General features: G+C 42.0%; 2 protein-coding genes and 1 long non-coding RNA gene across 8 annotated transcripts; 2 read left to right on the top strand and 1 right to left on the bottom strand.

The window, feature by feature from the left end:
* Window positions 1-1,150: 1,150 nt before the first annotated feature.
* EDRF1 (erythroid differentiation regulatory factor 1) lies at window positions 1,151-41,144 on the bottom strand. Of its 5 annotated transcripts, none has more exons than XM_082673040.1 (25): window positions 40,930-41,144; window positions 39,743-39,951; window positions 37,685-37,751; window positions 36,900-37,025; window positions 35,698-35,822; window positions 35,301-35,457; window positions 32,332-32,433; window positions 31,943-32,064; window positions 31,124-31,235; window positions 29,460-29,607; window positions 29,258-29,366; window positions 28,831-28,942; window positions 26,951-27,208; window positions 25,128-25,199; window positions 24,677-24,827; window positions 22,309-22,497; window positions 21,779-21,979; window positions 19,962-20,180; window positions 18,079-18,302; window positions 16,556-16,714; window positions 16,232-16,381; window positions 14,567-14,720; window positions 13,089-13,204; window positions 11,512-11,663; window positions 1,151-1,955 (listed from the first exon to the last, which is right to left on the bottom strand). In XM_082673040.1, exons 1-25 carry the CDS (start codon window positions 41,035-41,037, stop codon window positions 1,784-1,786), a joined length of 3,714 nt encoding a protein of 1,237 aa, XP_082529166.1. In that variant the 5' UTR covers window positions 41,038-41,144; the 3' UTR covers window positions 1,151-1,783. The 5 variants fall into 5 exon arrangements, 4 of the variants coding, with proteins under 4 accessions (XP_082529166.1, XP_082529167.1, XP_082529168.1 ...); XM_082673041.1 differs by having other exon boundaries at window positions 1,151-1,952; XM_082673042.1 differs by lacking the exon at window positions 32,332-32,433.
* Window positions 41,145-41,462: 318 nt separating this feature from the next.
* On the top strand, window positions 41,463-63,483 carry LOC309834887. Its single transcript, XR_014297903.1, has 5 exons — window positions 41,463-41,590; window positions 42,959-43,104; window positions 43,652-43,819; window positions 48,173-48,372; window positions 61,559-63,483. It is a non-coding gene; the product is annotated as an uncharacterized lncRNA (long non-coding RNA).
* A 12,115-nt stretch (window positions 63,484-75,598) lies between these two features.
* Window positions 75,599-88,877, top strand: TEX36 (testis expressed 36; the record flags this gene model as incomplete). 2 transcript variants are annotated; one of them, XM_082674240.1, is made up of 4 exons in its annotated part: window positions 75,599-75,804; window positions 85,752-85,883; window positions 87,372-87,452; window positions 88,456-88,877. In XM_082674240.1, the coding sequence occupies 3 exons, from the start codon at window positions 85,770-85,772 to the stop codon at window positions 88,750-88,752; spliced, it is 492 nt and encodes a 163-aa protein (XP_082530366.1). In that variant the 3' UTR covers window positions 88,753-88,877. The 2 variants fall into 2 exon arrangements, with proteins under 2 accessions (XP_082530366.1, XP_082530365.1); XM_082674239.1 differs by lacking the exon at window positions 75,599-75,804 and adding an exon at window positions 79,913-79,963.
* Between the last annotated feature and the right edge of the window lie 33,019 nt (window positions 88,878-121,896).

Genomic DNA, 121,896 nt, shown 5'->3' with positions numbered 1-121,896 from the left:
TTTAATTTAAATTAAAATCAGCAAATGACAAAAACATTTTAAAAGGATCTTTTCTTCCCCTGTAGGAACTTGCATGTTATTGCTCTGACAAATGAAGAGAGCTAGAATTGATATCTTCTTGCTTAAAAGCACATCTTCCTCTTGACTGAAAGGCTGTTTGCTAAGGAGAGAGGTAAGATGAGTGACTCTAATACCGTGAACTCCAGCTTCTTTCTGCCTAAGTAGAATATCCTTTGGAATTCATTAACCCCCAAATTAGATATAATCAATGGACATGTCCGGGTTTAACTAACAGGAGTTTTATTCTGTGTGTGCGCTTGCCACAAGGGGAAACAGAATGACAGCTGTCCTGATATGAGACATCGTTGATTTTGTACAACTGCTTTACAATTTAGGCAAAACTTTCAATGCTTCAGTGATTAGCTGATGCAGATCTGTCCCAAGGACAATGCAAACTGCATAATTACAAGGAAGTGGACAAATGGCAAGTGATAATTCTGCCAGGCTATGAGAGCTGCCAACTCACCAGTGTAAACATCTGAAAATCTCAGTGTACGAAAAAGGAGTCTGTAAAAATTCAGCTTAAAACAAGTTTATTCCAGACAGTTTTCTAGTTTAGTTCATATTTCTTCAGAAGGGTGTGGCTAGTGAGTGGAGGGGGGCTGCACAGTGAAAATCATCTGCACGTAGCACCGAGGCGGGTCGGCAGCAGCATGTCTTCCCACACTCAGGCCAGGCCAGTGGACTTGGCGGGGCAAGCTCTTGTCTACAGAGGCATCATGCACGTAAATCCAAACCATCAACCCAACAGGACAGAGGATGCTGGATCTGTAGGTTACGGTATCTTTTGAAACTGAGATCAATTAACTGTGACAAGTACAGACAGCCTTGCATGCTGTAGGCACTGGAAAAAGAGAGTATGTTTTAAGCAACTGGACAAGAGCCATATAGCAGCAAGTAGTAAGTATAATATTCTAGTGAGAATTTAGTGGATGGCAGAATTTTATTTTTAATGATGTTTTAATCTTCACTTTGTAAAATTTATTAATTAAACCAGTTCACATCAAAACTCAATGTGAAGAATGTGAAATGGAAAACTACAAAGACATTTTAAATAAATAATTTATTTATTCAAAATAGTTTTCTTACCTTATTCACAGTTTCAAGTTTAAAATGAAAAAAAAGGGGGGGGAGAGTACCAATTCTTGATCAACTGTCATACAAAGTCAGAGAAAAGCAGATCCGTTCAGAACATGCACTGAAGAGAGAACTGTGCAATGGCTGGTCTTCGAAAAATCCTGTACTGAAGCTTAAAAAGGGCAGGCTTTTTCTGTGCAATTGAGAAGGGAACACTGTGGATGTACAGGAAGTTTCTTTAACTGACCTGAACCACTAAAATCATTTGGATAAAAGTTCCCTTGACCAAAGTAACATTTATCCAAGATAATTATCTCTTAAACCCATGTAGCTTAACATACTTCAAAAATATTTAAAAGTGTTAACTGCCTCACAGCAAGTCTATTAATACTGAGGTACCACATGCTTCTCAGAGAAACGAAGGTGGGAGCTCTAGGTCTGATTCTGATGTTGGCACCTCCAACGAGGAAGCCAAAGAACTCAACCATGACTGTTTGCCACGGGAAATGAGAACTCTTTCCATGCCGTGCCTGTTTTAAGTGGATATTTCCCTCATGTTTAATGAAATGAAGCACCAAATGGACACATAGCCCCCGAGTGCAGAAGGCACTGACAGCATCTCTGCGGATGCAGCCCCAGGCGGGAGTCACTGAAGAGCACCACCGTCTCCGCCGCTGCCACGAGCCAGCTGGTCCAGCAAATGGACGAGAACATCAATTCTTTCCAGGAGAGATGCGTTTTTGTTCGCAGTAGCTCTTAGAAGCTGGGAGTAAATCTGCTTGTTGGTTTTGAGGACTACATCTTCTTCAAGGTTACTACTGGGTTAAAAAGAGAGGGAGATGAAGCAAAGAGTGATGCCCACCAACAGCTGTAAAAGAAATCCAAAAACTGAACACGGGCAGCCCTGTCATCACTTTTCAGGTGGAAGCAGGTGTTCTATTAATGCCAACTCCATTGACTGCTTATGGGCCTGTTTTTAAACATTTATTTCAAACATCAATTAAAGCCAATGATTATTCTTTTTATAAATATTCGACTACCTACTATGTACCAGGAACTACTCGTGGTCATGAACAAAACAGACCCAGAGCCCCTGCTTCATGGAATCCACATTCTACTGAGGGAAGAGCTGGGGGAAGACATGTCGAGACGGTGAAGAGAACAGACTGTGAGATGACACATGCTGTGAAGAAAACACAGTGGGGCCAGGCCAGGGCGAGAAGCCACGCGGTACAGCTTCTGGGCACACACCTAGAGTGACTGTGGGACTGCTCCCCTGGAGCGAGCACTGCCGGAGACGGACGCACTGCCCCTCGTCTAGCTGAAATGATGTGCAGCTTCTGTGTGAAGAGTGCCCCTCAGCTGGAGAGTTCTAGAGGGAATTTCCATTTCAAAACTGTCTTAACAAAAATTTCTTAAGTTTGCAGTTTATTTTGAAAATATCTCCCCGGTAGGGTAGATCAATGGATTATATTTATGTTACTGAAAAAGACTAGTAATCACGGCAGTTCATTTCTAGCATCCTTTTTATTTTTTGAGTCCGGATATAATAAATGCAGAGCCCTGGCCACACATACAGAGAACAGCTGAGAGTGCACACATGCACACGAGATCTGCCCGTGACCCTGTCCCCTCGGGAGAGCAAGGACTGGTATCCTTATTTTGTAATGAAAAACTAAATGATGTGAAAACTAAGCCCAGAAGGGTTAAATAATTTGGTTCAAGGTCAAAATGTTTTCTGACTTCAAATGCTATGTTCTTTCCACTCTCCAATATGCAAATCTTCTACCTTTGCCCTAGTGCCTGTTGGTCAGGCCTGCCGGAGAGCAAACCAGCAGCCTGGACCCTCCCTTCTGCTGCAGATCAAGGCTCAGGCTGTAGGGAGCCCCACTTCTCTCACAGCCCCACTACTGCTCTTCGACAGGACCCACCTCTTCCGCGCTGCGGCCGGCCTGACCACGGACGGGCCCAGGCTGGCAGCCAACGGGAGGCCGCCCACACCCCCCTCTTACAGACCCCTTTCTCCTTCCTGCTCGTTCTGACTTTCACCAGGCACATCTCCTCTCTCCACCCCACGCCCACCCAGCACCACCCACAGCACAGTAAAAATGACCGTTCAAAACGTATTCACTGTCTGCAGTTCGGGCCTAAGATGGATATGTTTTAGGGTTTTTTGGGTTTTTTGTGGGGGGCAGGTTAACATTCACAAACCTCTGATAACCTTATAAGACATTTAAACTCCTATCTGACAGTAATCAAGGCAATAGCACTTAACAATTAGAAACACTGTCTGAAATATGAATTGGTCTCTGTGGGCAATGACATCACACTGTCATTTCAGCTGATGCCTAAGGATAATTGATGGGCTTCTGAGATCGTAAATATAAAACCCTTTGATTTGTTCTGATCATAATTCTGAATGTTAAATCTTTATCTTCCAATTTCTACAAATCATTCTCTTCCTTAAGCAACTCTCATCAACAGTTAATGAAACCTGCCCAGGTCCACAAAATAAATAACTCCGGGAATAGTGATATTCATATTTATGAGAGGACCTCATACACTCGTCAGGGGAATGCACTGGGATGGCTCAGCCACCTGTTCACAACCTGGGTCTGATTGCTGATTGACTGCTACCTGATGTTAAATATTTTCAATATCACTTCTTTATCTCAGGGCTCATACAGAGCCCTGACAGAGCAGTGGAATAGCAGCTCCAAGACTCACATCCTTGGAGGACGATTATTGGGCTGTCTGTCCACCTGTCAGTGATCACTGTGCTGGTCGCCACTCTGTTCTGGCCTGCAGGGGTGAACCCTTGGACCCCGTTCCGCAGGGGCTCTGCCCTCACCCCGGCACTGACTGCTGGTTGGTCCAAGAGCAGGCGCTGCTCAAAGCCGCTTCTCTAGGAACCGGGTTCAGGCCCAGGACAAATTCAGTCTCTCTTCTCTATCATTTAGTCTCACTGTGCTTCCATTTCTCTGTATCTTCTTTTCTCTCTTTCTCTCTCTATACTGCAAAAACTTAAGTATTGTCAACAGCCATATCGTTCAATCTAGAAACTGGGAAACTGAAAAAGGCAACCTGAAGTGAAAGAAAGGAATTTATCTTATGCCATTAAGTTCTCTATAACGTACTTCACATTTTATTGAACCGTATGTAATTGCCAGTGTTTGACCATTTTAAAATTGACCATGCTTAATAAATATTGACATGAAGTATAGTTCTAGCTGTGTTATTTAGGATTTACAATGGTATTGTCCTTTTCCATTTTATAATTGGTTTTTGTTCATGTTTATTTTTCCTGCAGAAATAAACATTATGGTATCTACACACACACACACACACACACACACACAAAGTTAATGAAACCATGAACTCTATTCTGAGCCGTCCTATCATTTCTTAGGGTTACCTTTTTCCCAAAAGAAGGTAACCTACATTCTTTTATTTTCCTTTTCACTATTCTTAACCAAATGTTAGACGGACATACCTGGCCAGGAAAACCCATAAGTCTAAAGGGTCTGTTCTCTGACTATGGCAGACGGCATCCAAACCCTCAGAGACTACTTCTATTTTTTATACTTTTTCATTATATTAAACCCCAAAGCCAGCAAAAGGTCAAGAGGCTAAAGCAGTGAATATTAAAATGCAGTACAAGCGCAAATAAATTCTTGATCCAAAAAGAAAAAACACAACCCAACAGACAAAACTAGTGTTTCTGGCAGGACAGTGCTGACACAGCCGTCGTAAGTACCTACACAATCTCAAAAGGAAAACAAAAATTGTTTTAAATTAAATGCATCTTAATTTTCTTAGATTTCTTTCCAATTCTTTAGGATTCTAAGAATTAAATTACCAAGCTCAGTTTATTCTATTCTTTTTTTTTTTGGTGGGAGGGAAGGGAAGAAACAGTCAAAATAAAAACATATGATTATTTCCTTTCTTTTAAAGGCTAATTTTGATTTCCCTTTACTCCAAAAAGGAATGTTCATTAATTCCTGGTGAAATAACTGGGCTTGCAGCACAGGATGTTCTCCTCTCCACAAAAAAATTATAGATGTTCACATGTGTATCAGTGAAACATGAGAGAAACAGTCATTGACTTACTAGTCAATATGTCTCTATGTTGTGCAACCTGTCAACATACTAACCGTATTAACACATGCAGCACATTTAAGTCTTTTATTTAATAAACCTTAAGAAACTAACAGAGACTAGCTAAATAGGACTTTATGCATCACGTGTAAAAAGTTTAGGTTAAAACTTTTTAACTAGAATAGTAATAACTTGAATAAACAGAACGTTAGAGGACCCTCCACTAAAATAAAAATGACTTAGGTCATATACATATGACTGTTAACGAGTATAAAGGATACTATAAGACTGAACTGTTACGTGTTAGCCAATTGCTTAAACCATGGATTTGTGAAAACCAATGAATCACTGTGTTTCTCACATCTCATATATATTTATACTGCCACTTTGTGGAAACCAGTAAAAAATTTCTCAAAATTTACCCACTGCTGTTAAAAAGGAAAAACCATGAGTTTTCCCAACTGTGCGTCACTACACGCACAGCTCCTTTGCCTTTTGGTTCTTCAGAAGATGGGTGTGTCGGCTACCCTTGCTGTGCACCAGTAACAGGACATGGAGTAGCCGCCCAGGGTTAACAATGGGGCTGAGACGGCAGCGCACCTAATACCCAGGGCTCCTCTCAAAACGAACGCTCTTCTTAGACCAGAGAGAACTACTCAAAAACAATTAGGAGAGGGAGTTTCTGCTTAGGATGTAGAGAGCTGGAAAAAGTATCATTCCCACCCTTACGAAAAAAACAGCAATAAACGCAGGACAACCTATAAGATCACGACTTTGCTTGAACCCATCAGAGAGCTGGGGTTGCAGGGCCACCAACCAGTCTGAAAACTAAGGACAGAGAGGCTAACACTGGGCGAGACAGGAAAGTTCTTTCTCACCTGGGGCAGACACAGCTGGACGCGGCAAGAAGAATTCAGCTAAAATCCTTAATGAGCTGGTAGAGGTCGAGAGAGGGCTGGTGAGGGAGGGGCTTGCAAGAGCCCCAGCAGGAGCTGACGTGAGAGCCTGATGAGAGTCCCAGGCCACGCTCCCGTGGTGCAGGCCTGGGCGAGGGGAAAAGCTGCTGCAGCAGCGGTGGGAGGGGGCGGGGCAGGCAACCCAAACCCACCGGACCCTTCTCCGCAGGAACCAGAAGCCTGAATATGTGGGGCGGGGCTGGGGAGGGAGCAGCGCTGGTGGTGAAGGTCAGTGCAGACAGGGGAAGGGAAGGGAAGAAACACTAGCCCTGGGGGAGGGGCGGGAGCAGGGGGAAGGCCATACCCCTGACACTCAGGGACACAGGGTCTGCCCCAGACTGAGGCTTACCCCAAAACAAGTGCGAAGCCAGGCCAACTCCCCCTCCCCTCCCTAACAGCTACAAAGCACGGAGGGACCAGCGAGTGGAATACAGCTGGGAGCTGTTAAGAGCATGAAGACAGGCCCTCTCTGAGATGCTACAGGAAGAAAAAGACCAAACGTGAAGATGGAGAAGGCGGTACAAAAGGCCTCCACAGAGCTGCTCCACACCGACCCAGGCACTGCCAGAGGGGCACGGGAGGTAACCAAGGCAACAAGAAAATCTCAACCACAGCTGAACACCAGACCTGAAAAATGAACTCAAACTCCTCACACTGAAGGCCTAGCATGAGACAGGTGTACAAACTTGCCAGGCTTAATAATCATTTCCCTCAGTCTACTATCCTACAGGAGATGCCCAGTTTCCCACAAACAATTACAAGATGTAGAAAGGCAAGGAAACCACACACTGCCAGGAGTCAAAGAAGCAACAGAACCAGACTCAGACACGACACAGATGTTGGAACCATCTGATAGGGGATTTAAAATGACAATGATTAAAAGGCTCAAATGGAAAATGTGGACGACATGCAGCATCAGATTGGTAACTTCAGCAGAGAGAGGGAAACTATAAGAAAGAACCAAGGGAAATACTAGAAATGAGGAACACAGTGACAGAGACAAAGAATGCCTTCAACAAGTCCAACTGTATAGGACACAAAACTGAGTCAACAAACAGTGAACTTGCAGACAGGTCAAGAGAAATCACCTAAGCTGAAACACAAAAAGAAAAAACCTGTAAAGAACAGAACACCTAAAAGCTGTGGAACACTATCAAACAGTTTAATATAGGTATAAGTGGAACCAAAGAAAAAGAGAAATTGGAGAAGATATAAAAACACTGAGGAGGGAAAAAAAAATCATACCACCTAGGCATATAATGCCCACACTGCTGGGGGAAGAGAAGGAAGAAATCTTGAGGGCAGCTAGAGCGAAAAAGGTACATGACATACAGAAGACCAAAGATCAGAACAGCAGACTTTGTCAGAAAATGGGCAAACCAGAAGGCAATGCAGCAACATCTCTGAAGTGTGGAAAGAACTCTACACCCAGCCAAAAGATCTTCTAAAACCTGAAGAAGTAATAAAGACTTTCACAAGAAAGGAGGAATTCCTTGCTAGCACACCTACACTATAAAAAATGGTAAAGGAAGTTTTTCATGTAGAAAGAATATGATACCACACAAAAAAATGGTCTATCTACACAGAAGTTAAGAGCACTAGAAATGGAATAAATAAAGGCAAAAAAATTCCTTGTTCTCTTTATATAAACAAAAGGCATACTATCTAAGCAAAAACAGTAGGGTGTATTTTTTGTTTATTACATGTAAAAGTAAAATGAATGATAACAGTACAAATGATGGAAGGGAAAAACTGGGAGCATATTGTTTTAAAGTCTTCACACATGTGAAGCAGTATAATATTATCTGAAGGTGGCCTCCGATTAAGAATGTAAATGCTGGGTCAACCACCAAAACTTTACAAAGTGGTATAAATAATAAATCAATAGTGAAATAAAAAGGAATCATAGAAAATGTTCAATTAACTCAAGGAAGAAAAAGACAAACACAAAATAGCTAGCAAGATGATAGATTTAAATCTAACTACATCAATAATCACATTAAATGTGACTGGTCTAAAAATACCACCTATAGGGCTTCCCTGGTGGCACAGTGGTTGAGAGTCTGCCTGCCGATGCAGGGAACACGGGTTCGTGCCCCAGTCTGGGTAGATCCCACATGCCGCGGAGCGGCTAGGCCCGTGAGCCATGGCCGCTGGGTCTGCGCGTCCGGAGCCTGTGCCCCGCAACGGGAGAGGCCACAACAGTGAGAGGCCCATGTACCACAAAAAAAAAAAAAAAAATACCACCTATAAGTTTGGATTGAAAAAGCAAGACTCAACTATATGCGATCTATAAGAAACTCACATTTAAGTTAAAAGACATAGATAAGTCAAAAGCAAAAGATGGAAAAAGACATTAACCAAAAACACCTGAGCAGCTATATTAATATCAAAGATGGACATCACATGTTATATAAGGGGCTCAGTTCTCCAAGATATAACAGTCCTAAATGTGTATGTGACTAATAGAGCCTCAAAATATGTGAAACAAAACTGAAAGAATCGAAAGGAGAGACAGATGAATCCACACAATTGTCACTAAAAAATTCAACATGCTTCTCTCAGTAACTGACCGAACAAGTGGACAGAAAGTGTGAATACAGAAGACCTGAGCAACAGGCTGAACCAACTAAACCTAACCGACATTTACACAACACTCCACCAAACAGTAAGCTACTCATAATTTTCAAGTGCACATGGAACACCTGCCAAAGCAAACCATATTCTTGGCCATAAAACAAATCTAAACAACTGTGAAAGAAGAGAAATCATATGCAGTTATGATCTCAGCCCATAGTGCAATTAAAATAAAGCAATCAATAATGGAAAGATATCTGGAAAGTCCCAATATTCAGACATTAAGCAGCATGCCTCTAAATAATACATGGATCAAAGAGGACATCTCAGGGGATATAAAAAAATTACTGTGAACTGAATGAAAAGGAAAATATATCAAAATTTGTGAGACATAGCAAAAGCAGTGCTTAGAAGAAATTTTATAGTGGCAAATACTTATATTTAAAAAGAAAAAGGGTCTCAAATCAGTAATTTAGGCTTCCACTTTAAGAAACCAGAAAAAGGGACTTCCCTGGTGGCACAGTGGTTAAGAATCTGCCTGCCAATGCAGGGGACACAGGTTCAAGCCCTGGTCCAGGAAAATCCCACATGCCGTGGAGCAACTAAGCCTGTGCGCCACAACTACTGAGCCCATGCACCTAAAGCCTGTGCTCCAAGAGAAGCCACTGCATGAGAAGCCCATGCACCGCAAAGAAGAGTAGCCCCCGCTCGCCCCAACTAGAGAAAGCCTGCCCACAGCAACAAAGACCCAACACAGCAATAAATAAATAAATAAAGCAGATTAAACCCAAAATAAACAAAAGCAAGGAAATATAAGTGTAGAAATCGATGACACTGAAAATAAAAAAAAAATGGGGGAAGAGAAACCAAACCAAAAGCTAGTTCTTTGAAAAGATCAATAAAATTGGTAAACTTCTAACCAGACCAAAAAAAAAGAGAAGATAAAACTAATATCAGGAATGAGAGAAGGGCTATCACTAAAAACTCCTTTAGATATTAAAAGGCTAATACGGGAATACTGTGAACCTATATATTTGACAACAGATGAAACTCAAGAAGAAAAAAAGACAACTTGAATAATATTATATCTATGAAATGAAATTGAACTAATTGTTAAAACCTTTCATAAAGCCAACTCTACGTTAAAATGGTTTCACCAATAAATTCCAATCTCTTTCAAAAAACAGGAGAGGGAACACTTGCCAATTGATTTTATGAGGCCAGCATTGCTCAAATACCAAAACCAGATAAAACCATCACAAGAGAAGTATAGACTAATACCCCTTAGGAACAGACACAAAAATTCTCAACACAATATTAGCAAATGGAATCCAACAATACATAAAAAAAACAATACACCACAACAAAGTACTAGTTTATCCCGGGGATTCAAAGCTGGTTTAACATTAAAAAAAAAAAAAAAAAAAAAAATCAGGGCTTCCCTGGTGGCGCAGGGGTTGAGAGTTCGCCTGCCGATGCAGGGGACACGAGTTCGTGCCCCGGTCCAGGAAGATCCCACGTGCCGCGGAGCGGCTGGGCCCGTGAGCCATGGCCGCTGAGACTGCGCGTTCGGAGCCTGTGCTCCGCAGCGGGAGAGGCCCCAACAGTGAGAGGCCCGCGTACCGCAAAAAAAAAAAAAAAAAAATCAATGTAATCCACTATATTAACAGATTAAAGATGGAAAATGATAGTCATTTCAATGTATATAGCACAAGCATCTGACAAAAATTTAACATTCATTCATGACAGAAACTCTCAGCAAACTAGGAATAGAAGGGAACATCCTCAACTTGATCTACAAACACCTGTAGCTGATGTCACACTTCATAGCAGGAGACAGAATGCTTTCTCCCTGAGATACTAAGGAACTGAAATCAGGAGAGGAATTAACTATAAAGAGGCAGCAAGAGGGAATTTTTGGATTGATGGAACTGCTCTGTGCCATGATTTTGTCAGCAGACATACATATCTATGCATCTGTCAAAGCTTGAAGAACTGTACACCACAAAGGATGAATTTTACTATATATAAATAAAACATAAAAAGAGACAAAAAATTATCTGTATCCCAATTTTATAAACTGGTAAAATACGCAAGGATAACTGATAAGAATGAATATATTAGGATAAATGATTCTCCTTTTTCTATTTTTCAAATTTTGTAATATGGCTGGATTATACTTATACTAAAAAAAATGAAAGGCATATTGTTTATATTATTTTCCTGATCTAGTATTTACTACCAGAATTTCAAATTAAATTAATAATCCCAACATAATAACTCTGGAAAACAACATAATTGTATAAGATGTTATAGGTGTATTTGCTGAGATGCTCACTCTTCTCTTCACTAGTTTCTTGGGTAGAGAGACTTTGATGTTCTGTCACCTACTTTTAATGATGCGCTTGGCCCTGAGTATCTAAACTATAGTTCTGACTTCCCATTAAACACAATGCTCAGAAGAGTTACAAGAAACAGTCAAGGTCTTCATTCCAGGTCATTCATCTCTCTCAGGGAAAATATTACAACCTATAGGGTATTTATCCTTAGGCAGTAAGATTTCTTTGTTTCTATAATCTCAACACGTAGTAGGCCACATGGAGATGATTCTCACTCAATTTAACAAATCACGAAAGAGCACCACTTAAAACACACAACGAAGAATGGGGCCCATCCTTTTACAGTATCAGTAATAAAAAGTATATAGGTAAGGTGCTTGGAAAGAAATTTCCAAAAAATTTACCTTGTTTTCTTTTTAGTTGACGACAGCAGTTTGATGGACTGAAGAAGAAGGAATGACAAGCGAGATTCAAATATACCCAGGAGTTTTATCACTTCTTCTCGATTGAGACTAGGAGAAGAATCAGCAGCTGGAGGGGTCTCTTCACTCTTAGGCTAGAAACAACAAAACGTTATTTCACCTAAGCTACCTCACAGTTTCATACTAAAGTGATGGAACCGCCATTTCAATAATCCAGTAAACTTTTAAACCAAAAGCAAAAAAGAGCAAACCTGAGATGATTTTTCCCTCGGGGACAGCCTGCTGGCAGCCTCATCACGGCCTCCTCCTCCCTCCCCTGAGAACATTTTGATAGACTAAACCACATTAAAAAAATGTCTCAGACCTAAAAGGCACTTACGTAGTAGAAACTAATCCTGAACAAAAACCTCCTGACTTTCCAACGTCAGACGCTCAAGGAGCAAGATGGAAATGGGTACTGTATGGTTTGAGAACCAGAGTTTGGAAATAGGCTGGAGGCCACTGGGACTCAGGGAAGCTTTCAGCAGAAGGCAGCATGAATGTGGGAACACCTGGCAAACTGCAAAGGCCTTCCCAAGGAGCCTGCTTAAGCCCAATCACCGTTCAACTGCAGACAGTTTAGTGGAAATTATAAAAGAAGGCACAGACCTTTCTCTTAAAAAAACAAACAGGGCTTCCCTGGTGGCGCAGTGGTTGAGAGTCCGCCTGCCAATGCAGGGGACACGGGTTCGTGCCCCGGTCCAGGAAGATCCCACATGCCGCGGAGCGGCTAGGCCCGTGAGCTGTGGCCACTGGGCCTGCGCATCCGGAGCCTGTGCTCCGCAACGGGAGAGGCCACAACAGTGAGAGGCCCGTGTACCGCAAAAAAAAAAAAAAAAAAAAAAAAGCAAAACTTAATAGACTTTATACTCCCAGGGCCTTATTATTAACCAAGGTCTATGTGGTTATTTAAAGAAATAATTTTTTTTTAATAAATTTATTTATTTTATTTTTGGCTATGTTGGGTCTTCGTTGCTGCGTGCGGGCTTTCTCTAGTTGCGGCGAGCGGGGGCTAATCTTCACTGCAGTGCGCGGGCTTCTCATTGTGGTGGCTTCTCTTGTGGAACACCGGCTCTAGGCGCACAGGCCTCAGCAGTTGTGGCACGTGGACTCAGCAGTTGTGGCTTGCGGGCTCTAGAGCTCAGGCTCAGTAGTTGTGGCACACAGGCTTAGTCGCTCCGCGACATGTGGGATCTTCCCGGGCCAGGGCTCGAACACGTGTCCCTTGCATTTGGCAGGCAGATTCTTAACCACTGTGCCACCAGGGAAGCCCACAAGAAATAATTTTAAAATATAAAAGATGAACTTGTAAATTTGAGTTTAATAATTCCACCAAGAAAATGTAATAATCACTGTTAACAGGTTTTTATGCAGAGCATATGTATTTACGTATCTGTACACACACAATGCATATAGACACATTTATACACATACACGCATCCCATATGCCCACTATACACATCACGTAGCATTTAGTTTAAGACACATAAAAAACAATGATAAATCTTTTTTCCATTTACCTGGTCAAATTCCTCTACAAGCTCCTTTCTGATGAGCTGGAATGCATGCTTAGTTCTCACCATTATATCAAGAGCCCCAGAAAGTGTTTTTAATTTTCCAATATTGCTATTCTGACCTAGAGTGTCAAACACAAAATGATCATTCCTTTAAATATAAATCTAGAAACCCATCCAATGTCAATGTATTAATGAAAATTCCGATTTTCAAATGCTGTAAAGGTAGCTCATGAGAATCCCAAGAAATCTTCTAAATCCGATAATTTTGTCTAGTAATTATCCCTAAAGAAAAATAGTAAGACTTGACAAGGCAATAAACAATCATTGTTTCCCTGCCTCACTATCTGGTTTTACAGTCACAGTATTAAACATTTTTTAAAAAGGAAATTAAGCATACTTACCATCTTAGCAGATTTGTTCCCAGTATCTACTTTTTTTTTTTTTTTTTAATAAAAACGATGCCTGCTCATTCTAAGGAATTCAAACATGGCAGAAAATTCAAAGATGCAAATTGGAAAAGAAGATCACCCCAGACTGCCCCCAGAAAGAGCTACTATTAATCCTGGGTGACCACCTAAGACATTCAGCTAGGCACTATATACTGGCAAAAAGTTTAAAAAGATGCTTTTAGTAAAAAGTATTTCTAAAAACTGTTCTGAATAGGTAATAACACTGTCAAAATGTATACGGTACAAATGGGCATACACTGAAAGCCACGGAAATGACAGTGCCGTCAGTTTCTCGTCCATCCTTCCAGAGATACTATATAAAGAGTCATGCATATGTTAAATATTAAATTTATTTTAATTTTATAGAAGAAAACAACTGAAAAGAAACCAATGGAATTGCTGTACTTCAAATAAATGTCTCTTGTTTCTTTACCACACAAGAGATATTTCTCAAAAGATCCCTGTGCAGAGGGGAGCAGGTGAACAAGACCAAGGAGGGACTTTAGAAAAAATCACTCAGTGGTGGAGGGCCAGCTTACTCCGCCGTGGGAAATGATAAATGAAGTGCCTCGCTTTCGCCCTCCCTGCCCTCCCACTTCATCGCCACCTTGCTCAGGATCTGCAGTTAAAGTCTGTTCTAGAACCACAATCCAAAGCTGCCAGTCTTGGTTCTTCGTTCAAGGGGACTCAGTGAGGCCCACCACTTCTCCATCACCGCTTCTCCACTCCCATCTTGTTCATGATGCTTAAAATCTTTAATTGTCTAAACTAACTTGTCATAATTTTTTTTCAAGTAAGAAATCCTGGGCTATATTTCAGTATATCTACTCATTAAACATAAGCTAATGCATTTCTCTAAGTTTTAAAAAGCATTTCAAAAGATGTCCCTACCCAAAGACATTAACTACGGGCAAATTCAAAAGAAAACAACATTGCTTACATCCAAGAGAGATCCATAGGCTGCCTCACTCTAAGGCAACCCAACACTAAGCCAATGCATACAAACCTGCAAAATAAAGAAGTGAGACTTACTGGTCATCTGAAATTCTGCAAATGCTACTCTTTCTAACTGTACTCTAAGTAGTTCACATGGAGCATCTTTCAGAAGCTGAAAAAGCTTTACAGCTTTGCTGTAATGAAGATCTGCTAGCACCCGGTGCTGCTTCCTAAGATATTCATCACCAACCTAGAACCAAAAATAAAATAAATCCTAAGGCTTTGATTTCACAATAACTACTTAACCAAGTCTCTAGACCACTAAATACTTTTTAGTGTTTTGTTACAAGTCTTAGAGTTTTAGCTCTTACATTTAGGGTCTTTAATCCATTTTGTTTATTTTTATATGTTATGTGAGGGAGGAGTCCAACCCTATCCTTCTGCACGCAGATGTCCAGTTGTCCCAGCATGATTTGCTGAACAGACAATTCTTCCCCCAGTGAATTGTCTTCGAATTCTCTCAAGCTTGCTTTTGCCGTGAGGATATTAGGCCATCTGGACAAATGTGAATTTAGGTTGGGGGCCCTCTGTGGCAAGGGGAAAAGAGTCTAGGGCCACCTCAGAGTGGAAAAAACCCTCTCCAGATTCAGCTGGACCTCAAAGGACAGTATTTCCAGGATAAAGGCATCCCAGAAGTAAACCCGCACCCAAGGAACTGCAAGATAATTTGTCTTGGTGCTGAGCTAAGAAAGGGACAACAACAAAACAATACAAAAATATCCCTGAGAAACTATAAGCACAAGACTCCTAGCAGAAGCAAGGCAACCTCTCTGAAGGAGGGCACCTTCAGCTCAGGCCTCAAATTATCCTTAGAAATACATGCATTTGAGCACCAGGATTCAGGTACAAGACTGTTCATCATATTATTGCTAATAGCCTCAAACTAGAACCACCCCAAAGTTCACTAATCATAGAATGGATAAATAAACTGGGATATATTCATTTAATGAATACTGTTGAGCTGAGAAAATGAACAGCTATATGTATCAACCTGGAAGAATCTCCAATACATGATGTTAACTAAAAAGCAGTAAGCCACAGAAGAATATGTACAGTATGACTTGTTCTATAAAGTTCACAGCCAGGTAAAATGTAAACATGCCGTTTAAGTGGTAAAGCACAGAAAAGGTACAGACATAACAGAAAATCTGGGACAGTAGTTAATCTAGGTGGTAAAAGACAGAAAAGGTACAGACATAACAGAAAATCTGGGACAGTAGTTAATGTGGGTGGGTACTGAGAGAGACTCAACAGGGAGGGGTACACAGGGGATCCCTGAAGGAGTCTTCCATTTCTTAACCTCAAGGTGAGGTACCCAGGGGTTTCCTTTGTTTTTCTTTAAACTGTATAAATGCTTCACATACATTTTCTATGTGCTTTTATATGCATGCTCTATTTCAAAATAAAAATTTTTTTAAATGAGCAATGCATACTTTAAAATTGACATAGAACCGTTACTATAACTACATTTTTAAAAAATCTAAATAATACACCCAGGCAAACACATAATTTTGCAAACTAAGACCCAATTATAATAAAAAAATACATAGCATAGGAGAAAGGGGAAAAATACCCACAGTCCAAGTTTTTCTCAAATGGCTAAAAGAATAGATGGCATTTTAAATGTTACAGAAATGTAAGAAAAGCACCAGAACACCTTTAAATGGACTTGGCACTTAACTTCAATAGAAATGGCAATACCTGATTCCTCAGACAACTGTGGTACATGGACGCCAGCCTGTGATGGATGGTTGCAGCTCGGTACTGACAAAGAGGCTGTCGAGCAGACACCAAGTCCACATCACAGTATTTCAGGGACTTCATCATAGCCTCACTGACTTCTTTTTCAATCTGTGTATTTTTTTTAAGGGGGAGGAAAAAAATGACAATCCCATAATCTTATGTAAGAATCTTAAAAACATTTAAATACTGCTTGTCAAGAAAAAGACTATAACAGATGCTCAATATGTGTCAAACAAAGGAATAAGTAAGGTTAAGACTTCTTTATAATCCAGCAAATATTACCTGCTCTTGAGCTTTTCTAGATAACGGAGCATAATCTTGCTGTAGAGTTGCCATAGTAAAATAAGTAGTGGACAATTCCCAATTCACTGAGTCCCAAACAGCTGAGTGTGTGTCTCGTGTTCCCAAGGATCTTAGAGCTTTCAAGTAGTAATCAACAGCCTGCAAGGGAGGAAAGAGGACCATTGTGACTCAGTTTAAATATACACCATAAAGTAAAACATGTCTCACAATCACCCCAACATTAATTTGAGAGAATTTATAAAAGACCAGTATCAGGAGGAAAGGAAAAAAGTAAATCAGTGACACAGTTTCAATGAAGAAAGTGATTTAAAGTGGACTACATGTTGCCCACATTTCCTCTCGAGTCTATCATCAGCCCAGCTGAGTGTCTTATGACTCATGTGAAGCATAAGGATGCATTTTTTTCATTTGTTTTCCTTTCTTTCTAAATGAGAATTACAGCTTATATAACTAGCAAACTAGAAAAAATAATCTGACAAGTCTATGGATAAAAAATTTGCTGGGTTTGATTGTATAAAGAAGCAACCCTTCCCACCTCTGTCACCACCATGCTGAAATACATGGTCATGGTATGTAATCAAATAAAATCACACTGAATTCCATCACCCAGCAATAATTTCTACATTTCTGGTGTGTACTTATCCACTTTTTCTGTGTATATGTAGGCTTAAAGAAAAACAAGGTCACTTTTTTTTTTTAAGTTCTCTATGCAATGAACATTGCTCACTAATGTAATTTAAACAGCTTCAAAGTTCTCGACTAAATGAGTGTTCTTGTACCTCCCCCAATGCTGGATATTACCATTTGCCAAAAAATGTTCACAATTTGATTAAAAAAACTTGATTTTTAAATTTCATAAAAGTTTAAATTTTGAAATTTTTCTTACATATTAACCATTTACTTTTTTTTTTTTTTTACATGTATGACTTTTTTGTTCAAGGTTATTTGTTCTTCTATTGGGGCAGTTTATTTTCAATGATTCTTAATTGTTCTTTATATATTAAGGATTTATTAACCTCTGATCTGTCATGTATGCTCTAAGTATTTTCCCTGGATTGTGGACTGCTTTTCAATTTTGCTTTCTGTTGTGCATTTAAAAAACAATTTTTATGCATTTGAATTTATCCATCTTTTATGTCGCAATTTTTGCTCTTTGTGTTACGCTGCAAAAGTCCTTTCCCATCCTATCAGAGAACCGTCTACCTGTATTTTCCTCTGGGACTTCCAGAGTTTCACTTCTCTGTGTCGATCTTTAATCGATCTGACAGTGCTCTCACTACACCGATGTAATTTACTGAACAATTATCTTTCCCTACCTGTCATCTTCACTACTAAATTCTCAGTATTCTTCCAGTTTCTAAGTGTTTTAATGATCTGTCTAGTCCTGTGCCATCACCACAGCTGTTAATTATTTTAGTTTTATAAACTTTTAGTGGAGCTGTAGCAAAGTGTAAAGGACAATCAGGTGTGAATAGATGAGGTCCAACATGTAAGCAAGTTACCTTATTGTAATACAAGCCTTCTTCTGGAGAAAATTCACGTTTAAATTCATCACCTGCACCACAGTGAGCCTGTGCACAAATTCGCATGAGTCGTCCCGTGTTACATAATAAAAGGGCAGCATTTGTGACATCGTCAATTGACTCAAAGTTGTGAATTCCCTTTTCAAAACAAGAAAAGCTTTTTTTCCACAACTGCTGCTCTGCAGTAGACACAGTTTTGCTCACTTCACAAAAAAAGAAAGAAAACAATTGTGTAAGCAGATATCAGCGTAAACCCACCAGTGTCTCTCGATGAGATGATGAGAGCATGGCAGTGACAGGATGTCTAGTGGACCACCAGCCACCTGGACCCACTGCAGCGCACTATTCTCATCACACCTGTGTCCCCCCCGCCCCCCGCCCCAAATTCATGTTGAGGCCCTAACCACAAATGTTGACTAAGGTTTCATTTATGAGGTCATAAGGTGGGACCCTGATCCAAAATGACTGGTGTTCTCATAAGAGAGAGAGATGTCAGGAACACACACACAGAAAAGACCAGGTGAGGACACAGCAAGAAAGTGGCCACCTGCAAGCCAAGAAGAGAAGTCTCAGAGAAATCCAACCTTGGACTTCCAGCTCCACATTGTGAGAAATAAATTTCTGTTGTTGAAACCACCTAGTCTACGGCAGCCGGGCAGACTGACACAACACTCGGAGTCCTCGTCTCTATTAACCAGATGATATTAAAGCAGGCATATAAAAACATCGAGCAAAGCACTATTGTATAAAGATTCAAAAGACATGGTCCCATGAATTTCAAGAGGCACAGTCCGTGTCTTCTCTAATTCTCCTAGGTTTCTGACAACCACTTTCCATACACCTTCACCAACTTCCTCCTCCAGAGGCACCTTAAAAGCATAGGTTCTTATATCTCAATTTTAAAACTGTATTATATACGTATAAATAACAACAACAAAAAAGCACAGGTTCTCCCACCGGCAATGACCTCTGTACCCCTGTGGCAAGTGCAGCTCACAGATCAGCAGGCACACAATAACTTATTCAACCTACCTGCTGTCCTGTTTTATCTCGGCCCTTTTGGTTTCCCATGCTGTGTGTACAGCCTCTACAGTTTCACCCATTCTCATGGCTTCAACTATCACCCCTATGTGAATGGTTCCCAACCTATGCCTTGCTAACCCAAAGAGCTCTAAGCACACATTTCTAACTGACTACTAAATCATACCATTCACGTACATGTCCACTGGCTCCTCAAACTCAACATGGGTGCAGATGAATCCATCCCCCTCTGCCTGAATCACTGAAGACCACTCGCTGCTCCTCTAAACACCCACTGGACACTATATCTTTGGCTCCTTCCTAACGCTGCCTACTCCAGTCGAGACATCCCACCTTTCCCACATCTGCCTGCTGCAATCATATCATGTTGCAATCTGCCCAAACTACACCTTCTTCCCACAAGCCTTCCAAGAAAGCCACAACTTCAAGGAGCATCTTCCTTTCCCCACTCCTCTACTGTACGGCATTTGTACTTATAGCATTTTTCAGAGATTTGTATTCATATCCGGCTTCCCAGCTCGGAGAACTATGTCTTAGCCAATTACATATCCAGTATAGAGCCTAGCACATGGCTGACTGTCCAACTCACTTCTGAAGTGATCAGATGGAGGACGGAGGACAGTGAAATGATGACTCCCAAGGGGAAATAATGTCTTTTCCTACTTTTACTCCTTGAGAATTTAATAATAAAAGGTTCTTTAATAGTGCACCCCTTTATGACATAAAATCAAATGCCACAGTTCTTGGCTTGAACCATGTAAAATCAGCATGATTTTCTAAGAGAACGGGCAATAAAGACAGGACCCCAGAGACGTACTCACCTACTCTCTCACTCTGTAATGCGGCAGCCTGATTCATGTAAAAGACACCGATTTCATTTCTAATGTTACCCATTCTCTTCAATACTTGTATATACTGTTCTGGATTTTGACTTTTTAAGTCACTAAACTGCAAGATTTCATTAGCAGCCTCATAACATTTACAACTAACTGAAAGTTGACTTTCTAAGTCCGTAGACAAATCAGTTGCCCATGCAAATCCTTAAAAGAAAAAAAAGGAAACATCACCATGAGTCATATGAACCCTTATTCCTTAGTATCTAAGTAATCTAATACTTTTAAGACAAAATAACATATAGTAAAATTATGCTTATACCATAATATGCAATATACTATAAACATAGTAAGATTCAATTAATACAACTAAAATTTTAAATTTCAAAAGAAAAGATCTCTGAATTTATTTTAAAAACTATATTTTCTTGGGACATTAATGTTGGATTAAAAGAAATACTTTCCTGCCTCAAAACAACTCCCAAGACCCAGATTTTACCAGGTCCACTGCTTATTGGTACAGACCTAAAGTTGTCCAGTGATACAAGGTAAACCAGTTTTTCCTTTTTAATTACTGGAAACAGTTCTTGAAATAAAGTTCGGATTGCTACAGAGGCTAGTTATGTACATTAGAGTTTGCCAATGTAAGTTTATGTCACTGAAGAAGCTGACAGATAAGCTCTCAAAGACTTAAACGTGCCCTCTAGTGGAGACTGGAGTAAACTCACGTGCAGGGCCCAAAAATTCAAGGGAGAAAAAGGGTAGTACTCCTGCTGATAACTTTCAAGAGCACATCACTCTTACCAAGAAGTAAATTATATGAAATTAACATGATGGGAATGGCAAAAACAAACTTAAGGATTTTATCACCATGTTTATTAAAATAAAATGATTGAGAAACTCAGAAGGGGAGAAGGGGAGAAAGAGGGCAAAAAAACCCCACAATAATACATTTCCTCCGCCAGTATACCTCTCTAGATGTTAACAGTCCAAAGTTTTTTGGGATGTGGATATAAAGTGATATAAACGATTTAAGAGCATAATAAAACAACTCCATACATTACAAAAGCACCTAATGTCTCACTTACTGCCCTAATTGCAAGGTGCTTATATATAACTGTACTGAGCTAAGAGGGAGGGATACTGCTCTGCAGACTAAATTCTCCTATCTTCCAAAAACAGACAGCTGTGAACTACATTTAAAAAATAATGATCACTGGGGCTTCCCTGGTGGCGCAGTGGTTGAGAGTCCTCCTGCCGACGCAGGGGACACGGGTTCGTGCCCCGGTCCGGGAAGATCCCACATGCTGCGGAGTGGCTGGGCCCGTGAGCCATGGCCACTGATCCTGCGCGTCCGGAGCCTGTGCTCCGCAAGGGGAGAGGCCACAACAGTGAGAGGCCCACGTACCGCAAAAAAAAATAAAATAAAAAAATAATGATCACTGTATCTTAGCCCTCAGGAACCATTCAAAAGGTGAACCATTCAAAAAGTAATTCATCCACTTTTACCAACTGTTACTCCTTTTCAAAAGAAAATTATGGCTTGGTTAGCTGACTAAAGGGTTTCCCAGAAAAACCTTACAAAGAGAGAAGTGTAAAAAGTCAATACGATTGTCTCCAGAGACTATTTTTTAATTAGTTCTAGTTGTATAATTACTAATTATAAAATACTTCAAAACCACTTTATACACAAATACACAGGATCATGTTCAATTTAACATTAAGAAATGAAACAAAACAGCAATACCGAAACACTAACATTTCTGGCATTTTTCTGAATCAAACGATGAGTCTCACTGGCATACCTTGACAACTGGACTCCCTGTGGAGGCTGTGTAATATTTCCTGGTCTTCTTTTGTTTGGTAATTAAACTCTTCAAGGTGTGCCGCTCTATTATTTGCATTCTGGGCCAGCATTAGTTGGATATCACCACAGAGTGTTAAATATTGAGAAAGAAATAGCAGCACTTCAGAAAGCATATTGGTGCAGAGGCAGCAATAAGTATCTATGTGGAAAGGGTAGGAAGGAGAAAAAACACAGCACATTAAAAATGAAGGAATACAGTAAAAATTAAGAAAATCTGTTACCAGCTGAAAGTTTTGTACCAGTGTATCTAAGTTTATTTTATGTCACATATCACATATGACTTCATGTATTTCAAAATGAAGCGATGTTAAACCAAAGTGGAAAATACTAGGAAACATATACAAGATTAGAAAAAAAAATTTTAGTTAAATTTAAAACAGAAATAGGATTAAAATTTCACTGATTCAGATGCCTTCTCCGTTCTCTCCTCCCAATGCCTATTAAATATTTTCATTTATAGTAACTTACCATGGCTCTGCAAAGCTAATTTAATGTATCGTAACGCTCTTCCATATTTCTGAAGACTCATGGCAGCATCAGACAAAACATAATAGGCCTTTGATGACTTGAGAATCAGCTGGAGTTTCATTTTATGTTGCCAAGAACCAGGGATCATTCCAGACTGACTGGAATAATTACCCTTCTGAAGGGAGCCCACTACGACATGAGGGAAAAAAGGCAGCACATTTTATTTGAATGTAAGTCTCACTGTAAAAAAATTTTGCTTCTTGATAAAAACCCTCCAGGCCTAGGTACTATTAATAGCTACAACAAAACTGGTAAATACTGTATCTTACTACTTAAATGCAATGAAGTAGAAGAGCAGTGTTTTGACATTCTCACTTGGGACTTCCAAAGGCCTGCTCCTCCGTAGCTGTCAACTCTGTCACTCTTTCAGGGTCACTAACATAACTAAGCTCATGACTGACATCTACGTCCTTTCTCTAGTCTATGCGTCGACCTGCCAAAAAGTTCACCTTCCTAAAGCACAGCTTTAATCACAGTGGAACTCCTGTTCTAAAACATTAAAATGGCTTCTCACCACTTATTCAATCATGTCTCAGCATCTCAGCCCACTTCCTAAGCTCCATTTCGTTTAGCCTTACCTCCTTGTACTCCACGCCTACTCTCCACCAACCAAAATCAAGGTGCAGCTTGTTGCCTACATAGACCCTGTTTTCCCTGTATCCCATCTGGGTTTACTGCTTCCTCCACCAGGAATACTTTCTGAAGTCCAGCCCATTACTACCCTCTTCAGCCAACAAATGACCACTTCTGTGCCAAGCACCGTGCTAGGCACCAGAAACAGTGACATGAAGTTATATGGCCTCTGTCCTTGAAGACCCCACAGACCAAGGGTGGAGATGGGCCAATAACATAAACCACAACAAAATATATTAAGTGCAATGACAGAGAGAAGAGCAAAATGCTGTGGGAACCCACCCCCCATCATCTCCCAGCTTCAAGATGTCTCATTTTATTTTATTTTTTTTAAAGATGTCTCATTTTTTGATCAGCTCCAACACTTGAGTCTTTCAAAGCAATGAAAAGTACTTAGTCTCTTATGGTTTTATTTGTGCATGTATTTCTTTTTCCTCTGCTACTGTTATGCATTTTCTACATGCGAGGCATTGTGAGAAAACCAAAAATGAAGAAGATGAAGTTTTGCTCACAAGTGTGTTCGTGTGTGTGTGTGTAAAACCATTAGACACAGCTGACGATGACTGAGGCAGGCCTCAGTTAAGTGCTCACAGGACAGAGTGGTGAGGGAACCAAGTAATTCTGGGGATAGAGGTTAGGACGGAGACCTTAAACAAGAGCAGGATTTTCAACAGCTGAGATGCGGAGGAAGGAGGAGACAGAAAAGGCATTTCAGAGGAGAGAACACCATGAAGGAAGCACAGAGACAGGGGTCTCGAGTGCTGGTGTGGTCCTCCTCATTGTGGGTAGACTCAGGCTGGCACACAGGAAGCACTACATAAATGCTGGGGAAATGAATCCTGCCACGCACACTGCCCCCCGCCCCCTTATGTTCATGAAGGGAAGAAAAGACCTTTTAGAAAGCACTTGATACTATTTTAAACATACTGGCTTTCAAAACACTTTTTAAAATAACTGAAACTGATTTAAAAAAACAAAGGGGGGGGGATATGGTTGGAAAAAGAAATACAACTTAGATTAAAATAAATGAGAAATTCAGGACTTTGACTTCAAAGTCCACATGTTCCTCATGAAGTGATGTCCTTGAGGAACAAATCAGACCCTTTATAAGTGACTCCTGCAGCTTATCCAAGTGCCGTAAGGAGACAACGGCTACCACTCCTAAGGTGCTCATTATGTGCACTGTTCTAAGCACGTTACATACATTAACTCACTGAATCCGTGTAAGAGCCCTTTAAAGTAGGGACTATTACTGTCTCTACTTTGAGAGAAAACAAGGCTCAAAAAAGTCAAACAACCTGCCCTAGTGAAGCTGAGATCTGAAGCTGTGCGGTTTGGTTCCTAAGTCCTTGTGCTTAAACCCTTGACTGCATCTACTGAAGTGGGGCTTTCTCAGGAGAACCCCACCGTGCTGAAGGCATTAGTTCCTCACAGCAGGTAACAGGAGGAAGCAGGTTCCTTATGTTCTTCTTAGAACTATCTATAAAGGATCGAAATTATCCTGTTTTATTTTATATTTCAATTGAAAGGATATCTTCCCCCACTTTCCATTCACATGATATCCTTTTTCTGAATTCCTTTCAATGAATGCCTTAATTGACCTAAGTCTGCTGTTGAAAAGGCCTACTATATTATTCCGCTGAAAAGGCCTTATTTGCACTTCAATTCAACTTACTTTTGTCCAAAAACAAGGCCATCTGCTTCTCCAGACCCTCAGGACCCCCCCTTGTGGATTCATCTTCATATTTTAGTGGGATTGGGGTGTTGGGGTCAGCGGCAGGGAGGTCACTTTCTTTTTTGATGCTGCTGTCCACAGATTTTAAACCCTTTAAAAGAAGAGAAACATTTACTATACGTGTCACTGAACACCAACTGGAAACTAAATATAAGGCAATATCTGGACTACTAGATACATTTAGGAGAATTTAAATTTTGAAAACAGACTTTAAAAAACTACTACATTTGACCTGAAAATTAGGAGACATTAATTTTCAACTTATGCTTAAAGGGGGGGAAAATCACAGTAGAATATCATTCAGAATAACATGTAGGCACCAATAAACAAACACTATTTGCATATCAAGTACAAGTTTTACTGAAACGGTGCAGTCTACACTGAAACTTACCTCCAGAACGTAGGTAAGCACAAGTCTACAGCGCTCTTCTGTGTCATGGCAAACTGGAAATGCGCAACTGGGCTTCAGAAACAAACATTTAAAATTATTAATAGGCACTGATATGACAAATTCCATCTCCTGGGAATTAGTAAAACTCTACAAGTCAATAATTTTGAAATTTTCTGTATATTCAGCTTAGTGAGGTATCTGACATTTTAAGGCTAATGCACTGTTTAATTGCAGAGTAAACTGATATAAGCATCAACAAAAATCTTGCTTAAAAAGATCTTCCAGCATACATGTTGCTTTAAGTACTTAAAATTCAAAAAAATAATTCTATTACAACAAAAAAAGCAAGAATGAGAGTAGTAATGTTTTAAATAAATGTATACCTAATCCGACGGGTGAGCTTGACTCCTAATCAGCACTAGTTCTTGGTAACACACAGTTAATAATATCATCAATTTAGCAGTAAGTTAACAAGTATTGCCAATGGTCTCACTGTATAATTTATATACTTAATTAGGAGGAGAACCAGTTAACAGCCTCCATCTACTGAGTGATATCATGTGTAAGAGCTTCTGCGAGGCATTCCATTTGGTGAATTTTAGGAGGCTGGAATTACCATTCTCCTTATACAGAGAAGTAAACACAGATGTTCAGTAATGTGTTCAAGCACTCAGTGAGCGAGTGCTGAGGCCGGGGCTCCGGAGCCATGCTGCCTGTACTTCAGGAAGTACTGAGATAAGGCAAAGCTACCATGAAAGACATGTTTATGTGGATACTATGACTGTATTTCTGAGTGCTTTCAATATTGATAGAAAGTGCTGTCTCTGTAAAAAACAAAAAAAAAATCTGTAAGCATACCATTCTCCAAATGTAATCACATTCTGTTACAATGCAGTTTCCCAAATATAGGTACCTTTTACAATCAATGTTTTTGTTTATAATCAGAAACATTTTTTTACTGTACTGCGGGGTTCAAGCTGCAAGTGCACTAAAATTCAGAAAGACGGTTTATGAGAGACAGAAAAAAAGGCAGTGGGGCTAAGGTAAATGAGAGGAGAAATGAAGGAAGAGAAGGTCAGAAGGACAGGCAATGTTTTGGGGTGACACAGAGGTGTCCTCTAAAAACCTATTTGGATATAAAATTTCCACCTGAAAGTTAAACTCAGAGCTTAAATTAAGAGATTATCTATAAATATGACAGGAAATTAATTATAATTTAGAAAAATGAAACATAATTACACTGTCTAGAAAAAGATGGATGGTATGACAGTCAACACAATTGACACCAAGAGAAACCAAAAGGGCAGGAAGCTCTTAGGGTCTTTCGGGCTGTGACCAGAGAAGAGACATGTCCAATCCAGCTGACATGGCCACAGTCACTGAAAAGCACCATCCTGTAGCACAGGGACAATGTGCCAGATTTCTCCACATATGGATCAATAATGAGCCACCCATGTGCTCTGATTCTACGTGCACCAAGCAACCTACACATTCAGTCTCCCAGCAACACAGCAATCGGGAAGAAGTACCATGGTGAGCAGCCAGGGCTGCACACTGGTCACTGGAAAGGAAAATCTCCCACATAAAAATTAACATATTGATGTGGTTTACACATCAGCCCACCATAGGTCTGCATGTGGATCAGTTACCCTGGGACAACTATAAAACCAAGTTTCAGAATTCATAGAGCTAATGATTATTAGACCCTAGACCATAAAAGATTTACTGAAGTAATGCCATCTCTTGAGATGCTAACTGTATTCAATTAACGATTGTTTGTTTTTCCATTGATGAAATTTTAATACAAATTTCAATATGCTTACTCTGATTTGATGAATGGATTTGTATTTTTCTGGAACTGACAATTCTCCAACAGACTTAATTATAGCTACTGCTTTGTTATCATCTGATGGATCAGAACAGGTGCTGTAGGATACGTTTTCATCGCTGTCTGGCATCTCCTCCTCCTCTTCACTATAACTTTCATCAGAATTCTCATTTAATGGAGATTCTGAACTTTCTTTTTTAGGTTCATCCAATTGGAAGAGTTCTGAAAGCATGTAATTGGCTGAAGCAATAATCTTATAAAAAGAAAAAAATATAAGTAACTCATCAAAATCGAGCATTCTAAAGTGGAATGAATTTTACTACTGTACTTTTAAGAGACCTGCAGACAGGCTGTTTCCACCACAGACTGTTAATACACACTGAAATGTTCCTGTTTCAAAGTACCAATACTCTGAATGTACTCTGTAAAATCCTCATGGGTTGATATGTTTATTTCCTAAAATTATTCCATTCCCAGCCCTCTCTCTTAAGAAAAAGTGGCAAATGTATTTCACTGGAGACAAGTTTTCACGTATAAAGTGTCATAACTAAAATGTTAGCAACACATCACTCCGTATCAACCAAGAAACAAGAATTTCTCTTTACACGCTATGAACTAATTAGTTTATCTTTAATAGGCAACTAATATTTACTATACGACCTATGGTTCCAGGGGGAAAACCTCCACTAGCTTAATGAGGGAAAAGTCCAGAAAATCTGGTTTCTCTTAAAATTAGCATTTATATATTAGCATTTATTTTACTCTACTGTTTAGGTAATTCTTAGTCTCAGACATGCAATAGTCTTAACACTATTTTTAACTTATTAACCACCATCACCTTAATCAGCAATTAGACATTTAAGCCAGAAATTGCTTTGCCATTTTTCTTCAAAAACAGTTTATCTTGGTTTGGTCTCTAGGATAATCTTTATCTCCAAACTGCACGTGGCCACAACTAAAAGGAACTTGGATCTTTAAAAAAAAAAAATCACAGATACTACATATCTCTTCTGATTTAAACAGGACACAACTATCCTTACACTGAAACATACAGTTGTCAAATTCAGACACCTGAGGGTAATAAGGGTGGTGTAAAACCATGGGCACAGCACTGAGGTTGTTTTAAGAGACGCTTTTATATACTGAGGTACAGGATGTGGTCCTTATTCATACTGACATTCATGTAAATGGATCTTTCAAGAGACTATAGTTTTCCACCTTTTAACAGTGATAATACAAAGGAAAAACAGCACTACTTCATTAAAATTGTGTGAATTGTAAATTTATAGAACAGTGCTATCCAAGAGAAATGTGAGCCAGACACAAAATTTAAAATTTTCTAGTGGCTACATTAAAAAAAAGTAAAAACTGGTTGAAATCAATTTTTTCTTTTTTTTTTTTTTTGCGGTACGTGGGCCTCACTGTTGTGGCCTCTCCCGTTGCGGAGCACAGGCTCCGGACGCGCAGGCTCAGTGGCCATGGCTCACGGGCCCAGCCACTCCGCGGCATGTGGGATCTTCCCGGACCAGGGCACGAACCCGCATCGGCAGGCGGACTCTCAACCACTGCGCCACCAGGGAAGCCCGAAATCAATTTTTAATATTACACTTGATTCAATAAACAAAATATTTCATCATGTAATGTGTACACACATGCGCACACACACTCTTCAAGATTCAGTGTGTATTCTACATTGAAAGCACATCTCGATTCAGATGAAGCACACTTTAGTGCTCAAGAGCCACACGTGGTACCTGGCTACCAAACTGGATCCACTGGGCAGCTGCAGACTATGAATTAGGCGGCTTTAATGTCTAGGCAACAATTCTCTATCAGAATGCCAGAATTCTTTTAGAGAGCATATGTTAATCTTACTTGAGGATGCCTGCCTTTGTCCAGCAATTTAACACAATTCAGAAGCAGGGTTCTAACAGTCCCATAGTGTTTCTTATTTTGATTCTTCTTCATCATCATGTTGCAAGCAACCCTAAAAGAAGTTCATATCAAATTTACTCCCCATTCATCGTTCTCTACAAGACTCAAGTCTAGGCACGCTCTTCTTTCCTTCCAGTGGAATAAGGGCCATAAGAAACAACTAAATGTTGTGTTTTAGATACCTGCCCTCCCCCTTCCCCATTTATTTTGGAACAGTATATAGGTGTATATATACATACATACATACACTTTTTTTAAACTATGAAAATCTAAAAGGTATTTAAAACCTTGGCGTAGATAATGTGGCTATACACTTAAGAATTGTAAGTAAGACTAATTCTTCATCTTAACTTCTTAAAGCACTCACTTATATAAGAGAATAGCCACTGGCATTGTGAATGGATTTTGGTATTTGTCTTCAGTTTCTTCACAAAGAGTAGTGAGATCATAGAGCTTCACTATATCACTGCCACTTGCTGGGAAAAAACAAAAAAAACAAAAAAACCAAATAAACCTCACTTTACAGTTGCCACTCAAATCAATTACTATTCATTCAAGAATTAGCTTACCTTTAAATAGCCAATAGGTATGTCCTTCTTTGGTACAATTAGATTTCAAAAATGATAAAATATTCTGTGCAATATCTTTTATGACTTTAGTAGAAAAATTAGAGTTTTCCAAATTGGGAATCTCTTCTGTCTTTATCATTTCATACTTCTGTAAAACAGATAGAAGATAGTTTAAGAGAAAACCTACACAGCAACACTTCTCTTATGAAAAAGCGACCAAACATACGAATCCCGCAACTAGAGACCTACGCAGCATGAGAGTTTAAGGCACTGGTTTTTGGTCTTTTTTCTGCCCTGATACTCCAAAGAAATCTGACCCATCCCTGCCAGCAATGTGGTGGTTTACCACAGGAATAATTCTCAAGGGGGAGTCATCACCTGATTTTGAACCACACACTTAGGCAGGATCTCATTTCTGTCCCAACCACGGAACAAGTCACACTGTACACTTTCTTCTATTCTACCCTAATGGTTTTCCACTGGGAAGGTGGTAAATGAAGGCAGACTTCGCCCAGTAAACTTTCTCAAAATATGTATTTCTGGCTTTTTCTTTCCCCTGACACTATAGTCATCTGGGCAGTGTCTCCAGTATATCCTCTTTTCCCCTTGAGCTATGTAGTCTATTCCTTTACAGAAATGGAGCATGGCGTGTGGAGGCAACAGTAAGAATAAAGGCTGCAAGGCTATTACTATCACGATTTTTTTTTTTTCCCGGTATGTGGGCCTCTCACTGCTGTGGCCTCTCCCATTGCGAAGCACAGGTTCCGGATGCGCAGGCCCAGCGGCCATGGCTCATGGGCCCAGCCACTCCACGGCATGTGGGATCTTCCCAGACCGGGGCACGAACCCGTGTCCCCTGCATCGGCAGGCGGACTCTCAACCACTGCGCCACCAGGGAAGACCACTATCATGATTTTTAAAGCGCCTCTGTAGCTTTAGCTTGTCTTCTGCTTACACTTCCCTAAAGGCCACTTACCGTATTTTCTGAAGTACTCTAAGACTAGAAACTACAAATCAGTTGGAAAATAGACCAGATCAAAACAGAAGTGATCTCACCCTTCTCTGATCATCCAGACTCCTGTGTGCACTACACTGTGAATCCTTCACCCACTGTCTCCAATTTTTCTCTTTGCACATTCTTATTTCCCATTAGGTTAAACCGTTTTGAGTAGTGACCAAACCTTATTGTTTTTCCTCCAACATTTCTGATGGGGACAAAGTCCCTCATAAATAGAATATGCTCAATAACAATTTGCTATATAAACTATTTACTTTTATGCAATGCTGGGGCCTTTCCTTAAAACTTTGCATAAACTGAGTAGGTATTTGTATACTGAATAAACACCTCTACTGTTAGGACACTTTCAGGTAATTACTGTGGGTTCCTGGCATTAAAATTACAGTTCTCTGGCTACAAATATAGATTTTAGTACTGTATTATGACCTGCCCACAAATTACCTGTAAAATTAGACTCCTATAACATCTAGAATTCTGATATCACCAACTCAAACGTGAAAACACTCAAATTTGAGTTTATCCATAGCTATCTTCCTTGCCAAAATACACCTTAGTATTTAACAGTCTTAAAAACTTTAGTGAGGTACTTTCTGCTCCAATCTGTATTTGAGAGATTATTTTAAAAGTTGCACTGTATCTATCTTACCTGTACAATTCCATTTACATGAAAACACATGACAAGCTCTGGTACATTGCATATCAAGTTGTCCAACCAATAGTCGATTCCAGTTAGCACATTAATTGGTTTGTTGTTATCCCTAAAAATACACATTTCTAGTGTTATTTGATTTAATTAAGCTGTTCCATAGTCAATCACCTGAGACTTATTTCCCCCATTAAAATATTTTAATCTATTCTCCCTAGTTGGAGAATGCCATTTATGCTTTCTCTTCTGATGAGACACGCACATGTAGCTTATGTGGTGTGTTGTACTTAACATCCTTCCACAAGCTTTTCTTGGACTTCTAATGGGTGTCCATCAGAGTTTTCAGTAAGAATAGGAGGAACTACGACAGCGGATGACGGGGAGCCTACTGCACGCTCTTCACACAACCTGAAGTGAAAGACTGACCAGCATGCATCATAGTGCCCAAGTCAGAATTCACATGGACTAGCATGAACACATACACCTGGAACATTAAAAAAATGCTCACAATTAGTTAACAGAAAGCTGGTAGACCATCTCCTTGACTAGTTAAATAGACTACATTATATTCTCACAAGTTGTAGATTCAGACTTAAGACTAGGTCAGCACAGCAGATCTCTGACTCCACTCATTGAGGACTAGAATGAAAAGCCAGCCAGAGGGCTTTCAGCATTTGCTGAAACACTCCTTCCTCACTGCAGCCATTTCAACTGGTGGGGCAAGAAGGGAAGTGAAAACAACTAGAAAAGGCAACGATGCTGGAATGGAGAAGCGAAAGCAGACGGAAGGCTGATCTAAAGGGACACGAGCCTGGTTACCTGAGGCGCAGGCTGACTGCTGGGTATCTGCCTCCTCCAAATATAGGCATGTTGGAGCCAACCAGCATATGTATGTCTTCAAACGTCCATAAAATATTCCGAGCAAAATCATTTTTAAGACCCTGTGATTTAAAATCAAATAGAAAGATTATATAATAAACAGGAGATCAGTAATCTCCCCCCATGATCCACAGAAAGACTAGAAAAAGGAAAAGACAAGGGAGACAAGGTAAATTAAAGCCACAGAGCTATAAGATCACAGAGATGCTTAGAAAGAGATTCAGGATCAAGTGGATTTCTTCCCCTATGAATCCAATTTAGACTAGTTTTTAAATGACGAAGTAGACTGGGGATTAGGTGTCTCACCTTGGACACCACGAAAAGCATACCTGACTGTTCTCCCCGTCATTGAATAAAGTAGTCAGGTTTTGTTCTTTAGGTGCTGAGGCCACATGCCCCACTATGTATGAGGGTTCAAGAGGCTCACCTCCCTGTGAAAAGTGCAAGGATAAGGAGTGATTCTGCTGCCGTAATTACTTTAAAATGGCCTACTGTTAAAGAGTATCACCTAAACATTCAAAGCATACACATCAAATCTACTCTTGTAAATCAGGGCTAATACAAATCATTAACTCTCATCACTGGGTGACATATTTGAGCTCCTAATTACCGGTTACTACAATAAGCTAATCACATTTAGATATTATTCAAATAACAATGAAAGATGATTTTAAGCTTTCCAAGCTTTTTTCCTTTTTTTGGGTGAATCAGAAGAGCACTGCTCTTTCAGCATACCCCATCCCTACTGGATTAAAAAATTCCTAAGAAACCTCAGCCATATTTTTGAGACACTGGTCATCAGAACAGCCTCCAGTTTCACATTTCCTAGTGTGTGTTTCACAGAAGTCTAGTCCCTGGGTGAAAAATTTCTGGAGTCAGGTTTGAAAAACACTGCTTACCAATGATTTGCTTTTGGAGAGTAACAATTCTTATTACCATTAAAAAGCCCCTAAGAGGTCCTGCACTGGAAAAACCTACTTCGCCTCTGTATAATCCAATGTTCTCACATGTATCTGATCTCATAACACTTTCTTATTCTTATTAGATTCTGTGGAATATATTTTGAAAACACATAGGAAGAGGAATCTTTGACATGGGTAAACACAGTCCACCACTCAACTTTCCAACCATAAGGGCAGTTGCCATTAAAAAACATTACTTTAAACCTTTAAGAAACATTACTTTAAACCAAGATGAGCATGCATATGTGCATGCACATGTGAGTATGTGTGTGCATTGCTTATTCCTATGTGTGTGCTAACAGGCCTAGCACCTGCCTGCAAAGTACGTATAACTGCAAGCATGGGGGGGAAATCTCCAGTGCTTCTGCTATGTCTTGTCTTCTTTTCAAAGGGTCCTTAAAGGATTTCAAACATTTATTATATTGTTTATTTACACAGACAAGTTATCAACCCCCCAAACTGTATTTGCCAGGTAGCTGCTTTAGTGGGAGTTTGGGCTCTAGTTTATAATGTCCTCAATAAAGGTTTGGCTCACGGCCATACCACAGAGACCTACTTAAACTCTATTAATGCTTAACACAGGCCTCAAACTAGCCGTTTTAGTGTTGGGAGCAAGAATTCATGAGGTGATAGCTTACGAACAAAAATACATCTCTAAATGTTGAAATTTAAAGATTTATATATGTTATAAAAAGTATTCTGTAAAAGATTATTTTTAGGCAGGGTAGCTCTACTTAGGAATATGCCATTGCTAAGACAACCTGACTGCTTACAGGGCCCTTCTAAATGTGGGGGATACATGGGCACACTGGAGTAATGCTGTGAGAACAGGCCTCTGAAGTCAGAAATATCAGGGTTTAGACCCTAGCTGGAACTTCATCAGCTCTGTGGCCACAGACAAACATCTACTTTTTATGAGCTTTATTTACTTATTTGTAAAATGATACCATCAACACAATACATATGCAGCTCCAAGGATGAAACAAATTTATACGCCACACGTGGAGTAAAGTACACGGCCTAAGAGGCATTAAGTAGATTCCAGGTCACTTCCTCCACATGCAGGTCTGCATATTCTCAAAAGCCTCCAAGGTTTTTCATAGTAACCCTTAAAGGACAGATGATAACACTCATAAAGGAGGAAATGGGTGGTAGAAGACTAGTATTTCTATTATGTGGTCTTTTTATAATGTATTTTGAAGTCAAGGAATACTAAGTAATTTTTTAGAAACTCCTTTAGTGAAGTATAATCACATATAGGAAAGTACATAGAACAAATAATACAGAATACAGTATAATGACTAGTTAGAAAGCAAATTACCTATGTAACCACTACCTAAGTCATGACATGGGACCCTCCTAGCACCCAGCACCCATGTCCCTTCTCATTTATGTAACATACTCACCTCCTACAGTTATCACTAGATGGACTTGCATGGTAATTACTCCCTTCCTTTTCCTTCCAGTTTTCCCAACTTTGGAAAAAATTTAAGGTCACTACAGTTTAACGAGGTGTCTCTATCTGAAAACCTACTAAAACTAAAATCAAGTTAAAGCTATTTGTCCCCTATAACCTTATAAGTTGTGAGGATAGATAGTATCTGGACAAATGCTGAATGTTCAACGTGTGAGAATACACAGCAAGAGGAAAAACACAATTTACCAAGTTAAAGATCTTATTTTTACCTTCCTCAAGCTTGTCAATATATTTTCCTAAAAATAAACATGCACAATTTACATCTATGGAGTTATTTTATTCTTTGATAGACACAGTAAGGACAAAAACAAATGAACAATAAGAACCAAGAATATAAGAGACAAAAGAGGTAACAGTCTACTCTCTCTTCCTTTCTAAAAGCTTTATAACATTAATGTAGGTTAAGTCTTAGCAACTTCATCTAGAAAATCTGCAGGGCTATTTCAGGCCTACCAATCTGACTAAAAGTTAAGGTAGAAGATCAGTATTTAAATTACACACAGGCCTGTGAGTCTCAATATCTGATAGGTATTTAATATTTCTACAGTTTAAATATACTGTATCTCCTTATGACTTTAAGGAGATAATCAGTATCAATAAGCATATTGATAAGCTATCTTAAATGTGGTAAAAACTTTTAAATGTTTTTGAATTATTTCTTAAAAAACATCAGATCTAGCCATTCACAATATCCCTTGTAAATTCCATATTGAAAAACTGAAGAAAGTACTTTTTGTAACTATGAAGACATAAATTGATGGAATATTTTTCACTCCGGTTCGTCTATTTTTATTAACAGAATAATTGATTTTGTCTCCTTAAATGAGTTTGCTGAATTAGCATCTAAGTACTAACTAACCTGACTGGAAGCACTGGGGTCTTCAGAGACTGAAGAAGGCATTTCAAAGGGGGCAGGCCAAGAAGCCCCATCCGAATCGTTTGTCTGATCTGCGCTGGACGATTTCTGCTGTTTTGCAGTAGATGGGACAGGTTGAGCAGCTCCATCACCATTGATACTGGCCAAATCAGAAAGAAAAAATACCACACTGTTACTAAGTTAACTTTATGTAACAGGCCACCGGTTTTTAAAAACCAGATTCTATAATCAAGCACAAATCTCATTAAAAAAGCAATATAGGGCAAATGTCAACAATAATAGCGGCAAAACTTAAATTACTTTTGCTGGCTTCAAATTACGTTTTAGATCAGAATTTCATTTTTCCTCTTAAGATAAAAATAAACAAATAGCCAAGTACCTGTAATATAAAAACTTCGAAAGAATAGCCTTCTGATACCAGTGTTCTTTGCTTTTTTTCTTCCTCTGCCACTTCTGATCAATAAGTCTTTGATAAAACTCTTTTAACCACGTCCAATCACCAGTCTGAATAACGTAAGAAATTGATAAATTAACCAAGCTTGCAGTCAAAAACAATTCCTTACCTATTGCCCTCTTATAGGAAATACTTTTTATTTTTTAAATTCCACTTCATAAACCTACACTCGTAAAACATTTACCTTTCTAGACTCAGTCCCTATCAATTCTTTTAGGAAATCTCCCTGTCCTCCTCCTCTCTTTAAGCCAGACAAGGAGAGGTGACTCTCTCTATAACATGTTCTTCAGTGCCTGGAATCAGTCCCACTATGCACACTGCATTAAAATTATCTGTGTGTTTATAATCCCCAAATTATAAGCTGTTAGGAAGCAAGGACTGTGATTCTCAAGATCCTGCCCAGTGGCTAACATATACAGACTGAACTGAACTGTGGTCTTTTCAAATGGAAAAACATTTATTTTAAATATCAATTTAAATCACTGTAACTTATTTTCCTATATCAAAGCACTGCAGGAATATTCTTTAAAGAGTAGACTATGGGAGTGGCAAGACCATGAACTATTTGCAACCATGAACTATTTATAATGACAAGGTAAATACAGAAGTACAGAGTAAGCTTTCAGAAACTGCAATATTATTATATTATTATACTTTACAAAATAATGGGGGGAATAGTCATTTACCACATGCAGTTTGAGAAGCTCTACTTTAAGAGAACCAATTAATTCTAATATAACTATATATTCATAGGAATAATTTTTTAAACATTTTTCACATTTCCTGGCAGCCATGTTTCATGAAAATGTCTTTAATGGAGACATGAAAGGACTTTTCAAAAATTTAACCAGTCCCTGAAATTTCAGATTTTTCACAACTTTCTTCATTCACTTCACCCTTTTCCTTGCAAGAATCCTGGCTGTTGGTTTCAATGAAGTAAGTTTCTTCACCGTTCTCTTTTCTATTTTTTCTTTATTAAAGCTTTTTTATCTTCAGTGAACCTTTTCACTTCTTGGTTGAAGTATTCAACCACATTTCCACTTTGGCCTTTCTTTGAAACAAAATCACATTTCTAGTTCCCTTAAGTTGTTAAAATAGTGTTTTCCTTGTTATTTTTCACGTATTACCTGAGATGATCTCATAAAGAGTTCTTGAATATCTAACTCGTCTAATAAGAGAGTCCTTCCTATGCGGTGCACTGCCATGCTCACGTGCGATTTGCTGTAGGGAATCTTCAGAAGCTTTTTTATGTTCTTGAAAAAAATCAAGAGGAAAAAACAATTTAGAAAGACCTTTGTAGTGTGATCTGGAATCTTTCAAATTTTAACTTCACTCAACTTCAAAGCACAATAAACCTTATTTCCTTAAGGTCATACAAACTGTATTTTACACAAAGAGCTACCTATAAACACATAGAAGACAGAGTTTTAGAACCAGAATCACCTACATTGTACCAGTCACCCTGTGTTAATGTAAATGACAGTCAAAGATTTATTTGTACACGATGGAATTTCATAAAGTATGTACAGGTCACACTGTTGCACTGACCCAGGCTTTTAGCATCTCAGATAAAATTGGCCAACTAAGGATCAACAGATTTTACCAAAAGTATCACATCTAATTCTCAACTAGTAACATTACATAACCCAACATTATAATTGCTATCATCAAAACTGCTATCATTAAAACACAACCATCAATACTAATATTAATTACCACTGCCACTATTTGGGGGGTTGCTCCCTCCTCTTTGAGGAAAGATGCAGTGAACAGTGTTACTTTAATAAAAAAGGTATTCAATAATCAGATAGTTGTAGCTTATTTCATCACTAATTTTTCAAGACTGCAGACAAAGCAGACTATAAATCCCCAGCACAAACATCCCAACTACATTTGCAATAAGAACACTTACTTCAGAGTCAGAGACAACATCCACATCATTTCCCACTGAATCAATAAAGTCGTATGCCATCCCAAAGCTGAAGGAGAAAACAAAGGCCACAAAAATCACGTTCAGGGTGGTGCAGGTATTGTTTATAATAGAATACTACATTTCATCGTTTCTTGGATACACGTTTTTCACATTCTAACACCTCCGAAATCAGTATGCCTATCACCATTACAGTTGGCTAGTTTTTCCTTCTTAATGGAACATAAAATAATGGGGTCACTTAACAGACATAGAAAACAGACTTGTGGTTCCCATGGGGGAGGGGGAGAGGGAGAGGGATGGATTGGGAGTTTGGGATTAGCAGATGCAACCTATTATATATAGAATGGATAAACAACAAGATCCTACTATAGAGCACAGGAACTAAATCAATATCCTGTGATAAACCACAATGAAAAAGAATATGTACATATGTGTGTGTACGTGTGTGTGTGTGTATACATATAACTGAATCACTCTGCTATACACCAGAAACTAACATAACATTGTAAATCAACTATAGTTCAAGAAAAAATAAATTAAAAAAAATTAAAATAATGGGGTGACTTAAAAATCAATAGCATCTTGGATTTGATAAAAGATAGTAATAACAGAATAGTAATAGAAGCAATTAATAGTAAATATTTAGAATAAAAACAATTAACAATTATTTTTATTTTTGTAGTCATGAAGTCTAAAAAATATCCAATAGAAAACAGTCAGTTAGAGTTATTATTATTTTTAGGTGGGGAGATGAGAAAAATAGCAACAGAAACATTTATCAGAATTTTTGTCTCTGGGATTATGTTCCCAGTGATATACACTACTACCCTTTTAAAAAATATATGAGAAAAAAATGCACATGAAACCAATTCAACCAGAAAGAGAAAAAACAGCTAACTGAGCACCCAACTTGTGCCAGGTACCACATGAGGCACATCTATAATCTGCAAGCCTGAAAGGCAGCCGATGTCACCATTTTTCAGTTTGTAGGAGGCAGAGAGTCAAGATACTTATTTAGGACTGCCTCACTTCAAAGCATGCTGATGATTTACCATGTGGTCTAGGCAAGTTACTTAACCTTTCCAAGCTTCAGTTTTCCGCAGGAAAGTTAGTTAACAGTACCAAACTCAAAGGGTTGTTGTGAGAATGAAATGAGATAAACATATAAAGTACTCAGCACAGTGTCTGTACACAGTCAATATAATTATCATTTAAATCACTTTATAACATTTAATTCTGTTGACCTACAATTTATTAAACCATTCTTCTAAAAGAAGATATGCAGACTATTTCCAATTTTTTTTTTGCTAGTATAAATAGTGCTACAAACAAGCAACATTTTACAAATATAACTTTTACCTTCTGAGACATTAGGATAATTTCCAAACTACTGGCACATAAGGTACTAATGTATTTATGGCTCTTGCTATATGTTATGCAGAAATATGTTAGGTTCAATTGCTGAGAGGAAAAAAGAGAACCCCATATATTAAACGGTCTACAAGAATATGGACATCATATTTTTCTCTGTAAGACCCAGGCCACTCTCTCAACTTTAAATACCACCACCAAGTGTCAAAGTCAAGGGGGTACATCACTCGACATGCTGTGTTTTTACATCACTGCTTTTTCAGCCCAGACAATCCACCACCATTTAATGAAAAATTCCACAAGACAGGTTAGGCAGTGTTAAGGGTTTTCCTCATCATGTGCCACCCTGATTCTCTGCATTCACACATTCAAAAGGTATGTAAATTGGCTAAAATTAAAATAGCTAATGGAATTTTAGTGGTCAAAACTCATCTTTGTTAATAACATGATGCAGACTTGAAAGAAGCATATGCGATTGATATCTTCATATTTTAACAGAGTCCTATTATCAGGGGGATAAAGGACATTGAAAGTCAAATACAATCTTTTACCAAAGCGAAATCTTGGCACGTTGATGAGCATTACAAATTAAACTGAACAGCGAGTATTAAGAGTTTTAAGGTGGAGGGTTGAGGGACTGGAAAAATGCCATCAGTTAATATTTACCTTGAAAATGGCTTGCTTTTCCTACTGTTGCCAAGAATGGTAGTTCCTGCTGGTCCTAGTTTGGCACTCTCTCGTAACCAGTTGGCAGGTGGGAGTTTCAAGTCTGTTTTCTCTTGGAGGCGTGCAAATGCTGTCCGAGGAGGGGCAGAAGAGTATTTCACCACAGCTCGGCTCTTCACTTCATTGCCTCCAAGAAATAAAGCTGATCCCTGATTAAAACATTAAATGAAATTTTAATATACACTACTAGGAATAAAAATACCCCACCTTAATAATAATAAAAACCCTACCACATCAGGCTTACAAGAACATATACTACATGTTACTAACAGCAGTTAATAAATGTGAGCGTGAATGTGTACCATTTACTTAGCTCTTTTTCACATCATTTCAAACAAAAAAAGATCAGTCGAGGAGTGTGATGGGTTATTAGCTAGGAAACAGGCCAACCGAACTATGTTTTAAAACATTCATAAAAAAGTGTAGAAGCAGAAACCAAAGAGTCAAGAGTAGCACGTTAACTAAATGCAAAATTTAATAAAACCTCTGTTCAATATTAAAGATGTATTTCAATGTCAATAACATACATCATTTAGAAAGTAGTTTGTGGTGAGATATCTGGGCCTTTTTTGTTTTTAAGTAAGCGTTTAGCAACTGATTAGTCAGTTTACGACACAAATACTCTGAATGTCTAACTTCATAGCAAGTCCCTGGGGGGTGCGCACAGATTTCACTTGCACAGCCCCAAGAAAGCTCAGGGTCTAAGTTAACTCTTCCAACCTTCCTTCACGTAGCCCCGCTTCGGCCTGGCAAACACTTTGCGCCCTTCTAACATTAATTAGCTCAGTGCCATCTCGGTGAGCTTGCTCTCTTCTCCCTTCAGCTCTGCAAGGCTGTGCCGACTTGGGAACCACATATTTACACGTACGCTTCTTGAGAGCGAAGGTCGTGTCTAACTCACCTGTCGGTTATCTTCGACTGGGAAGCCAGGACTGCTTTTGATACGAATGATCTGCAAGTAAATGCCTGAGTACACCGACAGGCACACGGACTTCCACTCCGTTTGGGGGGCCGTCGGGGAGGCGTGGAGAAGGCGCCAGAAGCCGCCGGGAACCGTGACATCCCTCCCGGCCGAGCGGGCCCGCAGCCCACGGAGCCCTGCAGGTCCCGCCCCACCGCGGACTCACCTGTGCAGAAGGTTCCTCGGACTCTCCTTGGGACAAGAGGCTGAGCCCTCCCCGAGCAGCGGCCCCGGCCGGCGGAGCCTCGGTCCCGGCCTCCTTAGAGTCCCCCATCACCTCGGTCCAGGTGAGGCGAGGTGAGGCGAGGCGACGCGAGGCGACGCAAGTCTCGACCCGAGAAGCCGTAACAAGTTGCCGGGCCCAGAGGCGCTGCTGGCCAGCAGAGCAGGAGCCAGATACGCCCCGCACTTCCGGCCTCAGACAGGAAGAACTGGACCGAACGCGTTCAAATCTCGCGACTTTTGCTCCAGAGGCCCGGCCCCGCCTCCCCCGGTAGATACCAGCTTCGCGGCGGGGGCGGGAACTGTCGTGCGCTGATGTCTGCCAGAGTTTCTGCGGGAAACTACTTCTCGCGTTATCTGACTCCCAGGCTCCACCCCTTGCACGCCGGTCTTTGTTGGCCAACCGTCCTCGGGACTTGGGCTTTGGGCGGAGTCAAAGTCGCAGAGGTCCTCTCTGCGTGGGCGGGGAAGAGCGGCCGTAGTTGTAACCAGCGGCTCCCGTTACGTAAAGTAGTGAAGTGTCAGCGCTTTTCCCGCCACAGCTTTCAGTGCCCCTTCGGTTTGCAGTCGGGCTCACAGGCCCAGGAAGGGAAAGACGTGCCCAGGTGAGGGGCCGTCCAGACTCAAGCCAGCCCGGCCTCGGCGTACTGTCCGCTCATCGCAGTGCGTGCATGGGCCTCGCGGTCCCGAGCGTAGGAGCGGCGGGGCTCCGCGGGGAGAGGAGGCCCTCCGCCTTTGCTGAAGGGATGGATTTCACAGGAGACGGCACCGCCAGAGGTGCAGAGTTTGCTGTTTAGTGACGCCTGGAGCATCTACGGAGAGCCCCGTATTTGTCGGGCCCTAGGGAACTAGCAAAGGGCATTCTGGTGGTCCAGGGACTTCTCGAGCGTTAAAGGGCTCAGGAAACACCTGGGGATCTAGTTGACATGCAGATTTTGATTCAGTTGGTCTGAGAGGGGCCTGAGATTCTACATCTCTACCAGACCCCCAGGAGATGATGCCAGTGCTTTGAGTAGCAAAGAGGTAGAGAAATAGCCAAGGTCTGTGTAAAGCTTCGAAGGTGCTCGGCTCTCTTAACCTCTGAGCCGAAACCCAGTATCGTATCGTTACATGCAGCCACAGCCTTCATAAAACTGTTTTGTTTTGCAGTAAAATATTGAAAGTTTCTTGAAAACTTAGTTTTGCCTTGGCAATTACTTGGCTATCTCAATTTGTAATTTACATCAGGTGCTGATAATACACTAATTATCTGCAGATTTAGAAGTCCTTGTAACTGTTAAACTCAATTTACAAATTGTTTTCAATTGTAACAAAACATTTTTATGATTTATATTTAACAGTGAATTTAATATCATAGTATATTTTGTAGAACTTAAATCAACATGTATTGATTTTGATATCTATAATTTTCTGTTTGTATTTTGCAGTCAATTTTTTTCATTTTTTGCAAGTAACACATTGTTATTTTACATTATAGTAAAAAGTTGAACACAACTTAAAGGTCTAAGGACATTAGGAGGATGGTTAAGTCTACTTTTGGTACATAATACCATTAACTTGTGCAACTATTATCAATAAATTGTTTTTAAAGAATATTCAAGAACATTTAAATTGCACATTGTATGTTAATATAAGTGTACCTGTACTGTAAGATCGTGTGCGATGTTGTGATAAAAAAAAGTAAAGCAAACCTGTGATAAGATCTTAATTTCACAAACATGTTTATTTCTGTGTCAGTGTCCATAAAAACATCTCTACGGGGTAAAATGAAATGATTTAAAATTTATTCTTTAAAGCTTCATTTTCCTGTTTTTCTTTCTGATTATGCATTATTTTATAGTAAAATGTCATTTTATTAAGCTTTTATACATATATAATTTAGCTTCTAATCATCTTTGAATTCTGTTGTTTTATTGTATAATTCTGTGTTTGCAAGAAGGGATTTCCTGATGTAGCAGTGATTCTTTCTTCAGGACTCACATATACTGCAGGCCTCTTTGAGAAGTGCCTGAACCCTTGTTGATAATGCTTCGGGAGAAAATGTGCGGAAACAGCCTGTGAAAAGGCAGCGAGAAGAGTGAAACACAGAGAACCGGGAACGCAGCACAGAAAAAGAGAGGTCAGCGGCAGAGGGGACTATGGGAGCGGGCGTTGGGCTGGGGGAACCAGGGACGCCCAGGAACTGTTTGTGGAAGGAAACCTGAGGAGGGACCAGATATTCTGGGGCCTCTCACAGGGCAGGACTAGAGAGATTTAGGTAGTGAAGGAGGATGATCCCTGATGGCAGGAGAAACTGAGCACATCTGAATGACATAAAGTTTACACATTCTTCTAGCTCTAAGTGCTTATTAATTTTTTTCTTTTCCCTCTTCAGAAACGTTTATGTGCTGTGGGTTTAAGTTAATCTAATTGTTTTTAATGTCTGTGATTGAAATATAATGTGGGAAAACATGGGTCATTACTTCCAGAACTTCACATTTTAAGACACTTATTTATGTTCATTTTTATATTTTCCCAGTGTCTGCCTTCCCCTCCTTCCCTGCCCCCCAGCTCCCAGCCCCCGTCAAGGTGTACTTCATCATCTGTGGCTTGCTCTGCCCTGCAGGGGCAGTTATCCTGGATCTTGTAACCAATCAGTGCTCTCACATGTTTACCTCTCTTCCCAGTGCCTGACGCCATCACCACTGAAGAGATGTTTGCTGAATGAATGAACTGCTTATAGTTTGATGCTTCAACAAGTTGTCCCATAACCTGTGTCTGCTGGTGCTTTTCCTTTGCCTAGAATACCTTTCCCTTCCTCACCTGGCTCATTCCTAAAGACTCATCCGTCACAGGTATCATCCTTAAAAAGTCTCTCCTGACACCTCCCTCTCCTTACCCCATAGGGTCCCTTTCTTTGTTCCCAAAACTTGTATGTAGCTTTTTCCTGCACTTGCCCCCTTATAGAAAAATTACGTACTTGTATCTACGTCCCTTGCTGACTGTGAGCTCCTCAAGGGCTAATGTTCTGTCTAATCATCTGTTTCACCAATGCCAACGCAGCACCAGCCCACAGAACTGTTTTAGCCCTCGGGCTAATGCAGCTAAAATGACTGGTGCCAACAGGCTTTTAAAATGCTTATCAAAATGTTCGAGACATAAAAACAATGTTGTTGGCTCCAAGATATACATATTTTTAATCTTGCAAAATGAAAGCTACAATGTTTAATGAAGTAGCTACAAAATTTGCAGTGTCAATGTCATTAATTATTAAAGTTAGTATTCACACAGTTTGTTCCATTCTAAAACTATTTGTATGTTAGATTTTCTCTGCTTACAAAAATCCTCCCAGAACCCAAGATGATTTCAGAGAAATGCCAATCAAAAATTCATTTAGTTACTCGTAGCACACAGTACTTTCCAAAGCAAAATGAGAAATCTTTTCTAAAACTTTTACAGTTGCATGTAAGGCAGATATGCTTAGGGCCCTTGGAATTCCCGAACAGCCCCGCCTACAGAGAAGAAAACTTCAGGGAGTGCTTAGACTGAGGCTTGGGCCCTTCAGTCTGTTTGCCACCGTCCCCTCCATGACCTAGTGTCTTATACCTACTCAGCCTCGCTTGTGTACTTTGCCTGCTGGTCACTGAAAGTCCCTGGTTTTCTGATTCCTGGTCCTGGACTTTGAGCTGGAAGAGAGATTTGAGATTATCTGAGCCAATCCTGTCCCTCTTTAGATGAGAGCAGTGCAGTCCAGAAAGGAGGATAGAATTAACCTGTTGAATATTGTGCAAAGGTAGTTTAAATAGCAAAGGCAGGACTGGTACCCAGGTCCCGGAGTACTACTAAGTACACTTAGTCTTTAAAACAGTCAAATTGCAAACACTGGCCAGTGGAACTTTGATTTGCTTCCGAATCACCTGAGGAACTTGTTAAGCGAGCAAATCCTCTAACCACCTCCAGATGCTAAGTCAGTATTGCTAGGCCAGTGCTGGGGAATCTATGTTTTTGGTGAGTTACTAGTGTCTGACCACCTTGGCCTGCAGACCACAACTTAGAACAGTGATCTCCAAGGATTATCCCCTGGGGTGCAGGAAGAACTGTGGCTTCTGTTTTGTCTTGTTTTTTTAATCTGGAAAGTAAAGGCAAAATTAAGCCTTACTAATGCTTAACATACAGGTTGACACAGGTGCCCTTCCTTGGGCCATGGTCAGCTGGTGTATCAGTCCAGTATGATTGGGTTATGCAGCCAAAACAAATGATTCCCAGATGTCAGTGACTTAAACTAGGGATGCCAAATAAAATAAATAAATATAAGATAAACAGAAAAAATTGGGGGTAAGAATTTCCAAATATTTAGTAGCAGTATGTCACATGTGACATTTGGGACAGACTTTCACTGGTCCAGGTAATTTTTACTCCAGAACCCAGGTTGATGAAGCAACCTGCATCTGGAACTAGTAGGGGTGGTGGGGCAACAAAGAGATTGGTGAACCATAAACTAGCTCCTAAAGCTCCGGCTCAGAAGTGAAAAACACTGCCTCTCACTTTTTTTGGCCAAAATGATACACGTGGCCAAGCTTAGCATCCAGGTGGTGGTGAAGACTAATGGTCCCCTAAGGAAGGACATTGGGTGTCTGTGGACCATTATGCAGTCTACCACGGCATTTGGTGGCTTGGATGGGCCACTGGATGCCATCCACAGGGTAAAATATGACAAAACAAGACCATTAGGGACTTCACTGGCGGTCCAGTGATTAAGACTTTGCCTTCCAATGCAGGGGGTGCGGGTTCGATACCTGGTTGGGGAGCTAAGATCCCACGGGTCTCACAGCCAAAAAAACCAAAACGTAAAACAGAAGCAATATTGTAACAAATTCAATGAAGACTTAAAAAAAAAAAAGACCTTTAGAAGAATCTTTTCAGAGTTTTGTAATAAGATGGGGATGACCTTGAAAATCTCATGTACCACACAGATCACAGATCATCTTGTGACAAAGCACTTGAAAGAACTGTCAAGCTTAAAAAATGAGTTACTATATTTTGTTTTACAGAAAGTATTCCACATTTACTCATCTTTTCTGTGATGACAAGTAGCTGTCATTAGGATGGTGTAGGAGAGAGTTTCACAAAAATAAACAGACTTAATCTGTTCCTTCATGATAACGGTGATGTTTTTAACAATGAGTGAGAAACTCATTGGTTTTCAAAAGAACTGAATCCTATGGAGAGAGCATTTCTGAAAATAGAGGTTTGCAAATCTTTCCAGTGTTACATGATTTTGTTGCTAAAAGTGATATGTATCGCTTATTAAAAAAAAAAAAAAGGCAAATATCCACACAAAACTTAGAAACTGAAATTTCTCACCTCTTTAAAAAGCTCTCCCAGATGGAGAGTTTTGGGATCCATGTCGTAATTGTTTTCTTTGATACTGCTAGTTGGCCTACTCAGAATGCCCAGACTGATCTCTTTGTCAGTCTCCAACTGATTTGTTTACCCCCAAAATGTGCATGTAAGATTCACTGTTCCCAGCTGCCAGCAGGGTTTTTCCTCTCTCCTCTATTTTATACATCCTGTTTTTAATTGTGTTCCATGACAACAGTCAATTGACCTTTCTTCCTCATGTACAAGTAAATGAATTGCATGTGAAACAACTAGCTAAGCATCTCTGAATTATTCCTTGACACCATTTAATTGGTTTGTAAAAGGAGGATTGGTGGACTTCAGAGACGATGGAGATTTAGCCAAATTTCATTTAAAACCTTTGCATGATTTGTGGAAACAATTGAAATGAGCAGTTTGACTTGGTAAGCGGTGTGATTCTTCCTAGTTAGTTTACTTATCTTTTGAGATACTTTAAGCAATGACAGCCATTAAAACCAAGTTTTAAAATAAATGGAACTTAGAAGCACACTTCAAATTGTTATATCACAGCGTTTTCAGCCAAGAGTCACAAAAATAAACCTATTTGACCACTTTACTCTCTTTAAAAAAAATGTTAGCGAGAGCAGAACTAGTTTGCAATCAATAAATAAAATTAAAATATTTAAAATATTGTTTTAGACTTTAAACATTTTCTACTTTTGTATTTTTATGCTAATGTATTACTGCCAGTATATTATTTACAAATAAATTAAGATGCATATATTGGGGCTACATGTTCAGAATTTTTTTCAACTAATAATAGTATATGATAAGAGTTTATACACCACTGCTTTTAGAACCAAAAACCACATGCTAGCTACTCTTTAGGTCAAGAACAGTTAGTAAATTAATAATCTATATTTTCCTTTACACTTTAATTTGACCAGAGTAGAAAAATTTTAGAGTATAAGATAATGCAAACCTTGATGTGCCATTTACCAGTGTCATAGCAAGGAGCCCTCGGTTACAATTACAGGATACCTTACATACTTATTCTTGATAATTATTTAATTGTTGTTCTGTAGGCTAATAACATTTAAGCAAAATACTTGAAACTATTTGGAAATCATTTCGACTGCATTTGAACTCAATGCAGATACTTTTCTAGATACACGATGAACTCAAATTCTTTTGCAAGCTATTAGCCTTGACTTTCAGAATCCAACACAGATGATCGTAGGGGCAGGTTGTCTCTGCTGGGTGTTACTTTCCCAGCAGAAACGTCCTTAGAGTCTTTGTGAGTTTTATCCTCCTAAGCTGATTATTACCCTAAATGAATCCTAGCAAAAGTTCCAAACTCACTAACGACTGCTCTCCAGGCACCTCAATGGTGGCTGGAGCACTAGTGGTGATTCATGCTGGGCACACACCTTAGGCTGAGGGTGAGAAGGAAAGAATTCTCAAATGAACCTTCAAATCAATCCCTCAGGCAGGCCTCTGCCTTTCCAGTTAAGGGCTTGGCCTTTGCAGACCCTAATGAATCATTTAGCCATTAAGCATTTCCAAGGAAGTTTCCAGTGGAGAGAACAAAAGGAAGGCATCACTTAGTGCAAAAGTGTCCAGTGTCAGAACTGGACCTTTTTACTAAACATTTCTATATTTGTCTTCCTGTGGGCATTGAAGAGATGTATTTTACCTTGTCAGTGTAATGCAGTCACAAGGCTGCACCCAGGAATGGAATCCACTGCAGGAGCATGTTGGACAGAATGGTAACTACTGGATGGACCATGAGTGTTATCCACATATGACAGTTTTTTACATATTTATTTACATTTTGTTCTCTCCAGGAAATGAAGCCAGAATCCACAGATGTCATTATCCATCTGCACGCTTTTGTTTACTACCCAGAAGGCAAGAATATTGCATTTTAAAAGTGTCCGGACTTTTGTTCTTTCTTATCACAAATGACTTGAGAAGATCTGACCATTCACAGTTACCCAGAGTGGAAGTGCCAAAGACATGCTTCCTGGAGCGCTTTGAGATTCAGGTACAAAAGGCATTTTATAAGCACAGAGTGCAAAAGCATCATTTATATTCATTTGCTGCTGTGGCATTTCTCTCTGGAATCTTCCTCGTGTCTGTCAACATCGTGCAAAAGGACTGGCCTCATCTACATTACAAATATCTCTCCTTTAATGGTCTGGAAGTAGGAAAGGGACTGCATAAGAGTGAGCTCTCGTGTTGGAGGGTCTCCCGCTTGTTTATTCCTAAAACTGGTTGGACGTGGTCGTTGTGGATGTCATGAATTATTTTGGAAAGACCTGAGTATGAACTCAGTACAGTGCTTTGTGCATCTTGGCTGCAGTGAATGCGTATTATCTGACTTCAGTGACTCATGGGAGAATCACAGCCTTAGGGAAGAGCTTCTGAGGGGTCATTTAGAATGGAGCCATTCTGGACAGACGGTGGTCAGTTCTCTGCTAGCTTCCGGAGTGGAGAAGTTTCCACCATGATGGCTCCTTTGACCCGTGGCAGATCCTTTCTTGCAGGGTCCCTGCTTGGTATGATTTGAGAAGCATCAAGGACTTTCTGCCCCAGAAGATCTCAGTGTGTGACATCACACACGTGGATGAGGGTTTGCCAACTGTATTAGTTAAAGTAGAGCCTGGCTTGGAGGGGCTCCCATGCCTCTCTGGGAATGTTCTAGAACATGGGGCATTACCCAAGAGACAGAGCCTGGGATGGTGTTACTCAGGTCAAAGGTCTGAGCGTGGGGGGCCATATAAATGAGTGGTGGGGCGGTGTGTATAGATGCAGGAGAGGTGCTTGGAGAGCAGGAGTGCTGCTACCAGGAGAGATGGTTCCCAAAGGGAGAGACCCATGTGCCAAGCCCTTCTCTTTTTCCTCTGCCCAGGGTCCCTTCTGAATCTGCAAATCAGCTGCTGCTTCTCCTCCTCCTTTGCCTTCTTCTTCAAATCTTTTCATCACAAAAATTTCAAATATATACTTAAGCAGAGAGAACAGTAAAATGAACCCCCATGTACCCATCACCATTATCCACCTTGAAAACTGACCAACACCATCCAGTCTCCTTCCACACACCCTCCCCTTCCTCAGATGATTATTGAAATTAGCTCATACTTTTTTTAAAAAAATAAATTTGTTTATTTTTGTCTACGTTGGGTCTTCGTTGCTGCGCACGGGATTTCTCTAGTTGCGGTGACCCGGAGCTACTCTTCGTTGCGGTGCGCAGACTTCTCATTGCGGTGGCTTCTCGTTGCAGAGCATGGGCGCTAGGTGCACAGGCTTCAGTAGTTGTGGCACATGGGCTCATTAGTTGTGGCTCGTGGTCTCTAGAGCACAGGCTCAGTAGTCATGGCGCACAGGCCTCGTTGCTCCGTGGCATGTGGGATCTTCCCGGACCAGGGCTGGAACCCGTGTCCCCTGCATTGGCAGGCGGATTCTTAACGACTGGGCCACGAGGGAAGCCCTCCTTAATTATTTTTAATTTAATGCTCCCTGTTGCATTTTTCTGGCCATTTTCTTCTGTCAATCACTGTCTTAAGTCAGTCTCCTGGATTGGCTATGAAAAGACACCTTTCTCAAGGGAGCCCTAAGCAGACACATTTCTCAAGGGAGAAATGTTGAGACTGGCCAAACGACGTAGGCTTAATTCAGTTCCACCCGACAGACACGCGTCTAGTCCTAGGCACAGTGCTGGGTTAAGGATGTCGGCAGAACAGGGTTCCTAACCTCAAGGGCATATAATCTAGTTCTGGGAAGAGGACAAGGGCTGTAGCAAGTAGTCAGCAATAGGAGGCGGGATGTCACCACTGAGGAAGGGAAAAGACCAGGTGTGGGGGACCTTCCAGGTTGAGATAGACACACTGGGCTGGGAGGGGTGAGGGTTCAGGGAGGTCAGCAAGGGCCATGGAGCCTGAGGTGTTGAGGGGGGACTTGGAGGGTTGAGTGTGGGGTGGAACAGTGAAGGAAAAACACTTGCCAAAACGTGGAGGTGGGAATAGCTGAGGGAGCTGTGGGAGTGCCCCAGTTGGCTGGAACACAAGGTGCAAGGGGCTTGGTGGGAGGAATGGGGGAAGGAGGGGTGGCTGGGGGAGGAGGGCAATTGGTTTTTCCTAGGTTAAGAACTAGATAATACTTATTTCTAAGTAACGAAAACCAAAACTGGATTTTTAGGGCATGGCTATGAAAAACATACTGCAGACCACACTTAGGAAACCGGAAGAAATCAAGGTGGGCTTAATGGAAGTTAGGCAGCAGGGGTGGTATAAGAAAACTCAGGTAGCTGCCTGAAATAAAGTGGACCCAGCTTCCACTAGCCAGGCGATGCATTTTTTAAACATATAAATGAGGCTTATTGTGATTCCCCACTACATAAAATGTAAGTATAACTGTGGTCTTTTTTTTGCTGCTGAGTTCTGAGAAAATATGGGTTTTTTTGTCTCTGCCAGTGAAATAAATACATGGACAGAAAATTCCTAGCATTGCTTCCATGTAAGGGAGGGCAAAGAAGATGGTGAGCTTTGGCAAAACGTTCATGTTTTGTAAATGAAACAGAACAGTAACTTGATTTTTCAAAAGAATAAGGTTTTCATTACAAATGTGGGCCCGTTTATGTTGGAAAATTCAAATGTAGCAAAACGCAAAAAGGCAAGAAAATGCATCGTCCCACTATCCAAAGAACATAATTTTTAATGTTTTTGTGTCATATGACGATTTGGGAACATGTTTTTGATACTGAATGACTTCGGTAATTCACCCCGCCCCCCTCCCCACCCCATTCATTGTGCTTATCGAGTGTTGGCATTAGTATTTCTATCTCTGTTGACTTTAAGAGTCAATCCTCCTTTGAGCTCAGATTGCAGATGGAATACAGGGGATCATCTCGATATTGAATGAGAGAGAAAGTTTATTCTCAGATATGCATGAAACCAGCCCTGTGCTTGTTTTTTGATTTTTGTTTTGTTTTTCGTTTGGTTTGGTTTTTTTTTGCAGGGCCTGGGGAAGACTGTAAATGGAGTCTGCAGAGCGTATGGCTAAATATCTAAGTTATATATTCAGCCAACAAATTATTAAATAAAATATGTCCTATCCTCCTTCCTTGGCTAGTACACCTTCATCACAGCCACCCCTTGGAGACTATTAAAATGTTCTATCCTCTGACCCTTCTAACAGGTGCCCCCTGGCCACCCCTTGGGCATAGGGGTACAAACACCAGGTCCTCTGGGCGTCAGGCCTAGGAAGCACACTGTGTGGGCCCCGAAGCAGGCTTGGAGCCATTAGGGAAGGCTCTCAGCAGCTCCAGGTGGACCTGTGTCCCTGTGTGTTGCAGGGGGGTTAGGGCAGGGGTGGCCAGAGGAAAGCCAGAGCAGGTGCCCCTCTGACTCTGATTTGAGTGAATTATTCCATGTTTCCATGTACAGGTGGTATGCTGGGTGCTGGGAACACAAAGGTGAGTGCAAACAGTTTAGTGGGGGCATATGCAGAAGCTGTCAAGGAAGTTCCCCCTCTCAAATGTGAACTTGCAACTATGACTTGACCCAGGCAGTAAAGTCAGGGAGGAGGTAACTAGGCAAAAAGGGCAGAGAAGAGAATTCCAGGCAGAGGGAAAACATAGGTGAAGTCCAGGTATCAGCGGAGAGAGGCACAGCCATTGTGAGGCAGGGGAACACGGTGGTAAGGCTGGGATGGGAGCCACAGGAGCTTGAGATGGGAGGTGGGGCTGGAGAGGCAGGTGCGCACTGACCAGGGGAGGTCTCGGTGACCTTGTTAAGGAATTTCTCAGGATCCTCAGTGAAAGGCTTTGAGCAAAGGGTCACAGGATCAGGGTAAACAAGGCTACACCATCCTGAATTGATCCTGGCTAGACATAATGGTTCTTTGGACCAGTGGGATAGTGATGGAGATGGAGAATGGCAGACAGGCTCCAGGGAGATTTGGAAAGTAAAATGGCCAGGACTTCGGGGGGATTGAATTAGGGGCAAGTGGGAAATACATATCAGGGGAAATTGGTCAAATAAATAGGGTGGACAATCTGGGAACACTGAAAGGAGGTGAGGTTGGAGGGGTAGGTCATGAGTTGGCTCTGGGACATACAGGTTTGAGGTACCTTTGGGGCACCTAGGACGGTCCTCAGCAGGCAAGAGGATATACCGCTTGAGCAGTAAAAAGAGGTCAGGGCTGCAGACTTAGGTGTGCGAGTCATCTCCACAGAGGTGGTGAGCCAACCTTAACCTTAGGGTTAGGATTAGGGTCCACGGATGTGATGTCTGGGGAGAGACTGTCCACTCACCTGATAGAAATTAAACAACCCAAGCTTTCTGATGCAGATGAGAACCTTAAGAGTGGAATCACACCAACTGTGAACAAAAATGACAAAAACCTTCTAGCAGCCTTGCTCATGACATTGGTCACTGTAAACAGGCTTGTCATGCACAAATCACCTGCAACAACAAAGAGGATTAGGGATGAGTTGGTCACTGTTGCATGGGGACTTTTTGTGCTTGTGAGTTTAAATCAGATTCCTGTTACTTGCACACCATTTTGCCATGTGTATTTGTAAATATATCTTGCTGGCATATTTTATGCTTCAGTTAATTTAGTTGACATGTAAAAATAAAATCAATTTTCAGACAAAATACCCATAAAATAAGTGGAATGCAATAATAGGTTTCAAGAAATTTAAATGTAATATATTTAGGCTTCTATTCTAAAGCAATTTCATCTAGAATGGTAGATATTGTAGATGTAATTTTTTCCTGAATCTCTGTCAATTATACAATAATAAATGTGGCTACTATATACCCAGAAATTTATTTTTTTAACATCTTTATTGGAGTATAATTGCTTTACAATGTTGTGGTAGTTTCTGCTGTATAACAAAGTGAATCAGCTATATGTATACATATAACCCCATATCTCCTCCCTCTTGGGTCTCCCTCCCACCCTCCCTATCCCTCCCTTCTAGGTGGTCACAGAGCACTGAGCTGATCTCCCTGTGCTATACAGCTGCTTCCCACTAGCTATCTATTTTACATCTGGTAGTGTATGTTAAGTCCATTGCCACTCTCTCACTTCATCCCAGCTTAACCTTCCCCATCCCGGTGTCCTCAAGTCCATTCTCTGCATCTGCGTCTTTATTCCTGTCCTGCCCCGAGGTTCTTCAGAACCACTTTTTTTTTTTTTAGATTCCATATATATGTGGTAGCATATGGTATTTGTATTTCTCTTTCTGACTTACTTCACTCTGTATGACAGACTCTAGCTCCATCCACCTCACTACAAATAACTCAATTTCATTTCTTTATATGGCGGAGTAATATTCCATTGTATATATGTGCCATGTCTTCTTTATCCATTCATCTGTCAATCGACACTTAGGTTGCTTCCATGTCCCGGCTATTGTAAATAAAGCTGTGATGAACATTGTGGTACATGACTTTCTTTGAATTGTGGTTTTCTCAGGGTATATGACCAGTAGTGGGATTGCTGGGTCATACGGTAGTTCTATTTTTACATTTTTGAGGAACCTCCATACTGTTCTCCATAGTGGCTGTATCAAAATACATTCCCACCAACAGTGCAAGAGGGTTCCCTTTCCTCCACACCCTCTCCAGCATTTACTGTTTGTAGATTTTTTTTTGTTTTCAGTATGCGGGCCTCTCACTGTTGTGGCCTCTCCCGCTGAGGAGCACAGGCTCCGGACGCGCAGGCCCAGCAGCCATGGCTCATGGGCCCAGCCGCTCCGCGCCATGTGGAATCTTCCCGGACCGGGGCACGAACCCGCGTCCCCTGCATCGGCAGGCAGACTCCCAACCACTGCGCCACCAGGGAAGCCCTGTTTGTAGATTTTTTGATGATGGCCATTCTGACTGGTGTGAGGTGATACCTCATTGTACTTTTCATTTGCATTTCTCTAATGATTAGTGATGTTGAGAATCCTTTCATGTGTTTGTTGGTAATCTGTATCTCTTCTTTGGAGAAATGTCTATTTAGGTCTTCTGACCATTTTTGGATTGGGTTGTTTCTTTTTTTGATATTGAGCTGCATGAGCTGCTTGTAAATTTTGGAGATTAATTCTTTGTCAGTTGCTTCATTTGCAAATATTTTCTCCCATTCTGAGGGTTGTCTTTTCGTCTTGTTTATGGTTTCCTTTGCTGTGCAAAAGCTTTTAAGTTTCATTAGGTCCCATTTGTTTATTTTTGTTTTTATTTCCATTTCTCTAGGAGGTGGGTCAAAAAGGATCTTGCTGTAATTTATGTCATAGAGTGTTCTGCCTATGTTTTCCTCTAAGAGTTTTATAGTTTCTGGCCTTACATTTAGGTCTTTAATCCATTTTGAGTTTATTTCTGTGTATGGTGCTAGGGAGTGTTCTAATTTCATTCTTGTATATGTAGCTGTCCAGTTTTCCCAGCACCACTTATTGAAGAGGCTGTCTTTTCTCCATTGTATATTCTTGCCTCCTTTATCAAAAGTAAGGTGACCATATGTGCATGGGTTTATCTCTGGGCTTTCTATCCTGTTCCATTGATTGATGTTTCTGTTTTTTTGCCAGTACCGTACTGGCTTGATTACTGTAGCTTTGTAGTATAGTATGAAGTCAGGGAGTCTGATTCCTCCAGCTCTGTTTTTCTTTCTCAAGATTGCTTTGGCTATTCGGGGTCTTTCGTGTTTCCATACAAATTGTGAAATTTTTTGTTCCAGTTCTGTGAAAAATGCCATTGGTAGTTTAATAAGGATTGCATTGAATCTGTAGATTGCCTTGGGTAGTATAGTCATTTTCACAATGTTGATTCTTCCATTCCAAGAGCGTGGCATATCTCTCCATCTGTTTGTATCATCTTTAATTTCTTTCATCAGTGTCTTATAGTTTTGTGCATACAGGTCTTTTGTCTCCTTAGGTAGGTTTATTCCTAGGTATTTTATTATTTTTGTTGCAGTGGTAAATGGGAGTGTTTCCTTAATTTCTCTTCCAGATTTTTCATCATTAGTGTATAGGAATGCAAGAGATTTCTGTGCATTAATTTTGTATCTTGCTACTTTACCAAATTCATTGATTAGCTCTAGTAGTTTTTTGGTGGCATCTTTAGGATTCTCTATGTATAATATCATGTCATCTGCAAACAGTAACAGCTTTACATCTTCTTTTCCGATTTGAATTCCTTTTATTTCTTTTTCTTCTCTGATTGCTATGGCTAAAATTTCCAAAACTATGTTGAATAATAGTGGTGAGAGTGGACAACCTTGTCTTGTTCCTCATCTTAGGGGAAATGGTTTCAGTTTTTCACCATTGAGAATGATGTTGGCTGTGGGTTTCTCACATATAGCCTTTTTTATGTTGAGGTAAGTTCCCTCTATGCCTACTTTCTGGAGGGTTTTTATCATAAATGAGTGTTGAATTATGTTGAAAGCTTTTTCTGCATCTATTGAGATTATCATGTGGTTTCTCTCCTTCATTTTGTTAATATGGTTTATCACATTGATTGATTTGCATATATTGAAGAATCCTTGTATTCCTGGGATAAACCCCACTAGATCATGGTGGATGATGCTTTTAATGTGCTGTTGGAATCTGTTTGCTAGTATTTTGTTGAGGATTTTTGCATCTATGTTCATCAGTGATATCGGCCTGTAGTTTTATTTCTTTGTGACATCTTTGTCTAGTTTTGGTATCAGGGCGATGGTGGCCTTGTAGAAAGAGTTTGGGAGTGTTCCTCCCTCTGCTATATTTTGGAAGAGTTTGAGAAGGATAAGTGTTAGCTCTTCTCTAAATGTTTTATAGAATTCGCCTGTGAAGCCATCTGGTCCTGTGCTTTTATTTGTTGGAAGATTTTTAATCACAGTCTCAATTTCATTACTTGTGATTGGTCTGTTTATATTTTCTATTTCTTCCTGGTTCAGTCTCAGAGGTTGTGCTTTTCTAAGAATTTGTCCATTTCTTCCAGTTGTCCATTTTATTGGCATATAGTTGGTTGTAGTAATCTCTCATGATCCTTTGTATTTCTGCAGTGTCAGTTGTTACTTCTCCTTTTTCATCTCTAATTCTATTGATTTGAGTCTTCTCCCTTTTTTTCTTGATGAATCTGGCTAACAGTTTATCAATTTTGTTTATCTTCTCAAAAAAACACGTTTAGTTTTATTGATCTTTGCTTTTGTTTCCCTCATTTCTTTTTCATTTATTTCTGATCTGATCTTTATGATTTCTTTCCTTCTGCTAACTTTGGGATTTTTTTGTTTTTCTTTCTCTAATTGCTTTAAGTGTAAGGTTAGGTTGTTTATTTGGGATGTTTCTTATTTCTTGAGGTAGGATTGTATTGCTATAAACTTCCCTCTTACAAATGCTTTTGCTACATCCCATAGGTCTTGTGTCATCATGTTTTCATTGTCATTTCTTACTTGGTGTTTTTTTATTTCCTCTTTAATTTCTTTACTGATCTCTTGGTTATTTAGTAGTGTATTATTTAGCCTGCATGTGTTTGTATTTTATACAGATTTTTTCCTGTAATTGATATCTAGTCTCATAGCGTTGTGGTCAGAAAAGATACTTGATACAATTTCAATTTTCTTAAATTTACCAAGGCTTGATTTGTGACCCAAGATATAATCTATCCTGGAGAATGTTCCATGAGCACTTGAGAAAAAAGTGTACTCTGTTGTTTTTAGATGGAACGTCCTATAAATATCAGTTAAGTCCATCTTATTTAATGCATCATTTAAAGCTTGTGTTTCCTTATTTATTTTCATTTTGAATGATCTGTCCATTGGTGAAAGTGGGATGTTAAAGTCCCCTACTATGATTGTGTTACTGTCAATTTCCCCTTTTATGGCTGTTAGCATTTGCCTTACATATTGAGGTGCTCCTATGTTGGGTGCATAATTATTTACAATTGTTATATCTTCTTCTTGGATTGATCCCTTGATCATTAGGTAGTTTCCTTCTTTGTCTCTTGTAAGAGTTTTTATTTTAAAGTCTATTTTGTCTGATATGAGAATTGCTACTCCAGCTTTCTTTTGATTTCCATTTGCATGGAATATCTTTTTCCATCCCCTCACTTTCAGTCTGTATGTATCCCTAGGTGTGAAGTGGATCTCTTGTAGACAGCATATGTACGGGTCTTGTTTTTGTTTCCATTCAGCCAGTCTATGTCTTTTGGTTGGAGCATTTAATCCATTTACATTTAAGGTAGTTATCGATATGTATGTTCCTATTCCCATTTTCTTAACTGTTTTGGGTTTGTTATTGTAGGTCTTTTCCTTCTCTTGTGTTTCCTGTCTAGAGAAGTTCCTTTAGCATTTGTTGTAGAGCTGGTTTGGTGGTGCTGAATTCTCTTAGCTTTTGCTTCTCTGTAAAGGTTTTCATTTCTCTGTCGAATCTGAATGAGATCCTTGCTGGGTAGAGTAATCTTGGTTGTATGTTTTTCCCTTTCATCACTTTAAATATGTCCTGCCACTCCTTTCTGGCTTGCAGAGTTTCTGCTGAAAGATCAGCTATTAACCTTATGGGGATTCCTTTGTATGTTATTTGTTGCTTTTCCCTTGCTGCTTTTAATATTTTTTCTTTGTATTTAATTTTTGATAATTTGATTAATATGTATCTTGGCGTGTTTCTCCTTGTATTTATCCTGTATGGGACTGTCTACGCTTCCTGGACTTGACTATTTCCTTTCCCATATTAGGGAAGTTTTCAACTATAATCTCTTCAGATATTTTCTCAGACCCTTTCTTTTTCTCTTCTTCTGGGACCCCTATAATTCAAATGTTGGTGCATTTAATGTTGTCCCAGAGGTCTCTGAGACTGTCCTCAATTCTTTTCATTCTTTTCTCTTTATTCTGCTCTGTGGTAGTTATTTCCACTATTTTATCTTCCAGATCACTTATCTGTTCTTCTGCCTCAGTTATTCTGCTGTTGATTCCTTCTAGATAATTTTTATTTTCATTTATTGTGTTGTTCATCATTGTTTATTTGCTCTTTAGTTCTCATAGGTACTTGTTAAACGTTTCTTGTATTTTCTTCATTCTACTTCCAAGATTTTGGATCATGTTTACTATCATTACTGTGAATTCTTTTTCAGGTAGACTGCCTATTTCCTCTTCATTTGTTTGGTCTGGTGAGTTTTTACCTTGCTCCTTCATCTGCTGTGTGTTTCTCTGTTTTCTCATTTTGCTTAACTTACTGTGTTTGGCGTCTCCTTTTCCCAGGCTGCAGGTTTGTAGTTCCTGTTGTTTTTGGTGTCTGCCCCCCGTGGCTAAGGTTGGTTCAGTGGGTTGTGTAGGGCTTCCTGGTGGAGAGGACTGGTGCCTGTGTTCTGGTGGATGAGGCTTGATCTTGTCTTTCTGGTGGGAAGAACTGCATCCGGTGGTGTGTTTTGGGGTGTCTGTGACCTTATGATTTTAGGCAGCCTCTCTGCTAATGGGTGGGGTTGTATTCCTGTCTTTCTAGTTGTTTGTCATAGGGTGTCCAGCACTATAGATTGCTGGTCGTTGAGTGGAGCTGGGTCTTAGCATTGAGATGGAGATCTCTGGAAGAGCTTTTGCTGTTTGATATTATGTGGAGCCGGGAGGTCTCTGGTGGACCAATGTCCTGAACTCAGGTCTCCCACCTCAGAGACACAGGCCTGACTCCCAGCCGGAGCAGCAAGACCCTATCAGCCACATGGCTCAGAAGAAAAGGGAGATAAGAAAAAAGAAGAAAGAAAGCAGAAAGAAAGAGAGAGAGAGAGAGAGAGAGAGAGGGAGGGAGAGAGGGAGGGAGGGAGAGAGAGAGGAAGGAAGGAAGGAAGAAAGAAAGAAAGAGAAAGAAAGAATAAAGTTAAATTACTAAAATAAAAAAAATTTTAATTATTGAAAATAAAAAAAGTTCAAAGTAATTTAAAAGAGAAAAAAAAAGAAAGAAAGAAGAGAGCAACCAAACCAAAAAACAGATCCACTAATGATAACACACGCTAAAAACTATACTAAAAACACCAAAAACAAACAAACAAAAAAACGGACAGACAAAACCCTAGGACAAATGGTAAAAGCAAACCTATGCAGACAAAATAACACAAAGAAGCATACACATACACACTCACAAAAAGAGAAAAAGGGAAAAAAAAATCTATATATATAAAAAAAGGAAGAGAGCAACCAAATCAATAAACAAATCTACCAATGATAATAAACTCTAAATACTAAACTAAGACAGACATAAAACCAGAAACAAATTAGAAGCAGAAAGCAAACCCCAAGTCTACAGTTGCTCCCAAAGTCCAGCGCCTCAAGTTTGGGATGATTCGTTGTCTCTTCAGGTATTCCACAGATGCAGGTGCATCAAGTTGATTGTGGAGATTTAATCCACTCCTCCTGAGGCTGCTGGGAGAGATTTCCCTTTCTTTTCTTTGTTCGCACAGCTCCCGGGGTTCAGCTTTGGATTTGGACCCGCCTCTGTGTGTAGGTCGCCTGAGGGCATCTGTCCTTCGCTCAGACAGGACGGGGTTAGAGTAGCACCTGATTCAGGGGCTCTGGCTTACTCAGGCCAGGGGGACGGAGGGGTATGGAATGTAGGGAGAGCCTGCGGCAGCAGAGGCTGGCATAACATTGCACCAGCCTGAGACGTGCTGTGTGTTCTCCCGGGGAAGTTACCCCTGGATCATGGGACCCTGGCAGTGGCGGGCTGCACAGGCTCCCAGGAGGGGAGGTGTGGATAGTGCCCTGTGCTTGCACACAGGCTTCTTGGTGGCGGCAGCAGCAGTAGCCTTAGCATTTCGTGTCCGTCTCTGGGGTCCGCGCTGATAGCCACGGTTTGCGCCCCTCTCTGGATCCTGTTTAGGTGGTGCTCTGATACCCTCTCCTCGCGTACCCTGAAACAATGGTCTCTTGCCTCTTAGGCAGGTCCAGACTTTTTCCTGGACTCCCTCCCGGCCAGCTGTGGCGCACTAGCCTCCTTCAGGTTGTGTTCACGCCGCCAACCCCAGTCCTCTCCCTGGGATCCGACCTCCGAAGCCTGAGCCTCAGCTCCCAGCCCCTCCCCGCCCCGGCAGGGGAGCAGACAAGCCTCTCGGGCTGTTGAGTTCTGGTCGGCATGAATACTCTGTGCGGGAATATCTCTGCTTTGCCCTCTGCACCCCTGTTGCTGCGCTCTCCTCTGTGGCTCCGAAGCTTCCCTGCTGCTACCCCCCATCTCTGCCGGTGAAGGGGATCCCTAGCTTGTGGAAACTTTTCCTCCTTCATGGCTCCCTCCCAGAGGTGCAGGTCCTGTCCCTATTCTTTTGTCTCTTTCTTTTTTCTTTTGCCCTATCCAGGTATGTGGGGAGTTTCTTGCCTTTTGGGAAGTCTGAGGTCTTCTGCCAGCATTCAGTAGGTGTTTTTTAGGAGTTGTTCCACATGTAGATATATTTCTGATGTATTTGTGGGGAGGAAGGTGATCTCTACATCTCCTCCGCCATCTTGAAATTCTCTCTGAGAAATTTATTGCTTGGAGTAGTTTGTAATGAAACATGAAATTTTCTGTGGATGTTTCCTTTAAAATGTCAAAAAACCTAAATACAAATACTTTGTGTGTTGATGTTTGGCTGTATTTAAGCCATGACAATGATTATTACTTTGGATATAAACACTATCAAATTTTCATTGGGTGAGTTCTTTTTAAATTAATGTTGAGTTATGTTCTGTTTATTATCCTGTTTGCTTATGTTTCCTGCCATTTTCCATTTGTCTGTTTGAATCCTCTTTTTTAATAGTGAGTTAGCAACTGATAATGTGTATTGATTTCAGTTTTGCTTCTAATTTACATTTTTATCTCTTTGGTTGATGTATTTGGCTTAATCATTTCATTTTTATAAGCAGCTGCACAATTTGTTAATTTAGCTAGATGATTAAATTTGGCTTTTAAAGAAAGTTTGTTTTAGAAAATGGTCCCTGAAGTAAATTAGCATTTGGTATTTCCAGCATGTCAAAGGGGCTGGTCTCTTGAAGATAACTAGACATGTAACTCTAAAATTTAAAAGTGGTATTATAATTTTGAAACCTCTAAATATATAGATCTATATTATCCAGTAGGTGGTGCAAATCGACTCCATTTCAAATGGAAATGTAATTTAAAATTGTGATGTAACTATTTTCACTGTAAAAATAATATTTCAACATGTTTTCTAACTGAAAAATTGTTTTCCTCTATTTCTAAAGGAAGCTTGATTTACTGTCTCAGTGCTCATTTTTCTTGTTTTATTCCACAGGTACCATTATGGTGATGATCACTGTGACAGGAGAGCTGAGAGGGAAAATTGGGGGGGGGGAGCTGCAAAAACCAGGGAGACCTGTTAAAAATTATAATACAAGAGATATTTGGGAAACACTCCTGTTTACCACTGCAACAAAAAGAATAAAATACCTAGGAATAAACCTACCTAAGGAGACAAAAGACCTAGGAAACTATAAAACACTGTTGAAAGAAATTAAAGATGATACAAACAGATGGAGAGATATACCACGTTCTTGGATTGGAAGAGTTAACGTTGTGAAAGTGACTATACTACCCAAAGCAATCTGCAGATTCAGTGCAATCCCTATCAAACTACCAATGGCAGTTTTCACAGAATTAGAACAAAAAATTTTACAATTCACATGGAAACACAAAAGACCCCGAATAGCCAAAGCAATCTTGAGAAAGAAAAACGGAGCTGGAGGAATCAGGCTTCCTGACTTCAGACTATACTACAAAGCTACAGTAATCAAGACAGTATGGTACTGGCACAAAAACAGAAATATCGATCAGTGGAACAGGATAGAAAGCCCAGAGATAAACCCGTGCACATAAGGTCACCTTATTTTTGATGAAGGAGGCAAGAATATACAATGGAGAAAAGACAGCCTCTTCAATAAGTGGTGCTGGGAAAACTGGACAGCTACATATACAAGAATGAAATTAGAACACTCCCTAGCACCATACACAGAAATAAACTCAAAATGGATTAAAGACCTAAATGTAAGGCCAGAAACTATAAAACTCTTAGAGGCAAACATAGGCAGAACACTCTATCACATAAATCGCAGCAAGATCCTTTTTGACCCACCTCCTAGAGAAATGGAAATAAAAACAAAAATAAACAAATGGGACCTAATGAAACTTAAAAGCTTTTGCACAGCAAAGGAAACCATAAACAAGACGAAAAGACAACCCTCAGAATGGGAGAAAATATTTGCAAATGAAACAACTGACAAAGGATTAATCTCCAAAATTTACAAGCAGCTCATGCAGCTCAATATCAAAAAAGCAAACAACCCAATCCAAAATGGGCAGAAGACCTAAATAGACATTTCTCCAAAGAAGATGTACAGATTGCCAACAAACACGTGAAAGGATGCTCAACATCACTAATCATTAGAGAAATGCACATGAAAGCTACAATGAGGTATCACTTCACACTGGTCAGAATGGCCATCATCAAAAAATCTACAAAGAATAAATGCTGGAGAGGGTGTTGAGAAAGGGGAACGCTCTTGCACTGTTGGTGGGTATGTATATTGATACAGCCCCTATGGAGAACAACAGTATGGAGGTTCCTTAAAAAACTAAAAATAGAACTACCATACGACCCAGCAATCCCACTACTGAGCATATACCCTGAGAAAACCATAATTCAAAAAGAGTCATGTACCACATTGTTCCTTGCAGCTCTAATTACAATAGCCAGGACATGGAAGCAACCTAAGTGTCCATCGACAGATGAATGGATAAAGAAGACGTGGCACGTATATACAATGGAATATTACTCAGCCATAAAAAGAAATGAAATTGAGTTATTTGTAGTGAGGTGAATGGAGCTAGAGTCTGTCATACAGAGTGAAGTAAGTCAGAAAGAGAAAAATACCGTATGCTAACACATATATATGGAATCTAAAAAAATAATGGTTCTGAAGAACCTAGGTGCAGGACAGAAATAAAGATGCTGGCGTAGAGAGTGGACTTGAGGACACAGAGATGGGGAATGGTAAGCTGGGACGAAGTGAGAAAGTGGCATGGACATATGTACACTACCAAATATAAAGTAGATAGCTAGCGGGAAGCAGCCACATAGCGCAGGGAGATCAGCTTGGTGCCTTGTGACCACCTAGAGGGGAGGGATAGGGAGGTTGGCAGGGAGACGCAAGAGTGAGGAGATATGGGGATATATGTATACATATAGCTGATTCACTTTGTCATACAGCAGAAATTACCACAACATTGTAAAGCAATTATACTCCAATAAAGATGTTAAAAAAATTATAATACAAAGACAAGTCATTTGCTTCTATGATTCAGTTCCATAATAAAATGAGCATAATGTCAGTATCAGTGTTATTCCAGTAGCTTTTATGCCCACATGATGAACTGAATGCCATATTTCATCTTTTGTAGAAATTGGGGGTGTTCCACTCCCAGGAATCTGATATTCTCACACTAGCACATAAAATATGTATACAAGCATATTTTTAAAAGTAATTTTTTACTTGTATCACAGTAATACACATGCATTAAAGGCAGCAAAGTAGAATAATTAGGAGCAGGGATTCTGGAGTCAGCCCGCCTGGGTTGGAGCCCTCTCCACCTCCCTCAATCTGTTTTCTTCCTTTCAAAATGTGGAACAGACACCTACCTTGTAGTGGTATGAGAATTAAATGAGCATATACAGAAAGTGTTTAAAGCAGGCCTGTAGGAGTGTGAACACTGTACCTTTTAAAGTCAAACAGTGCAAAAAGGGCTGTAATAAAAAGGAGCAGTCTCTGGCCACATTCCTCCCGTCTCCCCATATCGCTTCCAGGTAAGTGCTCACAACTCCCGGCTGTTGCTTCTGTTGGTTACCACTGTAACTCCAAATATTATTCTTACACAAATATTTCTTTTAATCCATTTAATCCATTTTTAAGTGTGCAGTTCAGTGGCGTTAAGCACATCCACAATGTTGTGGGACCATCACCACCATCCAACTCCACAGCTTTTTTACCTTCCCAAACAGAAACTCTGTGCCCATTAAACAATAGCTCTCCACTCCCCCATCCCCTCAGCCCCTCATAACCTCTATTTTCTGTCTCTATGAATTTGCCTATTCTAGGTATCTCATAGAAGTGGAACCACAATATTTGTCCTTTTGTGACCGGCTTATCTCACCGAGCATAAAGTCTTCAGAACTCATCCATGTTGCAGCAGGTGTCAGAGCTTCCTTCCTTCTTAAGGTTGAGTAATATTCCATTCTATGTATATGCCACATTTTGTTTATGCATTCCTCTGCCTGTGAATTTAGGTTGTTTCCACCTTTGGGCTGCTGCAAATGCTGCTGTGAATGTGGATATCCAAATATCCGTCTGAGCCTCTGCTCCGTTGTTTGGGATGGCTGTTTCTTTTTTTTTTTTTTTTTTTTTTTTGCGGTACGCGGGCCTCTCACGGCTGTGGCCTCTCCCGTTGCGGAGCACAGGCTCCAGACGCGCAGGCTCAGCGGCCATGGCTCACGGGCCCAGCCCCAGCCGCTCCTCGGCATGTGGCATCCTCCTGGACTGGGGCACGAACCCGTGTCCCCTGGCTCGGCAGGCGGACCCTCAATCACTGCGCCACCAGGGAAGCCCTGGATGGCTCTTTCTTGGTTAATCATTTTTTAACATTATCTTTTAATTTCCAGACATGTTAAATCAGACATGTGAGGACTTAATTACAACAACTCCCTACTTTTCTACACACTCCCCACCCCCACCCTCGCATAGTTTTGGTTAAACAAACAACCAGTGTTTTGTCTGTTGTAACTTTACAAATGTTGTCAGCTGCTGAGCGAGACGTGCTCCAGTCCCTTGTCTATTTTCCAGAATACTTTTTTTTTTTTTCTGGAGTTAACAGTGACATCAGCTTTACATTTGCTCAGTTTTCTATGTACTATCATCACTACATTTTCCTTAGTGCCCCGCTACATGTTTACTGATAACAAGCTCCACTGGGGCAGGCATAAGGTTCTTTTTTGTTTTGTTTTGTTTTTCTTCTTTTTGCAGAAGCCCAATATCCTCCTGCTCCAGTCTGGAGTGGATGTTTCTTTGCACCACTGCATCTTGTGTCTTCCCTTCTTTCTCCTGCTATTTCCCGCATCCCATCTGTGTAGTTCGAAGCACATATTTCAATAGTTTCCTGAGAAAATTTACATGGGGTATAAAAATGTTGAGTTCTTGCATGTGTTAAAAATATATTTGTTTTACCCTTACTATTTGGGAAGATAGTTTGGCTGGGAATAGAAACCTGAATTGAAAAATCATTCAGAATAAGGCACCCTTGTTACTGGTTTTAGCTTTCAGTGCTGCTGCTGAGAAATGGTTATGCTACTTGGATTCCTTTTTTTTTTTTTTTTTCTGTTTTATTTTGAAAAATTTCAAGCCTACTATTAAAAAAACCTAAAGAACAGAACAATGAACACCTGAATACTCCACACCTAGCCTCATTATTATTAACATTTTGCCACATCAGCTTCCTCTAATTTTGTCTTTTTCTCTCCTGGTCAGTTGGTCTGTCATCCATCCATCCACTTATATTTCTATCTCTCTATGCATATATTCACATATATATCTATATGAGTATAATTTCCTTTGTTGAATATTTGGAAGGTACAGGTATTGTGATGCCTCCATCCTAAATACTTCAGCATAGCTCTTCTCAGAACAAGGACGTTCACCTATATTTGCATAATATTATTATCATAAAATAAAATCCAATATAGAGTCTGTATTTGAATTCCCCAATGGTCTCATGTCATCCTTTATAGCTGCCTTTCTTCTTTTGCTGATCCAGGATCAAATTGTGGCTGTCACATCACACGTGTTCATTGGAATGGACTCTATCTGTGCCCCGCCCCTGTCTGGAGACCATTCAGTGTGCTCTGGCCAACTTGTGGCTGCCAGAAGCTGCGTCCCTGTGCCTAAGGGCTTTTCTCCAGATTAGCTGTGATTATTAGCCTTTCACTGAATTGCCCATTTTTAGTCCTGTGCTCCTTCACCTCCATGTCTCATGTCTCACCTATGAAGGCTCTCGGGTTCATTTTATATGGAGGATAAGCCTCCGCTCGCCTGCTGGTGATGTCAGAGTGGAGACGGGAGGAATAGTTGCTTGGCTACATAGGGTGGGAAAGGAGTGAGGGTTTAACCCTTCTGTCTACAACTTTTCAACCAATCCTCTGTTTTCAGCCCCTGACTTGCCCTGCCCCCACTTTCCACACTATTTGTGTCTCCCAGTTCTGTGTGTGTCACCTGGCTAACTTCCTAGTGGCACCTGAGATGTAGCAGCTGCTCTTTGCTGCATCCGCTACTGTCTCTCCACCTGCTTTGTATATTCCAAAAAAATCTGCTGCATCTTTCTTTCCTTATTGTCTCCTCTTTAGTGCTCTTCGCTCTTGTGGGTCTACACCTTTGAAAAATTCCTTTATTGGAGGGATTCCAGAAGGAGAGGAAATAGAAGCATGTGGTAAATTGGCCATGTTGACCCAGAAATTTGTCTGTAGCATATTTTTAGTAGAAAAAAACCTGTCATTTATTCAAGAGTATTAAGCACCTGCCGTGTACCAGGATGTGGGGGTGAGAGCAAAACCAAAGGTAATTCCTGGGTTTATGAAGCTAGTAGAACACATGACATATTACAAACTGTGATGGGAGCTTTGAAGGAAGGTTCGGGTTTCTACACTTACCTGGGTGAACCGACTTGGTCTAGAGGACGTGATGTTTAAGATCTGAAGGATGAATAGGAGTCAGGGAGATAAAGGAGTAAAGGTGGGCATGGGGCAGAGCAGTGTACTAAGGTCAATGGGAGCAGATGGAGGTCTGTGGAGGGAATGCAGAAAGGGAGGGGAAGATGGTGCGAGATGCAGCCAGAGGCAAGGGCAGGGGCCAGAGCGCCCAGGGGTCTCTGGATCCAGGAAAGGCTGTCTTTGTGCTCAGCGTAGTGGAGACCTCTGAAGGGGCTTTAAGAGTTGACATGGTTTGATTTACATTTTCAAAGCCCACGGGGTGCAGGATGGCTTGGTGAGGAGGGCGGTGTGGATGTGGGGATTCCTGGAGGGAGGCAGCCACCCAGTTGAGAAGTCATGTCACTTAAACCAGGGTGTTGGAAGCAGAGTTCAAGAGAGGTGGATGGATTAGAGAGATACGCTGAGACTCGGGGATGGCTTGGATTTGGGGAGTGGAGGAAAGGACGGTACGAGGATGACACCCAAACCTTTGGTGTGTGGAACTGGACGGATGGTGGTGCCACTCACAGAGGCCAGAAGCTCTGCAATATAACTAGATGTTAGATCAGAAACAACTGAATTGTCCAGCAATAGAACAAGCAAATGGATTGTCACAGAGGCAGAGTTGGAGCAGCTATGGCTTCAACCAACGGGAAGCCAGAAAGTTGAGCAGACTAAGGAGAAAGAACGCGGGTGGTGATTATAGAAGATAGGGTCAGGGTCAAGGTCAAAGAACTGGTGATCAATGAAAGAGCCTCTCAACCAATCCCAATCCCAGTTTTTAGAGGACAGGATTAGAGAAGGGGGCTCAGAAGGAAAATTCAAGGATGTTGGGTAAGTCCTCCTTTTATCTTTTTATTTTTTTTGATTGGGGTATAGTTGCTTTACAATGTTGTGTTAGTTTCTGCTGTACAATGAAGTGAATCAGCTATATGTATACATATATCCCCTCCCCCTTGGACCTGCCTCCCCCCTCCCCCATCTCACCCATCTAGGTTATCACAGAGCACCCACTGAGCTCCCTGTGCTATACAGCAGGTTCCCGCTAGCTATTTGTTTTACACACGGCAGTGTGTATATGTCAATCCCAATTTCCCAATTCATCCCACCCTCCTTTCTCCTCTGCCCTGTGTCCACACATCCGTTCTCTACATCTGCGTCTCTATTTCTGCTCTGAAAATAGGTTCATCTGTACCATTTTTCTAGATTCCACATGTAAGTCTCTCCTTTTAAAGTGTGATGTCTCCATTTCCGAGGGAAGTTGGTCATCCCAGATGGCCACAAGGAAGAGATGGCTTGGCCTCCAACACTGAATTATTCAGGTGGGTTGTACCTGATGCCACTTGTCTGGAATGGGGGGGCAGGCTAGGCAGAACCAAGTGGCCTCTACACAGAGAGGGGCAGTGGGCTTCAGCCAGATGCAGGGAGGGGCTGTGCTCTGAGCAGGTATTGAGGTGCCTCTCTGCTTCAGCCCTCCCAGGCTCTCAGCTCCAGCTCCAACTTCAGTCCCATCCTGTACCACCCTCTGTCCGCCAGGGTTCAGCGGGAAACAGAGCTCGCTCCAGACGGTTTAGTGAAAATGCGTTAATGAAGGCATCACTCATGAACCCACGTGGGACTACAAGCCTTCGTCCCTACCACCAGGGGACCAAAGGCATAAAGGAGGGAGTGGTGTTCTGGAGCTCAGTGAAGACTGGAACCAGGGCAGAGGTGGAAGGAAAATAGAGGTTACCAGGGAAATTATGCCAGAACAGGAAGGAAGTAGGGAAGAGATATCCCAGGTTTTCCCACCTTTCTCTTCTCCCGCGTCCTATCACTCAAACCTGCCAGAAAGCCAGAAGGCAAAGGAGCCCAGGTGATGCTGTTGGCAGGGTCAGCCCTCTGGACAAGTCAGACAAGGATGGAGAATGGACCAGGGAAGGGGGCAGGTGGAGAACCCCTACCCACATCCCATCCTGACCTGCCAGCAAAGCTGCCCGTGCTCTGCAGTGGCCACAGTCCACACAGCTGCTGCTGGGAGATGCCTCCCTCTGAGGGTAACCTCAGCTTGGGACCTGCCCAGACCTCAATGTGCGCCCCAGATCTGGCGGGGAGGCTCGCATATACCCACACTCAGAATGAGCACGGAAACTTCTCCCAAGGCCAAATGGAAATGGCTTTTGGATCACCCACCATTTGGCTGGATTATCTGCACCATTGCCTCCGTCCATTACTGAGGAGAGCCAGGAGGGTCTGGACTGTCCTTGGAGTTCCAGGATGACCTTGTGGAGAGCTGATTACAGTCTGTGTGCGGAAAAAGAAGATGTCTGACTGTCATTTTTTCCCTCTCTCTGGTTCAGCGAAGCTTGATCTTTGGCCTGTGGCTAGATCCCATATTGAAGAGCCTGTCACTGCTGGTGATTTTGCTTGGAAGACCTCAATTCAGACTGAAGCAAGCCTTTCCATTAGCAAAGCTGTACAGAATCCATATTTGCCTTTGAGACTTACAGGCTCCCCATGTGGTGCTTGGGGGGCCCCTTCTGCACAGCACTGCTCCTCGCCCTCAACCCACTCACATGCCACCTGGCTGCACCCCACTACCTCCAAGTCATAAGAAGAACAGATGCCAACACAGCTGCAGGGGGTCCTCATGTCTGAACCAGGAAGAGAATGAGAGGCAGAATCCAAGGTCAGGGCCTGGGAGAGTCCTGGAGAAGCCATCTTTGAGAATTACGATGTCTTCTTGGTGGGCTTTTCTGGTTGGCCCGGAGAGCATCTACCTCTGCCACAGCCTCCTTTACATCCCAAAGCCCTGACTATGGAGCGGCCTCCAGAGCCTCAGAACGGGTCCTTAGCTCTGGTCCTGCCCACCTCTGATTTCCTAGGCCCCCTCCTCCTTCTGCCCTCACCACCACTGAGTTCCCATGGGCCTCTTGACAATATTCATGCACTTTGGGGGACCAGTAACATATAGTCAAAAGAGCTAACATTTATTTCCACCTAACTATGTGTCAGGCACTTTTTTGTGTACATTTGACCTGCATCAACAGCTTCAATCCTTACAGTAACCCAAAGCGGTAGGTACTAGTTTTTTATTTCCATTTTACAGGTGATAAAACTGATGCACAAAGAGATTAAGTAACTTGCTCAAGGTCGCACGCCAAGTAAGTGGCGGTGCGGGGCTGCAAGCACCCCATGCTGTGTTCTCACCCACCGGCCAGCGCTGCCTCCAGACGCCATCCCTGCGTGGGTTTCCCCAGGGTTTTTGCCACTGCTTATACATTTCTAAATGTTGGAAGTTTTGTCCTGCAGAGAAATATTGAGAATATTGAGAAATACAGAGAAATATTGAGGTACTAGCATTCAGGTGGCTTTTGCTTCACTGTACAACTTAGAGAACACACAACAGATAATTCAAGATACACTTTTAAAAACTCTGTTTTCCTCCACTGGATTGGGTTAGAACAGAGATTGGCAATTTTTTCAGACTGAAGAGTCCAACTGCACTAAAATCCAGAAAACATGGTCAACAAAGATGCAGGATGAAAATGCCTATTTTGTTTAACAGAGAAATATGTTACTTTAAATGATATTGATAGGGTGATTAATAATGGAATGAATTAAATATGGAAGTTATCAACTCTGGTCCTTAAGACTGAGCCTTGGCCTTGATCACTTGGCCAGTGCCCTTGGGGCCTGCCTTAACCCCCTGTCAGGTGGAAGTCTGTCAGGTGATCTATTAACTATAAAAATTAACGCTTGTATCAAAGAAATCACGGCAAAAGCTTTTCAGTAGTGGAGAGGAGGGGTATCCCAAATTGACCTGATCTACCTTTTTGGGGTCTGATTCCTGAGGATGTGAAGCACTGACAGTTTCAGATTGTATTCAGAAGAGCCCGTGAAGACGTTTGAGCATGTCTTAACATTCCTGCTTAAAGACCTCAGCAGCTAGAGAGCTTCCAGAGCTACTGCTGGAACTTGGAACTGCATTATTCCTCATTGTTTGACTTCAAGGTCTTACTGTTAAAAGTCTGGGTTACGGGCAAGGGTCAGGCTGCTGCTGACTTTAAGCTTTATATGATTTTACTTTCCATAATGCAAAGCTTATCAAGGTGGATTCCACTAGAGCTGACGGGGGAACTTTGCCTGCCACCAGTGTGGACGCATTCCTCACTCAGGCCGTGGGCCCTCTAGAGTATGAACCACTGATAACTGACCATGGTACCGTCAGCACCTAACGCAATGTGGAGGATTGCCTGTAAAACACTTTCCTGGAACACATGTAAATTCATGACTTGACCATAGTCAGTCTAGCCCTCTCTGCTCTAAGCAGACATCATGGATTCTCTATATAGCTTAATTTACATGCCCTTCTCCTTGTCCGGGCCTGAACTGTTGCAAGATATTGATCATGCATTACTTGCTTTGCTATACCTTCTTTTAAAATTCTTTTAGCTTTGTTTCCTACCACAATAACAATACATGCTCATTATGGAAATTTGGAAAAGCTCAATGAAGAAAAAAAAGAAATTCAATTAATTCTAAAATTTTAGTGTAACTTTCCATGAATGTGTATGTACATTTTTACAAAAGAGGATCACCCTGTAGAAGTATTTACCTTTCTTTCTGACTGTACAATGCAATGTAAACATTTTTCTGTTGTCATTCTTCTATGTTTTTCATGACTGCATTGGGTTCAACTTTATGTTTCGATTTTTTTTTCTCTAACAAATAGTATAATGAGCGTACTTCGGGATACATCTTTGTGCAAACGTGGGTATTTTCTTGTGGTAAATTTTCAGAAGTAAAATTACTGGATCATAAACATGGATGTTTTTAAGGCTTTTGGAGAGCTATTGCAACCAAATCACTCTTTGCTGCCAGTAGTAATTTCTTAATTCTTAGTCCTGATGTCAGTGCTGGCAGCATCACTGGACAGGGTCTAAAGTGCTCCCGACTGCCCAGTGGGGTATGTGTTACCAAGAGGTGACCTTTGTAGATGCGACTTTCTGCTTCAGTGGTCCTTTGTTCCTTACAGATGAACTGGTCTTTAAGGGTTCGATGCTTCCCATGGCTTTTTGTTCAAATGTCTCTTTTAAAATTGATGTTGAATGCAACCTCCAACTGGAGATCATGTACTGTCTGTTGCTCGATCACTCAGCTTCCATTCTTGTGGATTTCCCACTGAACCAACCTCATTGATTTCTCCTCAAGGATGGCCTGTAGGTAAGGGCTCCCTTACCTGAGAGTACAACCTTCTCTCTAGAGGCCAACTTTGTGAGGGCTTTGCCATGTGGAACTATTCTACCCACAGGGATTATTTTGCCTTAGACAATGCCCTGCTCTCCAGGATTGGCCATGGGGATCTTGCTGGGAAGTGAGTTGAGGTGTTTCAGCACGGCAGTTTTTTAAAACTGGGGTCTGACTGTTCTCTGCGGCCTTTTCAGATGCCAGCAACAGTTGGCCACAGTAGGAGATGCTCACTGGAATGTTCCCGGGCTGTCCGTGCACAAGTCACAGTTGCTCTGGCCAATGGGAAATGAGAGCTAATTTGCTCTAAGGGCCCTAATTGGCTGATGGTGCAGTTCCGTGCCTACTATTTTAAGGCTGTGTTTCTGGCCCCAGCTTGGCAGGCTTGCTTGAGACATCTGGCAACAATGATCAGAATGCCTCTTTTTTTCAAGGAGGCTCACCATCGATTCATCTATGGACTCACAAGGAAAGACTCATTTAGTAGAGCCAACATGTTTCAAAGAAAAGTATATTTTCATTAACTAGCCTCAAAGCAGTAATTACATGTTCAGAGAACTCAGTAAAAATTTATTTCTAAATATTTGGCAGTGAAATGTTGAAGGCAGCGCGTGAGTACGTGTGAGTGTGTGTGTGTGCGCACACACGTGTCTAACATGGTGCATGTGTTTTAAATAAACCCAGCGTCTAAAAGGAAGCAGGAAATACAATTGTAGACTTTGAAATTTAATTTTTAGCAACAGGATGTGTTTCTGAATACTGCTAATATATCAAAAGGAAAATGTGTGTTTAAAGGCTTTAAAATTGTTATCAAAGCAATTGTAAAGCAAATGAGGTGGCTTTTATTTTTTATTTTTTTACAGTGGTGGTGTCTGAACACTGGAAACCAAATTTCAACTGAGGATCAAAAGCAACGGTGATGTCTTTGCATGAGATGCAGCTGAACTTCGATGCTCCCGCAATCTGATTCACAGTTTATAATCACAGTTATCACAGAACCATTAAAAGCCTATTAACTTGAATTCCCACAATTCCTTGGGGGCAAGGGCAAAGAGAGAGCAACGTAACTTTGAATGTAAATGTAACACAAGGTTCGAACAGAGAGAATCTCTTTTAACTGTGCCAGCGGAAGATGTCGTATGGATGCATCTACCCTAGCAGATGGCTGATGTAAGAATACAACGTGAAGTCTTAGGAGGCTCGGGATGTTATGAAAACGATTTCTCTGTGAAGCGACTGGTAAAGTGTCTGTCCGCCCCAGACCTCTTTCTGGGAGGAGGAAGAGGAGGTGACTTGTTAAAATGTGTTAACTGCACGCTGGGTTGGCTGGACAAACACTATGCGGTGTCTGATCGAATCAGCCTGAAAAGAATCCTCGGCCCCATTCAGCGGGAGCAAAAGCCCAACTGCTGTCCAAGCCCTCGTCATGTGAGAAATCTGATTTCATGTTTTTCCACCCTTCAGTGCCTGTGCTGACATTTCCCCTAACAATGCTATTATGTGCTGTACAGCCAGACAGTGCAGTCAGTAAGCTGTCCTGAGACTTCGGATAAAACGGAGAGCTCTTATCTCACTGCAAAACAATTAGAGACCTCGTGCAGCCGTGAGCTGTGTGCATGCCAACATACCAACGCTGGTCTGTTCCCAAATTTCTGAGCCCTCCCTGGAGACATACACGCTTGCACATTAGGATGCTCGCTCTAAATGGCCCACATGCGTGTGCCCCTGGCGAGCTGGACGTGGTCCTTGTCTCACCTTTGTGAAGGAGTATTGGAATCACCTGAGGAAGGAAAGCGCATTCTCTCTGCCGTCTCCAGCGCTGGTTCTGAAATAACTAATTCCAATCAATCCGTCCTCACCTCATATGAGTTCTTCCTGCAGGAACTGCCCACATTCACTGCCCAGTTTGATCCTGTTCCCACGATGGAGAAAGCAAATGGCTTGGTCCCGAGGGAGCAGGTTATTGACTACGTACTTAATTAGGCACACAGCCCCGATGGGGTCATTCTGCCACTGTCAAAACGACTGGACCATGGCATGGCGGAACCATGAATTTGGTTTACTATCATTTGCCACCGTTGAATCAATGGGGTAGGAATCTAAATGAAACGTTAAGACAACCACACTGCAGCCTGTTTATATAACTGTGCAAAGAAACAGCATGTGTCTCAGGGTCCTCTGGGGGAAAACCTCTACTTCCCTACTTCCGTATCAGGCACACTGAGGTCGGTGTTATGCCTTCTAGAACGGTTTTAAGCGCCGAAGGGAAAACCTCCTAGGAAAATAGGATATAAACTCTTTTAGCCTCCTACTTGAGTTTCCAAATCTTTAAAAGTCTAAAAGGACAGTGATCCTTGCCCAAGAATTAGGCTGCAATTCTTCTCTGTAGGTACAAGGTCAAATGGGCCCACGGGTGCCCTGAATCCTCTGTCTTTTCACAGAAAGACCGAGAAAGCCTCAAGCACTGACCAGGGCCTTGAGATTCTCCAGGGTGGTGCTTCTCAAACTTTATGTGCACACAGATCACCCGGGCGTCTTGTTAAAATGCAGATTCAGATTCAGTAGGTCTGGGCATGGACCTGAGACTCTGCATTCCTAATAAACTCCCAAGTGGTGCTTGGGTTGCTGGTCCAAGGACCACACCTGGAGCAGTGAGGCCTTGGTGGTGGGAAGGTTCCTTACCTCACAGCCAACTTAGAAGGAAGTAGGGAAGAAAAGACCTTGCGAAGGCAACATCGCAAGCCTTGACACTGTGTCCATTTCCTATCTGCCTTTGCAAGGACCCCCGGTGACAGAAATATCCTGGAATGTGAAGAAAGAGCAAGCAAGAAAGGACAAATTGGTGGTCATCCACACAATTAACTGAATTGATGAACCTCGGATCCCAGTCGAGCTGGAGAAATCGGGGTGTAACGTCAGGACTCAGCCCACGTCTGTCATTTATGACTTTGTCTTATTATCTTTGTAACAAGGCTCTTTTATTAGCTCACAGTTTGCTGCCAAGGTGATGAAATCGCCGTTATGTTTTATGGTACACGGTAAGAGGAGAGAGGGGATCTTAAAAGACCTACAGATCTCTTCTTCGTTGAGGGACCTCACCTCCTCTCTCTCCTCCCCGCGTGGGATGGAGATGAACTTACCATCACGTTCCAAGACACTGTTCATTTCCTCTTCAGCTGAAAAATATATATGGCTGTTTTGCTTTATGATTGTGGAGGCCGGCATTTTCCATTCCAGTACTCTCTGTTCTGAAGCACACTTGTAATTACTGCTGTCTTTTATTCTGTGTCTTCGGAGGACTGTCCCGTTCAAACTGCGAGAGGACAAAAGCTGCTGTCTTTCCAGGGGTGGAAACAATAGCATCGAGTCTTCACGTAAACCTCAACCAACACGGAAACACAGAAGTGAAAATGGGAATAACAAGCGCAGCCAGTGGAGAAATGGAAATCAAACTAAATATTTCCACCTGTCTTTTTCAGAATTTGGAGAAAGAATAAACTCGGCACGCCTGCTGCATCCTAAGGGTGAGTCTTATTTCTAAGGTGATTTTTCTAAAAAAGCAAAAGTTCTTAACTGGCGTGTTGTTGTTACCTGTTCCTCAAGTCTCTGTCTGTTACCGACATTGGCCAGATGGTCAAGGTCACAAAGGGCAAGGTGCCGGTCCACAGCTCTTGGGTGGCCTGGAGGCCCTGAATGGCCCGCCTTCTGCTTTTTCCTCTATCATCTCCACCCTGCGCGGTCCTCTGACCTCCTTTTGGTTCCTGAGTGAGTCAAGCTCCACCCAATATCAGGGCCTCTGACGGGCTTTCCCCCTACCTGGCACGTGCTCCCCTCAGTTCATTGAAGTCATTCTTCATTTCTTCATCACCTTCCTGGTCACCCTTCAGATTCGTGCAGGTCCCACTGTCACATGGTCTTGAGCACCCAGTACCTCTCATAACTATAACCACTTATCTGTGTGGTAATGTCTGTCTCCCCACAAGACAGCCAGCTTCGTGAGGACAGCGACAGTATTTACTGTGACCTTAACTGTGTCCAGTACAATTTGCTAGATGGCAGCAATTTTTTGAGTGACCAATTCTCCAAGTTATCAATGAACCAAAAGCTTCTCTAGACACGATTTGAAAAGTTTATAGCGATTCACGTTTCAGCAAGGTTGTCAAAAATTGTCATTACCTGGGCAATGTCTCACATCCTTACTGACTCATGCGTGTCAGCAGAGTCAAGCGTTTTTATAAATGTTAGTGTTTCTACCTTTCAGCTGCACAAACTTCCAGGTTGGTCAAGTTCTCCTTCTTGTCTTTCAATTCGTCTTACTTGTCTTGATCCAGGAATTGTTTTCTTGAGTGGAAGGGAGAGAGATGCAGTTGATTTTCCAGATAGTTTGCAACATAGGGTAAAACAAGCAAACAAAAAATGTGCTTCACGTGACAGGTGCCCGAGTACTTTTCAAGATGATGTGCAAATGGGTCGTGCATCCATTGTAATTTCCATGAGTTCCGTACGAATCATGAACCATAATAAAAACGTACAGTTGAGTCACCTCAATTCTGTTGCTATTTGCAGAAAGAATCCAGATAGTTTACCTTGCAGGGTGAAAAGAAAACGTGTTTTATAATTCAGATGCCTGAGAATTTCTCAGATGCTCAACATTTTACATGCAGATGGCTCGGCTTTTCCCATATGCAAGTTAAGTCGTCCGGGATTTGTGGACGTGAAGGTGGAGGTAAAACTTCTGGTGGCATGATGAACTGCAGCATGCCTGTGTGTGCAGGTCTGAGAGTTGTGCGGGCAGCACACCTGGGCGCGTGGCCGATGCGTGTGTGAAAACACACCCGTGGTTCCACCACTTTCCCACCAAAGACAGCAACTTGCTAATTAAAACAAGGAATGGCACAGTGCACTAAAAACACGTGGAAGAGATAGGCACAGCTGCTTTTCATAAGGTCCTTGACACTTCGGATGTAAAAGATCTAAAAGTCAAAGTACACAACAGCTGTCATTTCGAAAAATACATTGGGTGGAACGATTAGATACAAAGGTTGTAGATAACTCACTGAAAATAATTTTGGGTTAATCCATAATTGGGGGTCCTAGTCATCTGATGTGTTGGCAAATCCATGATTTACTACTTATGAAAAGTTGATTTTGGTGATTGTCTTCCCACTGTTTGAACACAGTGCTGGCACACAGTGGCTGTTCCCGTCAGTATTTGTTGAATGAACGTGCCCGTGTCTCAGCACTGCCTTCACAGCTACCTTTAACAGGCGGTGTTGCATCACTGCATTCTGAGCAGGGCCCAGCGCGTGCAAAGACCCAAAGCAGGATGGAGCTCCACCCTCCGGTGTTCTCGGCCCCAGTGATCTTAGTGCCCTGAGTGCTACAGGACTTGTTTTCAGAATGGGTCTCCAAGTTCAGCTCAGTAATTCAAACCTCCAAAAAGAATAACATCAACAATGAACAACCCCACCCCGATCTGCAGCTAGGAAATCCTAGCTGAAGAAAACTTGAATTTCATTTTTCCTGGCCGGGTTTTCTTTATTTGCTTTTGATTTTCTTGGACAAATCTTTTAGAATTTTAAACAATCGTTCAACAGGGGAAAATTGGAATACACCTTAACCAGTGATTGTATACCTTGTTTAATAGAGCATAAGACTAAGTACAGAGGAGATGAAGAATATATTTAGAAACGGGATTTTAGATCTAAAGGATTTTCTGCTCCATCGGTGGAGACAAAGGGAATGTCTGTGAAATACTATGGTTTGGAAATGGCACCGTTGCTAGGCCTTTAGTCTCAGTCTTCAGCTCCCTCCCTCCTTATTGCTTTACTCTCAGTCTCTTGATGTGGGAGAAGCAGCATTCTGCATTCATCCTTCCCCTCCATTTGTGCAGCGCTCCCTGGCATGACATCTGCTGGGGAGGGAGGGGCCCCCCCACCGGAGGAGCACATGATGGTAGTCATTTGACCCTTGGCCTGCCAGAGCTCACAGTGAGGAGGGATCATGGCTAAGAGGCCCAGTTTCATGCAGATTAAAGAAAGGGAGTTAAAAGCAATCCTAGAAAATTCACTGCCCAGTAATTTAATGTGGTCAGGGAAGTGCAGTGAAACGAATCCTGTTTGATGCTGGCATTGAAATTGGCCTCAGTACATCTGGGTTCTAGTTTGGACTTTGCTACAAATTAGCTGTGTGACTATGGGTGCGTCCCTCCACCTCTCTGAGACTCCCTTTCCTCATCTGTAAGTGGAGATGGTTACTAACACCTGCTCAGTTTCAGTCTGTGTTCCACCTCAGGCATCTCATCCAGGAACACAGCTCTCTGGGCCCCCGGTGCTGGCCAGAGGAGAGGTCCCATATCACTAACACGGCAACTCTTGTTAGGACGCCCTCGTCGATGATTAGGGGAAGAGGGTCTTGAGGACACAATTTCTTAGCAAAAAACAGAGAGTTGGACAAATTCTCCCATTGGTGTTTACTCTTATTTTCACATGGAGTAGCCAAGAGAATTGTCAAGACACAGAATTTTAAAAAGGAAGGAAGGGGCTTCCCTGGTGGCACAGTGGTTGAGAGTCCGCCTGCCGATGCAGGGGACACGGGTTCGTACCCCGGTCCGGGAAGATCCCACATGCCGCGGGTGGCTGGGCCCGTGAGCCATGGCCGCTGAGCCTGCGCGTCCGGAGCCTGTGCTCTGCAACGGGAGAGGCCACAACAGTGAGAGGCCCGCGTACCGCAAAAAAAAAAAAGGAAGGAAGGAAGGAAGGAAGGAAGGGAGGGAGGGAGGGAGGGAGGGGAAAGAAAAGCAGAAATCACGTAACTGAGTAGAAGTGAGGTAGGACTTGAGCGTCCGGGCCCCAAGAGGAAGGTCAGCTCTCAGGAGCCACCTTTGCAGCTTGGGGGACGCCAGGTGGCCCTCGAAAGGCTTGCGAGCCCTGGAGCTGTCCCGTGACCCGGCGCCCCCTCCACTGGGTACGTGGCTCTGTTTCCTCATTTGTAAACCCCAAAGGTTCATGGAGAAAAAGTAAAACACGTGAGCGCTCAGCACAGCACCCGGTATTTACTAACTACTCATGATTGCTGCTTCCTCATGGCCTCAGCAGCGTGCAGTAGGGGAGTCACAGTGGGTGAGCTGGGACGTGCAGGCAGCCAGGAAAGGAGCACGTGGGGAGGCCTGAGTCCTGGCTGGGTGTAGACAAGGCAGAGTCAGCTCACTTCTCTGAAAACTAGGAGGTTGGAATAGATGGTTACCGTGAGGATATTCAACTCAGAAGTCATCAGAGGATTTGGAGGGTACAGAGTTCGCCATTATCTCAAGACTGTCTGGTCAACACCTGTGTGATCTGTGTGTATGGCTTTCTCACCTGGGACCTGGAGGCTTACACACTGGGGAGCGGCAGCTGCAAGGGACCCGAGGCAGGAGCCCTTGGGGGGCTTGGAACACCCGCACTCCTCCCCCATTGTGATGGGTGGACTCTGATGCTATGACAACAGGGACCACTCCCGGACTTCCCCTCCTGGTAGAGGCTGAGAATTAAAGGTCAGGAGCAAGGAGGAGTGGCTTCCCAGGTATAGAACTCATGAGGCGATGAAGGGATAAGAGAGACAACCTCAGCCCCCTTCAGCTTCCTGCAGAAAATGGCCAAAGGGAGACGCTTCAACCCACCTTTAGACAAGGATGGAAGATGGGTAAGAAGGATGATGCCCTCTCTCATCTTTCTCAGGCCACGTGGGTGTGGTCAGGATACTTCTGCTACTTACCATAGTATGACGTCTGACAAATCACTTCACCCAGCCTCAGTTCCTTCATCTGTGAAATGGGACTCTCATAGTATCCTTGGGAGGATCAAATGAAATTAATCTGAGTGTAAAGCGCTCAGCAGGCTGGCAACTTGTGACTGTTCACTAAGCAGTCACTGGTGTGCGCTCTGCGTTTTCTCTTTTCTATAACATCTATCTTCTGACACACTGTATAATTTATTATATAAACTCCATGAGGCTGGTTATCTTTGTCTTTTCTTTTCCCCACTGGTTGTATCACAGAAAATAGCGGTACTAGCCTCTTCTAGGGCAGTAATACATAGAAATTTTTTTTTAATTTGTTTGTTTAAAAGGAAAAAGAAAAATGGAAAACATCTTGGAAAATTAGAGCCTTGAAGGCTTTAAAAACCCTAAGCAACTTAGTCTTTCTAAATCTCAGTCTCTTTGTCTGTTAAATGGGAGCATAATATACTAAGGTTAGAGGCCGTGGTGGGGATTAATGAGATAATTCATACAAAGGTGCTTAGTATAATGCAATGGAAACATAGTAACCACTCAATACTTGCTATTATATAGATAATATATAACATATGTAGATATGTAATATATCTATGCATATATGTCCACCATGCAGAACCCACGGATACTGAAGGGCAACTAAGGGACCTGAGCATCCTTGGATTTTGATACCCACAAGGTGGGATGGGGGGAACCAATCCCCCACAGATTCCAAGGGATATATATTTATACTGATATTCTTTCTTGTATACCCTGCTCCATTTCACAGATTTAAAGTAATGAATGGAAAATATTCACAATAAAGTAGTAAAGTACATAAAAATAAGAATTCAGAACCAGTTTAAATATAATTTATGAGACTGGGAAAATATGTCACATAGACATGCAGGCCATATGGCCTAAACAGTAGCTATTTGGATATAACATTTGACTCTGAGTTTCATGGCAGCCAAAGTAAAATGGGAAATAACGTGAACTACATACACTAATTGGTTAGGAAGAGACAACGTAAGCTTCTCAGACTTAATAGCTTGGCCTCTTTTTATCACCTACAGTATCAGTTAGGGCTGTGTTCGACTGAATATTATAAAAAGCTGACTACGGTGCCTTATGCAGACAGGGGTCTGTGTTTCTCTAGTAACAATCAGTCCAGAGGGAGGCAGTTCAGGGCTGGTACAGATGCCCTAGGGCGTTGTCAAAGGCCCAGGTTCTTTTCAGCCTCCTGTCCTGTTATCCTTAGTGCAGTGTGTCAACTCAGGCAGGTAAATCAACGGATTTACCGGAAAGAGGAAAGTCAACGGATAAATAGATGGAAGGCAGCTGTCAGCTAAGTTTGCCCCCTTTTCTAGGGGAAACAATCTCTTTCCCACGAGCCCCACCCACAGACTTCTGCTTTCATTTCAACTGGTCACATGGCCAATTTAGCTGCAAGGGAGTTTGGGGGGGTATTTTTTAACCAACCACGTTGCCACCCCAAACAAAGTCAGGGTTCTGTTATAAGGCAGAAATCGAGAAAGAACGTTGCATCTCCTATTGGTGTCCCAGGAACGTACCTGGGCCCAGTTTAAGTGGGGAGCCTTTGGTGTGGGTCCTTTCTGCTGCCGGCCTAAGAGCATAAAAAGAATAGTGCTGACGTGAAGTTTCCCAAAGTAAATTGTTGGGAAAATTAAAGAAATTGTTGGCTTTGCATCAGCAGCAGCCCATTTGGGAGACGAATTGCCACATTGGAGGTGACAGTCATTTCGCAGTTGACCTTGCTGGTGGTAATCTGGCTGTTACTAGGTAGAAAAGGCTCTCTGCACACACTTTCACCTTCCTATTTAATATTTCAGTCATTGAGTGATTGAATGCAGCAAAAATTTCACTGCCAACTAGTTAAAAAGCTGTATTTCACGGTTACAATATCTAACAGAAGGGTTTATTTCACAGCTATCATGTTATAGCCATTAAGTATATATTTTAAAAGAGTGAAATTAAAATGCTAGAGACATTTTTTTTTTACAGTGATTTAGTCCACAGACTTGCAGAATACAAATGAACTCAAGTCAGTTGTCATTTAGCTGGTGACAGGGATCCTTCGTGATGTAGAAAAACTCTCCACCTTGGCCTGATTTTCCATAACTTGGAAAATCAGATTGGAGGAGGGGAAAAGGGAAAGGTTCTGAGTCTGGAGGCCCTCCGTATTATTTATATTTACTTAAAAATTGTTTAAAAGCATTAAAAAATATATAATGAATTAGAAAATATATATATGAATTAGAAATGTATAGGTTGATTTTGAAAATTTTCTGGGATATATTGTTAAGTGAGAAAAGCAAGGTGTAAAATAGTGTGTATCATATGGTCCGATTTTTATAAAGCAGTGTAAGTCCCTTTTATAGGTACGGGTGTTTGTAAAGGATCGTACGAGAGCTATTGTCTTTACTATTGTTATCACTGTTATCTGGGGTGTTGGTGGGGGTGACAAGAAAGGGAAGGAAACAGAAACCAAAAGTTACCATTAAATTATAAAAAGGCATTTATTGCAAATCAAAACCACAATGAGGGATCACCTCACACCAGTCAGAATGGGCATCATCAGAAAATCTACAAACAACAAATGCTGGAGAGGGTGTAGCGAAAAGGGAACCCTCCTGCGCTGTTGGTGGGAATGTAAATTGGTGCAGCCACTATGGAGGTTCCTTAAAAACCTAAAAATAGAATTACCATATGACCCAGCAATCCCACTACTGGGCATATACCCTGAGAAAACCATAATTCAAAAAGGCATATGCACCCCAATGTTCATGCAGCACCATTTACAATAGCCAGGACATGGAAGCAACCTAAACGTCCATCGAAAGATGAATAGATAAAGAAGATGTGGCACATACATACAATGGAATATTACTCAGCCGTAAAAAGAAACGAAATTGGGTCATTTGTAGAGACGTGGATGGACCTAGAGACTGTCATACAGAGTGAAGTAAGTCAGAAAGAGAGAAACAAATATATATTAACGTATATATGTGGAACCTAGAAAAATGGTACAGATGGACCGGTTGGCAGGGCAGAAGTTGAGACACAGATGTAGAGAACAAACGTACGGACACCAAGGAAGGAAAGCAGGGTGGGTGGGGGTGGGGGGATGAATTGGGATTGACATATACACACTAATACGTATAAAATAGGTAACTAATAAGAACCTGCTGTATAAAAAATAGATAAAATTCAAATAAAAAAGTAAAACAGAGATCAGAAAAATAAAAAGGTCACATTTATAATTTTATAAATTTATAATTTTTGAAGCCACATTTATAATATGATCCTATATGTGCAAATTATGCATGTATATGGGTGTACAGTTGCACAAGGATGCATGACGAAGTTGGTCACCAAAGAGTTAAGGGGAGGACTTCCCTGGTGGCGCAGTGGTTAAGAATCCGCCTGCCAATGCAGGGGACACGGGTTCGAGCCTTGGTCCAGGAAGATCCCACATGCCGTGGAGCAACTAAGCCCATGCGCCACAGCTACTGAGCCCGCGTGCTACAACTGCTGAAGCCTGCGTGCCTGGAGCCCGTGCTGTGCAACAAGGGAAGCCACCGTAATGAGAAGCCCGCATACTGCAAGGAAGATCCAACAGCTAAAAAAAAAAAAAAAAATAGTTAAGGGAAAAGAGTGATGGGATTTCAGGGGAATTCTACTTCCTTCCTTATGTTTTTCTTTATTGTTTGAACTTTTAAAAACCATAAGCATGTATTATAACTCTAATCAGAAACAAATACAATTATTTTCGTTGGGAAACGAGGCAATTAATAGATGCACTTCATTAAGAAACATATAAACGATGGCAAAAAAGTCTTCCTTCCCTGGTGCCCTCCTCCGAGGTAACCCTGTCGCTTGGCCGTGGAAGAGCCCGTCCACATGATGGTGTGTTGATTTGTGTGGTTGTCTCCTTGCCCTTGATCCCTGTTCCTGCTCTGCTCACCCCACAGGCAGCTATTCACACGTGTATAATGGGAGTTCTTTTACTGAGATGGGTTCTTGTAAATTATGTATTGTTGTTTTGTGTGCATGGATTATTTATTTACATAAATGGTGTTGGGTTATAGATCTCATTTTGTTTCTTCTTTCCACTCAGCACTGAGTTTACAAGATCTCTCTGAGGCTATGTGTCATCTGGACAATTGGTTCTCCTTTTCTCTGCCAACAATGCCCCACCAAGTATACCACATAGATGACATAATCTCTCTACCTTTTGACATAAATAGTAGCATACTAAACACACTCTTGTGCAGAAATTAAACAAAAGCCATACTTATATGTGCAGTTATATCATGACTTGAGAAGGAATGGGAGAGAGTGGCAGTGTTAGCTAATATCATTATAATCCCAAAGAGAAGGAAGGACTGGCTTTGGGTGTGACAATGGGTTTGGTGACAAGGGAGGGGACAGCTGTGAGCAAAAATAGAACCTGCCAACAGCTATTGAACACTCGCTGGGTGCGTGCATTTTCTCCCTTAATCACATCTACCTTATCAAATAAGTATTGTTATTTCCGTTTCACAGATAAAGAAACTGGGGCCTGGAAAAATTAAGTCTCTTGCGGAAGGCTGACCTCATGGGAGAGAGAGCTGGGATTGGTCTCAGGGCGTTTGAATCTACTGTTTGTGACCCAGCACGTTATGCTTCCTCCCTTTTCAGGAATTTTCACTAAGAGTCACAGTCCTGCCTTCTGTTTGTATTGTAATTTCCACTCATATTCCTCCCCTTGAGATCCCTGCTTCAAAGTCCACTTTGTTGGGGTGGCTTTTAAGAGGCTCTGTTTATATAAAATTGGGGTGAGCTACAGAGGCTGTCAAGCACCACTCGCATCCCTCTTCAGGGGGAATTCGGGAATGGACTACTTGCGCAGCTGCTGAAAGTGTGGCCTGGGAGGTCCACCCCTAGATATTCCGTGGCTGAAAAGAGCTGCTGCCCCAAGGTCACTTCCTGGGTCCCCACCATCCTCTTCTACCCAGTGACTGATTGACAAAGGCTCACAGGGCCCAGTCCTCTCACTCCATCAGGCTGACTCTGAGAAGGCATCCATGTCTAGAGCTCCCTGTGGGGTTGGTCCAGGCCTTTGTTGGGACTCTGCCTCCCTAGGCCCAGTCCTGCTTCCTTCCCTTCTGTTCACAGAGAGATGCTAAAGCCCACCCCCAGCCATCCAAATAATCTTCCCACCCTCTCCCATTCTCCATGCTCCATGGAGACTCAACGTGACCCTTCTCTCCTCCCCTTCCCCGTGTCCTGAGGTCCACTTCATACCTGCAGGAGGTAGGCTCACCCCTGTGAACATGGGCTGAATCCTTGGCCCCAAGTGCAGAGAGCTCCCTTACCACAAGGAAGATCTCAAATAATGCATTCTGTCTCCTCAGAGCACATCAACTCCCTCTCACGGGGCCACACCCTCCTCACCAGGCCTCGGAAACATTTCCAGGCTCCGAGCGGCAGGGTGGCCCCTGTAACTTGAAACAACCGGCAGTGGTGGCCTCGGGCCATGACAATATTTTTTGTCTTGGAAAGAATACTTGAAAATTACAAAAATTATGCCATTTCCATCGCATGCCAGAAGCACCCAAATTGCATTTTAATCCCTTTACAGAGGAAGCCCTGATACTTGGCTTAGAGATTCAGATGTGTCTGGTTTTAATCAAGGCGTGTGCTGTTTTTCCAGTTCCCTCACATTGGACAAATGCAAAAGACACCAGAATCCATCACACGTACCATGTTAAAAGAGTCCAATAGTCCACGTTTATCTCGGAGAGTGGAGGAGAAGCTACCACTGATCTACAAAGTGCGGGAGAAGGTGAGTCCTGAGAGCTGGCCGTGTGCCCCCCTGGCTCTTCAAGGGGGTGGCACCGCTGGCACCAGACAACTCTTTCTCAGAGGGAACTGCTCACTTGCTCTCCCTGGACCCCTAAACTCTGGTAGCATCCTACCTCACACACTGGTCAGTACGATACCTCAGATGGTCTTGAGAAGGAAATACCTCTGGTCCAGACAATAAAGTTAGGCTCCTCTATGGATAGAGTTCTTTTCTTTTCTTTGTGAAGATTTTTTTTGGATGTAGACCATTTTTAAAGTCTTTATGGAATTTGTTACAATATTGCTTCTGTTTTATGTTTTCGGGTTTTTTTGGCCGTGAGCCATGTGGGATCTTAGCTCTCTGACCAGGGACTGAACTTGTACCCCCTGCATTGGAAGGTGAAGTCTTAACCACTGGACCGCCAGGGAAGTCCCTATGGACAGAGTTCTTAACATGCACGTTCTTCCTTGCTGGCCGGTTCATGAGCCACTTTAGGGGCGTGAGGTGGCCGGAGGGAGAAACAGGGTTAACTTCACATTTAGCCGCCCTGAACCAGAGAGCTCTGGTCTACTAGAATCCATATTGGGCAGAAGAAGAAGGTGGCCTCAAAATTCCTCTCCAGCTTTCAATTCCATGCCTACAGACTTTCCCTTCCTTGTCTCTCAATAAAATGTTTTAAAGAGAATTTTTTTTTTTTTTTTTTTTTTTTTTTTTGCTGTACGCAGGCGTCTTACCGTTGTGGCCTCTGCCGTTGCAGAGCACAGGCTCCGGACGCGCAGGCTCAGCGGCCATGGCTCACGGGCCCAGCCGCTCCGCGGCGTGTGGGATCTTTGCAGACCGGGGTACGAACCCGTGTCCCCTGCATCGGCAGGCGGACTCTCAACCACTGCGTCACCAGGGAAGCCCTAAAGAGAATTTTTTATGATTTTCAGCAATCTGGCAATAAGGTTGAGTTTCAAAGCCTTGAGCTGATGCACACACCCAAGACCTCACCCTGTGCCGTGTGTGCCATCGCTGTCCATGAATTTAATTCTTCTTTTTTTAAATAAATGTATTTATTTTGTTTATTTTTGGCTGCTTTGTGTCTTCGTTGCTGCGCGAGGGCTTTCTCTAGCTGTGGCGAGCGAGGCTGCTCTTCAGTGTGGTGCACGGGTTTCTCATTGCAGTGGCTTCTCTTGCTGCGGAGCACGGGCTCTAGGCGCACGGGCTTCAATAGCTGTGACGCGTGGGCTCAGTAGTTGTGGCGCATGGGCTTAGTTGCTCTGAGGCGTGTGGGATCTTCCCGAACCAGGGCTTGAACCCGTGTCCCCTGCATTGGCAGGTGGATTCTTAAGCACTGCGCCACCAGGGAAGCCCTGATGGGTTTAATTCTTACTTAGAGGTCACTTTGCCTCCTCCGTCTTCCTTCCATGCCCCTGTAGGTGTGTTCTGGAAGCATACTGGGGTTCTGATGTGTGCCTTTTCATCTCTTCCCTTGCTCTTTTCCAGCAAGCAGTGAATAACAACTTCCCCTTCTCTGTACACGACAATCGTCACAGCGCTCAGAACTCTGGATTCTACCTCGACTCTGTGAGTATTTCTCTCCAAGTTGCTAATAAAATGAGAAGCGACATTAGGGCTCTTGATTTTCTGAGACGTGTTGAAGATAGAGGACTGACCTCAAAATTGGAACAAGATTAAACCCTCATAACAGGTTACGAGGGGGGGAAAAAAGCATAAAATTCTCAGAGTCCCACGTAGCTTTCAAATCTGCACCGGCCTTCCTTCCGCCTAGGTTTCTGTGAATTTCATGCTCATCAAGGTGCTTTCCCATCAACTGTCTCATTTGTGAGATTTCTTGTGAAGATCTGTCATGGGAAGGACGGATTGCCTGTGTGTGTGTCTCTGGATGGCAGAGCCAGGATCCATGAGGAGTCAAAGGAATGGATGGGGAGCTTACATGATATAAAGAAGGACTTCCTAATAACTGCAGTTGTCTTTTCTCTGGAGGTGGTGTTTCCCCATCACTGAAGAAAATAAAGTCTGATAGCACTGGTTAGTGGTGGTTAACAAAGCACTGGGCGACGAAAAGAGATTGCGAGCGCATATGTAATTTAAAATTTTCTAATGGCCACATTAGTAAGAGTTGATGAGGAAGCCTGTGATCAGAGACCCAAAGGTGCTGCTTTCTTCATTGGGAATCCTCTGGGATAGGAAAGAATCTTTGGATCTCTCGGTGTAAGAACCATCCCACTGAGTGCTGGAGATGCAGCCTGGGGTGGAAATGCTGAGGAGCCACCTGGGTGCAGAGAACCTACTTGGGGTCCCAGGGAGTCCAGGCTGTGGTCTCTCCGGTTCTGCCCTCCATGTCTCTAGAAGTCCAGTCCTCTTGGTGGGAGTGGAAGGCTCTGAGAACCAGGATGTTGTGAGTGTCAATTTATAGCCTTCAACAGGTTGATAAAGGATGTTTCTTGTAAGGGTGGTCATACTGTGCTTTTAGAGATAGGATGTCATGAAGGTGGTTTTACTAAAGACATCCGAACTGTGTGACCCTGAATATTTTTCTCCTAACCTTCTTGTGATTCTTCTCCAGGGCCTGGGACGTAAGAAGGTCTCCTCAGAAAAAAGGCAACACATTTCAAGAAATTTCAATCTTTGGGCCTGTGACTATGTTCCATCTTGTCTCGATGGCTTTTCAAATAACCAAATATCATACGTCTATCAGGAAGCTGTGGTGGTCCCAATTTTCAGACGCTTTCCAAGACATTATGATGAGTTATGGAACACTTTTAAATTTATTCCCCAGCAAAGCTATACAGAGTATTTGAAAAAGAATCCAAAAGTAAGGTTCACGATTAACAAAACGGCCGGTTCTCCACTGGAGCCCTAACCCTTCCAGAAGATTCCTGATGAGTTTTGCAATATTGTTATTTCATCACACATTCTAAAAGTATGTATTTTCTGATCCAGCACTGAGGTTTGACATAAGATTTGTTTAGGATTAGAGAATATAGACTGTATGTGCCTCAATGCTGAGGTGAAGTTTTCTTGCAGTGATAACATAAAGAAACATAAAGTCCTTATATAGAGAAACCAGAAAGGCAACAGGTAATGTTGCCACTCCCCCACCTTTAAAGTATTTTTATGGTTTTAATAAGGTTGAAAAATATTCAGGTCCTTATAAAATAAAGATACGTGATGACATACACATTTTAAATGAATGTGTTTTCAACAAAAATGTGCTTAAATTTTGAAATTGCCACATTAACTTTTGGGAGAGGTTTTAAATTACATAATTAATATAGGCTTACATTTTTATCTTGAAATTTCAAACAAACAGAGAAAGCAGGAGTCCCCTTTGATTTCACCACATCTCTAATCCTTGTCCTGTCCCCAGAAGTAAGCTAACCATTTTTTTTAAATTTATTTATTTTATTTATTTATTTTGGCTGTGTTGGGTCTTTGTTGCTGCATGCAGACTTTCTCCTAGTTGTGGCGAGCGGGGGCTACTCTTCCTTCCAGTGCACGGGCTTCTCACTGTGGTGGCTTCTCTTGTTGCGGAGCACGGGCTCTAGGCATGCAGGTTTCAATAGTTGTGGCACGCAGGCTCAGTAGTTGTGGCGCACAGGCTTAGCTGCTCCATGGCATGTGGGATCTTCCCGGACCAGGGCTCGAACCCGTGTCCCCTGCATTGGCAGGCAGATTCTTAACCACCGTGCCACCAGGGAAGTCCCTAACCATTTGTTTTTATTCTATGCTTTTACAATCATATGCATGTGCATAACTATTAATACATTGAAATTTTGAACATAAACTGTGTTACACAGTACATATGTTCTTGAAGTACATAACTGATCTTGAAGTTCTTGCAGTGTCAGTATGAATAAACTACTGCACTGTATCCCTTAATATGGATGTACCATGTTTTAAAAAACTATCTTACTAATGAGCCTTTGAATTGTGTCTAATTTTTGACTGTCAGACGTGGTGCTACATGAACATGCTTTATCGGGCTCTTTGGGTGCATGTTTAAATGTGCTCTGGAGTCATCTCTGAAAGTTACCTTCTTAGTGCCAAGTTGGCCCATAGGCACAGAGTATTAATAAACACCGCCAAACCACCTTCAAAACAGACTGGAACAATTAAACTTCCATCTACAGTATCTGTGAGTTTCTGTTTCTCTCCCCCCTCAAATTATCTTTTAGATATTTCAGGATATTTAAGGACAAAAAAATGGTATCTTGTTATTTTCTTATTTTGCATTTCTCTGATTATTAGTGAAGTTGGCCATCTTTTCCCACTCAGGGGCCATTTATGTTGCCCTTAAAATGAGCAATGTCACCATCATTCTATATCAAAATTTTCTTGTTTCTATTTAAATATTTTTCTTATAGACGAATTTTAGAATAAGTTTGTCAAGTAAATCCACTGGCAATTTGATAGGAACTTCCCTGAATTTAGATATTAATTTATAGGAGAATCCACATCTTTATACCGTGGTGTATCTCTGCATTTATTCAAATCTTATTTTATGTTCTTTGGTAAAGCTTTATAACTCTTTTTACATAAGTATGGTATGTTTCTTTTCTGTGTTTATTCCTGTATATTTTGAAATGTGGCTATCTTGAATGCGTGTGTGTGTGTCTGTGTGTGTGTGTGTGTGTGTGTGTTTTTAAGTTACACTTTTAGGTTGGTTTTGTCTGATGCATAAAAAAGCTACTGATTTCTGTATGTGAATCTTATATTTATTTGACTACCTGGATAAACTTCTTACAATACATAAAAAATACTCTAATAAAATTAAAAAGTTCGAATAATTTTTCAGTTGATTCTTTTGGATTTTCTATGTGGATAATTATACCATTTGTGAAAGTGATAATTTTTATCATTTCTAGCATTTATACCTCCCCCTCATCTTATTGCACCAGGTACAATTTGAATATTAGCACAAATAGTACATATCCTTATTTTATGTCTGAATTTAATGGGACTGATTCTAATGTGTCACTCTGATGTCTGACTGTTGCTGTGGGTTTGAGATAGATAACCTTTATCTAATTAAGAATATTCTCTTATATTCATAGTTTCCTGGTTTTTTTCCCCCTAAGATATATATTTTTAAGTATATGTACATGGGAAAATTTCAAAGAAAATAAAAATAAACAGTGAAAAATAATTTCCCTCACATCCCTGACTTCCAGTCCCCATTTTCTCTCCTAGCACCAGTTCTGTCACCTTTTTCTTTAAGTTATTATTTTTTTAAATTGAAGTATAGTTGATTTACAGTGTTGTGTTAGTTTCTGATGTACAGCAAAGTGATTCAGTCATATGTAAATTTATATGTATATTCTTTTTCATATTCTTTTCTATTATAGTTTATTACAAGATATTGAATATATTTCCCTGTGCTATACAGTAGGACCTTGTCATTTAGCTTTTTATATATGGTAGTTTGTATCTGCTAATCTTAAACTACTAATTTATCCCTCCCTCACTTTGATAACCATAAGTTTGTTTTCCATGTCTATGTTTCTGTTTTGTAAATAAGTTCATTTGTATCATTTTTTTAGATTCCACATATTAGTGATATTATATGGTATTTGTCTTTGCCTGACTTACTTAATTTAGTGTGATAATCTCTAGGTCCATCTGTGTTGCTGCAAATGACATTATTTCATTCTTTTTTATGTTGAGTAATATTCCATTGTATATATGAACCACATCTTCTTTATCCATTCATCTGCCTGTTGACATTTTTTTATGTGCATCCTTCTCTAGGTAGGCTCTGCATGGATTCTCCCTGTCTCTGTCTCTGTCTCTGTCTCTGTCTCTCTCTCACACACACACCCTTAACAAGCACCAATTGTTCCATGCCACTGTTGCTTTCTGCCACAGCACTACCAACTACACTTTTGAATATGTCATTCCATATCAGTGCTTATAAATCTACTTCTTTTTCAAAAACATGACTGCCTGGTATTTCATTTCGTGGATATGTCATAGTCCCTAGAATCTTCTGATGGCCATTTAGGCAGTTTTCAGTTTCTTCCTACTATAAACAATCTGGAATAAACACATTTATAGGTAAACATTTGTATTCATCTATGAGTATTTCTAGATGTTAAACTCATAAAAATAAACTTGTTCAACTAAAGAGCATGTGGATTTTTAATTTTAATTCAAAGTTTCTAAAAGAGGCCATGCTTCAGCTTACAATTTCACTAATAAAATATGAGATAGATGCGTTACAAGTGTTTTCTGTAGTTTGTTGTTGTTTGTTCCTCTTTGTTGATATAGGTACATATACATACATATACATATATATTTTATGTTAATAGACTTTATTTCTTAGAACACTTTTAGCTTTATAAAAAATTGAACAGAAAGCAGACGGTTCTCATATACCCACTCTCCCCACATTCTCACTGCCCCCAGTTTCTCCTGTTATTAGCATCTTGCATTGGTGTGGTGTATACCATATTTTAGCCCAGCATATATTATAATGTAGTAAAATGTATGAGTCTCCTACTTAATGGCTTCTGGATAACATGTCTTACTTAGGACTTCCTTTTTTTGAGATTATTAAATAATTTGAAGAGTTTTGTTGTAGTTCTTATTGTTCATGTAACAGGTGACATTATAGCAAATGGTATTTTGGCATTTATTGAGATGATCACATAAATTTTCTATATTAATCTGTTAATGTAATAACATATTAATGGATTTTCTAACGTTGAGCCTTTTTAGCTTTCTTAAGACAAACTCTAGTTGCTTATGATGTAATGTTCTTTTGATAAATTCAGGACTTCATATGCAAATATTTTATTTAGGATTTTAAAATGTATTTTTACTATGCTCTGACACTGCTTATATAAATTGCAAATGTCCATAGAATTTGCCATTTCCATGAAGTCTCTTGGACCTGTCGTTGTTTACAGGTGCGGATCTTTTTTTTTTTTAATTTATTTTATTTTATTTATTTTATTTTTGGCTGCGTTGGGTCTTCCTTGCTGCACGCGGGCTTTCTCTAGTTGCAGCAAACAGGTGCTACTCTTCGTTGCGGTGCACGGGCTTCTCATTGCATTGGCTTCTCTTGTGGAGCGTGGGCTCTAGGCACGTGGGCTTCAGTAGTTGTGGCACGCGGACTCCGTAGTTGTGGCACGCGGTCTCTAGAGGGCAGGCTCAGTAGTTGTGGTGCACAGGCTTAGTTGCTCCACGGCATGTGGCATCTTCCTGGACCAGGGCTCGAACCCACATCCCCTGCATTGGCAGGCAGATTCTTAACCACTGCGCCACCAGGGAAGCCCCAGGTGTGGATCTTTGAAAATATTTTCAATATACTTCATGGAGATTGGTCTATATGGTGTTTCTATTTCTTTTTTCCCTAATTTTGGACATTTTTAGTTTTTGAGGAAGTCATCTGTTTTATATGGATTTTAAAATTTTGGATGTTTTAATATATTCTTTTTAATGCTTTAAAGTTACATCCCGTCCTTTGACATGCTGAATGTTGCTCACATATCTTTGTTCACCAAAACTACATTTTTGTTGCTGCTGTTTGCTTTTGATCTTGATAATTTATGCTTTCATGTTTACTAATTCTGTTCTTGGGCTTATTTTGATTTTTTTCTAGCTTCTCAAGGTGAAAGCATAACACAATTCTTTGCAGACTTTCCTGTTTTCTTGTAAATGCAGGTAAGGCTGTTTCTTTCAAATGCCACTGTGTAGCTACATCATGGGCCTCTCATGATTGTTTAAGTAGCTTGTAATTGTTTTCTTTTTTAATCCAAGAATTATTAAGCAGTGTGTTTTCTAATTTATTTTTTCTTTGTTTTTTTCATTGCCCACATTTTATTAATTGCTTAATTTTTGCATTGTGGTCAGTGATTAAGACCTGTATGATTTCTGCTTACTGAAAACTTTTAAATGTTCTTGTGGCTTAACACATGGTCAGTTTTTGTAACTGTTCTACATGTATTTGAAAACAATGTGCAATCTTCCATTTTAAAACCTTTTTTATTTGAAATAATTATAGATTCATAGAAAATTGTAAAAAAAAAATAGTATAGAGAAATTCTGTGTCTCTTTCACCCACTTTTCCCTGATGATAACATCTGGCATAAGTATAGTAAATGGGTGTATTAATTTTCTATTGCTGTGCAGCAAATTACCATAAACTTAGTGGCTTAAAACAACACCCATTTACTAGTTCCCTGTTCTGTAGATCATAAGTCTGGGCACTTGTGGCTGGATTCTCTGCTCAGTCTCACAAGCTAAAACCAAGGGTTGACTGTACTGCACTTTCACCTGTGCTCCAGGGTCCTAATTCAACCTACGTGGTTGTGGCAGAATTCAGTTCCTTGTGGTTGTAGGACTGAGATCCCTGCTCACTTGCTAGCTATCAGCCAGTGGCCATTCTTAGCTCCTAGAAGTTGCTGTTTTCCTTGCTACATGGCCTCCTCCAGCTCCAAAGCCAGTGATGGAGTTCAAATCCCTCTCACATTTTGTGACCTCTCTCACCAGGAAGAGTCCAGTCTGTTTTTAAGGGATCACATGACTAGATCTGACCCACACAGGATAATCTCCGTATGTTTTTTTGTTTATTTGCTTATTAACAATAAACATTTATTTCTTACAATTCTGGAGGTTGAGAAGTCCAAGATCACAGCGGGGCAGGTTCAGGGTTTGATGACTGTTTGTGCTCTCTTTAACGTCACGTGGCAGAAATGCAAACTCCATGACTTAAGGTCAATGGACTTGGGGCCTTAATTATATATGGAAAATCCCTTTTTCTATATAACTTAAGTATGGGAATTATATTGCATTATATTCACAGGTTCTGCCCACACTCACAGCCAGGGGATTACAAAAGTGAGCCAGGGGATCACAAAAGTGAGAGTCAACAGGGTCATCTTAGAATCCTACCTACCACAAATATCACAACCAGGAGATTGATGTTGGTACAATCCACAGATCTTATTCAAATTTTACCAGCTTTACATGCATGTGCACGTGTGTGTGCACGTGTGTGTGTTTATATTTTTATGTGTGTAGCCTCCTTTTCTGGCTACTAAATTATATATAGATTATAGTTAGCTTGTTGATTGGCTAATCAAGTCTAACATTTACATGATATATATACTTGGAAACTCGGTGGGATATTTCACTTTTAGGATCCTCGGGTTTTTAATTTTATGATTTTGAGGGGGTTTTTTTTGTTATAGAAAATTTTCTTCAATTATTTCTTTATTTTCTTACTTCCATTTTCTCCTTTTTATTCTAGAATGCTTCTTAGACGGATATTGAAATATCTGGATCTCTCTTCCTTGACTCTCCAGTATTCCTTTTTATTTTCTATCTGCTTGTCTATTTGCACTGAATTCTGGAAGAGCCTCTAAACTTTGTCTTCCCGTTTACTAATTGGCTCTTCAGTGACCCATTCTGCTATTTAGCCAGTGTACTAAGATTGTCCTATAACCAAACAACAGTTTAATCTTCAAGGTCTCTATTTGGCTCTTACTTATGGATGCCATGTTTACTTCTGTCTGATAATAATTTTACTTATTCTAATATCTTATTTTTCTCCATTTTGTTGCCTCGGGTATTGCTATGTCTGTTTGCCTTTCTAGTGTGGGGCAAACATTTAGTGACTTTTGGTTTTATGTGAACAGTGTGTATGTTCTTCCCACACTGTTGGCGTGAGGATGGGTGAGAGATAGGACACACCGCCTGGGGTGTGGCCAGCAGCTCTGCTTCTGGGAGAGGGTTCCCAGTTCATCTCTTGCCCTCTTCCTAGCGCACTGCCCTGACCCCCAGCCCAGGTAACCATGCACTCTCAATCCTTTTGCTTTGGCACAGACTCAGATCCAACTCACTGCTTGGTACAGAGATGTGATGAGGACCAACTCTGACAGATAATCTCTATAAGTAACCGCACCACGTGCCCTGGATGCTGCCTCTTCCCAAATCCACTACCACCACACGAGGACCCTTGGAGCAGTTACCGAGTCTGGAGCATCCCTGACGTGCACACTTCACTCCTCCCTTCCCTCTCATAGAAAATCAAGATCACTTCTCATAAATAGAAAGTAACCTAAAAGTAAATGCAGTGAGGGAAAAAAAAAACCTAATCCAAAGTGATTGAATTCCACCCAAACATCATTGCTTCCTCAAAACTTCTTGTCTGAGGCCTGCCCATGGATTTTTGAAAAGAGATGTTAGTAAGTGTGAAGAGGTTTAGACACGCCATCACCAAACCCAGGGCTTTCTCCCCAGCTCAAACAGAAGGTTTAGAATGGAGTAGAAAAAGAAAAAAATTTCTTAATATGTAAGCCAATATTATTGAATGCTGCATCAGTCAGCCACCTAAAAGTGTCTCCTACACTTCAGGAAAGGGTTGGGAATGGATGTCCTCCAAGTTGTCTTCTGACACTGAAAGACTAGGTCTCTGTCCATACTGGTCATGTCCCTCCCCTTGAGGGTGCTCACTGCTCTCAGTTACATTTCAGGGCACCCTCATCCTTGTGGCATACAGGTGCCACGTGCAAGGCAGGCTCAGTGGATGTTAATCACAATTTGCAGGGAGTAATTTTTAAACCCTTAAACATTGGTTTCTTTTCTGTAATATATGATTTCACATCTGGACAATCGAGTGGATAACAATTTTTTACCCTGAAAACTACATAATGTTTAGCAAACCAAATATTTTAGAGTCTTTGTGTTGACTTTGAAGTTACAGTGGTGACTTCCCATCTAAGAAGGAGGGCTGGGCTCACCTCGGCACCACCTCTGGTAGAATTCACTGTGGAAGAACTTCCAATCTTAGGAGAAAAATAGAAATGAGACAGTGGAATCATAGCCAACCCTGTCACAGCCTTTACAAAGTGTTTTTATATTCACTAAATAAAAATTTTTAAATGACACACTAAAATAAAGAGACTATCCAGCGACGCATTATACATCTTAAATCATGGGCGTTTCCATTTACTGTTCCTTTTTTGAGGAAAAGTGTGGGTGATCCCTGTTGTCCCCAGTTTCAGAGAGATGCTTTGCTTTTGTTTTGGTTTGGTTTAATAGAATGCCAGATTCTATTCACAGGCAGATTTTATGATACCTGAGCCGCTTCTGATGTCCAGCGCTGCTTCTTGGATCCCTGATCCAGATGGTCGAAATAATTGAATGCTTGAAAATTTGGGGGGAGTTGCACTGTAGCTGACTCTCAAGTCCACATCCCCACACACAGGGTTATATGACGTCAGCTCTGTCTGGGGTAAGTTCTCTGCTGGTCACAGTCTGACTCCCTGACATTCAGGACTGCTGTTCCTCACCAGGTACGTTTCTTTCTATTTCCTTTTCTTTTCCCAAGGTCTCCTCACAAACCCTCACTGACTGAACCCCTGTCTTGGCTCACCTTTCTCTGCTCAAATACCAACCATCTCCAACAAGAGTGACTCCAAATTCAACGTACTGGAGATGAAATTTAAAAAATTACCAAAAAGGTATATAGAACCAAGTCTGCGATTATGTGAAGCAGGGAAGTGAGGATGGGGTAGATCAGTCTCTACTCTTTGGGATCAAAGAGTAGATTTACTGTCTCTAGAAACACAAGTTAGATAATTTGCCCTTAGAACTAGTCTTTTTCCACTTAATTGTTTTCTATGTAAAAAAATAAATGACACCGTCCAATGACCTCACAGGTCTCGGTCCAGTGAACCAAGAACAAAAGGATACAGCATTTTAAGGAAGAGGTTGGTCTTAGGGGCTCAGGGGTTGATGCCCCAAATACAATAACCCACTTTGCAAAAATAAGTCTTTAATAGCTTGGCAAAATGTCAGAGAATGGACTTGAGGACACAGGGAAGGGGAAGGGGAAGCTGGGATGAAGTGAGAGAGAGTCATGGACATATATACACTACCAAATGTAAAACAGATAGCTAGTGGGAAGCAGCTGCATAGCACAGGGAGATCAGCTCGGTGCTTTGTGACCACCTAGAGGGGTGGGATAGGGAGGGTGGGAGGGAGACGCAAGAGGGAGGGGATATGGGGATATATGTTTATGTATAGGGGATTCACTTTGTTATACAGCAGAAACTGACACACCATTGTAAAGCAATTATACTCCAATAAAGATGTTCAAAAAAAAAAAAGGAAGAAACTTGGCAAAATGTCAATGACTTGCCTCGTTGGTTCTTTGTTTTAGTGTGTTGTTTTAAACAGAGGAACAAACAGCCAGTTAAAGAAACCCCAACTTACTAATCAGTTACATGCAGGTGTTTATAGATTTCTTCTGTTTTAATGAATTAGACTTGGCCTTGTGCCATCCTAGAAATGACTTAGACACTAAAAGAATGGCTGATGGCTTAGCAATAACATTTTGGAGTGATGCTGCCTTGTATCCATTCTAGACTCAAACCAGGAAGCTTCAGTTAATTACTGTGCGTGGTTTAGGCATGTGCATAACTATTTTTCTTTCTAGTTTATACTTGCAAAAATCAGATCTAAAGACCCTTAGACACGATAGTTTAAAGAGCAGAGTGATGATTTCCTGTATGAGACCAACTCTTAAGCTGTTTTTAGGCAGAGAAGCACACTCTCATTTGGTCTGTTTTGACTTTTATGACTAATTTTAAAGATTGCTCTGTGCCCTCTCTTTGTTTTGCGTATTTTGTGGCTGTCTTTGGCCACGGCCATCTCTGTTCTGATGGCTCCACACTTGAGTCAGATGTGGTGGCTGTGTTTCCCCTTCCACGGCTGATACGACAACCATTGTGTGAACAATCTCCTCTCTTCAGATTAGTGGTCAATTGTCACTCCGGTCAAAGCTCAGGACACATCACTGCTGGCCCGTGGGTCAAGGGGAACAGACATTTCACTCAATTCAACATTTTTTTTTTTTTTTACCTACAGAATTGGTACCATATTGAGGCCTCGGAGGGGGGAGATAGGTGTGGGGGAGGAAGAGTTTGAAATGATAAGCTAAGTATAGGTTTCCCATATGTTCCGCTGAGTTCAGGGAAGAATCCATGCTGTTATGGTAACACCCTAAGAACCATAAAACAAGCAAGAAGAATAAATTTTCTCCTCTGAGCTCTTTGCTGCCACCCACAATCCTTGGTCCTAGCGTGGTGTCTTGAGCCAGCGATGGGGGAAGACCCCCTTTAGCTCGGCTCTGGGCTTTGGGATTTGACAGCACTGCTCAATCCTTGCTTTTCTCTGGGTGAAACGAGGCTGCCACTTCCCAAACACACAGGGTACTTTTTGTGGGAATCCTTGTGCCGCGCGGACTCGGAAGGGCTGCGTAAGTGTGAAATGCTGTACATTGCCTTTATAAGTACCTATCAAAACAAATGAAAACATCTCATTTAACACACAGTATTTAAGTAAACACATTACGGCTACACCAAAATAATCCTCCCAAATATTAAACAACAAATCAACCCCCTGTCAGAGCCTGACTCACTGAATAAATGGAATGAATAAAATTGTAACTTATGTGTTTGACTACGGCTCTATGAAATTGTTGAATCTGTTAGGTGTAGCGTGTGATTTCTGCACACAGTTACCAAAATAACTTCAAATGCTTTATTCTCTCTCCCAATTGAAATCAAACAGATCTGCAAGTTCCCAAATCGGGTAATACAGGCACAGGAGCGCAAATCACATTTGCTTCTCTTCTACCCCTCCTCCTGCCTGAATAAAAGCTAGCACCAGAATGTTCAGACGCAAGGACCATTATTTCCACTCCACCTGAGCACCGGTCGGGCTGCATCGTTTGTAGTGGACCATCATAGTTCCCAGAAGAACAACTCCGCCCATTACCCATGTGCCATCCAGTTGTTCACAGGGTTATAAGTGACCATAGCGGAATACAGCCTTCTCTGCCCGAGAACACATTGCTATCTATTCCTTAGGCCTGAAAGAGAAACGCTGCACCTGTCTTAAATATTCTCCCTCTGTTTATAACCTTCGTCTAAGCTTCTGTGACTGTTACCAGCCGTGAGTAGTATACCCAATCCTTCTCCAACAAATGTCATTGCGGTTCCAAAAGAGGATGGGAAAGTCTCAACATAATCCCACGGGAGAAATCTTATTGTTCCTCCAAAGCGTATTTTGTATCGAAACCAATGCCTAATATCTGTGACATTCTAGAGCGTTAAAGGAAGGATTTGGCTCTGCTGGTGCACAGCCGTCTGAGACTCCAGCATCTTCAGTCAATCAGAATAGTTCTGGTTAAAGCACATATGCTGGCCAACAGAATCAGGGCTGATTTCCAGCTCATTCCTAATATGCCCCTGCCCCCACCCCTGCCCCAAACACTCTCTCAATTGCCCCACTCCTTTTGGGCCACGTTCTCATGGGTACCATTGTGAATACACGTTACGACATGCCCGAACACCCCATGTATTTACTTATCATTCAATGACTATTTTTCAAGCCCCTGCTTTGGGTGTTGGACTACAAGGGTGAGCAGCAACACACTCATCCTTGCTCAAAATGTATGCAATCTAGACTATCTGTCAGAGGACAAAATGCTGCAACCCCCTTGCAACAGCCAAGATTTCAAGCTAAGAATGCCAATTAAATGTCGATCAGGTGATAATAATGCTTTGAAAGGTCATAATTATAATTTTATTAAGCTGTGATCAGGGAGATAAGATAAATGTCATAGAAATGTGTTTAATATTGGTTACATATTACATTATAGAAAAATTATGAATTTGTGTATCTTGTGTACATTCAAATTTGGATATGTTTAAGGGCAAAAGCCGAGTCTATTTTTTTTTTTTATCTGCTGGATGAGGAATTGATTTTAATTCTTTCTCTGCTAATTAAAAGAGAATTAGAGGGACTCCCTTGGTGATGCAGTGGTTAAGACTCTATGCTCTCAATGCAGGGGGTCTGGGTTCGATCCCTGGTCAGGGAACTAGATCCCACATGCATGCTGCAACTAAGAGCTCGCATGCCACAACTAAGGAGCCCATGGCTGCAACTAAGGAGACCAAGTGCTGCAACTAAAGAGCCTGCAAGTCACAACTAAGACCCGGTGCAACCAAATAAATAATGAAATAAATAAAATAATAATCATCATAAAAATTTTTGAAAAGGAGAATTAGAAAAACAAACTACTAAAGCAGTAAATACATTTTGATTACTTATGGATATAAGCAGTTATTTGCGTTTCATTCCTTTGCTTACTGAAAGTATAATGATAGGTGAAATTAAGAGTTAATAGTGTAATAGTGAGGGTTTATTTGGCAGATGGAATGAGGTCTGCTGTTTTCCCACCTTGTAGTTGGGAATGTGAAGTTACAGTGTTTGCTCTTGGGTAAAGTCATGCAGCATTTAGCCCCTATTCAAATAAATCGAGCTATTCAGGAATGGAAAAAGGCTCCAGCTGGGGTAGAAGGCGATGAGTGTGGTTGCAGCTGGGCTCCATTTAAGGTGCCTGGGGGAGCCAGGGAGAGCCCTCCAGCAGACAGCTGGGCAGGGAGGGTCAGCTCAGGATGGGGACCGGATATGAGGGAGGAAATGGGATGATAGCTTGATGGAGGAAGGTTCAGCAGAAGGAATTTTTTTGGCTTAGAACAACACAAATTTATTATCTTACAGTTTTGGAGGTCAGAGTCCAAAATGGGTCTCAAGGGGAAAAAATCAAGGTGGAGGCAGGGCTGTACTCCTTCCTGGAGGCCCTAGGGGAGAACCTATTTCCTTTCCCTTTCCAGCTTCTGGAACCTTGGTTTGTGGCCTCTTCCTCCTACCTCAAGGCCAGCAGTGTTGGGCTGAGTCTTTCCCACATGACCATCTATCTGGTTCTGTATTCAGATTCCCCCTCCAACCCCCCTATTTTTCTTTTTTAGGATTTTTTTAAACATAGTGAAGAGTGGCGCTTACAGACCAAGGCAAAGGAGAGAATGGAAGTGGACACACTAGGCTGCCTAAGGATGAAGGTGGAGTAGCTGAGGCTACTGGTGCATATTGGGTGGGGTGTGCTCCTGGAAGGGGGACCCGCTTCTCGGTGAGGGGCACATGGCGTGAGTGGGGGGGGGGGGGAGGAGATGAGAGAAACCTTCAGCGGAAGAGGGAGGACTTGAGTCTCTCCGGAGTGACTGCTTCCTCGTACGGAGGTGGAGGGTGGGTCTTCATCTGAGAAGAAGGTGCCTCAGGTGGGACCTTGGAGAAGGTGGGCGGGGCCACCAGCTGGAGGAGGCCCCGGAGCTGGGAGGTGGTCTGGATTTAGAGAGGGTCCGTGATCCTGCTTTGGGCTTTCCTAACAGGGTTCAGCAGATCTGGAGTGAGATGGGAGAAAATGATGGGAGGGGACTGAAAATCACTCCTGCAGGCAAAAGTGAGGAGATGGAGCCACGAGAAGGCCGGGGGCAAGCTTCCTGAGGCTGGCCGCCCAGTTAGTCGCCTGGGGAGGCTTCGCCAGTGCCAGGGCTGGGGTCCCACCCAGATCAGTTAAGTCAGGTGTCTGGGGTGGGAGCCAGCTTTGGTATATTTTAAACGCTCCCCAGGTGATTCCAGGGCCAGTCAGAGCTGAGAACTGCTGGTGGGACACAAGGAAATGCACCGTCAACATAGCAGAACTTTTGGAGAAGCTAGAAGGGGACTGAGGATGCCATGGAAGATGGGAGGAAATGAGAGGAACTCACCTGAGCACGCACAGGAATGAGTGGTGGACGTGTGTACACACGATGTGTGTGCACACAAGCAAGGTAAGATGGTGGCTCAGCACGTAGAGGAGATTTATAGAACTGGAGCACAGGATTGAGAAAAGTGTATTTGTGAGTGTATTTGGATCTTTTAGAAAGATAGCAAAACTGAATCTCATTTGACTATTCATTTAACAAATCACCTTTATAAAATATTTGAGCAAACATGAGGAGTAAATATTTGAGTGTCCTAGAAGTTCAGGCTGCCCATCACTAAGGAGAGAGATTTAAAGAGTCCTGGAAACTGGGGTCCAGTCTGTGCTGCAAAGGAACTCCCAGCTCCGAAACTCATTCATGACTCAGAGAAGGAGCGTTGGCTGGTGTGCAAGGAAAACAGGAGGGAATGCGAGAAAGTAGGCGGGGTGCTGGGGCATGAGATGACACCAGGGCATGATAAGTTTCTCAGGCCTGGATGATGGCAACATTTGGGGACAGAAGAAGACCATGCACCCCCCCCTCTGCTGTACCCCCAGACCCCAAGACACCACACCCGCCCAGCATACAGGCATTGTTGAAAGGGACTACCAAAAGCGCGTCCAGAATGTCTTTGCAGTGGACAGTTATGAAGGCTGGTCTTTGCTTACTGGGTTAGCGCAGTTTCGGTACACAGTTCGGTTATTTATTACCTTTGTGGAATCTGGCAAGTTACTCCTAAGTATGGTTTTCACATTCTTATATTGGGGCTACTTATAAAACTCACCTCCTAGGATTAAGGATTACATGAGAGGATGCATGCAAAGTGTTTTTCACAGTGTCAGGTGCAGGGTGAGAGTTCTGCGGGTAGGCACTCTGGCTACCTGGAAGGTTCCAATGGCCAGTCAGCAAGGCTGGCAGGGTGACCCCTCTGGGTCCCTTCTCCTGGGTGCATGGAGCTGTGGGGCGGTGCCCACTTGTTATCAAGACTCTTTGCCATTAAATCTTCACAAAATCGGGTCCTTAGTTAAATTCTCTTGCACCAAGAGTGGATTGCATTAGTTCCTAGAGAACTGAGGAACACTGGGTGGGTGTTGGGTCTTATGTGGTCTTGACCCCTCATCCTGCCTTGCTAAGGGAAGACCTGGCCATTCCACCCCGACCCCCAGCTGGAGGTAACGTTTCTCTTTTCTCCTCTGAGCTCCCTCACAGCCCTGAGCTCACTGCTTTGTTAAGTATCTGCTTCATTTTCCTCCTAGGCTGCAGGGCCTTAGGGACAGGCTCACATCCATCTCTTTCACCTTTACCTTGTCACAGCACTTAGTTCTCTGTCTGACCTTCACCACCCACTTATTGCACTAATGAACGAGGGAGTGTTTCAAAACACCAACCACTAAAACAAGTATATGCAGATCTGGGCATTTTTTAACCTTAATTTTAACAAAATGGACATTTTCCGTTCTAGAAGTGGCAATGATCATTTTGCTTTACAAAGCTGCCGCAGCTGCTTTACAAAGTAAAGATGGGTCTACAAAGATGACAACGTTTTACTGAGGTCATACTGGTGGAAAAGAGCTCTCCAATTTTTCTCCTCTGAAAATAGATTCCCTTTAGTTATTTATTTAATAGCTGTGATCACAGGTAGAGAAGATAACATTTTTTGCTCTAGAGTAAATATATATGAAGAGATACATTTCACGAGAAAAAGTGCCCAAAGCAGAAACCGCTTTCCCCCTGGAACTCTGGTTACAATGAACAGCCCCAGTGGGCTCTCAGAGGAACATGTCATAACAACGTAGTCTCTCAGGGATGTCACAAAAACGTGCTGAGGTCAGACCACCTCCTCCGTTCCGCATGAAAGAGACACACCAGAAAGCTGGAAACTGCCTTCCTGGGCTCTGCAGAATGAATCACCCCATCTATATTTTAAGTCCCCAAGCACTCAAGTGTACACAAGATTAATCAGATTCAGAACGTGGCTTTTAAAAAGTCACATATGCAACGAACTCCCTTTACCCTTTCCCTTAAATGACTACAAAGATCAGTTCATTGTTCTTAAACATTCGGACAGAAACAACAACAACAAAAAACCCACGTAGGTAATTTTTTTAAACCAAAGAAACTAAAGGTACCTAATGCCCAAGGAGCAAACTGGAAACTTGAAAGCAGCTGGGCAAGTACTGATGGCCCCATAAAGCACTGCCCTGCCTCTGCCTGATGCCTAATTACTCATCGGTATGGCCTTTGTTCAGCCAGTGCCTGCTTTTACAATGCAGTCAAACAAGGTAGAACTGTGTCCATTTATGGGAAAGTCAAAGACCAATAAATAAAAAGTTTAATTTCCTGATTCCCTGAAGTCGATGGGGCTTAGAAAATACTCACCAATCCTTGCAATGAGTCTTTTAAAAACCGTGTGAGCAGCACCTCGTATCAAATTTCATTGCTCATAAAAGAGAATCAGATTATGCTAAGTGAAATAACAGCAGGGTACGCCGTGCTGTGTGTTTACAACTACAAAACTATCTGCTTAGGGCAAAAGACTGGAAATTTACAATTGCTATGAGACGTTGTGATGGGGGCAGGATTTGGGGAGACTGTTTTCCCTGTTTTCTAAATTTTCTGCTGCTATTTTCGTTTCACAACAGCAACAAAAAATTAGACATCAATCGGTAAAACATTTAGTTAATTGTTCAGCAGATCTTACTCCTCAGAACAAAGAGCATCACATGAGGCTTCCAACCTTAAGCGAATCAACTAAAAACCAAGAAATTCAATTAAGTATCGGAGGACTGAGCGTCTTAGCTTTCATCTGGAGGACGGTTGATTTTTACAGATGTCCAAAGTAACTCCATTAATAGAAAATAATCCTTCATCACGTCTCTCCACTTATTGAATTCTATCAGGTCATTAATAATATTTAAGAAACTTTTTCTCCCTCACTTTGATATGGAAAGATGAGGCAATGAACCGGGTGTATAATTCCTATCTCTCGTCATTTCCCACTGTTTAGAAAATGGCTTGGGAGAGACTAGCTGGATTGCTCACATGGACTGTTTACAAGGAGCAGACCCTGCATGAAAGTGGACAGAACATGCACTGACTTAATGCAGCCCACACTGTCAGGCTGAGCAGGTCAATGCCAGCTTTCCATCCAGGGACTGTGTCCAAGGGACTCACTGCTGGGCTGCTGCTGTGTCAGCTGACATGGAAGAGCTGGAGACGAGACATTTGCTGGGCTGGCTCTCTTGCCTCCTCCTTTCTGCTTTTCCCCATCACCTTCACTGGCTTCCCTTTTTTCCAACCATTTCTCAAATGGTGGTCCTTAGAGTTCCGCTCTTTGCCCTCTCCCTTCCCCTCCCTCCTCTCACTTGCATGCATTTTGTTGGTCAATTACTTAGGTAGACAACCATTTATTCAGCAAAACTGGCTGCACCCTCTCCAGGGGCACAGGAGCTTCAAGAAAAAGGAGAGTGGCTTCCCTCTGGGAGGGCACATTCCCGTGGGGAGGAAACATGCAGACCAGCAGAAATGATTTAACTTTAACCAGATACATGCCCCAAGGCAGGGCCTGGCTTGGGCTGGCTCCTTACATGTCCCAGAAGCACGTACCTCAGCAAGTCCAAATGTTAGCTCAAGCTCCCCTCCCCCTTGTACCCCACATTTTGGTTAAAGACACCACCATCTATCTAGTCACCAAAGCCCAGACCTAGATGCCTCCCTCCCTTCTCTCACCCCCAGCATCCTGTCTTTCTGCCTTAGGAACGTCTCTTTAATAATTTCCTTCTTTCCGTTCCCATCACAACTGGGGCACAGCCATCCCTCACCTGTCGTCATCTTTCGTCATATGCTCTTGCCCCTCCATGGCCACCGGGCTCAGAGTAATTACTCTAAAACACACCTAACTGCATGGTGCCCTTGCTTGAAAAACATTCAAGGCTCCAGGCAGTGAATCAAGTTCACTTCCCTGCCGTAGCCCTCAGCCACTACTGTCAACCTCCACGTGCAGCCTCTAAACACACACTTCCTCCGCCACCTCTGGGCCTTGAGTGCCTGTCACTTCCCAAGCACATGGCGCTCACGGACACCACCGAGCCTTGGTTCATGCTGTTCTGTCTACCTAGACCGCTTTCCCCACGTCCTATCAGAAGGAGCAATCCTGGGAAAAATCCTGTTCGTCTGTTGTTCGGGTCCCAAGTACAGTGCCATCTTCTCAGGATCCTCTCACTCCCCAGTCCTGCCCCTAGGGTGTCTCCTTTCTGATAAAAACACAGAAAGTATTCGCCATCAGGAGTGAGATCTCCAAGAGATCTTCTAGCTACACCAAGAGAGCTTCTAGCTACACCAAGAGAGCTTCTAGCTACACCAAGAGATCTTCTAGCTGCACCAAGAGAGCTTCTAGCTACAGAATCGTCCCGGCAAAGCTTGTGGGTAGGGATCACAATACCAGGCCTTGGTATTTCTGAGTACTAGGAAATTTTTTAAGATTAAAAAATACTCATATTTTTAAAAATAAAAAAATCTGAATTAAGACTGAAGATATACTCAGATAATTATAGGCAGCAGTAAATTTGCAGATTAAATGAGGTTGCACTCATTGAGAAAGCATTCTGACCACACCTTTCCCGCCTAAAAAATTCCTTTCAGGGTATCTGATTGTTGCTCCAATGTCTGTTTCCAGGGTTACTAATGAAATTGAGGTGTGTGTGTTTTAATGTGTATTAGTAATTCGTATTTCTCCCAGAGTCCTTGATGAAATCCTCTTAAAGTGCAGGTGGAGGTGGGAGTAGGGAATGGGGGCAGGGGCCGCATGGGGGGAGACTTCTCAGAAGAGGAGAGTAGAGAGAAGTTCCCATTCCCTCCCTTCCTGGAGCCTGACCACCTCCCACTCATCTGTGCTAGAGCCCCTCCCCTGCCCTCCCTTTTTTCCTTCAAGAACAAAATCCTATACAATTTCACTTCTTCCCTGGGACGATTTACTCTCATTGGGACTTCTCCCTTGGTCCTTCTTCTAGAGACACTTGATCAGGAAGGATAGGGGCCTTCAATCCTAAATGCTGACCCACAGTTGGCTGGAGAGCATGTTAGGACTAGGGGCAGAAGATGATGACAGTCATACCTCACATAAAAATAAAATACAATGTAGGTTCGTTATTGAAATGTTTGCAGTCAGTCTTCAAGACTGTCCCCAAAGATGCATGCCTCACTGTATTCATGCCCTGTGTAGTCCCCTCCCAGATTGAATCGGGGCTGGCTTCTTGTGACCAACAGAAATGGTGGAGGTGATCACACTGACTTCTGAGGCTAGGTCATAAAAATGGATAGAGCTTCTGCCTGGCATTCTCTCTCTCTGTCTCTTAGGACACTCGCTAGGCTCTGAAGAAGCCCAAACCGGCCCTCATGAAGAGCCCTGTGCTGATGAAACTGAGGCCCCCAACCTACAGCCAGCCTCCACTACCAGATCCGAGTAGGGAAGCCTTCAGATGTTTCCAGCCCTCAGTTTTTAAGTCTCCACACAAGACCCCAGAGAAACCATCCCCTTCCTGAATTCCTGACTCACCGAGTGGTTGTTCTGCACCATTATGTTTTGAGGTAATTTTTTATGCAGCCTCAGCAGCTGGACCAAGATAGTGAAAAGCCAGTAATTAGAAGTTTTCCCCAATATTGTGATCACCAAGTGTGAGCATGCCTCACAGGCTCTAAGGTCGAGCAGAGATGTCTGATAAATGCCTGTTGGAAAGAATAGCTATTCACGGACGAGGCTCTGTAGTTAGATGTATAGACAGACAGCTACGTAGGATATTGGTTAAGATACCCACGTTCAAAGTCTTAAAAATGCATGGTAGGCGACCATACAGATGAATACCACAAGAGGGCAGGTGTACATATGGAAATAGGGCTTTCATGGACTTAACCCTAGTCTCTCATGTTGACTTTTTTTTTTTTTTTTTTTGCATTTCACTGATGATTTTGTTAGATATTGATCACTGCCTACAGATGGGCTTCATTTTGAAGAAGTGAATCTACATTTCAAAACGCAACCATCTAGGAAAGACTTCAGTAGGAAAGGTCCCCTAACAGTTTATTTAACAAAGCCATATTTGTATTTCTTATAAAACATATTTTTGTAATGAAAACACCTACAATTTCATTACTAAGAAAAATTGAGCTGCTATTTTTAAATGTCAGTGGGATAAACATTTCCTGACTTTATATCACTGCATGAATGCAGATGTGCTATTTACTCAATCTCATTTATTTCATAATGGGATTAAATAATGCTTCATTATTTCATAATGAGCAAAGTAATATGTGATTTTGAAAAAAGAAGCAATTACACTTATTTTTCTTTCACCTCAGAACCCCCCTCCCTCAATGCATTCTGGCATTAAAATGAACTAATTTGTTGGGTAATTTAAAGTCGCCTCAATTTCTCCAGAAAGATGAAGAAATAGGCTTCTCAGACCCTGGGGTTTTACTGATTACAAATGTTTTACTCAAAATGTTTCTTGTAAACTCCAGATAGCCTCGCTCATGGAGTGCTTCTTACACAATACGCATTCAGTACGTTTTTTTTTTTTTTTTTTTTGCGATACGCGGGCCTCTCACTGTTGTGGCCTCTCCCATCGCGGAGCACAGGCTCCCGACGCACAGGTTCAGTGGCCATGGCTCACGGGCCCAGCCGCTCCGTGGCATGTGGGATCCTCCTGGACCGGGGCACGAACCCATGTCCCCTGCATCGGCAGGCGGACTCTCAACCACTGTACCACCAGGGAAGCCCCATTCAGTGCTTTTTTGTGGCTGGTCAGTGCACAGTTTAATTGCACTTATGGTACCAACAGCGCTGAAACGCTGAAGGCTTTAATGGGTCACTCACTTGCAATTTGACCCTCACCAACCCAGAGCCGCCGAGTGGAGGCCCTAGAGCTCAATGGTAGAGTGTTGGTGTTAGGAGTCCTGTGACCTTGGACAGCTCAGGAGCTGCTCTGAACCTCAGCTGTCTCATCTGTAAAATGGAGCTCTACTTCCGTTTTTCTCAAGAGGGTGTTGTGAGGATGGCATGAGATACGGACGTAAAGCACTTGACCTTGTGCCTGGCATATAGCGGGCTGTTCTACCTCCCCCCACCCCAGCTATGCCTCTCCTGTGACCACACAACACCTGTGGGGCATCTCCTACATGACCTGGGACATAGCAGCACTTGGCAGACAGTTAGCTGCGATTACTGCCCTGCTTTTTGTTCTATAAACATCTTTAAAAATGATTTCGAAAGTGAAGATGCTAAACAAGTGTTGCATCTCCATTACTAGCTGTGTACAAATGCATGCCCTCTCTACAGTCTTCTAGAAGATTCCTCCAGAACGGGTGTTCCTTTCCATGCTTCCATGCTGCATCTGAAGATACAACTACTACCACTGGAAAAACTCCCAGATCAATGAAGGCTTGAGTCCCATTTTCCTGGTCGGTGATGGTGGAGACGGACACACTGATCTATTACAAAAGGCAGTGACTTCCAAAGCAGCCCATCTACTGGTTTCCCCTCTGAAGGTTTGCTGCAAAGGGATTCTAGGAAGATTTCACACAACTGCCACAAACCCACATCAGAGGCCACAATAACAAATTAGCTGTAGAGGGACATTAGCTGTGTTTCCATGTCCGAGGTGCTGAGGTGGGAATCATTTACGACAGAACATGCACTGTTTGCATTAAGCAGACCTGGCTTATGCAGTGACTCCAAATGGAGTTCTTTAAAGCTATGCTCCCTTCCAGGCCAGCACACAAAGTCAGATGTTTTTATACAGGAGAAGTCTTACAACAGCTGCATTTTTTCCCCTTCAACATGCCAAATGCTTCTTATCATTTCATGGTCCCAAATATATTTTACTATGAGTTTTTTTTTTTTTTTAAAGCACCAGTAACTTGCATAACCTTTAACCTGTGAGTGTAAACATGCTAAATTTGGACAGGCAGTAAACTGTGACTCTAGTCTTAAAGCCACTTGGGTTAGCCTGGACAAATCTCTTAACCTCTCAGCTGGAGAATCTTTTAAGAGACTTTTGTGGCTTTAACATTCCCAGAGTCACACTGGGCACTTCCCAAATCCCACGCTGGGCGGGGTTGGTGCCCTCCTCTGGGCTCCAGGGTGCCCTGAGCTCACTTCTGTTGGGCGCTGCTCCTCTGACCCTGAGGCTCTCCTCACTGGTTAGTCTCCCACTCCACAGTGTGTTCCTCGAGCACAGGGACTGTGTCTTACCACTGTAGCATCTGTCATAGTTCAGGCAGCTGTAACAAGATATCATAGACTGGTATGTCTGAAACAGCAAACGTTTATTTATTTATTTAAAAATTGGGACTCTTTTTTTTTTTAAGATAGATTGTATTGATTTTATTTTATTTATTTATTTTGGCTGTGTTGGGTCTTCGTTGCTGCATGTGGGCTTTCTCTAGTAGCAGCGAGTGGGGGCTACTCTTCGTTGCGGTGCGCGGGCTTCTCACTGCAGTGGCTTCCCTTGTTGCAGAGCACGGGCTCTAGGTGCGCGGGCTTCAGTAGCAGTGGCACGTGGGCTCAGTGGCTCGCCAGCTCTAGAACACAGGCTCAGTAGTTGTGGCGCACGGGCTTAGTTGCTCCGCTGCGTGTGGGATCTTCCTGGACCACGGATTGAACCCATGTCCCCTGCATTGGCAGGCAGATTCTTAACCACTGCACCATGAGGGAAGCCCAGCAAACATTTATTACTCATTGTTCTGGAGGCTGGGAAGCCAGCCTGGTTGGGTTCTAGTGAAAGCTCTCTTCCTGGTTTGCAGACAGCTGTCTTCTTCTTGTAACCTCACATGTCAGAGAGACAGAGAGAGAGAAAGAGAGAGCGAGCGCTCTGGTCTCTTACTCTTCTTATAAGGGTGCCGACCACATCATGGGGGCTCCACCGCATGACCTCCCAAGGGCCTCACCTTCGAATACCATCACACTGGTGGTTAAGATTTCAGCACATGAATTCTGGGGGGGACACAAACATGCAGTCCACAACAGTATCCCAAGAGCCTCACACAGACCTGGACCATCTCCCAAGATCACAACATGAATGGTGCCCCCTGGAGTTGTACCATATGGTGGCCCATCTTATTAGCACTCAAATACTTGTTGAATAAGACATTTAATAAATGATAACATATTTCTGATTCAAAACTTTTTAAAATATTTTTATTCCAGTTAAGTTTGGTGTTGTTTCATAATAATGTAAAATGCAATGCTTAAATAGAAAAGGACATTTTAAATTAAAGTCATGCTTTCAAAGAACTTAAGTTAATAGATTTTTTTTTTCTGAATGACTCTAAGCATGACTTAAATATTCTAACAGGCCAATGGTTTATTGATCAGAAAACTTAGGTATTAAATTACTGGCTGAATACTGCCCTAGGAATCCCATTTGTCTTTAGATTATAGGGTGATTAATTTGATAAATATCCAAGATATATTTTCCTCTTTGTAACATCTAAAAGCATAATCTGATGTTCATTGTTCTTCTCTGCAGAGACGTTCTAAAGAAGGGTCTGATCCCCCAATTAAGCAATCGAAATTTTTTCCACGTGTCAATATGCCCCAAATTCAGATTAGTGAAAACATCTCCCTTACGTGTATTTTTTTAACCTTGTTCTCTCAAGATTCTTCCCCTACTGGAGACACAAAATTAAACAAATCCTGTTGACTCTGGAAAGTAACAAAGATGGATTTAAGTTAATCCAGTGCTTGAAGTGGGACCCGGGGCAGCTTGCCAAGATCATGTTATTCTTTTGTTTGGAATCCTACCATCCACCACCCACTGCCAGGAAGCTCCCTCCTTCCCTTCTTACTCTCCTCTCTTCTTTCTTCCCATCTAGCTGCCTGGGGTCCCAACCACCTGTGCCAAGCGGGAAAGAAGACCCCTGGGAGGTCACACAGGGGGAAGGGGGAGGCCCCTGGGCTCCGCAGACTCTGCCATCCTGGGGTAAGCCCGTGGAGACCTCAGGGCGGCTCAGTCTGTATGTAGATATATCAGTGTCAGGGCCTGACTGTAAGTGTTGGTACTGGTACTGAGCTCCTGGCTCAGCCGGGTAGCTCATCCCCTGGGAAATCTCCGCTCTCTGGTCACCGTCCTTTTCCCCACTTCATGGCCTCTCCTAGTGTGGCCTTCAGAGCCAGGGAGAATTCTCCATTTTGGCATCAGCCTTCTGCTCTAGCCTGTGAGCTCTCAGAGGGAGGGAAAGTTCACTTTCTTCTTCATATCTTTAATCTTGGTGCAGAGCAGGCCCTTCACTGGCTGGAAAAGTGAATGAATGAATGAGCAGAAACCAAAGGAGAGAGTGTGCACGGAAGTGCTTTGTAAACAGCAAAGCACTAGGTGAAGCACACGAACGTCAGTGACTATTCTCTTTACATCTGCCACTGCCAGGGCCTTGCCCAGCATGGAGCAGGAGCTCAGCACCACCTTTGGAAATGAAGTCTGGAAGGCTGAAGTGAGCCCACGGCGGCAGGCTGGGCCCCAGGAAGCAGAGACTCAGGTGCCGTCCAGTGTGCAGATGTTCGCTTGGGAGAGCTTTTGGGACCAGACCTCTGGGAGGGAGGAGAAGGAAGTGGGACTGGCAGAGGGAGAAGTTGGGCTGTGATACTAATGGCCCGATGACAGCCTTGGCTGTCCCCATGGGGAGACCTGAGCTAGGATGGCCCTTCAGAGTTGTTCTGACTTGGGTCAAGATGGCCTGGCCTTTATCCCCTGCACTGATCAGACAGCGGATGTGGGTCGCCCAGGAAGGGGCATGACTTTGGGCCAGGCAGCCCTTCAATCCCCAAAGGTGTGTGCGGCGGGGGGGGTATGTCTGGCAGCACTACAGAGTCTACTACACCTGCTCTTATGGAATCCATGACCCGAGGGAGCATACTTGGAGCTGAGGAAGCTGGGCTTGGTGAATCCTTCACCCACAGTGGAGGCCACCTTGAGCTTGAAAAACACAGCCTGGTGTATACATGGAGGGGGGCGGGTCTTTGCTGCTAAAGTGGCTCTGTACTAGGCCAGGTGCTGGGACCCTCAAAAGTCCAAGGCTAGGCCTCTGGGATGCTGGAACGTTCTGTCTCTTGCTCTGAGTGTGGGGTTACATCAAGTGGTGCACTTATGACACTGACTTTCCTATATACGTTATGTAAACTACATCTCAGTAATGCTCTTCAAATCATTTTAAAAGTTTGCAAGAAATGTGTCATGTTCAATCTTCCAGTCTGCCTCCTGTTTCTCCTTTTAAAAGAGAAAACATCATGGAGGTTTTATGACGCACAATTCTGCCAACCCCAAGATGGAAACAAACACTTTAAAACTAAACTATGAACTGAGCCAGAACATCAAAATAATCTTTGGAACAAAAGCTGAATTTCACTTTACATTTGGACACCTCTCCATTCCCTACTCAAACCCTTTAACAGCCTCCCATCTCACTCAAAAGAAAAAATTAAAACTTTTTTTGTGGGGAGTTGGGATTGCAACTATTTTTAATTTTTTTCACCAAACTTTCACTGTGCCTCTACTCTGCCAGCCACTGCTCTGGCTCTGGGCTTGGAAACAAGGGTGAATGAGGCCCAGTCCCTGCCCACAAGGGGCACACGGGAGCTTCCATGCACACGTGCCAGCTATGTGGTGGCTGAGCTGGGTGCATGTGTTGGGGGGAGACGAGGATCAGCAGGGACTTTCTGGAATGAGTTCTCCCTTGCCAGTTTCGAGAAATTGTGATCTAAATGGTCTGGCTTGTCTCCTGGAAACCCCATTTTGCTTGCGTCTGCTCTCCCAACTCCAGATCACCCTGGCCACTCCACGGTGATGGCTCCTATGTTGCCTCTGTGCGTTTGTACTCTTGCCTTTGTACGCCCTTCCTTATCTTTGTGTGCAAAAAGGCGCTTGCTCTCAGATCCCCGGGCTTGCTGCTGGAGGGCCAGTGGCTTCCCCTGGAATCCTCTGCACCCAAGCCTCCTCTCACAAAACCCTCGCTGCAGTGTCTCCAAGTTCCCTGTTCGGTGCTCCATTAAACTCATACAGAGTCAGCTACTGTTCTCTGGTCTCTTTTTTTAAACGGCAGAACTGTACATCTCACCTTCTGGAAGGTTCCTTCCTCATCTCAGTCCTCTTAAACTTCCATTTAAGATTAGCCCACAATACCAAGGTGGGCGTGGGAGCCTGGGGGACCTGAGGGCCTGAGTGACACCTTCAGACTGAGCCTGACCAGCAACGACCCCCCCACCTCTTCCTTCAGCCCCACTGATCCCTTTTCTCTGGAAGGTGTAAAGAACCAGATCTTTTGTTTCCGTTCAGACCCCAAACAGCCTCAAAACCACAGGACACACGCTGGTGACGTTTTTGGGCTTTTCACTTTGTTGTCTGCCCTCTCGCAACACTCCCACAGCGTTGCTCCCAGCTCCAGGGGAAGGAGCATCCTGCCAACGACCTTTGGAGCATCAGGCGTTGTCCCCGTATCCTTTCACTATCGTTTGGGAAGTTCTCAGAGTAATACTGGGCAGCAGGGAGCCTTGGGAGATTAGGAAACTCAGCAGCCAGAGGGTGTTTTGTTTCCACAAACCCTGGAATTCATTTGCTTCTCTTGAGCCTGCTGCAATTCACAGCTGGGAACAGAGATCCAGGGCTACAACATTTGTCCAGCTTAGAATAAAAAAGTCACTGCAGATAATTCTGAAAGGCTGAGACTTAAGAACTGATGATACCAAGAGGGAAAATAATCATTGCCATAGAAAACCTTCCAGCCTGTCCACACACGTCAACCCAGCTGATTCTCTGTCCCCTCCAGAGCCCTGTCTCCAGAGCCGGAGCAAGGAGGCGACTGACTATTTGTAAATTCAAACTGCGTAGACTGCCATTGAAAGTAATTGACCTCAAATCTTTTCTTTAATGTGTTTTTAAATCCCTGGGTACATATTTGCCGATATAACAGTCATAGCGAGGCTGCGGAGAGCTGGAATGAACCTAAAATACTTTTCACACACCTACAGGGTCACTTCAAACCTACCTATCAACTCTCTGTAGAGCCCCACACCTTGATGTTTCAGGGCCTGTGGAGGATTTCGTTGATTGGGGACTGACGCAAGCTTCCTCTCTCATTTTGAAATTGGCCAATCATAGGGGTGATTTCAAGTCAGCTTCATATTAAAGATGTTACAAAAAAAGAATGAGCTAATGCAGAAAGACAATTCCTCCCAACATTGTTAATGCTACATACAATGACGGCAAATGCGATGTCAAAAATCACCTATTGGGCTTCCCTGGTGGCGCAGTGGTTGAGAGTCCGCCTGCCGATGCAGGGGACGCGGGTTCGTGCCCCGGTCCGGGAGGATCCCACATGCCGCAGAGCGGCTGGGCCCGTGAGCCATGGCCGCTGAGCCTGCGCGTCCGGAGCCTGTGCTCCAACGGGAGAGGCCACAGCAGTGAGAGGCCCGCGTACCGCAAAAAAAAAAAAAAAAAAAAAAAAAAAATCACCTATTGTAAAGAAATAAAAATGGCCAACAAGCACCGGAAAAGACGTTCAACATCACTAATCATCAGGCAAATGCAAATCAAAACCACCATGAGATCTCACCTCACACCCATCAAGATTACTACTATCAAAAAAATAGAAAATAGCAAGTGTTGGTGGGGATGTGGAGAAATGGGAATCCATGTGCACTGTTAATGGGAACGCAAAATGGTGCAGCTGCTGTGGAAAACAGTATGGTGGGTCCTCAAACAATTAAAAATAGAATTACCTTATGATCCAGCAATCCCACTTCTGGGTATATATCCTGAAGAATTGAAAACAGAGTCTTGAAGAGACATTTGTACACCCAAGTTCATAGCAGCACTATTCACAATAGTCAAAAGGGGAAGCAACCTAAGTGTCCATCAGTGGATGAATGAATAAAGAAAATGTGAAATATATATATATATTATATACACAATGGAATATTATTCAGCCTTAAGAAGGAAGGAAATCCTATCACATGCTGCATCATGCATGAACCTTGAGGACATTACAATAAGTGATATAAGCCAGTCACAAAAGAACAAATACTGAATGATTCCACTTATATGAGACCCCTAGAGCAGCCAAAATCCTAGAGACAGAAAGTAGAAGCATGGTTGCCAGGGCTGGGAAAATGGGGAGTTGTTAAATGGGGACACAGTTTCAGTTTTGCAAGATGAAAAGTTGCATAGATTGGTTGCACAATGTGAATACACTGAACAAAACTCAACTGAATACTTAGAAATAGTTAAGATGGTATGTTTTATGTTATGTGTATTTTACCTTAATTTTTAAAAAATTACATGTGGTTGCCGCCCCACTGTAATTGTCATTGAACATCCAGGAGTGTCCTGCTCAAGTGTGTGTCACCCAGGTGTGTTGAGTCCTTGACTGTATCTTCCTGACCCATGCCCACCATGGTCCCTGGACAGGGTCTGGCAAATAGGTGATCGGCACTCTTTTACTGAGGAAAAGAGGGAGAGGGGGAGGGAGGAAGGGAAAAAGGGATGAATAGAAAATCCACCAAAGATAAATTACAAATGGACAGTAACCAAATGAGAAAAGTTTCAGCTTCACTAGTAATCAAAGAAAAGCCCATTAAAGCAACAATGAGTTTCCATTTCTCACCATGAAATGAGCAAAGATTTTTATTATTGTAATTTAAATACTTAATGCTAGCAAGGATTTGCTGAGATGGATAACTTCAGACAGAATTGGTACATTTCTATAAGAAATGTAGTGGTACATATGAACAGCTCTTATAAAAATTCATATCATTTGACCCAATAATCCCCTATCTAAAAACATATCCTAAGGAATTGATAAGATACTTAGACAAAGATTTAGGGGCAAAGATGCTTATTACAGAGTCATTTATAATAGCTCAAAGACCAGAGCTAAATATCTGGCAAATGGAAAACTCCTGGGTACGAGATGAAAAATTTTGTAGTTACTAAAAATCATATCTTAGAAAAATATTGAATGATGTAAGAAATTGTTACAGTGATATATACATATAGATTATGCATGTAATAAGACCGGTTTTGTAAAAAAAAAAAAAAAAAAACACATTGAAAACAGAGAGGAAATATAATACATCAAAATGTAATGCTTGATTTCTAGATGAGGTGACTAGTATTGATTTTCCTGTACCTTTCTATATCACCTAAATATTCTAAAATAAGCATTTGATATTTTGTAATTAAGAAATATGATTTGAAAACCACACAAATTATGTCACCATCTAAGCATCTAAAAGGGCTCAGGGAAGGCAAAAATGACGAGGCATGTTCCCTGTCCTCAAGCAGCAGACAGCAGGGTGGGGAGACCTCCACCATGATGCTAGGAGCGTTGGTGTGTGGGTGACTGGGCGAGGGAAGTCTCTGCAGAGGGGCGGTGCTTGGGCAGCTGTGAAGGATTTGAACCTTTGTCTCTGCTTCCACTGGGCTTGGTAGTGCTTCCCGCTGCCTCTTCTTCCCTGATATCGCTCGCCTTGGGCACCCTGTTCTTACGGTGGGTTGACAGTGCTTTAGGGTTTATTCTCTCTGTGATCTATGTAGACTCAACTCAGCCAACACAGGATATTCTCCAAGGTTTATCTCCTTAATACCATGGCTGCAGCAGGCTTTCAAGTCAGTGCTTATTTAAGGCATCACTTGGCTTGCATCCACCCTGGCAAGGATCACTTTGCTCAGAGAGCAGGGTATAGGAGGTGGCAGGTCCCACACTGCCTGAAGGGCCATTCCAACACAAGCCTGGAGTCCCAGGCTGCAGAGCTGGGAGGCAGGTGCCTTGATTGGAAAGTGGGGAAACACCCATAGTGGGACAGTGACTTGTCCCAGACAGGATGCCAGCTCAGGGTCAGAGCTGGGACTCGGTTCTAGCTTTCCTGACACCCAGACGGTGTGCACCCTGGTGCTGCTGGAGGGGCATGACCCTCGTTTTCCACTGGAACACTGGACTCACTGCAGTGGTGCAAAAGGAGACCAGGGCAGGCTGCTGGGAACGTGGGGGTAGGTGGTGGCTGCTTTTAGTACTGGTATGAGAATGATGAAAATTATCTTTGTGTGCACATCAGGAGACCATCTAGATAGCTTTTGAAATTTAAAATTGAAAGAAATTGCAACCTAAATACAATATAGCCATCTTCTATTTTGGTTTTATATAGTTTTTTTCTTCTTGTTTATAAAAGAACCACAAGTCCTGGAAGTTCTAGCCAATGCAATAAATGAAAAATGTGAATTATGACTGGTAGAAATAAGACAAACTAAATTATTTTTAGATATTATGTTTGCTTGCTTATAAAGCCCAGGGGCACTACCTAGAGAATTATTGCAGAGAAGAGAATGACACTGTCAAATGAGCCAAGGCAGCCCCTTGTCTGGCTGCAGACTCATAAGAAGGATGGGTAGGATACAACTGTATAACTATAAAACTATAAACATAGATATGTGTATATATATGTGTGTGTGTGTGTATACATGCATATTAGTTAAGCTAAATAGATATAGGTAAGGGCCAGTAGGAATAAGTGGAAATTATCAGGTGTCCTAAACAAAGCTAGAATGGTAACACGAGTGGATGCAGGTGCCTGGCACTTTGATGGGTGCTGGGGACACAAAAGTGGAAGAGAGACAGAGATCCTGCCTTCATGGGACTTGCATGCCATGGAAGGACACAGACATTAGTCAAAGAATCACACACCATAAAACATAACCATCGAGAAAGTGGTAAGAGAGAAGGTACCCGGGGTTCTGCAAGCATATAGTAGGGGGATTTCACCACACTGGAGAAGTCAGGAAAGGCACAGTTGCCACCTGCAGAGTGAGTGTAACTAACAAGTGAATTAAACAATGAAAAAGAAAATCTAAAAGAACTGAAAGAAAACATCACGGAATGATTTTGGGTAGGACTTTCTTTTTTCTCTTAGTATAATATTAAAGGAAAACATTGCTAGACTTGACCATATTAACACTTAAAGCTTCTTCATGTTGAGAAACTACCACAAAAGTAAAAAGTAAAGTGCAAATTGCAAAAACAATTTGCAATCTACATAAGCAAGAACTGTCATTTTTTTCATATATAAAAAGGTTTATCCATAAACAAGAAAAAGACACATGCACCTACACATAAATAGGCTTCAAACAGGACAGTTTCACACATATATGTTAAAATAAGTAAATAAAAAGGCCAATAAACATAAAAAATGTTCATCGTCAGTTGTCATAAAAGGCACATGAATTACAACAGTATGTCTTTATTTGTTTTTGCCCATGAGATTGGCAGGGATGTAAATGCTGAGGAATTAAAATGTTAGGAAGGTGGCAGGGAACAGGTGGGAATATAAATTGGTACAATTTTTCTGGAGGGCAATTTGGCAAAATCTATCCAACGCTTTAAAAATATGCCTACTTGCTAATTTCACTCAGAGAATTTACCTTAAATCAATATGCGTTTGAGCAAAGATTGTGTGAAGGATATTCACCCCCAATGTTGTAACAGAGCAAAACTGAAAAAACGTTAACAGCCTAACAAAATGAAGGATGGCAGACTACTAGGCAGCCACTGAAATTTACATGGTAAAAGAACCTCATTATGGGGACAAAATGTGTTGCAATATTTGGTTACCTGAGAAAAAAGCAGGTTACACAACAGAAGAATCTGAGTAGGGAGACCAGAGACATGAACCACACGTGTATGGAAACTTGATATATGACCTATGGCCGGGTGGCATTACAAACCCGTAGGGAATAGATAGATAACTCAATGAGCGGCTCTGGGGTAATATCCATGTGAAAAAATAAAATGAAAGCGTTATGGCACACCACAGACAAACAAATTCCAGGTGGAAGGACAATCTGTGAAAAGAAACTTTAAAATTTTAGAAGAAAATATAGCATGATGTCTGTATGCTCTCAGGAAGAGAAGAATTTCTTAAAAAACAAAGAGGACATACAAACCATAAAATAAAATTTTGGTAAATACTACAATGTTAAACATTAAAAAAAAAAATCTGTACATGAGACAATAGAGCCAAAAAACGGAAAGATAGCGACAGACTGGAGGACAATGAATTCAATGCACATAAAAGATGAATTACTGCAGAATGTGTGAAGCAGTGCTGCTCAAACTGGTACCGACTGTCCTGAGTCAATCCCCAGCATAGGTCCTTCTGCTCTGTGTCAGCTAAGTCAATAGAATGAGATCGAGCTTGGTTCAGAAGAAAAGGAGACCTTCCAGCTGCGCTCTGGAGCACGCGGTCTGCAAGCAGGCCCTGGGCGGGGCTGCCCTACAAGGGTGTTGTCAGCCGGGAGGGGAGGGGGCGGGGTTTTTGCAGGGCGGAGTTCTCGCGAGGCTGGGCAGGTGCGCTGCTCACGCTCCAGAGCCAGTGCACTGGGCGGGCGCAGCCTCTCTGCACACGGCCCGCCGCCGCCATCTTGAATTGTGGTGTCGTGCACAGCGCTTCTGCTCACGACCCGCGGGGTGAGGCCTCTGCACGGCCATTTTGCACCAGGAACTCTGTTCTGAAGAGACGAGTTCGCAGCATCTTCACGCGGCCCCCTGTGAGCAAGTGACACCAGACTAAGTACAAAGGAAAAAAAAAAGGTGAGACTTTATTTTATTACCCAGATTCTATTTTTATTTCCCAGGAATTGTTAACGGGCTTTGCAGGTGACAAAACTTTACTGTGCACAGGAATCACCAGGAGATCTTCTGAAAATGCAGGGCTGTTTGAGCGGGTGTGGGTGGGGCCTGAGAGCCTGCATTTTTAACAGGTCCCAGGTGAAGTTTATGCTGCCGGTCCACAGACCACCTTTTGAGTAGCAAGGATATAAAGGACTCCTACAGGTGACTAAGAAAGTAGAAAAAAGCCCATCCTACGTCTGGCAGAGGGTCTGAGCAGGCAGAACTCACAAGACAAACCCAATGAGCAATTAAAGCGTCTTAGTTGGGATGGGCTTCTGCTGTCACATCGAGGCCCCGCTATAGAAGTTTATTTCTTGCTCATGTAAACGGGGCACATATTCCAGGCAGGTGAGGGGCAGCGGCGGGGCTCTCCCCTCACAGCCCCCAGGAGCCCAGGCTGCTGGAAGCTCTGCCCTCTTCACTGTGGGACTTGCAAAGCTGCCCCAGGAACTGGGCAGCTGGAAGAAGAAAAGAGGTTTTTATGGGCCGGACCCGGAAATGGTGAGGACGCTACTGCTCGCCTTTTACCGGTTGGAACTCTGAGGCCACAGCCAACGGCACGGGACGCTGGGAGTGTAATCCAGCTGGACCCGGGAAAAAGAGGAACCTCGTTTGGTGACCAGCTAGCAGTCTGCCACACATCTGAAGAGATGCTCAGCTCTCCAGTAATCAGGAAAATGCAGTTAAAACCACAAGAC

The sequence above is a fragment of the Grampus griseus genome (genome assembly GCF_964374135.1).
Source record: "Grampus griseus genome assembly, chromosome: 16".
Taxonomy (NCBI): domain Eukaryota; kingdom Metazoa; phylum Chordata; class Mammalia; order Artiodactyla; family Delphinidae; genus Grampus; species Grampus griseus.
The sequence above is the reverse complement of the archived record's forward strand: the minus strand, read 5'-3'. Positions and strand labels throughout refer to the sequence as shown.

What these genes read in the sequence shown, in the direction of transcription:
- EDRF1 (XM_082673040.1), bottom strand. Translation starts at nt 41,037, where the DNA reads ATGGGGGACTCTAAGGAGGCCGGGACCGAGGCTCCGCCGGCCGGGGCC. An exon ending in AAGGCTTGTATTACAATAAG is followed by an intron (nt 16,715 to 18,078) that starts GTAACTTGCTTA and finishes CCTCCCTTGCAG; the next exon opens with GCTGTTGATTACTACTTGAA. An exon ending in ACAGTTGTCTGAGGAATCAG is followed by an intron (nt 14,721 to 16,231) that starts GTATTGCCATTT and finishes TTTTGGTTCTAG; the next exon opens with GTTGGTGATGAATATCTTAG.